Source organism: Canis aureus, chromosome 21, assembly GCF_053574225.1.
Source record: "Canis aureus isolate CA01 chromosome 21, VMU_Caureus_v.1.0, whole genome shotgun sequence".
In the NCBI taxonomy this organism is placed as follows: domain Eukaryota; kingdom Metazoa; phylum Chordata; class Mammalia; order Carnivora; family Canidae; genus Canis; species Canis aureus.
In genome coordinates, this window is record NC_135631.1 from 18,203,148 (window position 1) to 18,325,043 (window position 121,896).

The 121,896-nt window shown below is 39.9% G+C and overlaps 3 protein-coding genes across 11 annotated transcripts; 2 read left to right on the forward strand and 1 right to left on the reverse strand.

The window, feature by feature from the left end:
* Nucleotides 1-15,668: 15,668 nt before the first annotated feature.
* LPXN (leupaxin) lies at nt 15,669-60,229 on the reverse strand. Of its 2 annotated transcripts, none has more exons than XM_077863369.1 (9): nt 59,695-60,229; nt 51,560-51,717; nt 39,792-39,838; nt 31,153-31,252; nt 28,072-28,239; nt 26,989-27,162; nt 26,819-26,900; nt 17,244-17,392; nt 15,669-16,940 (listed from the first exon to the last, which is right to left on the reverse strand). In XM_077863369.1, exons 1-9 carry the CDS (start codon nt 59,708-59,710, stop codon nt 16,671-16,673), a joined length of 1,164 nt encoding a protein of 387 aa, XP_077719495.1. In that variant the 5' UTR covers nt 59,711-60,229; the 3' UTR covers nt 15,669-16,670. The 2 variants fall into 2 exon arrangements, with proteins under 2 accessions (XP_077719495.1, XP_077719496.1); XM_077863370.1 differs by lacking the exon at nt 59,695-60,229 and adding an exon at nt 57,372-57,945.
* Nucleotides 60,230-60,610: 381 nt separating this feature from the next.
* On the forward strand, nt 60,611-107,677 carry ZFP91 (ZFP91 zinc finger protein, atypical E3 ubiquitin ligase). 2 transcript variants are annotated; one of them, XM_077863368.1, is made up of 11 exons: nt 60,611-61,053; nt 65,593-65,621; nt 95,900-96,112; nt 96,354-96,390; nt 97,215-97,316; nt 97,811-97,945; nt 98,699-98,749; nt 99,145-99,223; nt 100,563-100,677; nt 103,506-103,605; nt 103,946-107,677. In XM_077863368.1, the coding sequence occupies exons 1-11, from the start codon at nt 60,704-60,706 to the stop codon at nt 104,454-104,456; spliced, it is 1,722 nt and encodes a 573-aa protein (XP_077719494.1). In that variant the 5' UTR covers nt 60,611-60,703; the 3' UTR covers nt 104,457-107,677. The 2 variants fall into 2 exon arrangements, with proteins under 2 accessions (XP_077719494.1, XP_077719493.1); XM_077863367.1 differs by having other exon boundaries at nt 60,613-61,053; nt 97,212-97,316.
* On the forward strand, nt 104,178-111,721 carry CNTF (ciliary neurotrophic factor). Of its 7 annotated transcripts, none has more exons than XM_077863375.1 (3): nt 104,178-104,318; nt 109,415-109,582; nt 110,806-111,721. In XM_077863375.1, exons 2-3 carry the CDS (start codon nt 109,469-109,471, stop codon nt 111,289-111,291), a joined length of 600 nt encoding a protein of 199 aa, XP_077719501.1. In that variant the 5' UTR covers nt 104,178-104,318; nt 109,415-109,468; the 3' UTR covers nt 111,292-111,721. The 7 variants fall into 7 exon arrangements, with proteins under 7 accessions (XP_077719501.1, XP_077719502.1, XP_077719498.1 ...); XM_077863376.1 differs by having other exon boundaries at nt 104,180-104,318; nt 109,420-109,582; XM_077863372.1 differs by lacking the exon at nt 104,178-104,318 and adding an exon at nt 106,413-106,541 and having other exon boundaries at nt 109,420-109,582.
* The last annotated feature ends 10,175 nt before the right edge of the window (nt 111,722-121,896 follow it).

The following is a 121,896-nucleotide window of genomic DNA, read 5'->3' on the forward strand; positions in this document are numbered from 1 at the left end:
CACCTAGGCTCTAGGTCTGACTTCTACCAGTTATCACACAGTCCCTATACTGAACTGCCCCAGACTGCCATCTTCATATGTTAGCAATTAATATTCAAGGCATTTTCTGTGTTCTCATGATGGACAACCCTTTCCATTATGCATTGCAGTCACTGCTGATAAATGTGTCTGGATCCAGAGCAGCAAGGAGAAATCTGGAGGCTTCTTTTGCCCAGTGCCATCCCTGAAGGGTTGCAAGGCCTGAACCCAAACCCTGCTGCTACTCCTGCCACTGTATTTCTCTAACCCAAGTCCTGAAAAGGCCTAAAATAAATATCAGAAGGAGTCTTGAAAGAATAAAGACAGCTTTAAATATTTGAAGGTGACAAGGATAAACTATTTTATTTAAGAAATAAGAAAGTGTGCTGAAAACTGAAAAACATTAAAACTTAAGGAATTTTAGAAACTTAAACCACTAAGATAGCCTGGAAATAAAAGTTTCATCACAGTGGTTTCTAAAGGGGTTTGAAGACTCACCCCAAGTCATCACATCTCATTTGCAGAGTTCCAAAGAAGGTTCTTTTTAAAAATATTTTATTTATTTATTTGATAGAGAGAGAGAGCATAAACAGGGGGAGGAGCTGGCAGAGGGAGAGGGAGAAACAGGCTGGATGCAAAATTCGATCCTAGGACCCTGGGATCATGAGCTGAAGGCAGACACTTAACCAACTGAGCCACCCAGGTGCCCCCAAAGAAGGTTCTGAACAGAAAATTACTAGACTGAGTTCCATGAAGAAAGAGCCAAGGTCTGTCACTGTTTTGTGCGTCATTCATTATTCACTGTCTAGACTGGCACCAGGCACATGGTACACTCTTACATACTTCTTGAATGAATAAATGGACTAGCATCTCAACAATGGGGTTAGAATAATAGTTTTAATGTTTACTAGCTATGCAACTGTAGACAAATCAATTTCCCTCTATCAATAGTAGATTAAGTAAGATAAAATATGGAAAAATCCAGCCACTATGTGGTCTGCGGTGAGTGCTCAATACAAACTAATTTATTTCTTTTTCTATTAAACCGTTGGTCAATCATACAAACATGGCTTCTGGGTTTTACTAACACCAATTGGTGTCAGTAGTCTATCTGGCAATGACTATGTCAGTTTCTGTTTAAGAGAAAGTGAGCCAAAATTACCTATGGGAGGCTCACTCTGTCTCCATTTTTTATGAGCTGTGGCAGAGGAGAATAAAGAAAATAGAATCCAGAGTCATTTTTCATACGTACTTCTGAGCCCCTTTCTCCTAGACAAACTCATTATTTTCACCCACAGTGTGAAGAAAGCTGCTTCAGAAAAGGTCAGGGAAAACATACCTGGTTCCTGGGGAATTATGAGATCTTAATTCAGAACTAACTGCCTTCACGTATAGACTTTTTGAATCTGAAAAAGAAAAGCAAAGCTGGTTGGTCTCTGAGAACCTCAGATTTCAAATAGTAAAAAATTTCCTCAGGCTATGTAGTAAAAGTGTAAAGGCAATTCAGCTGCTTTTACCATTTATTTCAGAGCCCAAGTGAGTCATATCAAACTGTGAGGGGGCTGGGGCCAACTAGGATCCTCTGGAGGGATGTTCCCCAAGGTCTCAACCCCAACCCCATCCCAGGGCTCAGTGTCAAGCAAACAAGCAATCAAAACACCACTTTCCTGAGGGGACAAAACATTGACGTGATATAGAAGAGGCTTCAGGCCCAGGGGGACCCCTAGTTCTTTGAGCACAGGCAAAAAACATTGATCTCAAGTTCCATCAAAAATGACTTCAAAGGACCTGGATGGTCCAATTGTCCACTCCCTGCCCTCCTCCACCTACAGATTTCTTCTGGGTACTGGGAGTTGGCTCTTTCTCCAAGACTAAATGAGGAGAGCTTTTCAAATGCCAAATACAGATGATAAACATCAGAATCTCCACATTAGGGCAGCCTGGGTGGTTCAGCAGTTTAGCGCCACCTTCAGCCCTTGGCCTGATCCTGGAGACCCGGGATGGAGTCTTATGTCAGGCTCCTGCATGGAGCCTGCTTCTCCCTCTGCCTATGTCTGCCTCTGTGTGTGTGTGTGTGTGTGTGTGTGTGTGTGTGTGTCATGAATACATAAATAAAATCTTTAAAAAAAAAAAATCTCCACTTTACCTAAACTCAGCTCAAACTGAAGAACTCCAAGTTCCAAGGAGCTTTGTGGTTCAAAACACTTTCAGAATTTTTTTTCCCACAATCAATCTGGTTTTCAATGAGATTTAACATGGGGTTCTACTTCAGTCCCTACGGAATTATCAGATAACAGGTGCTTCCTGTGGTTCAGGCCCTTGTTAAGTATGTAATTTCATTTAAAGGTTACAAATCGAAAGGGAATAGAAGGGAAGGGAGAAGTGGGTAGGAAATATCAGAAAGGGAGACAGAACATAAAGACTCCTAACTCTGGGAAACAAATTAGGGGTGGTGGAAGGGGAGGAGGGCGGGGGTGGGGGTGAATGGGTGACGCGCACTGAGGGGGGCACTTGATGGGATGAGCACTGGGTGTTATTCTGTATGTTGGCAAATTGAACACCAATAAAAAATAAATTTATTATTAATAAAATAAAGTTCACACAATCCTACAAGAAATGTATTTCCTTTCCAATTTTACAGATATGAAAACTTTGATATATACCTGGTGCCCAGGTCTTGTTTTCTAATGATATTTTCCAATAGAAGGAACCAGGGCTCCTTGAAGAAATGACTGGTGTTAGAACTGGAATATACCAGACAAACTAGAAAACTGTAGTTCCATGGAGGACATGCTCAAGCCAGTGTGACTCAAAGTCTTTGTACTTTTACACCATGTTGTACTGCTCCTTTGGGAGTCAATGTGGAAGAGCCAAGATGCTCTCAGAATCGTAGAGAAGGGGCCTAGTTCTCATAGGGTTTCTCAAATGCATGTCCCAGTAAATTCAGCTACACAAGTGAAGCTTATTTACTTATTTTTTTTTCGTGAAAATATTTTCATGGAAAATGTCCTGTTAGAGCAAATTAAAGAAAAAAATTCTTGATAAAAAAAAGAAATAACAAGTGGCCAAGTAGGTGTCAAGTTAGGTCAAACAAGACCAAGGAGTTTTTCCACCATGCTTGGCATTTTGTAGCAAGTAACCTCCTGACCCACACATCCAACTCTGAAGAGGAGATGTCTTCCTTATTATTTTATTGGATCAATAGGGCAACCGAGGGGGAAAATAGAGGAAGAGAGATGAAAGAAGAGAGAAGAGCAAGAAGGAGGATGGGGAGAAGGAGGACAAGAGGGGGGAGAAGGAGAAGAAAGGGAGGAAGAGGAGGAGGAGGGGGAAGAGCTGGAAGGAGGGGAAGGAGAGGAAGAAGGAGGAGGAGGAGGGAAGGAGGGGGAGAGGGAGGAGGGGAAGATGAGGGAGGAAGAGGAAGAAGAGGAGGAAGAGAAAGAGGAGGAAGAGGAGGAGGAAGAAGAGAAGGAAGAGAAGAGGAAGGAGAAAAAGATGAAAAGGAAGAGAAGGGAAGAGAAGACAGAGCGGGTGGGGGGGGGGGGGGGCAGGAAAGCAGAGAAAAACTTCTCTACGACCAACCCTAACAATCTAGCCCGGACACCGGCTCTCCTTTATCAGTGTTTACTATCTTTTTTGCAGAAAAGCACACGGCCGGCCCGAAATGAAGACTCTGATCCCGGTGGAGTGGCGTGGCCCTGGGGGGTGAGTGACAGCCAGCGGGGGCCGCCCAGGGGCAGCCCAGGTCAAGGGTTCCCCTCCGCGAGCCTCAGCAGCTTTGGGGGGCGCGCAAGGTGGGGCCCTGGCTGTCGCCCCGGGAGGCCCGGAGGCCCCGGGACACTCCGCTTCGCCCCCCGCCCCCCCGAGATCACACGGCGGCTCCGGGGAAACCAGGGGCAGGAAGGGGGGCGGTCAGGCCCGGCGGCGTCCCGCATCCATCCCTGGGGTCGGGCTGCCACCTGGCGGCCGCGAGAGGGCGGAGCGGGCCGTGGTCCCCGGGCGGGCGGGCGGGGGGCGCGGTCGGGAGCTGCCAGCCTGTCCACAAGCTTCATTTGGCGGCGCAGCGGGGTCCTCCCGGGTGACATCGGCCCCCTCTTTGCTGAGAGCAAGGTCTGCACCTTCACGACCTAAGCGACCTGCGGGGAGCAACGACGCCCGGAGGAGCCCAGCGCGGGCCCCAGAGCCGCTGCGTGGGTTCAAAGCCCGGCTCGCGCGCTCTCTCTCTCTCTTTTTTCTTAATATATATTTTTATTGGAGTTCGATTTGCCAACATATAGCATATCACCCAGTGCTCATCCCATCAAGTGCCCCCCTCCGTGCCCATCACCCAGTCACCCCCACCCCCCCGCCCATCTCCCCTTCCACCACCCCTTGTTGGTTCCCAGAGTTAGGAGTCTCTCATGTCCTGTCTCCCTCTCTGGGTTTTCCCACTCATTTTCTCTCCTTTCCCCTTATTCCCTTTCACTATTTTTTATATTCCCCGTATAAGTGAAACTAAACTTAAATTCCATATAACTTGGGCAGATTACTTCACCAATTATAGGCCTCAGTTTCTTGGCCTGTAAATTGGCATACTACTGGCTAACGTCCAAGCACTCGCGAAGTCCGGCAGCCTCTCCAGGCCTCGCTTTCTTTCTTTTTTATTTTTATTTATTTATTTATTTATTTATTTATTTATTTATTTATTATTTTTTATTTATTTATTTATTTATTTATTTATTATTATTATTATTTTTTAATAAATTGATTTTTTATTGGTGTTCAATTTACCAACATACAGAATAACACCCAGTGCTCATCCCGTCAAGTGCCCCCCTCAGTGCCCGTCACCCATTCACCCCCACCCCCTGCCCTCCTCCCCTTCCACCTCCCCTAGTTCGTTTCCCAGAGTTAGGAGTCTTTATGTTCTGTCTCCCTTTCTGAAGAAATGTGTGGGAAATATCAGGCCTCGCTTTCTCACAACAGGGCTGTTGGTAGACTTCATGAAGGTGATGGATGCAAAGTCCTTAGAAATTGAACACAAATAAAAAATAAATTTATAATAAATAAACAAATAAATAAATAAATTTAGAAAAAGGAGTACACAAAAGCAAAAAAAAAAAAAAAAAAGAATAGGAAGCACCGTGTAAATGTGAGGTATTATGTAAATATCTCATTTTCTCAAGGATTAAGCAGACTCCTAGAGGTGAAGTGAGCTGCCCCAAGCCGGGCAGCTCATTAGCCGCATTATGGAAACCCAGGCTCTAAGACTCCCAGCTTGTGTCTCTCCATGGATGTCCCCAGAATTTCATGAGCTTCTGTTGACTTCTTTTTTTAAATGTTTTATTTTTTATTTTTTATATGTATATATTTTTTATTGGAGTTCGATTTGCCAACCAACAGTATAACACCCAGTGTTCTGTTGACTCCTGAGCCCCGAGCAGACACCTGCTTCCTCCCAGGGTGACATCTCCCTCCCCTTTGCTGAGAGCAAGGCCAGCTGATGTGAGCTGCGCCTCCCCCACACCCTAAATCCATCCTGTTTCCTTCTGCCTTCCTATCTTAGAGCTTCTCTCCTCTCTTCTCAGGTGTTCCCCTCCATTCACCTAGTGGTGATCCTGCCTCAACTTACTTTTGTGAGATCTTACCATGGCAATTACTGCCCATTCTCTACACCGTCCCTTACTCGCTCCTGCCCCATCTGTCCCTGAACTTGCACGTGTGTAAGTCATCCACCCTTCCCTCCCAAAATTCTCAAAAGGTTTTATCCTACCCTAACACAGCCTAGTGCTATCCCAGGGCCTCCACCATCAAAATTATCAAAGGCCGTCTACCTGACCTTCCGTTCTATCCTCCTTCCACTGTAGCCTCAACTATTCCCCCGACCGCCCTTCCACTGAAACTATATTCTTTTTTTTTTTTAAAGATTTTATTCATTTATTTATGAGAGACACACAGAGATAGAGGCAGAGACACAGGCAGAGGGAGAAGCAGGCTCCCCACAGGTAACTGGATGTGGGACTCGATCCGAGGTCCCCGGATCACAACCTGAGCCAAAGGCAGACGTTCAACCGCTGAGCCATCCAGGTACCCCTGAAACTATATTCTTAAAAGCCACTCCAGAGCTGGCTTTACAGACATGTATCCAGTGTAGCCATGCAGGGCCCTGTTCTTGGGGTTTAATGCTCTGCAGTTCACATCTTCAAATTATTTATAATTTCATCCTCAAATCTGTGCTTCGTAACTAAAATCCAGTGGGACAATGGAGCGAGCATGGGTTTCTTGGAACCTCAGGTCAAGCGTGGCCACCCCTCACTGCCCCACCACTGCCTCCCATTCTCTCTTCAATCCACCATGTTCAAAACCATGATAGCTCACTTGCTGCCTGCAGGGTAATGTGCAGCCTCTGCTACCTGACATTCAAAGCAAACGAGACCCAACCAACCTTTCTGGCTTTATTTCTTTTCATAACCACTGTGTATACTACCTTTTATCTCACAAACCCCAAAACAGCTACCACAGTGTGTGGCCCAACAGAGATCTTCAATAGACCAGTTCCTTTCTCCACCTCCCACACACCATGCACATTTCCTTCTTTGCCTTACTTCATGCTTCTCCCTCTGGTTGGAACACTCAGTTTTATCTCTTTCACTTGTAGGTTCAAATTAAAGCCATCTCCACCATGAAGTTTTTCTCTGGGGTTATGTAAAACCTTTGTGTCCTCCTATTTATAACACTTTCCCAAAGTGCCTTATAATATTCAGTTCTGTACATATTCGCTCTCCTTCTGTTTCCTTTCTCAGAAGTTAAAGCAGACAGTTCCCAGCTTATGATGGCTCCATTTATGACTTTTTGACTTTATGATGGTGCAAAAGAGATATGCGTTCAGTAGAAAACATACTTTGAATTTTATTTTATTTTTTTATTTTTGTTAAACATTTTATTTATTTATTCATGAGAGACATAGAGAGAGGCAGAGACATAGGCAGAGGGAGAAACAGGCTCCCTGCAGGGAGACTGATGTGGGACTGGATCCCAGGATCTTGACCTGAGCTGAAGGCAGATGCTCAACTGCTGAGCTACCCAGGTGTCCCATGTACTCAAATTTTAAATGTTAATCTTTTCCTGGGGGCAGTGATATGCAGGACAATCCTCTCTCATGATGCAGGGCTGGGGCAGTGAGCCAGCTCCCAGTCAGCCCTACCATCACACAGGTCAATCACCGATACACCCACCACCATTCCCTACGCAACCATTCTCTCAGTACAGAATTCCATAAATTACATGAGACAGACAACACTTTATTATAAGGTAGGCATTGTGTGAGATGATTGTGCCCGACTGGGAGCTAATGTCAGTGTCTGAGCACATCTAAGTTAGGTGAGGCTAAGTGGTGATCTTTGGTAGGTTAGGTGTACTAAATTTACAATATTTTTCAAGTCAAGAAGGGTTTATCCAGAAGTAACCCCATTGTAGGTTAAGGAAGATCTCTACTTTCACTTCCCCCACCCCATGTCCCCATGTTTTTCACTACCTTATTGTCAGGGAAGAAATCATCCTGTGTGGACAAACTCATATTACAATTGAATGTGTGACTCTTCCTAGACTATAAACTGCTTGAGGAGAGACACGGTGTCTTACTCCCCTTAGGCTACCTCCTGGAGCCCAGAACATGGCCTGTAGACAGTGTGGACCTACTGAATTATGTAAATTCCATCTGATTCTCTACTAAATTGGATGAGCACAGAGATCTAGGCACAGAAATGTCACTCGAGGAGCTCAGTTATGAAAAATGTATTTGTCCTTAATTTATCAGACGTAGTAGTATTAAAAAAGCACTGCATGCTTCTCATTAGGTATAAGAATGGAAAGGGGCACCTGGCTGGCTCAGTCAGTAGTGTGCGACTCCTGATCTCAGGGTCAAGAGTTCAAGCCCCATGTTGGGCATGGAACCTTCTTTAAAAAAGGAATAAAAATGGAAAATTATCTATTTGTAAGTTTGTAAATGTTGAGGTCTTATTTGTTATGAAAAATTAAAAGGTACAATTTAAATCAGTGCCTTGAAATATATCTCCCACTTTGAAAAGAAAGCCAACATCCATCCTCTCTGCATCACAGCACATTTTATAAACACAGAGATGATGAACCCTCCTCATTCCTAAGGATAACACTCTCATATGGGCTCTTACCTCCACCTCATCTGTCTCCTTCAGAACCTGGTTTAATCAAACTTTCATTTTAAATCTTCATAATCATCTTAATCTTCACCTTAAGCTCCAGCATCGCCATCGCTGTGACCTTCACCCTCCCAGCACACACACATCCAGAAAATACTTCTTCACTCAGGTTACCCTTAGAGCCACCTTTTTTTTTTTTTTAAGATTTTTAAAATTTATTTGTTCATGAGAGACAGAGAGAGAGAGAGAGAGAGAGAGAGAGAGAGGCAGAGACACAGGCAGAGGGAGAAGCAGGCTCCATGCAGGGAGACCAATGTGGGACTTGATCCCAGGTCTCCAGGATCATGCCCTGGCTGAAGGCAGGCTCTAAACTGCCGAGCCACCCAGGCATGCCTAGAGAAACCTCTCTAATTCAGCTTTCCTTTCCATTAAACATCTCAAAAGAGACATCCATATTTATGGAATGAATGAACAAAGATCAAACCTCAAGTGATGCTGCACGAGGTAACAGAACAAGCGAGCACTAGAGCTATAGATGGAGACACACACCCGAAGTCAAGAGCTGTATCATAAAGTCTTCCCCTCCTCTTGGCTACAAGTCAAAATTGTCAGTCCCAAGCGAACCATGACTTCATGTGTTAATTCAAAGAAAATGGAATTACCACACAAGAAGCAGAAATCATTATATACTATATATACAGGAATACGATTTCAAAGATTGGTCACCAAGATGCAGCCGAGATCACTCTTCAGCAAATAACTTCTCAGGTCGCTAATGTGGAAAAAGGAATAGTTGTTTTGGAGAAGAAATGAATTTTTGTCCCTCAGAGCAGAAAGTGAGAAAATAAAACTGGAACTGCTTCTGTTAAAAGAATAAGTAGTGCATGAAGCAATGAAAATCTGAACAGATAGCAAGTTTGACTTCAATCTAGAAAGAAGCAGAGTAAAAGAATTGTGTTCATTGAATGAAAGGAAGCTTCTGGAAGTGAAAACAGAAATGGTGGCTTTTCCTGCCAAGCAAGATCCCACCTTCGTCCAGACAGTCAGGAAGATAGACCCTGTGGTCGCTGGCCTCAGAATCATGCTCCAGTCACACAAGCTTGATAATATTAAATGCTTAGCAGATCTGTATTTACCCTGGCATTGATTTTATCACCTGTGGATATAATAAGGTGTCTATTAAAAAAAAAGACCAAAATTTGCCCATTGGTGAGTTTGGGATTAGGTAACAGAGTGACACCACCTATCTGTCATCAGATAGCATGTAGAGTTGTATCTTTGCCACTGTATTTTTTTAAGTAATATTTTGGACTGAGTTATGTCTCTATAAATGTGTATGTTAAAGCCCTAATTCCCAATGTGTCTGTGTTTGGAGGAGTCTTTAAAGAGGTAATTAAGGTTAAATGAGGCCAGGAGGTAGGGGCCCAATCCAATAGGACTGGTGTCCTTACAAGAAGAAGAGATACAGAGGCGTGCAGAAAAAAGGCCATGCGAGGACACTGAGAAAGTGGCCATCTGAAAGCCAAAGAGATAGGGGCCCGGGAGAAACCAAACCTACTGACCCCTTGATCTTGGACTTCCAGCATCCAGAACTGTGATAAAATACATTTCTATTGTTTAAGTCACCTAGTCTGCTATTTTGTTATGGTGGCCCCAGCAGACTGATACGAGTAATGATGATGATAAGGATTTTCCTGGTTATTTCCCTTGAACGATGATTAGGCCACTGACAGGCAATGAAAATCATAACATTGGAAGTTTCCCAAACTTCCTCCCTGTGGCTCTGCTTCCTTAACCCAGGTTAGCTGTTTTCTATCTGTAGCAAGCAGCTAACTGGATGGATTTCCTGTGCCAGGGAAATTACTCACTCGTGAGCCTTGCTTTGTCAATATGTTGCTGCAAAGGAAGATTATGGGCTCAAATTCAAGCTCTCCTAATCTCCTAGCATTTTCAATTCCATCAGCTTTCATCCTGAGCCTTAAAAAAGATTTCTAAAATCATACAAAACAACTAAAAGCCTGCTATGGTTTCACAGTCTCCATGGCAATGCCAGAGATGGAAGCAATATTGACTTCATGTAGTTCTTGGACTATTTTGTCAATGCCTTTTCTGTATGGTTTTGGGTGGTTTACAAAGCCCTTTTTTCACTTATTATCTTGGTTAATCCTCACGGCAAACCCATGTGGGAGGTATTATCACCAACATTTAGCCTATTATGAAACTGGTTTGGAGAAGATAAGTGGCTTAACCAGGGTTTACACAGTTTGTAAGTGGAAGAATCAACATTTGAATTTTGATTTGTCTGGTGCCAAAGCTACTGTTCTTGATAGCATAACCAGAAACAGCCCAAGCTATGGCAGTGGATCACTTTCCTGCTCCAGTGCTCTCACTTGGCTCTTGAAAATTTACTGCTTAGGCCATATTTCTGAGATGGGCTTTACATTGTGGATGTAGAGCCTAAGCCTAAGAGGCAGTGTCTCAGGCAAAGGCTAGGCAAGCTTTGGTCTGGTTCTAGTGTTATCACTAAAATTGAGTAATCTTGACCTATTCATGTAATTGATCATTTTTTTCCATAGGTAATTTGGAAATAATCATCCTTGTCCCCTCTTGTCTTCAATCCTCTCTACCATTTACTACGGTAGATAAGGTTCATTAAGTTTACCAGAGCTGGGACTATTTTAAAGCTTTGCAAACAAATGTATTTTTCCAAGTATTACAATTATCAGTGATTGGAAGAACTTTCTAAGGAATATTTGCTTATGTGCTTACCCCTTCATAACTTCCCCAACAGATGCCGTGAGTTCCCCACACTTATCTGTTGGCATTGGCTGCTAGTTGCACACTGATGCTCTTTGAATGCTTTCAAGCACCTGTGATTTAGATGAAAGGCTTTCTTTGGTCACAGAAACATGTCCAACTTGCAAAGTGGGACAGGCTAGAAAAGGCAGAGATGGGGTAGGGGCATTGGTTGACATCTCATGTGTCCTACAATAGATTCTAGAAATCAAGAACACTGAGCTCCATCTTCCTGCATGCACCAGTAATCTGTTCATCAGGGCTCACCTAATTGGCCTGCTTCCCTTTGCTGTCTCACTTTTCCCTCTCTCCTACTTATATACCCAGAGATCTCCTCCTAAATAGACTATTACCCACAAATCCCTAGTCTTAGTGTCCACGTAGGAAAACCCAAACCTAGAGACACTCCAGAATAAGCAATAGCTTCCCCTGGCAGTTGTATAAGAGGATTAAGTGAGTGAGAGACAACACTCACCTCCCATCCCTATGGCCTTTCTTCTCCTCATGGAGAGTGTGTTGTAGGTCACCTTCTCCTTATCCAAATTCCTACCTTCTCTGGAAGCTCTGGAAATTTCATCTTGCAACTCACAAGTTCTCTTACATATCCTATCATGTTCTTCCCTCCCACTTCCCCTGCCTTTCAAATTTTTCAGATTATTTTAGGAAAATGTCTCTCCTTCCAAGCCCCTAACTTTATTTTTGAGCCTCTAATATTTCTTAAGTCATGTCTGAAGATGCAAGAGCACCTGGAGAGGGAAAGTCATATTTTCCAAGTGTCATTGGACATAATGAAAATCATCACCCTCAATCTCCAAAGCACTGCAAGGTGTCCCTAAGCTCTCCTCTCAGAATCACTATACATGACTTCTTTCTCTTCCTCACCCTCTTGTAAACCCAATTTTTGTCAAGTGCCAACTTTTGGGATAAAGGTAAATCCAATTCTCTTAAAACTTTCTACATCTTCTTTTTTTTGTTTGTTTGCAAGTAAAATTTCAAGATTTTTCTAAAACTATTTTCCTTACAAATACACAGCATTATGGTAACATTAAAGCTATAAGAGTTTTCTATGGATGAGCACTAGATAAAGCAGCACATTTAACATGATTTCCAACACGTTTTTGCATAGAGAATGACAGCACCCTCTCCCCCCTCCTCCTCCATAGAGATATTGATGCACATGACTCAGCTCTACTAACAACTTGGACAGGAACAAGAAGTTTGTATTTTAAGTATACAGCTATCCACCGGATGCCTCTGACTTAAAATACAGTATTTCCTTGGGCTCTAATGTAAAAAGCATTGGGAGGATCAGATGTTTGTCTAGTAGTTTTGTATGGTGACACCCAATGTACATACAGTACCACTGGTGGGTTTGTTCATTCATCTATCCGTTCTTTCATGAGACTTTAAGCTTATAAAGGAGAGAATATGTCTTTTCTGCTCATGCAATTCTTTGGTGACAGTACTCCAACTCAAATGAGTTTGAGCAAAAAAGAGGATTTATTTGCTCACAAGATTTATTTATTTAGCAGAGAAAAAGAGAGAATGGGGGAGGGGCAGGAGGATAGAGGGAGAGGGAGAGAATCCCACGCACACTCCACATCGAGCATGGAGCATGATGCGGGGCTTGATCTTACAACCCTGAGATCATGACCTGAGCCCAGGTTAAGAGTCCAATGTTCAACCGACTGAGCTACCCAGGCGCCCCAAGACATGGTCTCTTCATGAGATTCTTTCCTCTGTGTTGGCTTCTTTCTCTCAGGCAGGCTCCCCAAAGTGACCATAAAGATATTTCTCAGCAGCAATGGGTTTTTATTATGGTCACAGCTAGAATCTCAACAAAATGAGAATATCTTTTTCCCAATAAACCCAGCAAAGGTCCTGGGAAGAAATCTAGTTGGTTTTGTTTGGGGTCACATGACTATTCTTGATCCAATCGCTTTGGTCCAGAAGAACAAAGCACACTTACTCGTCAGGCCTGAGATGTGTGTCCATTCCGGGAGCTAAGGGATGGACAGCCCCACCTATCCACCTAAGCCAAAGATGGCAGCAGGGTGGTACTTCCATTCTATTTCACATCTCTGATTATGACCAATCGTAGCACATAACTTGGGGTTAACTAAGTTGACATACTCTAAGTCAAGTTCAGAGGAAGTATAGTCCTCTTTGATTTCTTGGTCTGCTCATACTGAACTCCAGGAGTTCTTCCGTCAACACCTGTGACTTGAGATATCTTCTCAGTGCAATTGGAGTTGTCATCCCAGGCCAAAATGTTACTGCTGGAATGCAGTATTTGTTGAGATGCGGTGACATTCAAAACAAGAGGGGGAAGAAGGATCACTTAGGGGATGCCAGCAAATCTGTGCAATTGTCCAGAATCCATGATCTGTGAACCTAAATGCAGTTAGGACATATCTTCCCACAGGAAATTAATTTGGGTACCATGCGTTTACCACATCTAGGAAGGAGAAAGCTCTTACATAAACTGTCTCATTTCCTACAGAATAAATTTGAGATGTTGCTGCCTCCTGGCAAAGCTATAAATTTGCAACAAGCACAACTCAAGCCCCAGTTTTTATCTGAGATTTCTGTCTTTCTCACCCAGCGGGTCCCAGTACATTTCCATTTCTCCTTTGAGTTCTGGGTTCTCAGCACTTATATGCTGCCCTGATGGCAAATTCTACCTAGTAACAGACTCCACAGTATTTAGAGGGTAGGTGGTCACTTTCTCAGCCACCACTGCCTTTAGTGGGGACCTGCTCATGCCCAAGACATTGCCTCTAAAGAAAGGCATCACTCCTTTCCATCTTTATTTCAGCCGGAAGAGCTTCCTCTTCATATTCCCAGACTGGAGCTGCTTTTTATGCTTCTTAATGCTGTGTCTCTAGGGGCCCAGCAAAGACCAGTACCTCTGCCCCCTGTTCCTCATGACACCATTGCTCCTGACTCTCCTCTGCTTTGGATTTCTGTTAAGTGCTGTTACATGCTCTCTTGGGGCACTAGAAATATCTGCTTGCTTACCTTCTGTATTACCTTGAAACTCAGAAACGCTTTAATATTTTTGCTTTTGAATATACAGTCAAACAAATTTGAGGTTCGTTACCCCCTTCTTACCATTACCCAGATTTTTAAAGTATTCACATCTCCTCCACACAGCTCTTGTGTTTTCAGGAACTTGGCCCTGAGCCTAACTCTAGAAATGGTCTGGTTTGTCTTAAGCTGGATAATCCATTCTCCCAGTAAAATGACCTAAACTACTCCAAGTGAGGATGAATCTCAGGACTTTCACTTGCAAAGCTGGAGAAAAGAGCTCTTACTCCCTCTACTGGTTGTGAAAGAGACAGCATGAGGCTGGTAGCCATCCTACTGCCATAGAAGTACTTGCTAGAACTTGTATGGAAAAATAATTTGAGGACGCTCTATGTATTCCAAAGAATAACTGGCCAAATGAATTGAGAAATTTCTCTTTGAGAAATATATGTATGTATATGTATATGTGTATGTGTATGTATATGTGTGTATGCGTATAGTGCTCACAGGTGTGTGTGTGTGTGTGTGTGTGTGTGTGTATTGCTCACTGGTGGAAAAGCCTCATTCCTTCAAGGTAGATTTTATTTTTTCAAATAAAAATAGAAGTTACTCAGAGTAAATAGGTAGATGATCGGTTTGAGTAATAGTATTTCTCTGTGTTTCATTTCATTTTGTTTTGTTTAAGAAAACTCGTGAATGGCTTCCTTGCCTCTAAAACAGTGGTCCTGAATGCAGCATCTCTTCTTGAATAAATATTACCACTTACATTCACTGTAAGGAGAAAAAGTCTTCATCTCTTAATTGCATCTGATGAACACTGGCTTTTCTCTGACTTTTTAAATATATAGATTCTATTGATATCTCAAAATAGCCAATCTAAACGAGAGCATATTATAGCACTTGAACATTCTTTCTTAAGGGCTAATGCCTCAAGTATACTTTGTCAAATCACCAAGGCAGCCAGGAACAGTATTATATTGGCACCTGCATATGACATCATAGAGTGCAGCTAATGTTAAGGAGGATGTTTTAACAGAAGAACGAATACTTTGCTTAGTCTGGTCTCAACCAAACAGGGCAAGAAGCCTGATGGCTCCCTGTGTGGAACTCCCACGTAGCTTGGATATGCTGAAGATCTTGTCAACTGTTACCACTTCCTTGTAATTCTCAAAACCCCCTTATAATCCATTCCCGTGAAGGAGACATATGTGATCAAGTTTAACAAGAATCATTCTTTAAGAAGTCTAAAGATATTAAGTTGATCCTATTTTAAAAATACCTCCAGTAAAGTAATTTTCCTCAGTAACTTAAACTCTAATTTTTTAAAATAAATAATCATGCACTTATTTTAAGACTATGGTAAGAAAGACATAGTGTAGATCTTGCCAATATCTCTTTTGAGAAAGCAGGACTCTTTCTGAAGCTTACTTGAGGTAGGACATGGGAAAGTCTGATTCATTAATAACTGAAAAACTTTTCTACAAATATACTTATGATGCTTTGAAGAGGAACAGATAATTAAATGGAGATTTTCTTCGTGGCTTGGCTTTCCTAATCCAAGCTAGAAATGATCAAATTATCCCTTATAGCAGCTTTCTTGAGAGATAAAATGGCCATCTTGTTTGCCTTTTTGAGATAATTGTGAATTTGAGAAAAATGTGTGTTTCATTTAAAAAAAACAGCTTTATTGAGATATAATTGATATACAAAAGACCTGGACTTACTTAATATACACAATTTTATGAGTTTGTAGAAATGCATACATATGCAAAAGGAATTTTCAAGCGTCTAGAGGAGATCTGGTTTTTCACTTTGGGTAAACAGAGTGACGAAAACAATTTGAAGACATTTTGCCACCTTTTAAGATGATTCAATTATCTCAGTGCAAAAAAATAACATAAAATGAATGTTATGGGTGCAAATTAAGAGAAAAGTTAGTGAACAGGAGTCCCTCCTTTCAATTTCTTTTGATTAAAAAAAAGTGCCTACTGTATGGAAGTAAACAGGAGACTGGTTATGGATTTAATTGCAAACAGTGCCTAGTACATACCACAGGAAACAAAAGTTTGTCTCCAAACATGTCAGTAAGACATTAAAACTGAAAGCCATTTTATTTATCAATGATGTCAGTACTCAAAGTAGTGCACTTAACATCTACTTCCTCTTGAAAAAGAAGCACATGAAGAGAGATGCAGAGAGCTTAGGAGGGGCATTGGGATTCCTGACAGCGAGGATAATGCATTGGTCATGGGAAAGTGAGTCACGGGGAAATGAGGAAGGCATGGAAAGGCCAAGTTATGAGGTGATGGGAGAGAAGACATGTGCAGGGCCATCACAAGAGTGAAAATGGGAGAAATTTGAGAAAACTGGCAATGAACTGAATGTGTGCATGTAGAAGATGCATCTGCAGAGGCACAAGTGGCCGGACACAACTCTAAATTTAAGTACCTGATTTTTAAAAAATAAGTACCTGATTTTTTAAAAATAAATCTACAAACTAAGAAATCTACAACCTAAGACTCCAAGCCTAGCCATGTAACGTCTAGAAGTTCATTCCCTTTACCTTCTCTATGTTCCTACTGAGCAGCAAAGCAGTAACAACACAGCACTCCTTCCTCTCCTGGTTTAAATTTTGCAGGGGATCTGCGGAGACTGCAGGCTCAGCTGGGATTACAGAGGGAAGAGTTTAGTGAAGCAGGGCTGACAATAGGTCTTGTCATCCTGCTCCCTGAAGATGCCCTTTGACAGCTGTGTCAGGCAGAAAGCACAGACGAAGTGCTCAGGATGGAACTTGTGGCCCATGGCACTGATGCAGCGGCCGGTGATGGGCTGCCCACAGCCGTGGCAGAGTGTTCCTCGGCGCTGGTGGTAATGGAGCTCGCAGTACGGACGTCCATCCAGTTCAAAGAAGGAGCCAGAAGAAAAACTGCTGAAGCAGTCCTGGGGGAATGAGGCAAAGAAAAAGAAAAGGAATGCAGATGTCAAGTAGTAGAACGTCAGCAAAGTAAAACTTTCAGCCTTGAAATTCCCACCAGTTTTGTGACAAACTAAGGTGAGAATATTACCTGCTTGCCAAAGAGAAGAGCAAATGCCCACAGTAGGTGCTGTTTTGTGCCTCCTCTAGCGAGCCCATGTTAATCCCTCACCCCAAGCTGTGAACCCTCTTCCCAGTTGCTGTTCTGCCCCTCAGAAAGGAAGACCCTTGACTCTTCCTAAATCCAAGAGATAAGCGAGTATACAGACCCCACACACAAAGCATTCTGGGTGCCAGACGGTGTCCATGGCCGAGAGGTAGTTTTCCAACACTGGGCGGTTGCAGCCACCACACTTGGGTGAGAACATGGCTAAGAAATCCTTCCGGCAGTATGGCTTTTTGTCCTTCTCATGAAAGCCTGGAGAGGTACAATCAACAGTTCATTGTGGGGTGACACCTTCCACCAAGTTGGAGGCTGAGAAGAGGCCAATGATTTCAACTCTCCCAAACTCAGCGTCCTCATATTCAATACCAACCTCAACAGCTCATCATAAGAAACACAAGGAAGGAAGGAAGGAAGGAAGGAAGGAAGGAAGGAAGGAAGGAAGGAAGGAAGGAAGGGACAGGAGGCAATGGGAGACAGGTGCATTAGTGCTGGGCCTGGTGTCTATTCCTGCTTGACGCCTTTGCCCTGCACAGCTCTGGCCCAGGCCTTGGCGTGGCCAGTCTCACCTTATGATTCAGAAATCAGCTCAGAGGTGCCTCTTACCAGCCCATATCTATCAGTTCATCTTTTTAAAGAATCATCTTTCTAGCATTTACCATGATCTAAAACCATCTCTGTGGTCTGTATTCCCACACTGGAGGAGCATTAGCTCTGAAACTAGATACTGTTGGTCTTGCCATATTATAACTCTAGAACCTAAAACAGCACCTGGAGAAAAGGGCTTAATCTTTAAAAAGAAAGGGCTACAAAATAATAATTTACAAATGGATGTAAGATTCTAAATGTAACAACTGAAACCATGCAAAGACTTGAGTCAAAAATGAATGGGTTCCTCTTTAACCTGGCAATGAGAACACTGTGGCTCAAAATTTAAAAGCAAGTTAAAAGTCAATAAATTTAGCTCCATTAAAAATATATATGAATGACTTTGTACATGACCAAAAAGCACCATAAGCAAAGCCAAGACAAGGCACACACTGAAGAAAAAATTTGCCAATTATATCTCAGAAAAGGGGGTGGGTTAATAAAGTAAATAAGTTAAAATAAATCATGAGGAAATTGAAACAGCCAGCCAAATCAAGGATATGGAACATCTTACAGGACACAGGTTCCGGTTTCTTGGCAAATTATTGGTATCAAAAAATAGGAAAGAGAGGATCATTACAGGACTTTTAAATTTTGAGAGGTAAAATGGTCAAATGCAAGGCATATGCTTTGCTTGGATGAAACTGATTGAAACAGACTGATTCAAATGACATGATTTACAAATTTGAGAAGTTTTTTATATGGGTTTTATATGATAATGAGGAATTAATAATTTCATTAGGTGTGAAGGTAGTTATGTTAAAAAAAAAAAAGTCCTGACTAATCAGTTAAAGATGGTGCATGTTGAAGTATTCAATGGTGGCATAAGATTTCTATGACTTGCTTTTAAATATTCCAGCAAGAAAAAGGGATAGAAAGGGAGGTGGAGGTTAGAGGAAATTAGTTTGGCAAAATTAGTTTGGATAATTGGCGAAGCCAGGCAGGAAGCAATTTCCATAAATAAAATAGTAGTCAATTTGTTAATGTGTGAAGGCTTTCTCTTTAATACTGGACATCTTTACAGTTGGGCTCATGTTAGAAAACCCCTGACTGGAGCCTTACACATCCTATGTCCAGATAAAAGAGGATGAGAAACCCAAGGTGACTATTTTTTAAACTCTTTAAAATAAGTCATCCTCACAACAGAGACAAATAGCATAAGACAAAATACTTTTGGTAGTCATATGTTCAACATGAGTAAATCATGAAACTCAAAAGAAAAAAGTAAAGTTCTAATTTTTGTTAACTTGTGGTTTAATTTCTAATTTTAGCTAACTAGTAAAAACAGTGTTAAATAAGTCTACCCAATACTGGAAAATCCATGGAATGATTCACGTATTTATATATTCCCAGGGGATAAAGTTAAATGTTAGTATTCTTTTGGAAAATCATCTGGTAATATGTATCAAAAATTTTTTTAAAAGATACAGATATCTTTCTCTTGGGAATGAATCAAAATAATCAAAAGAAAATGTTGCATTTACAGATATTCACTGGGGGGATTCCTGGTTGGCTCAGTGGTTGAGTGTCTGTCTTTGGCTCAGGGCATGATCCTGGGGTCCTGGGATCGAGTCCCACATCAGGCTCCCCAGAGGGACCCTGTTTCTCCTTCTTCCTATGTCTCTGCCTCTATCTCTGTGTCTCTTATGAATAAATAAAAATCTTTTAAAAAACCGAAAAACAAAAAGGATATTCACTGCAGTGCTATTAACATACAAGAAGTAATCTAAATATACTGTTATGAACACAGTGGTTTACAATATTTGGAACTGTAAATAAAGCCTCAATGAATATACTTAAACACATAATTTTTAATAATTCGTCTAGATAAAGGAATAATGGAATGATTGATATTAATGGAATAATAATGGAATAATTGATATTATTAAAATTATTATTATAAAATTATGAAGCCACATGAGGAAATGCTTAAGTGATAAAAAGGAATTTTAGGTACACCTAAGTTATGTATGCATAAATATTAACAAATGGAGAAAAATATGAACAGGGAATTTTTTTATTTTTATTTTTTTTAAAGATTTTATTTATTTCTTCATGAGAGACACAGAGAGTAGTGAGAGACACACACAGGCAGAGGGAGAAGCAGGCTCTATGCAGGGAGCCTGATGTGGGACTCGATCCCGGGTCTCCAAGATCACACCCTGGGCTGAAGGCGGCACTAAACTGCTGAGCCACCCGGGCTGCCCAGGGAAATTTTTTTTTTTTTTTAAATTTTTATTTATTTATGATAGTCACAGAGAGAGAGAGAGAGGCAGAGACACAGGCAGAGGAAGAAGCAGGCTCCATGCACCGGGAGCCCGACGTGGGATTCGATCCCGGGTCTCCAGGATCGCGCCCTGGGCCAAAGGCAGGCGCCAAACCGCTGCGCCACCCAGGGATCCCCCAGGGAAATTTTTTTATGTTGCATTAGGTTAACAAGTTAATAAGTTAAAAGTGAAGATTTCTGCAAGATTTTTTAAATTGTCTTTACATTTAAAAAAGAAAAATATAATAAACCAATTCATCTTCAAACATTTAAGTAATGTGTGCCCTTAGCTTTGAAAATCACTTCTCCCAGATTCCCAGATGGCTTGGTCCTACATGTACCTGAAAGTCCCGCAAGAACAACTGACCCAATCACCCTATCTCAAACAGCACCCTGTCTACCACCCCCTCTCCTGCATATAGAGTAAATTATGAGTGGCTTATAAGTATAGAGTAAGTTGGTTAATTAATTGACTAGTTTTGATCATTATCTGTCCTCTCACTAGAATATATGCACCATGAGGGTGGGAAGTTTGGGTTTTTTCACTACATCCCTAGTACCTAGAGCGGTACCTGACACATAGGTGGTAGTTGCTCAATAAATATTTACTGAATGAGGAGACATATGAACAATGATACAACAGCACAATCGAGACCATCAGCTCCACAAGTAATGTAATTTAGAGTCTCTCTAGGCCTAACAACAATATGTGTAAATAGGTGAACTTTTCTGTAAGGGACTCTCCTTAGCACTTATCAGGAGAGCCTGCCTAACATGAAGATGGCTATTAGAAATCTCATTTATGCAGCATTTGCTTTGTACTGGTTCCAACTGACGGCTCTACCTGCAGTATAAATTGAAATTAAATCCTCTACCGCAATGCTCCCATCTTACAAATGAGAAAAGGGAGGCTTAGAGAAATTACATATAACAAACTAGTCAGTAAGGGATCTGATGTTCATACCTGGGCCTAACTGCAAAGCCTAACTTCAATGTCATGCCCCTAATTTAAGTGCATCCTGGTGTTGACCTCTCTGTGGGGACTGAGCATCAGTTGAGCCCAAGTATCATAACCCAGAAGCTTTGTCAATATGAGAGCTCCACCTGCACCCCCCACTTAAAGAGAATGTAAATAAAGCATGCACAGTGGATTGAAAAGCGACCCACCCCAGAAACATTATTTCTAGGAACCCATCTTGATAGTAGCAGCCAGATCCAAAAAGGCAATAGGAGCAGCCAGAGATTGGGACCCAAGTCATGTAACTACAGTTTTTCTGTTATCTGATCACTTTTTGATATCCCTTGCTTTGTTCAACTATGTTGTCTTTGAAGAGCAGACAATTGAATCAGCTTCTGAGGCCTATAGATTTAAGAATCTAAACTAATAATTTTATAAGCTTTCCTATGTTCTTCTAAAGCCCTGAGACACAGAAGAACTCACTTTACTTTTTCTACCTTATCAAAGAATGTCTAGAGTCCAATCAAGTACAACTGAATGCAGGAAGGCCTGCCACTTCAGAAAAACAAGCCAGCACCCACAACCATACTCCTTGCTTTTGTGTAGCACGGTATTTCTCAAACTTTAGCATGCATCCAGCATCTGGAGAGCTTGTCAATATGCAGATTGTTTGGCCCCAGCCCCAGCGTTTCTGATTCAGTAGATCTGGGGTGGGGCTCAAGAATTTGCATTTATGCTCTATAAAGCAAGTGACATCAAACTGAACTTGCCTTTAAGTAGGTGTTACTTGAGAAAATTGTAAGACATGGCAACTGACCTAGGAATGACCCTCATCTAGGCATTTGCAGGGTAGCTGGTCTCCAGAATGACACAGCAGGGAAGGAACAGCCTCTGCCGCCACTAGGGTGAGTCTCAGGAGAGGAATCAAAAGCAATCAGCCAAACTTGCTGTGATGCCCTTGCATTTAGTGATCCAATAAACTGAGAAAGTTTCAGCAGTTACTTTCCTGGAGGCTCTCTTTGGGGCCAATTACCTCTGGAGGACGGATGAGAAACACTAACAATTAAAAGTGCCACAGGGAGAGAGAGAGGTATTTATACTCTGGTGAGGCTCTTAGCCACAGGGGAAATTAGGGAGCACCTGCATGTCCTGGATAATGAACAATTTAAAAAGAAAGACGCAAGCACTGAGGACCTGGTCCCTAGGGGAGGATGCGAAGGCCTGAAATGCTTAGAAACTTGAGCCTTAAAGAGGAATTTTCTTATCTGAAACAAAAATGCAGATGAATTTAATTTCCCAGAAGGCTCAGTGGTTAAGTTCTCATTATAGAAACTCTGTGTATGACTATGTGATTTGGGGTGAGGCCAGGTGCCACCTAATTAAAGGACCAACCATATGGCAGGAGACCCATTTACAGAAAGCAAAGGATAAAAAACAAAAATATAATCTAGGAAGAGCTTTTGCTTAATAAACGGCATTCTTTTGTCAGGTGTCTCAATAAATGTTTTAAGCATGGCCTGATGAGGACATGAAGTCATAAATGACCTAATCTGCCCTATTTCAAGGGGGGCTGAAGTCATCAATAATGAGTATTAGCTACCTTCATGGGGCTTTCTGGTCATCCTATGGATAGGATAACTTCTTTTGTATCTAACTTACATGCCTTCTGGAAATATGTCTGTATTCTATTGCTCTGGTCTCAGGCAACTTCCACATCATAATCATCTGTGGGCAGTATTCACTAGCTGACTGTTCTACTCAACTAACTCTCATGCTTCTTTGGCTACCAGTACTATATACATTTACTGTGACACACTTTAATATGATTTAGATTAAATCTCAATAAAAAATCCTGCTTAACTAAAGTACAATCTAGAAATGAAATACCTAATGATTTGTGAAAAGCACTGACCAAGCTTCACTGAACAAGCAAATCACTACAAAGTACTTTGCTGGTGGATTATGTCAGTGCTACTATATCTGGGTCTATTGTCAATAAAATGTACCCTGTGGGTGCCAAGAAAGTAAAGCAGAAGAACTGAGTCTCTGTCAGGGGGCAGTGGTGATGATGTAGAAACAACCTACAGAACTTGCAGAAATGGGACCTGAATTTCAGTTCCAACTCTGACTTTCTAGCCATGTAACTTTAAGAAAATTATGTTACCTCCCTGAGGCTCAGTGTTTCCATCTATAACCAAGAAAATGTGGGATAAAAATACCCTCACAAGACTGTGGTGGGGATTAAGGGAATAATAGCTAGGAATATGCATAATAACATGCCTGACATTTAGATGAGTCTCTGTGCTGGTGAAGGGCAGGATACATGGGATTATTTCCACTCCCTCTTGAAATACCGCCAACACGACAGTTAAAGAATTATTTAAAATAGAAGCACCCATAAGGAATAAAAGAAAAGGAGAGGAGATGCCATAGATGAGATATCAATAAAATCTTCCAAAATTGTAAGTAGGTCTAAGAGTGGTGACTAGCTTGGCAAACAAGAAAACCAAAGCCTGCATTTCTCCAGAAGGGAGGTGCAAGACAACTCAAGCAGGGGAGAACCATAGCATCAGAGGGGCTCAGAAAGTGAATGTACAAGATGGTCTTCAAGGTTGGAAACAAGATTGGCTGAAAGTCTGGAGAGCCGTTAAGATGATCAGACCCCCTCCTGCCATAAGATGCAGTGATTAATTCTAGAAATATCAAACCAGAGAGTCTCAGGCACTAAAAGACCTAAAATATTAATAGTCGGGGGTCTCCCAGCAAAATGGCTAGAGCATGCTACTTGAGTACCATACAGTTGAGTCCACCAGTCGACAAGTTCTGCTTATACCTGCAACACTTTTAGCGTTTCATTCTTAAATAGGAAAACAGGCAAACAAAGATTGGCAGCAGCTGGCAAAGACTAACGTAACAAGGTGTAAGGAACAGGATGTAACATGTCAAATTTCAAACTGAGCTTTAGGACACCCCTCAAAGTAGATAGCCACGAACTGTTTACATGATTAATGAACTCCTCACTCAGTCTAAGGAAATAAAACAGGAAGAGAGAAAGGAATATTGAGAGAGAGATTTCTTTGGAGAAAGCTCTGGGTGCTTCACTCCCAAGAGGGATGAGGTATGGTATGGTTCCAGCTAATCTCAAGTCAAGAGAGGGATTCACTGGGGCCACTCAGAGTGCTGGATATGTGTCCCTAGCCATCAGTGGGATATAGTTGATGGTATTTGACTCACCCCTGGAGAAAGTCCCTGTGTGAGTCTGGCTGAACAGAGAGACACAGCTGTTAAGTGACTACAATCCCACTGAGTACAAGAAAAAAGTGCCACTTTCCCATGGTCTGTAAATGAAGCCGTGAGCGAGAGAGATACCCCAAAACACTGTAATCACTTCTGAGAGATCACCGGAGGGAACAACGAAAACTCCGCAAAACTGATCTGTGTGGAATGTATCCTTAAACGTGCCCAGCAGAAAATAGCTATAGCTAAGACAAGTGAAGGGTAATTGAGACTTTGAAGTTGGACCTGTACTGAATCCACAAAAGCATCCAAGAAGAAAAAAAAAAAAAGTTAAACATCTGCCAGGTCCAGAGAGCAAGACACAAATTTATGACGGTACTAGGCAGGTCAGGACCTTCGTGCCCTCCAGGCTCACCTTCCTCCCCCCCTGTCTCAAGGGGTCAAATATCAAGATGAGCAACAAGGTGAGGGTGGTGGATGCTAAAGGCAGGAAAGGACATATAGATGGTCTCCAGCTACATAAAAGGCCCAACCAGCGGAGCATGGTAGTCACTTCATCTTTTATTTATTTATCTATTTGTTAAGTGGTGGTCACTTTAAATAAGTTGGATACTTTAGCTATTACACAGACGGAATTACCCAAGGACTTAGTTTTGTGTTTTGTGTCTGAAACTGATTTAGGATTGTTTATTGAGAGTCATCGGAAAAGACATGGGACTGCCCAAGTTTTTATTTAGGAGAGAGGTAAATAGTTTCCCAACTGGGTTAATTCAAAAAGGACAGGAAAAAAACAAACAAAATGAAGAAGCTTTCTGATTCCAGGCGTGAGTCATACTTGTTCTGAACAAACATAAAAAGAAGTCAGAAAAAAAAAAAAATCAAGGTAATTTAGAAGAAAGAAGGGGGGAAAAAAAACTTCCAAAGAGAGAAAAACAGATTGCACAGAAAGGATCAGGAATAAGAACAAAATCCTAAAACCTTCTCAAGCATAGAAGCTGAAAGACAGTGAAGCAATGTCTTCAGAATTACAGGAGAAAATAGTTTCTTTTGCCTAGCATTCTATGGCCAGGCAACTTAAGGTAGACAACAGAATAACAATATTTTCAGATATTCAAGGTCTCAAAAGTATTACCTCCTATTCATTCTTTCCTAGGAGCTGTTCCATCCAAATAAAGGTAGTACCATGTATTAAAAAACTCGGGCATCCAGGAAACAAGGGTCCAAAGGAAAAAGGCAATCAAGCAGTAAAAGGAATTCCCATGAGAATGGCCCAGAATAAATGCTTCACAGCAGCCCTGAGGAGAAACCATTTCGGGCCGGGGCAGGAGGATGGAAGTCTCCTGGACGGATGTCTCCAAGACAAAACAAGTGGGACTGACCTACTACCAGATGTGGCTGACCTTTTGAGAATGATTTCACAGTTCTGTCAAATAAATTACAGCTAGGTACGATGAAAATTAAGCTAGTGAAAAAAGAAATCTAAATACTAACTTCAGGACAAAATTTATATGAAAAGAATACCATGAGAGGAATACTAATTTTTACTGGTCTCCATGTGCCAGGCACTGTTCTAGATACTGTACTGCTGCTGTACCCTAAAATCCTCATAATTACCCTGTAAGGTAACATTACAGGGTAGGAATTATTACTGCACCCATTTCACCCATGAGGAAAGCAATGTACGGAGGGGTTAAATGATTTGAATGATATCAGATAGCTAATAAATACCTCAGCCCAGACTTGAACCATGTAGCCTAAACTCTAAAATCTGTGCTCTATTGTAACCGTAGTTTGCCACAAGGCTCAACAATGAACAATATTTTCATGGTTGTCAATCTTTACACATTGAACACTAGTCTGACCTATAATTATGAGCTGATTATATATATATATTGAGAGAATAGGGGGGAGGAAGTATGTTGGGGTAAGGTGGGGTAGTAAATCCTCATCTTTTCTGATAGAAAGTTAATACATGAATGAGAAAAAAAAAGAAAGTTAATACATAATGGTTAAAATTAGAAGAAAAAAAAGGTCAATCTATAGTAATATAAGTATATTCCTTAAAATACACAATAGCAGAAGGAAAAGCTGAAAACATTTGGAGAGGATAACTGGATTTGGGGGTAGAGAAAGGAAAAGCAAAGGACTGACCCTTTTCAATATTACCCTTAACATAATATTTGACCTTTTAAACTATGCAATTATATTTCCTTAAGAAACCAATTTAAACAAAATTTATAAATATTAGGGAAAGGTAAGGAGAGATGGCATCTAGTACTGAAATGGGCACTTGGCTGCTAGTGGCAGGAGCCAGGGGGATCCCTAGGTGGCTCAATGGTTTAGTGCCTGCCTTCGGCCCAGGGCATGGTCCTAGAGTCTTGGCATCCAGTCCCACATCAGGGTCCCTGCATGGAGCCTGCTTCTCTCTCTGCCTCTCTCTCCCTCTGTGTCTCTCATGAATAAATACATTAAAAGAAAAGAAAGAAGAAGAAGAAAAAAAAAAGGAGCCAGGAACACCACAGCAGACTGAGGAAAAGTGCTGCTGGTCCTCTTCTAATGACCCGGGACATACCTTCTGCACCAAACACCTCTCCGCAGTGAGAGCAGAAGAAGTGCTCTGGGTGCCAGGTTTGGTTCATTGCCGTCAGCACTCTCTGGAAAAGGAACACACATGAAGATATTAGGAAACCGCCGAACTATCCACCAGGACCACCATGCTAAAGCAGGGAGGGGGGTACTTACATCCAGGATGGGGGCAGCGCAGTAAGCACAGCGTGGGGAAAAGAGATGGTGGTAGTCCTTGGAGCAGTAGGCCAAGCCACTCCGCTCAAAGAAGGGACTGGAGCCAATCTCCTCTTTGCAGTGAGTGCACACAAAGTGCTCTGGATGCCAGGCTTGCCCTAGAGCATGGATCACCTGCGGAGGAAACAAAGTATGGCCTGCCACTGCGGTTGGCTGCTGGAGGGCCTATAGGTTGCACAGTTCCGGGCAGCATTTTGCACACTACATTCCATGTGAGCGGTTCCCCCTGGAGTTACACAACTCAGAGGCCTGGCCCCAGGTCCCACCTAGGTGGTCTGTCGTATGCGCTCTGCGGATAGTGAAAGGGTGCCCCGTTTCCTGACGAATCGTGCTGATGAAGTCTGTAAATGTTCATCAGCAAGATACTGCTCTGGAGAGTGGAGAACCAAAATGGAACCCAGTCGTGACAGACAGGGATAACTAGAGTCTGGCCTGGAAGGGATCCCTGGAAGATGAAAAGGCATAAATGACAGTTTGTATTCCTCTGGTCTCAACACCTCATCTCATGCCCCATGCAGGGCCAGAGCTAGGGGCCTTTTCTTGTGGTTTTGGTGAAGGATGATGCAGAGCAGGAGTTGTGGCCATGATTTGGAGCCAAGTCAGCGGACCGGGAATATTGGGATAGAGGGGGCAATGGCAAAGCACCCACTCCCAGGTCCGGCAGTCCAGAAAAGTGGTTAAGAGTCATATTCGGGTGTCAGGCTCTCCCAGGCTCAAATCTTCCCTCTACCTCTTTCTAGACCTGGGACGTGGCAGTTAACAACCCAGAGCCCTTGGTTCCCTGGTCTTTACCAAGGAACAATAACAGAGTCTCCCTTGAAAAGATCATGAGACCATTAAATGAGGGAATACTTGCAAGCCCTCAGCTTGGTACTAGGGCCTAGAGCATGGTAAGGGATGAGTGATCATTAACTATTACTAAAACATCTTAGGAGAGAAGGCCATAGAGTAATCCTTGGTGGGACAGAGACAGACATACACACAGACAGTTGGCTACAGGACCAACATCTCGGCCCGTCCCACCTTTCCAGCAATTGGTTTCTGACAGGAAGCACAGTGGCCCTTGGGCACTGCAGCAACTCCGAGGTCCTGCAGATCCTGCTCCAAACCCCCCAGCATTGAGTCCAGGGAGGTCTTGGGATCCTGCTTGTTTGCTATGTGTTTCTTGCTGGCATCTTCTTTCATTGCAACCTGGCACCAGGGAAAGAACCATGAAAAAAATCAGTCTTGTGTATATTTCCCCTCACTGTCATCTTCTACACAACCTCACAAGCTCACCTTGACTGACCAGTGCTTTCTTCTGTACCTGACCTCTCTCCAAGGCACTGGAAGAGTCCAACGTTGGAACACCAATAAAAATGCTTTCATCTCCCTTTTATCCTAAATTCCTCAGGCCAGATATGAGTAATCTTCCTCCATTTGTAAATCTTTTCTGACCATGAGAAATTGAGTGTATGAGGATAATACCTTTCTCACTTCCACAATGACCACAAGTCAACAATGAACCCTATCTTCTTTTTACCCATTTATTTTGCAATGTTTATTGAGCACCTAATTTGTGCCAGTCACAGCCCCAGGGTCTTGGTACAGAGCAATGTATGTGATGACCAAGAGTCTGCTGTCTTGGAGTTTACTTTCTCTGGATGACAGACAATGAAGGATTAAATAAATATATGATGTAATGTCAGGTAGAGATAAGACATAAGTTACATATCAAGATAGAAGTGACAGAGGGTGGGGCAGTGAGAGAGAACTGATTTGGATGAGGGTGATCAGAGAAGGCCCTCTAAGGAAGGGGCATTTGCACAGATATTTCATGATGGGTCCAGGAATACTGGGAAAAGCATTCCCAGTGGGAATGAAGGCCCAGAGGAAGGGAACAGTTTGTTATGGTAGGAGAAAAGTCAGAAAGGTTGGGGGTGAGGGGGTATTGCAGGAGCAGAGGGAGTGAGAGTAAACGTGGTAGGAGAACACTATGGAGAGAGAGGCAATGATCCCAGGGGGCCCTCATGGTAAAGTCAGATTTTATTCCAAGGGTTATGGAGATTCTGGAGGAGTTTAAGGATGGGAGCGAAAGAATCTGATCCATTAGACGCCTGTGGTAGCTGAGTGAGGAACTGAGTGTAGGCAAGCAAGAGTGGCATCAAAGGCACTAGTTAGGAGGGAGGTCATTGTTAACAGTTCAAACCAGAAATAATAACTTGGTCCAGTGTTAGGGGAGAAGGCGGTGAGAAGCTGTCAGATAATACTTGCTGATGGATTGGATTTATTTAAGTAAACCCCCAAAACAGTTATCATAATCCATTCAAAGGAAAAGCCTCAAATTACAAAAAAAGATGCCCTGCTTGTCCTTCATCACGTCATGTCCTGATTCTGTCTCTCTCAACTCCTTTCTGACTGGGCTACTACTATCGACCTAATACTTCCTGATCAGGAAACAGGTGCTCACGATGTCCTCCACGGCATCATATTTGCACGCACTAGACAGACATTCAAAGTCTCCCCTCCGCTGCCCTCACTTTACCTTTCCAATCTCATCTTTCATTCCTCTCTAAAAGCCTCCATTGTTTGAGGCCAGCCAGGCTCCCTGCAGTCTCCAGAATGTGATTTGTTACTGTCTGCCTTCAGGCCTCTACGTATCCTATTTTTACTGCCGGGAACAACCTCACATTATCTCACTCATCCAAAAATGCTCATTTCCCTTCAAGAAACTTATCAACTGACAGATTTCCTTCCTCCTCTATTATATAACATTACTTAATGTTGAAGAGATTAGTGTTCAAAAGGTTAATGTCTGGAAAGCCCAAAAAGGTTGTCAATATTAAGGAGGTAAAAACAGTTTTATGTGTATACACACATCTACCTATACACCACTATATCTATCTATATCTACATCTATTTACTTATATACTCCAGCATATTTCTGAATGAATATGTAAGAAATGGGTAGAACTGGATGGCTGGGCACAGGGTTGACAGGGAAATAGCTCACTGCAAACTTTTGTACTTTTGATTTTTGCACAATGTGAACGTATGGCCCATTCAAAAAATAAACAGATATTTTTGAAAATGTAAATAAACCATGACATATGCTAAGTCAGGAAACACAATTAAAACTCCTAATATAGATTTTTTCCCCAGTATTTTCAGATAGACATTACAAGGAGAAATGCACCCAGTTTTATTGCACGCATTAAAGAAAAATTTGAAAAAAATAAAAAAATAATAATAATAAAAAAAAATAAAGAAAAATTTGTTTCTGAGGTTCATTCATTTGTTCCCCTGATGAGTCAGGAACTGTGCAGGCATTGGGAGTCCAAAGGTGAGCCACAAAGATAAGGTCCCTGACCTCCCCAGTCACACACCTTTTTATAGACTGCCTTGTAATGATTTCAGAGCCACTCATGTGTGCATATCAAATCCTCCAATCAATTTACAGTGGTTGAAGTCTCCACCTTAAGAATTCTAGACTAGTCCCCTTAATAAATTATTAAGCCCACTTCTCTGATTTCCATCCCCTGCCAGGCCACGTGAGCTCACCACCCATGCTCTCGAGGCTAGAACAAGGAGGCGGGTCTTATCTCAGTATGGGGCTCAGGACTCCCCATCCTCCCTACTTTCAACGCCATGCTCTGATCGTCCTGGCTCTGCCTCACTTTGCCTTCTTCTGCCTGACTCAGGCAGGTCTCTAACGGTCCTGCCACATTTCATCGCACGTTAGATGCCTGTGCCCTCACAGCTCATGCCAACTGGAATGGCCTCTGCTCTTATCTCTTTATGTCCAAACCCTTTCCATTCTTCAGAGTCCATCCCACATCCCATCTCCACATTCCTAATGTTTGCTGCACATATTTTGATAAACCATCTGTGTTTTAGTCTCTGGATGTTACACGGGCTTCTGCTTCATTTTACCAAGCACATTCTATACTCCTTGAGATCAGAGCCTGCATCGTATTATCTCTTGTGTCCAGATAACACATAACACAAAGTTGAGCTCACCCACTGAATTAAATTTAGTCTGGGAAAAACGAATGACAACCAAGAGTTCTAAAAGCAGATGGCATAACTGAGCTCCAAGGAGACACACCCAGGAACTGTGCTCACCTGGGTCTGCATCTCACACAGGTGGGCCATGAGCTCATCCAGCTGAGCAGCTGCTGATGTTTTAGGAGGATGTGGTATTTTCTTTGGCTCTTGGACTTCACTACAGGGAGAAAAAGAATCCTAACACATCAAAACTCAGATAAATATTCAGTCACACATAAAATACCAAAAAAAGCAGTTTTGACTATTAACCCCTTAGATGTGAGTAAAAACTAGAGAAAGAGAGTATTTAAAAATCGGTAGTGGACTAAAAATCTGAACAAGGTCTTTCGGTCTTTTGTCTCTATGACTTGGTTCTGGTCATCTCAAAAACTGACCATTGTTCTCAAGTGCATGAAGAAAGGTGCTGGGGACCCCTGGGTGGCGCAGCGGTTTGGCGCCTGCCTTTGGCCCAGGGCGCGATCCTGGAGACCCGGGATCGAATCCCACGTCGGGCTGCCGGTGCATGGAGCCTGCTTCTCCCTCTGCCTATGTCTCTGCCTCTCTCTCTCTCTCTCTCTGTGACTATCATAAATAAATAAAAAAAAAATTTAAAAAAAAAAAAAAAGAAAGGTGCTGGATGGGTAGCTGGCAAGACCATCTCCCCCAACAGCCAGGTGCAAAGCAGGTTCTAAAAAAGCCTTTGAGGGGCACCTGGGTGGTTCAGTTGGTTGAGTGTCTGCCTTCAGCTTAGGTCATGATCCCATGATCCATGGGATCAAGCCCCACATCAGGGTCCCTGCTCCTCCCTCTCTCTGCTTGCCCCTCCCCCTGCTTGTGCTAGCTCTCTCTCTCTCTCTCTGTCAAATAAACAAAATCTTAATAAAAAAAAGACCTTTAAGACAATGGCCAAATATACATTTTTTTTATTTTCAAAGCGTTCTGTTTAAATTATAAAGTATTACACCTTCTTTCACCATCAGGCGAAAGAAAGATAAAAACCAAGTAAGAATAAAGAGCAAGCATCAGCAAACTAAGGTCCACAGGCCAAATGTGGCCATGGCCATTCACTGACATACTGCTGCTTTCTTACAGAGTTGGATGGTTTCAGCAGAGACCCTGTGGTCTGCAAAGCCTAAAATATTTACTGTCTGTTCTTTATAGGAAAAGACCACTGACAGAGTTTAGACAATGTACATGGTGTCGGTTTTACATTCACATAATTGTGAATACACTGATGAATAAAAGTTGGGCCCAAGAAACAGAATACAGAGTCTATTCAAACACTTGCCCAATTGTTAGTAAATAAACTGCAAGAGAGCACAGGATAAAGCTCAATAAATTCTAAGAAGTAAATCCTACAGATCATATTCTTCTATTGCTTTAATGAAAGTGCAAATTGATCATAAGAAATTTACCTGCTGAAGAAAAAATAAAGCACTTCCAAATAATTCTTGTGATGGAGAAAAAATATAAACTGAATTTTCAACCATTTAGAAATAGCAATGAAAGCACATATACACACACATACCCTTCAGAGTGAAAAGCAGTAGGTTATTAAAGGGAGAAAATAATAAATGGACTCAAGTGCGTATTGAAAAATAAGATACTAGACACAAATAAAACAGCCAACTTAAAAATCTCAAAAAAAAATACACTAAAGTAATTAAACAGAAGGACTAAAAGCATAAATTATTGAACAGAAAACAAATAGAAACTGATTTTTTGGGATGCATTGTGTAAATTTCAAGGATATAGAAAATATGGAAAATCACCAAATAAGTTCTATAAATATCACAGAAACACAATACTATAATCAGACAAAGAGAGAACAGTGCATGTGTGTACGTGTGTGGGTGTGAAGGGGGAAGAAGGAAGTATAATAAAAACAGCAAAAATATGTTTTAAAAACATCCTGGCTACATAGTGTTATGCCAGTCTTTAAAGCACGGTTCAGCATTAGGAAAAGGATTACTATAAATCATTATACTGAAGAATAGAGAAAAGCTTTAAAAACATATTGATAGGTCCTAAAAAGCAGTAGGAAACAAACTTCACCACCATTCCTGTTATTGAAGATCGAGGAAAAGAAGTTTCATAACCTGATAAAATATAAGAAACCTATAATGAACCTCATATTTAATGGTCAAGTACTAAACACATTTCTAATTAAAAGAAAAGCTCTGTGCTCAGCAGGAAGTCTGCTTAAGCTTCTCTCCTTATCCCTTTGCCCCTCCCCTCCATCTAAATTAAAATAAATACAATCTTAAAAAAAAGAGAGCAGAGGAGGACAAGGATCCTACCTACTATCATTGCTGGTCTGCAATATTACTGCAGACTGCATTATCGAATGCATTTAAAAATAAAAATAAGAGATTTATATATTAGAAAAAGACAAAGCATTCTCATTTCTATTTTCTCTTTTAAATAGATGGTATGATCACTTACCTGGAAAATGTAAGATAAATGATTGGATAATTATTAGAAGGTATAGAAAATATCAGGATGGCTATTAGATACAAGAATAAAACACAGGGTTGCCTGGCTGTTTCAGTGGGTAGAGCAAGACACTCTTCTCATTTTTATTTATTATTTATTTATTTATTTATCTATCTATTTATTTATTTTTAAGAAAGAGCATGTGCAGGAGCATGAGCTCGGGCAGGCGTATGGGGGGAGCAGGGGTGGGAAGAGAGCAGGAGGCACAGAGGGAGAGAGAATCTTAAGCAGGCTCCACACTCAGCCTGGAGCCATATGAGGTCTGAGATCATGACCTGAGCCAAATCCAGAGCCAGACACTTAACCAACTGAGCCACCCAGGGGCCCCTGAGCATGTGACTCTTGATCTTGGGATTGTGAGTTCAAGCCCCACACTGAGCACAGAGCCTACTTAAAATTTTAGAATTAATTCATTAATTTTTAAAAATTTAAAAAGAATAAAATGAAATAATATCTTTCCTATATACCAGTAATAGCCAATTCAAAAATCCACTGGGAAAAAGGAACATATTCAAACTACCAACCAAAAAATGATAAAATATTAAAGAATAATTCTAACAAGAAATGTTAAGACTTCTATGAAGAAAAACCCACCGGCAGACATACAAGACACACATAAATGATGATGCATAATATGGTATCAGTTTCTCTCATTAAACCATAAATTCAATATAATTCATATAGAAATACTAATAGAATTATTCAAGTTTATTAATAAGCTGATGCTAAAATTCATGGGCTAGAACACTCAAGGTAATTTGGGTGGGGAAAAAAAGAGATGAAGAGGGAAGACCTGTCTCAATGGATGTGCTCTCGTATAAAGTGACAATAAAATTTGTGTGATGTTGGTAAAGAAACAGACAAATAGATCAAAGGAATGGAACAGAGAGAAAGCCTAGAAACAGACTCCTGAACCATGAGAATTTTGCATATGCTAAATGTAGCATTTCAAATCATCAGAAACAGACTATTAGACACAAAATGCATCACAACCCATTTGAAACACAATAAATTTAGATCTTTAACAAACTCTACACATGAATAAGTTTTAAATGAATCAAAGAAATATGTTTAAGCATAGAAGTACTAGAAGAAAATGGAGGACATTTTTTTATAATTTGGGGTGATGAAGACTTTCCTAGGAAAGGCATAAAACTAACGTGAAGGCAAAAAAGAAAATGTATCAATAATCTCAAAAAAATTTAAACATACATAAATATTTAAAACATAAATAACATTCAAATATTAAAGTCTACAAATCAATAAAGCAAGCTAATAGAAACATGCTCTAAGGATTAAAAGAAAAAAAGTAAAAAAAAGTAAGTTTCAAAAAAAGAAATTTGAGTGTTTATCACTATATAAAATAGGTTTAAGCTCAATCTTTAATATGCAAATTAAATAGTGAGATACCAATTTTTACCCATTATTCAAAAATCTGAAAGACTGATAACAGGCAATGTTGGCAACAAAAGTCAGGATTATCATACACACATACATTTACACATTTACATACATCATAGATAGCTATGTAAATTTATTAAATCCTTTGCAAGGCAGTATCTATCAATATTTCAAATGCATATATCTTTGGATTCAGCAATTTCATTTCCAGTTTCTATCCTACAAAAAAACTGGAGATACATATACAAAGGTATATATACAAGTATATTCCCTAAAACATAAAAAAGTACAGCCTTTATGAACAAATTAAAAATAAAATAAATGGACATATAATTAAATAAGTTGCAGATATATGCTACAGCATGCCATGCAGTTGCTAAAAAGAATGCAGACATAGATTTATGATGTACAAAGATTTCTAAGATACATTGTTAACTTAAAAAAGCAAAGCCCACAACAATATGAAAACTATCCTTCCATTCACCTAAATTTGCAAGCACAGATACATAAGTGTGAATTTGCACACACAAAAGTCTATAAGGAGACATATCTGACAGCAGTTAACCTACGGGGCTAGCGATTAGGAGATAGGAGGTGGTCTAACTAAGGGAGGTGGTCTAACTTTTTACTCTGTATATTTCTGAATTATTAAAGCTATTTTTACTATTAAAAGGGTAAATATAAAATTAATATAAGTAAAGAAAAATTTTAACTGCATAGAAATACAAAGAAAAAATTAAAATCACACACATGCTTCCTTTTAAGAAGCAATTAATCACTCTGGACCTGTTGGCTTGCTTATAACATTAGGCCCTTCTGATTGTGCCTAATTCCTAATTCTGGAAAATTAGAATGACTTTTTTTTCATGTTTTAAAGTGAACATTTTCCCATATATTTATCTATTTTCTTATTCAGCTTTGTCTTCATAGCTAGCGCTTGTTGCCCACCCTATGCCAGACTCTCCATAAAGAGTTTTACACATGTTCTCTTTAAGTCCTTATAACAACCTTAAGGGCTAGGTATTGTCATCCCTCAAAAGAAAAAACTGAGACTTATAAAGTAAAAAGCTTTGCTCTATGTAATATAACCAGTAAATAAGAGAGTTTGGGCCTACAGACTGCAAAGCCTATGTTCTCCAGTACCACACTAAACTATACTCCAAAATGACGTTTAAAGACTATACAGCTTTCAAATGTAGAATGTACCATAATTAAACCATTCATCATTAGTCACATAGATTGTTCTGAATTTCATTGTTATAATACAGTAAACAAATATTTTCACCCATATTTGATTAACTCCATAGAGTAAATTTTAAGAAGAATCACTGAATAATATGGTAGCTGACTCTGAAGTAATATTTGTAATCAACACTAAGCTTAGCTAACAACCCATCAAACTGACTCTGACACACCCTCTCTTATGCACACACACACAAAGCCATAAATAAAATCAAATATTTTAAGTCTTCCACTAAATATATATTCAAAAAGGAAAACACAGATGTACTACTTTACTTACTTTTGTGTATTTACCAACCAGCAAAAAAGTAAAAGGAAGATCCCTTCCTCTCTTAAGGATAAAAAGACTGTCATTTGGGTATAATATGTCCCACTACCAACTTACTTATGTTTGAGTATTTAACTATAAGAACAATATAGGAGGAAGTGGACACCTTCCCCTCTGAAGAAAAAAAAAATTTTTGTCTTTTAGGTACAACATGGCCTCCTGCCAGGCATATATATATATACTATATATATATATATAGTATATATATATACTATATATATATATTTTTTTTTTATCATTGTTTAATCTAGGAACAAAAATGGTCAGGTATGCAAGTGTTTGATTTGGTCCTTAGAGGCTTCCAAGAAAGTGCAGGGAAGCTCTTCACAACACTTTTGGGTTTTGTTTTTTTTTTTTCCTAAGATTTTATTTGTTTATCCATAGAGACAGAGACACAGACAGAGGGAGGAGAGCCTGACATGGGACTTGATCCCAGGATCACACCCTGGGCTGCAGGCAGCGCTAAACACACTGGGCCACCGGGACTGCCCACTCATAACACATTTGGATCACAATCCCTTAGTCATTGCTGCCACAGGTGTGTGTCTTTAAAAGTACAAAAGGCAACAGGACTGTCAGCACATTCTCTGCTGTTTCCCAGTGTAAAATAAATGTAGCTTCTTATATGGTTCTGTATAATTCTAGAAACCTGTCCATCTCACTGTTGGGGCATCCTTGTGCTTATTAAAAAAGATTCTTACTGATTTTTAGCACGACTCCTAGAGCAGTATGGAAAGAGAAACATTATTTTTGTGATACCCTAATAGTAACTGAGCCAATAATATAATATTCTAAATAAGAATGGAAAGGCCTTGAAGAGTTGGTGATTACATCACTACAGGAAGTGTTCCTATAAAGAGAGGAACCTCAAAACCAGAGCCTCTTTGATTTGTCCCCTCACCTCTTGAAGATGGTCAAAGTGCTTTGCTATGTCACAAGCAACAGTTTAATTCATGTGTCAGAGACCTTAATAACATACAAATACAAGAGATGTGTTTAAGAGAATACAGACTCTCACAGGAGGGACTTCATGGTGCTGCAGTTTTCCCCTGTTCATTCCTCGGCAATGTTTTTATGAATTTTTTCTCCTTGTTCTTACCAAAATTATTTTTGTTCATACATACATTTCTAAATTATTGTTCATATTGCTATCGATATATAACTACATTAGAAATGTTATCACTATACTCACTAGTACTGAACACAGTTTCAAGGTTGAGAGCAATGTTCCGTTCATTGAAGCAAGCCAGAGGAAATGGGGGAGCAGAATATAGGAATCTCGTTTCTGAGTCTCAGGCTCTATCTATATCTACGAGCCTTATCAGCTCTGAGTTACACCAGCCACAGGGATTTGTATCAGTCTATTACATATTTACCAGGCCACCTGGATTTCCTATCAATGTCCCACACAGATTGGCATGGCAAGTAGCATTCAGTACTTGGGGAGGTGTATCAGTCAAGGCCCACTCAGGAAAATGCAAATATGCTGGGAGTAAGCAGAAGGAATTTAATCCAGAAATTTGATTACACAGGTGATGGCAGAACTAAAGAAACAAACAGAAGGTATTGAGGTAATTCAGAGATTAGCCACAGTAGGTAGGCATTAGGCCAAAGGGACAAAAAGAAAAGAAAAGGGGAGGGGAGGGGAAGGGAGGAGAGGAAAAGAAAAAAGAAAAGAAAGAAAAGGAAGGGGAGGAGAAGAAAAGAAAAGAGAAAAAAGAAAAAAGACAAGAAAGGAAAAGAAAGAAAAGGCAAAGTTCTGAAAAGGCAGGGGCCAAAGTGGATAGGCACAAGCTGGAACCACAGCAGACCGGCCCTGCTCCAGCTGAAGCCATAAAGGAGGTGTGTGACTGCTGACCGGATGAGACTCTATGGAGAGAGACTAGGGCAGGAAATGTCCTGACTTGCCCTGCTTTCGCCCTCCAGGCTCTGCCTGCATAGTACCTCCCATTGGTCAAAGCCAGCAAAAGCCAACTCATCCTGAGCCTGGAAAACCCAACTGACAGGGGTCAGCTCCCCTGGAACACAGAGCAGAGCAAGAAAAGAGAAAGAAATGGGTCTGATGGGAAAAAGATCAAAGACTGGCATGCCACACTGGCATGCCATCAGTTGATCACAATGCCAGATATACAGGAAAATCGCTGTTGGTCATGCCGGTTTTTTATGTTCTAGGTTCCTGTATTCACTAATATTTCTCTTGAAGTCTTGGTTTCCTAGCTTTTAAAAACCAATATTTACTGAAAGCCTATGTGCACCAGGCACTGTTTTGTGGGTTTGCTTGTGGTTTTTGTTTGTTTTTTGTTTTTTTGCACAAGAAGGATAGACAGCATGGTCTAGGGGACATCCCCCCAGGCACTCTGCTGGAACTGGAATAAACTGGCAATGATATTAATAAATTGGCCTTGCTCCCATCAAAGCAGAAAGTGTCATCAGGTGGGAAGTTATAAAAAGACTTCGTGATAACACACGTCCTTCACTTATTTGGTGTCATGTGTGAGCACTATTGGCTGCAATTCTAGAACCAAATAAGGTATGGTGTGGTACTCTTTACCAAGCATGAGCCTTCACTATCCTGTTTCCCTTTTAATATGTTAAGCCCTTCAATTTGTTCCCCAGAAAGCTGTCTGGTTTTTTAAAAATTACCTGAAGAGAGAACAAGAAAAGCAGCCTTGGCCAGCAGAAATGCTTTTGTAAGTGGATCTGTTTCAATATGCAATGTTTTTAAAAGGAAATTCCCCACCAGCTAAATTAATCTTGAGCAGATATAGAAAGAAGAAGTACAGATTCATTAGAAGTATATATTTGTTAGTCTTCTGCAGATTCTCTCTTGTCTTGGTTTGACCCTGATCCTAGCTCTGGTTTTGTTGGCATCTTGCTGAAATTTCACTAGGTGTTTCCTCTTCCACGAACTGGAGCATGCTATTTAGAGTAGCCCGGACAAAACACGTGTGGTGACTCAAACTATTTACACTTTTTTTTCGGGTGCTGAAGGAAAGAACAGAGCCCACCAGCCTGGATAACCCATCTAGAAGCTACACATACCCCAAGAAACTGCCAAGTGAGTTCAGCAGAATTCCACCTCTGTTCAGACACTTATGGAAACAGGAGGAGGAAAAAAAAAAAAAAGGAAACAGGAGGAGGAAGAGTTCTAATAATGAATATATGCAAAAGCAACTTGTTGTCCAAACATGGACTGATAACAATCATTTAATAACTTCAATTTTTAAAAAGTATTTAATGAAAGACATACCTGTAGATATTGCACTCCTGGATATGTGTAGTATATACAAGCTGCACCTAAAATATGTGAGAGAAAAGAATGAATCCTGTTAGTAGAATGTCGGCACTAATCTACACCCAGAATTAGAGGATGTTTTTAGTTTCTAAATGGGACTGATAACTAGCATATCTCTGAGATCTTCTTGCACAAGATAGAGGAATACCAGCCATGCCACAGCAAAAGGCCACATTCTAAGTAGAGCAGTCGGCAATGTGAACAAATAATAGTGTCCCTCTCCCTGCCCTAAGAGCACTGACACAAAGAAGTTGAACGTACTCACATAGGAACCATAAAACAAACAAAATGAATCAGAACAAAGCCCGTTAGCTAGATAGGATGGTGTCTAGGGAAAGACTATAACATGACTAAATTTAACATACAAAATTAATAATAATAATAATAGTAATAATAATAATAATGAGTGTCTCCAAAGGGTAGTTGTTGACCAGCAACTGATTCAGTTATCGAACCAATATTTATTGACTGCCTGTCTGTGCCAGGGCCAGGGGAATGCAGCAGTCAAAAAACAAAACTAAATGAACATACAAAAATCGTCTACCCTGGTCTTTATATTGTGGTGGTAAGAAATAGGTGTAAACAAATTAAGAAGAACTCATCGGGGATGGGGGTGGGGGTGGGAGATAGGAAATGGGGTAGAGATGGCAATTAAAAATATATGGGTCCGGGAAGGACTCACTGAGAAGGGGGCACTTGAGTGAGGACTCCTAGAAGGTGAGGGAAGTAGCCAGATTATCAGGGGGACCATGGTCCAGGTAGCCAGCACCCTGTGGAACAGAAAGGAGACCAGGGTAGCCTGCACAGTGGATTGGTAAGACTGGGATGGGAGTAACAGGGACCAGAGCAAGTGGGTAGAGTGAACATAAAATTCATTGTTCAAAATGGGATGTTCTTGAAAGTGAATGAGGAAGGGTACCAAAAATAATGAATACTATATAATTTTTTTAAATATGTATTTATTTATTTTTTTAAAGATTTTATTTTATTTTTATTTATTCATGGAGACAGAGAGAGAGAGAGAGAGAGAGTGAGGCAGAGACACAGGCAGAGGGAGAAGCAGGCACCACACAAAGAGCCTGACGTGGGACTCGATCCCGGGTCTCCAGGATCACGCCCTGGGCTGCAGGCGGCGCTAAACCGCTGCGCCACCGGGGCTGCCCTAAATATGTATTTATTGACCAAAAATTTGACTTTCTTATACTAATGGACCTATAAGATAATTCTGTTGAAAACTTATTTTCAAAATAAAATTTTCTAGAATATATTTAAATGACATGCAGCTATAAACATTAATTTTTAAAGATTTATTTACTTATTTTAGAAACAGTGCACGCAGGGGAGGTGCAGAGGAAGGAGGAGAGAAAATCTCAAGCTGACTCCCCATTGAGCATAGAGTTTCTAATGTGGGGCCTGACCTCATGACCCTGAGATCATGACCTGAGCCAAAATCAAGAATCGGATGCTTAATCTACTAAGCCACCAGGTGCCCCTAAACATTAATTTAAAAAAAAAAAAAAACTTTTTATATTAATTATTTGAACATTTTTATTTTTTTTTTTTTCTCTTTTTTTTTTTTTTTTTTTTATTGGTGTTCAATTTACTAACATACAGAATAACACCCAGTGCCCGTCACCCATTCACTCCCACCCCCCGCCCTCCTCCCCTTCTACCACCCCTAGTTCGTTTCCCAGAGTTAGCAGTCTTTATGTTCTGTCTCCCTTTCTGATATTTCCCACACATTTCTTCTCCCTTCCCTTATTTTCCCTTTCACTATTATTTATATTCCCCAAATGAATGAGAACATATAATGTTTGTCCTTCTCCGACTGACTTACTTCACTCAGCATAATACCCTCCAGTTCCATCCACGTTGAAGCAAATGGTGGGTATTTGTCATTTCTAATAGCTGAGTAATATTCCATTGTATACATAAACCACATCTTCTTTATCCATTCATCTTTCGTTGGACACCGAGGCTCCTTCCACAGTTTGGCTATCGTGGCCATTGCTGCTAGAAACATCGGGGTGCAGGTGTCCCAGCGTTTCATTGCATTTGTATCTTTGGGGTAAATCCCCAACAGTGCAATTGCTGGGTCGTAGGGCAGGTATATTTTTAACTGTTTGAGGAACCTCCACACAGTTTTCCACAGTGGCTGCACCAGTTCACATTCCCACCAACAGTGTAAGAGGGTTCCCTTTTCTCCACATCCTCTCCAACATTTGTTGTTTCCTGCCTTGTTAATTTTTCCCATTCTCACTGGTGTGAGGTGGTATCTCATTGTGGTTTTGATTTGTATTTCCCTGATGGCAAGTGATGCAGAGCATTTTCTCATGTGCATGTTGGCCATGTCTATGTCTTCTTCTGTGAGATTTCTGTTCATGTCTTTTGCCCATTTCATGATTGGATTGTTTGTTTCTTTGGTGTTGAGTTTAATAAGTTCTTTATAGATCTTGGAAACTAGCCCTTTATCTGATATGTCATTTGCAAATATCTTCTCCCATTCTGTAGGTTGTCTTTGAGTTTTGTTGACTGTATCCTTTGCTGTGCAAAAGCTTCTTATCTTGATGAAGTCCCAATAGTTCATTTTTGCTTTTGTTTCTTTTGCCTTCGTGGATGTATCTTGCAAGAAGTTACTATGGCCGAGTTCAAAAAGGGTGTTGCCTGTGTTCTTCTCTAGGATTTTGATGGAATCTTGCCTCACATTTAGATCTTTCATCCATTTTGAGTTTATCTTTGTGTATGGTGAAAGAGAGTGGTCTAGTTTCATTCTTCTGCATGTGGATGTCCAATTTTCCCAGCACCATTTATTGAAGAGACTGTCTTTCTTCCAATGGATAGTCTTTCCTCCTTTATCGAATATTAGTTGCCCATAAAGTTCAGGGTCCACTTCTGGATTCTCTATTCTGTTCCACTGATCTATGTGTCTGTTTTTGTGCCAGTACCACACTGTCTTGATGACCACAGCTTTGTAGTACAACCTGAAATCTGGCATTGTGATGCCCCCAGCTATGGTTTTCTTTTTTAAAATTCCCCTGGCTATTCGGGGTCTCTTCTGATTCCACACAAATCTTAAAATAATTTGTTCTAACTCTCTGAAGAAAGTCCATGGTATTTTGATAGGGATTGCATTAAACGTGTATATTGCCCTGGGTAACATTGACATTTTCACAATATTAATTCTGCCAATCCATGAGCATGGAATATTTTTCCATCTCTTTGTGTCTTCCTCAATTTCTTTCAGAAGTGTTCTATAGTTTTGAGGGTATAGATCCTTTACATCTTTGGTGAGGTTTATTCCTAGGTATCTTATGCTTTTGGGTGCAATTGTAAATGGGATTGACTCCTTAATTTCTCTTTCTTCAGTCTCATTGTTAGTGTATAGAAATGCCACTGACTTCTGGGCATTGATTTTGTATCCTGCCACGCTACCGAATTGCTGTATGAGTTCTAGCAATCTTGGGGTGGAGACTTTTGGGTTTTCTATGTAGAGTATCATGTCATCGGCGAAGAGGGAGAGTTTGACTTCTTCTTTGCCAATTTGAATGCCTTTAATGTCTTTTTGTTGTCTGATTGCTGAGGCTAGGACTTCCAGTACTATGTTGAATAGCAGTGGTGAGAGTGGACATCCCTGTCTTGTTCCTGATCTTAGGGGAAAGGCTCCCAGTGCTTCCCCATTGAGAATGATATTTGCTGTGGGCTTTTCATAGATGGCTTTTAAGATGTCGAGGAATGTTCCCTCTATCCCTACACTCTGAAGAGTTTTGATCAGGAATGGATGCTGTATTTTGTCAAATGCTTTCTCTGCATCCAATGAGAGGATCATATGGTTCTTGGTTTTTCTCTTGCTGATATGATGAATCACATTGATTGTTTTACGGGTGTTGAACCAGCCTTGTGTCCCAGGGATAAATCCTACTTGGTCATGGTGAATAATTTTCTTAATGTACTGTTGGATCCTATTGGCCAGTATCTTGTTGAGAATTTTTGCATCCATGTTCATCAGGGATATTGGTCTGTAATTCTCCTTTTTGGCGGGGTCTTTGTCTGGCTTTGGAATTAAGGTGATGCTGGCTTCATAGAACGAATTTGGAAGTACTCCATCTCTTTCTATCTTTCCAAACAGCTTTAGGAGAATAGGTATGATTTCTTCTTTAAACGTTTGATAAAATTCTCCTGGGAAGCCATCTGGCCCTGGACTCTTGTGTCTTGGGAGGTTTTTGATGACTGCTTCAATTTCCTCCCTGGTTATTGGCCTGTTCAGGTTTTCTATTTCTTCCTGTTCCAGTTTTGGTAGTTTGTGGCTTTCCAGGAATGCGTCCATTTCTTCTAGATTGCCTAATTTATTGGCGTATAGCTGTTCATAATAGGTTTTTAAAATCGTTTGTATTTCCTTGGTGTTGGTAGTGATCTCTCCTTTCTCATTCATGATTTTATTAATTTGAGTCTTCTCTCTCTTCTTTTTAATAAGGCTGGCTAATGGTTTATCTATCTTGTTAATTCTTTCAAAGAACCAACTCCTGGTTCTGTTGATCTGTTCCACAGTTCTTCTGGTCTCGATTTCGTTGAGTTCTGCTCGAATCTTTATTAGCTCCCTTCTTCTCTTGGGTGTAGGATCTATTTGCTGTTTTTTCTCTAGCTCCTTTATGTGTAAGGTTAGCTTTTGTATTTGAGTTCTTTCCAGTTTTTGAATGGATGCTTGTATTGCGATGTATTTCCCCCTTAGGACTGCTTTTGCTGCATCCCAAAGATTTTGAACGGTTGTATCTTCATTCTCATTAGTTTCCATGAATCTTTTTAATTCTTCCTTAATTTCCTGGTTGACCCTTTTATCTTTTAGCAGGATGGTCCTTAACCTCCATGTGTTTGAGGTCCTTCCAAACTTCTTGTTGTGATTTAGTTCTAATTTCAAGGCATTATGGTCCGAGAATATGCAGGGGACAATCCCAATCTTTTGGTATCGGTTCAGACCCGATTTGTGACCCAATATGTGGTCTATTCTGGAGAAAGTTCCATGTGCGCTTGAGAAGAATGTGTATTCAGTTGAGTTTGGATGTAAAGTTCTGTAGATATCTGTGAAATCCATCTGGTCCAGTGTATCATTTAAAGCTCTCGTTTCTTTGGAGATGTTTTGCTTGGAAGACCTATCGAGTATAGAAAGAGCTAGATTGAAGTCACCAAGTATAAGTGTATTATTATCTAAGTATTTCTTCACTTTGGTTAATAATTGATTTATATATTTGGCAGCTCCCACATTTGGAGCATATATATTGAGGATTGTTAAGTCCTCTTGTTGAATAGATCCTTTAAGTATGATATAGTGTCCCTCTTCATCTCTCACTACAGTCTTTGGGGTAAATTTTAGTTTATCTGATATAAGGATGGCTACCCCTGCTTTCTTTTGAGGACCATTCGAATGGTAAATGGTTCTCCAACCTTTTATTTTCAGGCTGTAGGTGTCCTTCTGTCTAAAATGAGTCTCTTGTAGACAGCAAATAGATGGGTCCTGCTTTTTTATCCAGTCTGAAACCCTGCGCCTTTTGATGGGGTCATTAAGCCCGTTCACATTCAGAGTTACTATTGAGAGATATGAGTTTAGTGTCATCATGATATCTATTCAGTCTTTGTTTTTGTGGACTGTTCCACTGAACTTCTTCTTAAAGGGGAATTTTAAGAGGCCCCCTTAAAATTTCTTGCAGAGCTGGTTTGGAGGTCACATATTCTTTTAGTTGCTGCCTGTCTTGGAAGCTCTTTATCTCTCCTTCCATTTTGAATGAGAGCCTTGCTGGATAAAGTATTCTTGGTTGCATGTTCTTTTCATTTAGGACCCTGAATATATCCTGCCAGCCCTTTCTGGCCTGCCAGGTCTCTGTGGAGAGGTCTGCTGTTACCCTAATACTCCTCCCCATAAAAGTCAGGGATTTCTTGTCTCTTGCTGCTTTAAGGATCTTCTCCTTATCTTTGGAATTTGCAAGCTTCACAATTAAATGTCGAGGTGTTGAACGGTTTTTATTGATTTTAGGGGGGGATCTCTCTATTTCCTGGATCTGAATGCCTGTTTCCCTTCCCAGATTAGGAAAGTTTTCAGCTAGAATTTGTTCAAATACATATTCTGGCCCTCTGTCCCTTTCGGCGCCCTCGGGAACCCCAATTAAACGTAGGTTTTTCTTCCTCAGGCTGTCGTTTATTTCCCTTAATCTATCTTCATGGTCTTTTAATTGTTTGTCTCTTTTTTCCTCAGTTTCCCTCTTTGCTGTCAACTTGTCTTCTAGGTCACTCACTCGTTCTTCCACCTCGTTAACCCTCGTCGTTAGGACTTCTAGTTTGGATTGCATCTCATTCAATTGGTTTTTAATTTCTGCCTGATTAGCTCTAAATTCTGCAGTCATGAAGTCTCTTGAGTCCTTTATACTTTTTTCTAGAGCCACCAGTAGCTGTATAATAGTGCTTCTGAATTGGCTTTCTGACATTGAATTGTAATCCAGATTTTGTAACTCTGTGGGAGAGAGGACTGTTTCTGATTCTTTCTTTTGAGGTGAGGTTTTCCTTCTAGTCATTTTGCTCAGTGCAGAGTGGCCAAAAGCAAGTTGTATTGGGAAAAAGAGAAAAAGAGAGGAGAGAAAGAAGGAAAGAAAAGAGAAAGAGAAAAAAAAAGGGAAGAAAAAGAAAAAAAAACGAAAAAAAAAAAAAAAAAAGAAAAAGAGAAAGAAAAAGAAAGGAGAAAAAAAGGGGGTGGGGGAAGGAAACAAATCAAAAAGCAAAACAAAACAAAACAAAACAAAAAAAAAAAAAAAAAAAACCAAAAAAAAAAAAAAAAAAAAAAAAAAAAGAACCACAGGGGAGTATCTTCTGATTCTGTGTACTTTAAGTCCCTTGGCTTCTCCTGGAAGTTGTCAGTCTAGCTGATCTTCTGGGGGAGGGGCCTGTTGTGTTGATTTTCAGGTGTTAGCAGTTGGGGGAGCTGCTGTGCCCCTCCTGGTGCAGGGCTCGGTGGGGGTTGTTTACCCCGTGAGGCCGCAGGAGGAACAGCCCCAGTGGCGGGGCAGCTCTGGAAACCTGGATTCAGCTCCGGCAGGAACTCCGTCTGCAGGGCCTGGAGGCTCCGGGGCGGGGCCGCTGATGTGCTCAGCTGGGGCAGGAGCGTCCTTGCTGTCCTGGGCCCTCCCGGCCTCTGCCTGTCCCGGGGGAGGCGGGATCCTGGGCTGTGTCCCGGCGCCCTGTGCTCCGGAGCCTGCGCTGGTGGATTCGCGCTCCCGGGCCGCGCAACCCCCTCCGCGGAGCTGCCGCCCGAGCCCCTCCGAGCTGCTCCTGGAACCGCGCAGCCCCCTCCGCACGGAGCCTCTTCCTCTGCCCGAGCCCCTCCGAGCTGCTCCCGGGGCCCCGCAGCCCCCTCCACGGAGCCGCCCCCGAGCCCCTTCAGCTGCTCCGGGTCCCGCCGGGTCCCGCCGTGCGCGCTGCAGCCCTTAGGGAGCTCGGCACACTCTCCTGGGCGGGCAGTTGCTGTTACTGTCCCCGGGAGCCCGAGGGCCTCCTCGCCCTCCTGGTCCTGCTCCAACCCCCCGCGAGCCCCTTTCCGCCCGGGAAGGTCGGTGCAGCTCCTGCGTCTCCGGGACGGGGCTCTCCTGTCCTGGGGACACTCGCCCCGGCCTCAGCCCGGCTCCTCGCGGGGCCCCTCCCCCTTGGAGGCCTTTGTTTCTTTACTTCTTTTTCCCCGTCTTCCTACCTTGATAGAAGCGCGAACTCTTCTCACTGTAGCATTCCAGCTGGTCTCTCTTTAAATCTCAGGCCGAATTCATAGATTTTCAGGATAATTTGAAGGTTTTCTAGGTAGTTTGGTGGAGACGGGTGATTTGGAGACCCTGCTCCTCCGCCATCTTGCTCCTCCCCCCCCTATTTGAACATTTTTAAACAGCACAGTAAATAACTGCTCTTGATATAGATTCATATACTTTAATTGGTTACTTAGCCATTGTCTCATGCTGTAATATGGAAATTTTTCAGAAAAATGTCTTTTTTAATATGATTTTATTATTTCCATATTTTTAAATAAAATTGCAAACTTCCACAGCGCTGCATTTTATGGTTAATATATTTTGAAGTTGTTGACACTTTTAACTGATGCTTCTCTGTAACCCATAATTTTTTTAATTGAGAAAATACTCCTACTCCTGCTACTGCTGATCCTCTAAATTTAGGGCAAATTCTACTAAGTGGAGGATATTCTCAATTGTTTCTCATATTAAAACCTATAAATATTTCTGCCCCAATATTTTCACAGGTGCTGTATTTCTGCTCCATCTAGAGCACCTTTCTTCAACAATATTTTTACAAGATTCGCTCTTAAATTGTCTCTATTCGTGATTCTTTTTTAACATTTTGCCAAATGTAGATACTGCAAAATCATAGGCCTTCACAATTTCATCCTATTCTGGTGGAGAATATAAATTTATCCAATTAAAATTAGAAACTCCATCAAAGGCAAGATTTTTCCAAAGCACAATTTTCAAATTAGGTAATTAAGCCATTTGAGCTCTCATCTTTTAACTTGTTCAATTCCTCCCTAGCTTTTGTCAAGAGACATTTGCGCTCCTTCCTTTTTGCAAGCTTTGTTTTACATAATTGCAACTTGCTAAAAGCTTCAAAAGCCCAATTTTCATGCTACATTCATTGAATAATTTGATTAAATATTTCTGACTGATTTTGCACATAATGCAACCTATATTTAAGTTGCTTTACAAAGTGTTTTTTCAAAGGCTTGGGCATTTCTAAAATCTGATGGCTGACAGGCAAAACAGAGAAAAAGCAGATGCAACCATGCTGAAATGTTTCTGTATTCAACACCAGCTTCGGTCACAAGAGCTTTGTAGATGAGTTATATATATGTACTCTGATTATGTAAGAATATATTTGTAAATTTTGACATTTGCAGTTTCTATTTTGATTGGTGAAATCCTGGAGCTTGTTTAGATGCAGTCATGAATTCTGTGGACATCACAACCAATTCGAAGCACGTTTCTGCTTTCTAGATTTTTAAGTCTGTAAAGAACATTTTTTTGGCCATACATAATTCTGTGCCCAAACAAAATCTGTATTCCTATTATCACCCCCAAACCCCCAAAACCTCCCCAAAAACCCTCACTTTGTCTTCAATGTTGAACTTTTTCAACTAAATTTACAATGACATTAATAATACCCAATGTTTCATTTTTGACAGAATGAATTTCCAAATGCTTTATTTCGATCCTTTCAGTTGGATGAAAAAAATGAAAGCTTTTGGAATTAACAAGTTTTCTAACTCAGGTGGCACAGGTGTAAAACTGACATTATCTGCTGGTTTGCCAAAGGAGTCAATTCAATCGTCAAGTTTACTTTAGTTAAAAGTACAAGATACCTTGAAGCTGAAAATGAACAAAAACCAATGTAGGGGTGTCACTTGTTCCAGATGGAAAGGTGTGCTTCACCATGACATGTGAACACACCTCCTGTACATGCTAAATCATTGGGCACACACTTCTTAAACTATTAACTTATGAAGGGGAGGCTGATGCTTCTTAACCATAGTTGTGTCTTCCTGTCTTCTGAGGGGCAGTAACATCTCCACTTGCCTCCATGGTTGCCAGGAAATGTTGGCAGGTATTTTGTGCAAATAATACATTCGTCATCAATTTCTTGAGAAAATTAAACATGTAATTTTGGATTTTGGATGTGGTTTTGTTTTGAGCCAATGTTGCTAAAAGCATCTACTACAAAAACAAAAGCATTGCCAAATAATAAAATAAATAGCAATAGCTTTACATATATAGTTAAGGACAAAACTGCTTTACCAAGAGCATTTAGATTATACTACACTCAATGGCCACAATGCTTAGCCTCTTTTTCCTAAACATAATTTGTGGGACATCAAGCCAGAGTTTCCCATATTTTTTTCTGACTCTGAGGAGGCTCCATGCACCTCTTGAGCACGAGTGGTGGTATACCTAGTGGCCAGCTATGCGAAAGGCCTCAAAAATTTTCCTGCTGGGATCCCTGGGTGGCTCAGTGGTTTGGCGCCTGCCTTTGGCCCAGGGCATGATCCTGGAGTCCCAGGATTGAGTCCCTCATCGGGCTCCCTTCATGGAGCCTGCTTCTCCCTCTGCCTGTGTCTCTGCCTGTGTGTGTGTGTGTGTGTGTGTGTGTGTGTGTGTGTGTGTGATGAATAAATAAAATATTTTAAAAAAACAATTTTTTTCCTGCTACCACCCAAGATCAGAGGAGTTGACTGTCCTTGACTGTGCTTAAGCTCTTAGTTTTAACAACCAGCAACCTGCATATTATCCCTGAAAGGGTGCTTGCCAGTTAGAATCTGTCTGAACAGGATCAGGGATAAAAGAAATGAGTTATCATTAGCCACCTTTTGGATTTAGCCATAATAAAGTTAGAACTCTGTTCAGTGAATATATTTCACATGCTACTAGATGAGATGTTGGAAAAAAGCAAAAGAACCAAATGGAGGTCTATCAATTCATGGGGGTGTAAGTACTAACAAGAAAACTTCACAAAATATGGAAAATTTAGGGTAAATGGCAAATCCAATAATAGGATATTGAGAAAACAAGCAAAAACCCAGGACTCTTCCAAGTGAACCAAGATGTAGAGTCACCCCACTAAGGTCAGTGTAAAGAACGTGGCTTTTACTTCAAATGAAGATGGAAATTCACAGAGAGGGTTCTCAGCAGAGGAATAACATGATCCAAGTTTTACAGGATCACTCTGGCTGCTACTCTGAAAATAAAAGGCAGGGGAGAAGGGTAGCAAACCAACTTGGAGCCTTTGGCTATGATCTTGCATTGAAGAGAAAAGATAATAGCGTCCTATGAGAGAAATAAACGTGCATCCTTAAAAACCATTTATATATAGTTGGAGGAAAGAACAGTCAAATATGAAATGAACCATAGGCTCAAACTTTCAGGTCCATGCAACCTGTGATTTCACACCAAGTATACAAGCAGGAATCACAATATCAGAGATCAAAACACTGTATACAAAGAGTATGTACTTAATTCCTCTTACATTAATTCCATTCTCATCAAGCAACTGCCCAATTATAAAGTAGATTCATGTAGACCTACCAACAGGAAGGGAATATACGTATCAGCAAATACTATTCTCTGTTCTACTTGAATGGTTTTGGCTCTAACCAGAAAATAATAAACTGGATTTCTGTTTTTTTTTTATATACAATCTCTTATGAGTTTAGTTTGTTTGTATTGGTTTTCTAGAGCTTCATCATCTGTAGGTACACTAATAATTGAGTTTTCTAACACATTCAACAGAGATCTAGAAAGTTGTGACCTTAAGAAGTCACCCTGAAAAGACTTGTCTGAGCTATCACTTGGCCTTGTCCAGGTGCCCCTCGGTCTTGGTGAGTGCCATTCCAGTTAAACTGCAACATGCAACTCTGATACCCAGAGAGTCATATCAAAATATTCCAAGTAAATTAGGGAATACTATATTACCATGCCTTCATTAGAAAAAGTTCAGTTCTCAAAGGCTTATTCTTCTATGATGATTTTCTCAATTCTCCTTTCCAAAAACCCCACCTTCAAGTTATCACAGAGGGATTTTTCTTTCTCTTTCCAGGATACATGATTCTCCTTTCACATCATTTTACGTAAGATACAATTAATTCTCAGAAAGGCACTCAAACATGTATGTTCAAGGTACTCCAATAAATGAAAAGTTACCGGCAAGGGACTTGGATCATTCTGAACTGAAACAGTCTCTGAAGTCTCAGCAAGGTTACTCTCCTTTCTGGAGTGCTGATCCAGGGGAAGAGGATCTGGGTTGGAGGATTCATCACTGTCCTGGAGGGTGGATCGCTCCAATTCCTCCAATAAGGCATCTGTATTATAAGACACAAGAGAATCATAATATGGAACATGGAAATATTCTTCCTCTAGGATGATTTCCCCCTAAATGTCCCCCCTGTGCCTCCATTTACCTCCTTCTTTTTTGGGTGAAGGCTACCTTCAAATATCTTCCCTTACTCCTTACTTTTCTTCAAGAATGTGGTCTATTCTCCCAAAAGATGTATAGTGCCTCCACATACTGTGACCTATTTCCTATGGTTGCATCCAATTTCACAGCATCACTCAAGCATTTGACTTCTTATATTGCAGGGTATTAATTTTTATCATTTGTTTAGGGTGGGTTGCCCACAAAGATCTCCAATACGAAATAAGTAATTACAACTTTTCTAAATGCACCAGGACAGTAATGTTTATTCTTAACCCTGATTATGTTTTCTTGTGTCCCAAGCATGTATCAAAAATTTTAAAACAAAGTATATGTATTCTGTTTTTTAGGATATATAGGGGAGAAAAAGGGATCAGGGAAAAAACAGATATTGCAAAATCAAACAAGAGGATGTTGCAATCCAAATACTTGAGACTTGTTTCTCCTGTGGTTTTCTTAGGAAAAACCTATGCACTCGACAAGTATCACACTATCACTCTTCTGTTGTGATGAAATTAATAATAAAAATGTACACATTACAGGCACTATGCTCAGGAGGTTATATATTTCATTTAGTCATCCTAATACTTTAAGGCAGGTGATATTATTATCCTTATTTTGTAGATCAAGAAAGAGACAGGGGTTCTTGGGTGGCCCAGTCAGTTAAGCATCTCATTCTTGATTTTAGCTCAGGTCATGATTTCAGGGTTGTGAGACTGAGCCCTGTGAAGCCTGCCTAAGAGTCTCTTTCTCCCTCTACCTACCCTCTCTCTCTGAAAGAAAAGAAAAAGGAAGAAAAGAAAAGAAAAGAAAAGAAAAGAAAAGAAAAGAAAAGAAAAGAAAAGAAAAGACAAATACATAGTTTAAGGCACACTGCTACTGATGCAGACTTTGTCTGACCCTCGGCTATCTGATCCCAGCCCCTACACTAGCTTCACGTCAAAAATGCCAGTCTCCATCTTCATGTGGATTTTCAGGACCATCTTGGCACGATCTGCTCTTCTCTGAAGTTGTTTTTTCATCTACATAATGAGGAGATTCTATTACATTTTTTTTCTAATTGTGGGTTGATGCCCACTAGTGGATCTCTACTGGAATTTTTGCCACAGGTGATGGTTTTTAAGAGTTTGCAAAACAGTGGATTATATTATTTGACATTATTTGATTTCTGCAGATGAAGGGCTATGGGGAAATGCTTACCAATGAACATGATATAATATCTGATACTGCATTAAGATAATACAGGAGTGAAAGATATAAGTGGGTGTATAATGAGGTAAGATTGGTCAAGAGAGTGGCTGTATGAGCGGGATCAGTCGAGAATATCAATGACAACCTAAGTAAATTTCACCCTAGATGATTCCAATAAGGTCAGAGACCAAAAAATGAAAACAAAGATCAGAACAAAATAAAACAAAAGGACCACTAAAGTGAAAAACAAATTTTAAAACAAAGTAATAAAAAAATAAAAGGCCAAGAATCCCAAAGAAGAAGAAGAAAAAGGAAAAAAGAGAAAAAAGCAAAAATAAAGAGGAAAAGAAAGAAAAAAGAAAAAGAAAAGAGAAGAAAAAAAAGGGCGGGATTGGGAGATGGTGGTGGTGATGAAGTTATAGTGGAGGGAGAATGTAGTCTACCTGAGGGGTCTTAGAGGGTGATCCTCTTGGTTCTGAGTGTATTGTTCTGTATGTTAGAAGATGCTCAGTCCCAAATTTATATAAAACAAAAATACTTGTAGAGGGCCACAAAAACATAAATGACCACAAAAACATAAATGAGATAAAAGAGGGGGGCATGAAGGAATGTGGGAATGAAGAGAGAATATAATCTCACAGAATGAACCAGCACGGTATACCACTTGGTTCTAGGCGCATGCTGGTCATGTTTTAGAAGGTATTAACTTCCGCCCTTGTAAAACAAAATGAGGCAGAGAAAACAAAAAACACAAAACAAAAAAACATATCTTGTATATCTCCAAAATTAAATTGAGTATGTTGAAGGGAATCTAGAAGTGGAAAATATATCTAGACCTGTAGTGAAAGGGATCATAGGGGAAAGGAGAGAAAATGAGTGGGAAAAATCAGAGACGGTGACAAAATGTGAGAGACTCTGGAAACTCTGGGAAATGAACAAGGGGAGGTGGGCAGGGGGATGGGGTGACTGGGTAATGAGCACTGGGTGTTACATGTTGGCAAATTGAACTCCATTAAAAATATACAAAAAATATTATGAATATTTTATATTTATATTTTCATTGATTTGAGGGTGCATATATATACTTACATATTTTTTCACAAAACAATTACAACTTTGTTGCAAGATATTTTCTCACTTCATGTATCTTGGACATATTATTATCACTACAAAGAAAGCTTCTTTACTTCTCTTTAGATCTGTGAGATATTTCATTGTTTCAAAGTACCCTCTACTCAAATATAGATACCTTGAGGATGCCTGGGTGGCTCAGTGGTTGAGTCTGCCTTCAGCTCAGGGTGTGATCCCGGAGCCCCGGGATAGAGTCCCGCATCGGGCTCCCTGCATGGGGCCTATTTCTCCCTCTGCCTATGTCTCTGCTTCTCAGTCTCTCTGTGTGTCTCTCATGAATAAATAAAATCTTTAAAAAATATATATATTTTTATATATAGCTATCTTTTCTTCCGTTGGTAGAGATGTGGTCATTTTCAGGTTTCCAATATTTTTGGTGTTTCACTTTTGTAATTTTTCAGTGTTACAAGTATTGCCACAATTAATTTTTAAGCATACATGTTTATATATTTAGAAGAGGATTTTTGTAGGATAAATTCCTAAAAGTGGATTTTCTTTTTTTTCTTTTATTTATTTATTTATTTTTTTAAAAGTGTATTTTCTGAACCAAATGATATGAATACATTTTATTGTAGCAGAAAATGCCACATGATCTTCTCAAAAATCCAGCAATTTACATGCCTTCCACATAGAATGAAAATACCGGTTTTGCCACCAAAAAAAAAAAAAAAAAAAAAAAGAGTTGATGACTGCTGAAGCTGATTGATGACTATAGATTTCATTAAACTATTTACTTTTACATATTTTAAAATTCCTCATAATTAAAGGTCCTTAAAAAGAAGAAAAAAAAGAGGAAACTAATGTAGAAAGAGAAAGAAAAACTTGTTTTCCCTTAGCGTTACTAGCCAGATTGAATGCCAATTTCTGGGTTCCAAATTTTTATTCTGTATCCCTCTATTAAGATACAGCCCTTTTCAGTTGTCTAAGCTTTGCTCTAACAAGAAGTCATGGATCTTCTTGGACTCAAAATAAAAAGACACTGACAGTAAAGATTAGGGGAGAGGGGAGACCCTCTCTAAGAGAAGCAGACCATATCTCTAAGAGTAGAAGGTTACTAATCAGTGAACCAAATTTAGTGAAACTCTCCCCCCTGGGTCATGAGTTAACAGGCCTTTCTCTTCCTGTTTCCTAGAGGCGCACATAACACCAACACCCCAGATTATCTTGCTTTCTGCCAGATTCCGTAATTTGCAGATGACTAATTTCAGTATGACAAATGTGGGATTATGAGGGGTGGGGGCGGGGGCAATATTAGATGGAAAACTCTGTAGTCCTTCCCTATAGCCCTTCATCTGCAGAAATCAAATCACGTCGACACGAAAGGAAGAAAGTGTGGCCTTGGGATAGCTCAAAGGATTGGGGTGATTTCAATCAGAGCCAGAGTCTGCCTCAGGTTCCCCTTTATCTAGCATCTCCGAGTAATGAAGGTTTAGGTAAAACTTCTGGGTAGAAACAAACCACCAATGTTAGAGGAAGTACTGCAAAAAGGAAATATCCGCTTGCCTTTGCTGACCTGTCTTCCACCATATTCCTCTGCAGCAGAGAAGAAAGACCCACTCTAAGTCTTTTGGGTAATTACTGAGCTGTTGACAATCTAAATAAACAGTTGAGGTTCAGCTGCCCAGATATATTATATGAATGTTACCTTCCAGGCAACTTGGTACTTTCCACATCTCTGGACCAGATTTATCTACTGTTCATCCTATGCAAGCAGTGCAAAACTCTGCAAATCTAATTTTTAATTTTCTAATTATCTGGGTTGTTCTATGGGTTGGAACACCTGAGCCAACGCACTAAAATGGGAGAATGCCTTGTAGCTTAATCAGTTCTGGTGTCAGGGGCTCCTGCGAGTGATACTGAACACAGTTATTGTTTTTCTCAGTTTTTTCATTGAAAAAAAAATGGATAATACCCATTTCAAAGAGTTGTTTCAGACACTAACATGATTAATATATGTAAAAATGTCAAGTTTTAGTTTAAGTCACTAAATAAGTATTACTTTCCTTCTGAATTAGCTGCATGAAAACCATTAGGTATCGCTAAAATAAGAAAGAAGGGCTAGATTCTAGTGAGCTGGATTAGAACTCAGGCAGAAAGGTGAACATCCTCGACTCTCACGCAGACTAAGAATCTGGATTCTACTCCAAATCCAAAACATGTTCTACCCCATGCATCAAAATAGACTTTACCTTCAAAACAATTCAGTATTTATTTATTTATATTTAATAAATCTTCATTAACATCTCTTCCCTCCTGTAATTTGCCTATCTTCCTTTCTCTGCTCCTCTAGCTCTCAAATTACCCTCTAAACAACTAACAACAAAAAAAGACAATACGCAAGACGTGCTTATAGTTGTTCCCACTTTCGACATACCCCAAACATACAAAAACCCAGGACACTCTGGAATTAATACAGCTTGGAAATTGAGTAAAATGTTAGTGACTCAGTATTAGTAAGGATGCCAGCAACAAACGTCAGCAAAGGAAAAGGAATGAATCCCAAGAATGACAAACCTTCCATTACTCCAAAGACTGGGAATCAGAGATCTCTCCGAGCAATGTGGCCAATTGTTTCACTGCTGGTTTTAATTGTTTGAAATGGAAAGAGTATCATATTTGTAGGCCATAGTAATCTGTTCCTTCAGAATTCCTCTGACTAAAAAGCTTAGCAACAGAATCACTGGAGTTTTAAGCACTAATTCTCCTTGATTTAACACTAAACCATGGAACAAATGAAACCACCCTGGCCTTTCTCCAACATTTACAGATGCCTCATTCTCGTTCTTCTGGTCCATTTCTTCTCCTCGTAATACCCCCTTTATCCCTCTCCTTTTTTTCTTTTTTTCTTCCTAAATCACAAATCTGCAGGTGCCAACTATGCGACCACCCTATGACCAGCAACAGCCCCCGAGGGGCAAATACTCATAATAAAATGACGATCTCAATCATAAGTCAATCCAAAAATATGTGTGCAAAGTTTCCCCTGGTGAGCACCAATCTCTCCGCCTATTTGTGCCGCTGCAGAGTGAACCCAGAGTTCCCCAAAACAATCATAGTTCCTCCTGCTTCACTCTTGGTTGGGCTGAGGTCAGGAGAGAAGTGGAAACAAAATCTTCCAGCACCACCCTCCCTCTGGCTTGAAGTACACCCCACCACACAGAGATGGCAGCCAAGTCTTCATTCCCTCGGAGTTTCTCCTCCAAGATGGCCCTCACTCACCCAACTCTTCCATCGTCACACACCCAAGATGCTCTGGTCCCACAGGTTGTGAGGAACTGCTTTGGCATGTGCTGAACAAGAGGACCACAAAGGAACTGAATGAGACAGCGTGAAGCTGCCTCTATAACCCTTTTTGGTTCCTGTATTTGCCTAGCACTTCCTCTCTTTTGATTCGGTGAGTTTCTTTTCCTTTTTTTTTTCTTTCTTGCTTTTTTTTTTTTTTTTTTTTTTTTTTTGGTAAGTTAGGGTTTTGAAAATGGGACATATAAAGTGCATAGAAGGATTTGAGTTCTGTTAGTGCATTGGCCAGGGTGATAAAGATTCGAAATTAACTTCGAAAAAAATTGAGCACCTACTATGCGTCAGGATTCATCTTGAATTCATGGGACCACAGATTTGCACTTGCGTTGTTCCCCAATGTGGGTCTATGGCACTGTGACTGTGCATCAGAAAACCTGCTATCTGGGTGTGAATGTGTGTGTGAAGCCATGACTGTGGAAGCAAGTTTCCTTCATAAAATTTCTATCAGAGTTAACCAGCACCCAATTCATTTTGCTATCTTTATTTACTGATTCAGAAATTATGCTTACCAGCTTCCTTGAATAGAGTGCAAATCCATTAAAAGTAGGGCAGAGTAGCAGTCACATTGGGATTTTTTCAGGACTTGGTTATTTCTGGGGTCTAAAACACAACTATAGTGATCATGAAGAATAAAACTGGAAGACCAGACACAAGGTGTCAAGCTGCAGATGTCTCAGGAAGCACAATTTCTGCCTAGTAATGTTGCCTAATAGCAGTTTCTCTGAAAAGGGATCCTGAGATTGACTTTCACCTTTTTTATCGCTGTGATTTTTTATCCACGTCAAATGAAATAAAGCATTTACAATAGGCTTATTATGAGAAAGCAGTATGTAAAGAACTATAATTATGGCCCTCTGAAACATAATATTACTTCCATTTTTACCAGTGGTGAAATATATTCAAGGGATAGTAAGTTGCTAAAGATAACAGAATTACAGATAGCTTTGCTATTTATTATAATCCAGATTTAGTTTCAGTGCCTGTGATCTTTCCTCTCCAACACCGAGGTCTTTTTTTACGTTGATGTAAAGGAATCATTCATTCTCCCATTCCCCTGTGATGTTAAGTTTTTTTTTTTTTTAATCAAAAGGAGATTCCCACTCTGCATTACTTTGAGCAGCCATTGGATGTCAGTGCTGTTCCAAAAGTCCAAATGGATTTGAAACAAATTCCCATCCACACCAATCCATACAGCTTTTACAACTGAAATGCCACTAGTCCCGTTGAAAGTGCAAAATGCTCGATGGCGAATATAAGACATTTGCCGAATCTTAAGTGGTAACTGAGCCAAAACACTGAAAGGAAAAATGCACTTCAGCACTTGGCTTGCAAATATTAGACTCCATCTGCAGCTTAAAATGAATGATTAATGTGAAATTTAGAATTGGATCCCCAGGTCTTGTTTTCATCCGCTTGGGGGGCGAGGGCTGTGTGTGTGTGTAAGCCCCAGATGCTTCATTTTTCCAGGGGTAAGAACCACTCTTTGATTTTAGTGCATGAAAGGAAGAAATGAAGGCATGCTGGAGGCCCACTGCTGTCGTGGAATGCAACCTGGAAAACAAATGGAAAACTCCCATTTGACGCATTAGGATAATTTAGCTGCACGCGCTGGTGGACATAAAAGTAATTTCTGACAAAGCTGCTGTTCTGACTGTGCTTCCTGTGCAGCAGAAACATTTAAAACCACAGAAGCCGAGTGGTTTCGAGGCAAGAGGCACGAAGGAGGCCTTTGGTTTCTGAGTAGGTCGCAGAATCACGCTAACAGGACCCCCCCCCCCGCTGCAGCCCTGGGACCGCAGCCAGGTCAAAGCACCCTACGCCAGCTACTGGGCACCGACATCTAGTAGAACAGTAGCTCTACAATTCTTTCCAGGCTTTTATTAAGAACCCAGTGATTGATTGGTGGGAACTGCGCTACGCCCCGAGCACCCGACGTATCCAGATTCGGTCCCTGACCTCCAGGAGCTCACAGGGTAGTGAGTTACAGGATGACGAGGCGAACACTGCAGGCGTGAACCCTAGGAGGTGCGAAGTAACCAATCCAGACAAAGCGCTACTAACGCGGCCACCCAAGAAATGTCCCGTCAACGCCAACTTAGAAAGTCGACATAAACCGTCCCAAGCTATCCCGACCAGCAATCCACTCGCCACTTCTGCCAGGATCTGTGCGGTCGTCGCGGCCTAACCCGGAAACACTACCTCCCTGAAAGAGCACACAGCCACTGCAGAAAGAGCGAACTACCTTTCCCAGCGTGCATCAGTCAAAACCTTCCCGGCATCCTCTCCGCCTCCGGTTTCTAATCTTTCCCCCCCGCCCAAGCTTAGGCTCTTTAAGACTCCATCTCCCAGGATGCCTTTTAACAAGTTAACCGAGCGCATGCGCCAAGAGGCGGACCCTCCTTGCCCTCACGACCCCGCCTCTGTTCTACCGCCGCCATTTTTTCAGAGACTTTCATCCGGCTGCCGACGGGGTTTTTTTTCTTAAAGGAGAAGCGACAACTCAAAAAATTTCCCCCTTCGTTCCCGCAAGACCTGGCGGCGCTGGGGACAGAAAGGCCACAGACAGGAAAGTGGGATCGGGGTGGAGGCAGAAGAACGCCGAGGCTACTTCCGCGGCTTAAGGAAGAAGGATAGAAAGAGCCTTGTGGCATTAGCGGCTCCTTAGGGAGGCAGGTGCGCGCGCAGCCAGTCCGGGGTGCGCGCGAGGCGGGGAAAAAGGTGCGTTTTCCTCCCACCAATCTCCTCGCGGGACCTGCTCCTCCCACTGCCCCTAGCGCGCGCTGAGCTCGTGGCGCGTGGGGGGGGGTGGAGGAGGAGGAAGGTCACTTTAGGATTGTCGCGAGACGCAGCCGTTTAACGGTGAGAACGGGTGCGCGGGGAAGGAAACCTCGCGCGCTCCCTTAGAGCCGTTTCCTGATTGGCTAAGGAAGGGGTGGGGGAGGGAACGCGGGACGTCGCTACGTGAGAGACGACGAGGGGCGGGGCGAGGAAGCCGTCCCTCCTCTCCCATTGGTCCGCTGAACGTCTGTGGCGGGCGCGCGCGCGCCGCCGGCGGTAGCGGGCCTTGAGTGGCAGGGGGCGGGGGGGGCGCCCTCGGAGCCGGGCGGAGGGGAGGGGGGGGAAGAGGAGCGCAGAGTGAGATTGAGCCGGACGCTCCGGGAGGCGAAGGGGGCGGGGGGAGCAGCGCCGCGGCCGCCGCCGCCTCCGCCTCCGCCGCCTGGGACGAGGGGGTGGGGGACGGACGAGCCCCGATGCCGGGGGAGACGGAAGAGCCGAGACCCCCGGAGCAGCAGGACCAGGAAGGGGGAGAGGCGGCGGCGGCCAAGGCGGCTCCCGAGGAGCCCCAACAGCAGCCCCCTGAGGCGGCGGCGGCCGCGGCGCCTGCGGGGACCACGAGCAGCCGCGTGCTGAGGGGAGGTCGGGACCGGGGCCGGGCCGCTGCGGCCGCCGCCGCCGCCGCTGTGTCTCGCCGGAGGAAGGCCGAGTATCCCCGCCGGCGGAGGAGCAGCCCCAGCGCCAGGCCTCCCGACGCCCCAGGGCAGCAGTCCCAGGCCGCGAAGCCCCCGTCTCCAGCTCAGGGCAAGAAGAGTCCGCGACTCCTGTGAGTAACGCAGTGTTTCAGGCGGTGGGAAAGACCCCCCTGTGTCCGCACGCAGCCCTCCCGGCTCCCGTAGCGCCCGCTCCACGTGACATCCTGCCTGCTCTGCCCCCTGCCGGCTCGCACGCCAGATGTCACGCCGCTCCCCGCTCGCGGTCCGACGGCTCCTCTGGGGCCCTCCCCGGGCCCCCGCCTGTGGGGCCGCTGCCCCCCTCCCCGAGGTCGCCCTTGCTGCGGGCACCTCTCCTGCCCCGCGGTGACCCTCCCCTTCCCTGCCGCCGCCGGCTTCGCCCGCACTCTGGCATCTGCGCTCCCTTTGTCAGCCTGCCCCTGCCCCTCGGACGGCGGCTCTCCACTATTACATCACATCCCCATTAGGAAATCAGCAGCGCGATCTTAGCCTTGGAAAGTGTGTGCGCCCCCCCGCCCCCGCCCCCCCCCCAAACACACACTAATTAGCTCCAGAACCCGGTGGTACTAGTAGCTTCACCGAGCTTTTACCGCTCTCCTGAATCTGCACCTCACGTTCACTTGTTTTAGAAATCTGGTACTTAGGGTAAAAACGGGGCTCTGCCGATTTTAAGTGCAGTCTTTCATACAAAATTAGCTAGGTGAGTTTTAGTGGTTTTGTCTTTGTAGGTTTTTCTTGTGCTTATGTTTAAATGTTGGAACTTCATCCTTAAAAATGAGGCTGCGAAAGCTCTCAAAGGAATTGTTTTATTCTCTAGAGACCATGGAGGGACCAGGAACATATATATTTTAAATCGTTAGTATTAAAATGTCCCTGTGTTGAAGATCCCGCAGTGTGTGCGTTTGTAAATTGTAGAAATTAATCATATTAGCCATTGAGCTCGTCACTGAAAACGTCATTTGTGTCTTTGGGCTTACTTTGAAGTGAAAAAATATTGGTGAAGGGGGAAATTGGAGCGGAGGGAATCCTAACTTTAAGTGCCCCCTCCCGTAGAGATTATGCCAAGATTTGACTTAAATCACATTTAGGACTTGAAACACACCTGTTCCAAAATTAAGAATTAAGTCTGTGACTCGCATGCTTGCCTTAGAAGCTTCTCAGAGAGTGAAAATTCAAAGGTATATTGCAGTATTACGTGTGCTTCAAATTTTGGAATGTTATTCAAATGACTTATAAGTACAGGTTTTTGTTGTCCATAGAACTGTAGTTTACACAATAAATTCTCTAAATTATGTTAACTTAAATAACATTCCTAAACGATTTTTTTCATTTCTGTTGCTAAACCTGGGAAGGTTAGTAACTTAATATATTTTTAAATCCCCTTCCATCCTTACCTGCTCATTCTACCAGTTTTTTACTTTCAGAAATGATATCTTAAGATAATGATACCTAGTGCAGTAGTTTTTTCACCTTGTAGTTTTTTTTCCCACTAACTCTTGACAAAAAAAGTACTTATGAGCCTTTTTACATCCACAATATTAAAACCGTTGGACTTGGATGAAGATGACTTAATGAAATTCCTTCCGTTTTTTTCTCCATATTATTCCCTGTGGGGAGAGGGATACAGTCTTAATTCTTAATGTCCCTCCCTTTTGCATCCAGTATCATAAAAGATAGTAGTGTTTTTTTACCTTCTTCTTAGCCTCAGAGCTATCTATTATTGATGCGTATTTTAAGTTCCGTAGTTTTGATCGGATTGTTAAAATTTTCATAGTGATAATTTATTTGTTACGTGTTTTCGATTTACTCCATGCCCTGGAAATAAAAGGAGTTCTAAAGCTTTTCAGCTGGGTAAATTATGATTGAGCAGTAACTGGGCCTGGTACTGTGCTAGGCTAGGCTTTATAAAGGTAAATGAGACGTGGTCCTTGTCTTCAAGGACCTTGCAGTATGAGGGGAAGAGGAATTGATTATAGTGGAGGTTTGTCAAACATGTATGCATGATTTACAGGTTTTCAGAGCGATAAGCTTTAATTACGAAATTTAATCCTTTATGACATTTCATCAGATTTTGAGTATCAGTTTACTGAATCCTGGTCAACTACCTTCTGACATCCTTCATTTTCATAATAACATGAGGCAGTTTTTAAAAAGGAAGTAGATGATTTATCTCTAATTACTTGTTCTATCAAGTTCTACCATATCCCATTTCTTCTATAGATTCTCAGTAATAACTGTTTCACCTACATTTGTTTCTCTTGATTTGAGTGACAGCAAAATTTACAGTAGAAAGTTCAATGAGTACAGAGATTTGGATTGATTGAAACCTCTTTTTCTACTAGAAGGCAAAATAGTGCAGTGGAAAAAGCATTGGACTATATAGTCAGAAAGTTTGTGGTCCCAGCTTTCACTAAGTGACCATCGGGCAAGTCACTTAAGCTCTTTAAATCTGTGTCTTCATCTGTAACTGGTAATTTATAATTGGTTGCAAGCATAGATGTGTATGATAATTAGGTTACAGTTTTTGTATACATCTATGCCTGTTAATAGCGTTTTCATTTGCATTGAAACTTTGAAAAGTTAATGAAAAGAACAGGAAATCTTTGTGAAATAATTTTTTAGTGAATTTGCTCCAGAGAAAGGCATAAAGTTAATGCTAAGATCATTTTAAAGTAAAACTTACCAGGCTCATAGTAAGGAAAGATAGACCAAATTTGAAGAAAGGTTATATATCAGTATTACTTAAGAATTGGGCTCATCATTTCCTGTATTTTGGCCAATAAATTCTAGAGTTCTGATTCTTAAATTTTAAATGCAGATGTTTATATACATATTTAATTTTAAATACATATTGTACCAATTTTTTCTGATTCATAAAGTTAAAACATTTAATATGGGAACTACATGGTAAACTAAGACTAAGTTAAATTGCAAAAAGGCTTCTTTTTTCATTCTACCATGATAATAAGTCCTTTGCATTTCATATCCAATGAATTTCTTATAAAACCTTATAAATACACGTTTAAACTTCCAATTTATCTATTGAGTAACCCCTTATTGGCTAAAACTGAATATTCTTAGAGGTACTCCTACAGGTTCAAGTGGGTTACAAATGAAACAAATAGTGCTCTATTTCCTGGGATGTGAAATTCCGTTTTTTGCTTTATTTTCTTGTTTAAGATAAAATGATAGTAAACCTTTGGGTAACACTTCCTATATCCTTTTATAAGGAAAAGGTGAGTGTCATGGATAGTGAGAATGAAAAGGCAGTAATGTTCTGAATTGAAACAACCTTTATGGCTCTTTGGAGAAAATTCCAGTTGTATAACTTTAAAATTCTGAGTTTTCCTCCCAGGGCAGTCCATATGGTAATAGAAACATCTGTTCATTCCAAAAGGTTTTTGAGAAAAGTTTATTGTGTAATGTTTCAAAATTAGTATTACATCTGTACTTCTCTTTAGAGCTAGGATGATTGGCAGTTATCTTGTGTTACTTATTAATTGGGACATTGGTGACATAATTTAAAATGATAATACCAAGCTTTAAAAAAAATGGAATGAGAAAACAGCTGTTCTTTCTAAAGAGAACAAAATTTGTATTATGTTGTAGGTTCTCTATTTGCTTGGATATTCTTTTGTAACGTAACAGTCCTCATTTAAATCAGGTTTGCTTTCAAAAAACAAAAAAAAACACCTTTATACTGGCTCAGAGATACTGTGTGACGTCTTTATTGTAAAGATCCAAGACCTGTGGACTTTTGAATTTGGGTAATGGCTCCAGGGTAGAGGTTCTTTATACTGTGCTTAACAGTTATGCATGATAGAAATGTTACCAGATTTAAAACATAACAAAAACATTTTTTAAATCATTTTATAACACCTTAGACTCTTTACTGTTGCTAATTTGTAAAATACATGTTACGTTTCTTTCTGAGGTCCAGTCTGTTTCCTTTGTAGAAATAAATTTTGACTTGGGTATAACAAATGAATAATTTGGGGTTTTCTGTTAGGTTCATTAACGTTTTGTTATGAAAATTGTCCAGTATACACAAAGAAAAAAATAGTACAATGAAATGCCCAGTATTTACCACAAGATTTAGTAGTTATCAAGATTTTGCCATGCTTGTTACCTCTTTCTTTTTTTTTCTTTTTTGGCAAAAGTATTTTACAGGAAATCTCCATTATTTCACCCCTTCGTACTGCATTTGGTAAAAGAAGGACATTTTCTTATATGACCACTTAATATAACAAAATCAGAGATATTTTCTTTGTATTGATTTTTTTACAGTTAAAACCTGTTTTTCAATGATACTCTAGCTGTATGCTGACAGATATGATAGCAACATATCTCTTTAAATTTACATTAATTAAAATTAAAAATTCACTTCCTCAATTACAAAGAAGCTGTTTCAAGTACTCAGTAGCCACAAGTGACTATCCTTGTACACTGCAGATATGGAATATTTTCATACATTTCATACATTTTCATCCTTGTACACTGCAGAAAGTTCTATTGATCACACTAGATGCTTTCTGTATCATTCTGGAGATGAACCTGAAAGAGATAAATATCTGTGTTTTAAGAAAGTATGCAAGATTGTTAATTTAATATTTGGTTCTCATTTCTTTCAGATGTGTAGACAAAGTAACAACTGACAAAGGTAAGACTTGGTCATTCTTAATCTGTTGTGTATATTATGCTGATTATTTTTCTGATCTGATAGAGTAAGCTTCATCCTGATAGTTCAAATCGTTCCCATTTAAAAGTAATCTTTATTTAGTAAAATAATTGGAGAAGTTAGAACTTGTTTAAACAGCTAAGAGGTTTGGGCTGGTGGAACACTTAGGCATTATTTGGAAACCTAATGATGGGGAGTCAGATTATTTAATGTCAATTTATTGCAATTTGTTTTAAGCTATATGCTTTTTAGTAAAGTAACGAGAGGAATGGTACACAGCATAGAGAGTAAAGCATAGACAAAAATCTTGGTGCTGGTAGAGACTCAAATTATAAATGCAGTTTGAAGAATGAGGAAAGAAAAGCATTCTAAGATTTCAGCCTGGTGAATAATTAAATGGGATCATTAAGTTGTTTCCCTTTAAAGAGTTTTACCAAACCAAATATGTGTATTAAATGTAGTCTTCTGCTTATTTGGAATACGAAGGAAAGCTAACGTCCACCTTTTTCTTTTTAAACATGTTTTTAAAAAGATTTCATTCTGACTTTGCAGATTGGGTTATTAAAATTGCCCCTAACATGCTGTGCCAGTTGCTTTTCATTATTCATATAAAATATATTCATGTAAAAAATACTATAATTTTTCTAGTTATTGGCTGCATTTCTTGATGCTAAATTCAAATATCCAGCATCCTTCTTAAAACTGGAACAGATACACTTCTAAGCATTTTTCATTATGTCTGTCAGAAAGCTTAATAACTGAGGGTTGGCCCATGTATTGTATATGTACGTGTGTTTGTTTATGAAAAGTTAAAAGATTTTTCTTCTCATAAAGAATACTTTGAGAACGTATAACGTATGTAACATGTATAAGGCAAGTTTAAAATCAGGATTTTATGCTGCTTAGAAGAATGATACTATGGTTAAGAACCAGCAACTTGAATTGGTGGCTGATTTGGAAATAATTAGATATCCGTGATTAGGTTTCTTTTTTTCTCTGAATTTTAGAGTCTGAGGCTAGTATTTCATAGTTTACCGGGCAGAAGGATTTGTTCTAGACAGATTTTTTTTGTGTAGAAAACTTTGCAGACTAATTTGTCTAGCAAATTTTGGGGTTTTTTGCTGCTGTTACTGGAAAAATAGGGTATGTCTGCCAAGAATGGAAGGTCTTTTTATTCAGAGGTCATTTTGAAATGTTATAATGTGATGAAAATGTAGAGACAGGTGACAGTCAAGTACCAGAGCAGTTTTTATTTTATAAAACCCCAACCTGCCTTTATCAGAGGTAAAATTACTTCATGTGTCTATAAAGAGTATGTATAAAGAAATTATTTGGGGTTGCCTTGAGAACTTGGAGGGTGTGGTGGAAATTTTGAATCCCTGTTGGAGATAAATTAATTGCTCTTTGTGTAGATGTCTTAAACCAGAAGAGTTGGCTTGTTACGTAGTTGTGCAGCTGTGGCTAGAATAAAACTGCATTCTGGGTAACTCAGTCTAAAAATCAATCTCTCTCTAATTCACTTATTAAGTGCCCTGGAACTAGTATTAGAGCTCAGATTTTGAATTCAAGTTCTGCCTTTTATTGCAAATAATACCTGGAATCCAATGAATGCTCAGTAAAAGGTAGATGTTTATAAAATTTTGAAGAAATACTCTCCAACTCCCATCTTCATCTCTTGGTTTATCTATTATGGTGGCTGCTCAACTTTGAATGGTATATAGGTACATAACCGATTCTTACATGAATTTAAACAACTAGATGAGGGAATAAAGGCTGTGGTGGTCACTTTTCGCTTGCTTTATAGTATTAGAATTTACCTCAATTCTTTCCCTTTTTCTTGTCACTTCTCAGAAAGTTGTTCTGTTACTCTGGAATAGTTTTCACGTTGAGTCTGTTGAATTTTAACTAAAGTAACTCATACTTATTTCAGAGACTGAGGGTTTTTTCAAAACTTTGAACAGGTTTTGATATTTTATAGAGGTACTGCTAGCTGTTTTATTAATATTGACAAGATATTTTCAAGATTGTTTTTACTCTTATTTACTCCAAATGACTAGAAATTATATACTTTCCTTCAAAAATAACCATGGCCATGTTTGAACAAATAATATTGCTCACACACAAAAAACAACTTGGCTGCTGTTTTTAAATTATATCAAGTTGCAGAGTGCCATGTTCATTCTTCACACTGAAGTAAATAGTGGTCCCTGTTCATTTATTTAATCCTGATGGGTATGTATAAAACAAATGGAAATTGAATATACATAAAAACAAATGAAAATTTACAAAAATAGTGTTTATTCATTGAACAAGTAATTATTGAGCATCCTGCCATATGCCCAGCCCCATTTTAGGTACTAGGTTGTGCTGGTAATCAAATCATTACAATGAAACACTTACTTGATTAAAATAATGTGATAGTGTTTGATGAAATTAAGATTTCAAGGGAAGACCTCTTTTGAGAAGGTGACATTTGAGTTGAGACCAGAATATGCAAATAGCCAGATGAAGAGCATCCCACACAGAAGAAGCTAAAAGGGGAAAACTTGAAATGTGAAAGCTATTAGTTTACCACTGCCAGAGGATTATCATCATCACAGTGGAGCTTCCAAGAGGTTTAGTAGAAATTTTGAGGGATGGAGCCTGGCAGGGTCCTTTCTTTAACCTGGCTTTGTTTTCCTTCTGTTTTCTATTTTAAACTAATAACTATTCTTATGATAATGAAGTATAGGGATAGTTTGCCTCAGTGTAGTTATTTAGTAATTCTAGTGTTACTTTAGCCACTAATTTTCTTTTTCTTTTAAACCTCCAACTAAAACTGTACAAGATAAAACCTTATTTAAAAAAAAAGACTATCTTAATGTTTACTAAAGGGAGTTTCATGTGGTTTCGTGGAATAATGAGTATTAGAGTCAAATGTAGTAGGTACTTGAGTCATCAGCGTGCTAGCTTATTGCAGGACCTCTCAGATTTTGATTGTGAGTAATAAACAATATAAATACCAAAATATGCAGTAACTACTTAATTTAGTTGACTATAAGATAGCCCCCCCTCCCCTTTTTAAGGGATAGGTTATATAGTTAGAATTTGTAGAAAACATATTTTGAAGCACTAGGTGCATGAAAATTTGAAAGTATTAAACTCTGGGTCTCACCTTTTATTCAAAATCATTTAACTGTTTCAGTTACTCATATTATTTCAAACATTCAGTAATGTTTTTACAAAGGATTGTCTAGATAGTCATCAAATAAGTTCATTACAAACCTGGGGAGTTACTTATGTTTAGAGCTTTGACTGTCGTATCTAGTTTATAATCAGCATAATACCTGAAATTACTACTAAAATATTAGCTTGTTTTAATTTTCTTTCCTGGATCACATCCTCAGTTTTTGTTTTAATCTAATTTATAGATAATAGTTTTGTGGGGTTTTTTTTTTAAGATTTTATTTGAGAGAGAGCACGAGCAGGGGGAGGGGCAGGAGAGGGAGAGACACATGTGCCGCCCCCCTCCCCTCCCCCCCAGCAGGGAACCTGCCATGGGGCTTGATCCCAGAACCCTAAGATCATGACCTGAGCTGAAGGCAGACACCCAACCAACTGAGCCACCAGTTGCCTCTCTGTAAAAAATTAGAATTTATTTACTTTGAACAATTTTATAGTTTTGATTTCATCAGTATTTCATTTTTCCTCTGTTGGAATACCTTGTATTTTTTATCCTGTCATTTCCAGTACCCTTAAACAATATTTGTGTTACTCTTAAATATATAAACAGGTATTCCCACCTGTTTTTCCCACTCCATTGAGAAAAATCCGACTTTAATTTTTACCACTTAAGGCAGCCTGGGTGGCTCAGCAGTTTAACGCCGCCTTCAGCCCAGGGCCTGATCCCAGAGGCCTCGGATCAAGTCCCACGTTAGGCTCCTTGCATGGAGCCTGCTTCTCCCCTTCTGCCTGCCTCTCTCTCTCTCTCTCTCTCTGTCTCTCATGAATAAATAAATAAAATCTTTAAAAAAAAATTTTACCACTTGAGTTGTACAAAAGGATGATGTGAGAAGTTACTCAGGGCATCAGCTTCGCAATTCTTAATTGAAAGCTTTTGAGTCTTCTTGCCAGTAACCTGGTTTCCCTAGTTAAAATCTTACTGGTTTTGAATAGAAGAGTGTTCTGGAAGGAGAATCACTAGGTTAAAAAAGGCATACACTTAGTTTAAGACCTAACAATCAAGATACGATCACTTTTAACTGAAGTATTCTTCACATATTAAATGATACTTTTCTAAAGTTGGCTTTAGTAGAAATTTTTAAAAGAGAAAGCCTCACTTTCCTTGATTTCTCTTTATACTGCTGATGTTGGAATATTTCAAAGTGGACTTTACTGATTATTTATGGGAAACAAAGCAGAGCTAATTATAGAAATACACCTGATCAGGTTTCAGAAACTCAAGTTTCTGACTGTTATAATAATGTTCATGTCTCAAATGACTGACAGTATATGAGCATTTTCTTAGTCCTACTTTCTTCGAGGCCTTTATCTTAAGGTAGCAGGTATATTATTTCTCTCAGTATGAGAAAGATCTACTCACATCTGTTTCCTTGTTGGGAATGCCCCACACCCTTTAAACCGTTTTCTAGTTCAAATGATCTAGACCTCCTGTGGTTCTTCCTCTCTGTTCTAGTTTTCTAGAAGTACTGACATACCTTACATATGTGGATTGTGACATGGGCTTAGAAAGCGTCTGGGGTTTATCAGCGCATTTCAGTTACGGGATGTTTTATCATTCAGATAAGCGAGTCTTTCTGTCCCTGACATAGAAAGAAATAACTTTGTAACAGTTTGCCTATAATGATTCAGCTTTTATATAAACCATTTTAGACAACAGTTATAAGTTTATTTTGTAATATATAGTAATTCTTTTATATTGAGATCCAATTCCTTCCAGAATCACTTAGATGCAGCAAAATGCCCTAGTGGAAGCAAAATGAAGCAGGAGTGGACAAGCTCTGATATAAAGGAATTAGCTCTGATTTCATGTTCTGACCTTTGAAGTCCAAGAAGGATCAAGCTCCTCTGAATTAAAACTAGCCAGATTGACCTAACTCTACATCAAGGCAAAGACCCTGTTAGCTTCAGTGCAAGTAATTGTCTTAGAGGTGACTGTGATTGTGTCTTCTGCCTGTCTACCTCATTGCTGCTTTGATCCTAGTTAAGCTCTCAGCTTATATCTTAGCTTCTTATTGGCTGATTCTGTTTGTAACTTGGCCTCTTTGATAATTTCAAACCCTATTTTCTTTACTGTGACACTCCCTAAACTCTTTTATCAGGTATTTGTTGCTAACAAACCATCCAAAAACTCAATGGTTTAAAATATAAAAATTCGTTATTTCTCAGTTGGGCTATCCCTCTCCTCATTGGTCTTTCGGTCTAGACATTTTCATGTCATGGTGGTCTCAAAGCAGTGTTTTCAAGAAAGGTTAAAGGCAAAAGCTGCAAGGGATCTTGATGCCACCTCACATGATACAGGATGTGAGGATTGTATTTTTGTATGTTAGGAACAAAAACATTGAAATTATAAAATGAAAAATTATACCATTTACAGTAGCATCAAAAAATAGGAACTACTAGGGCACCTGGGTGGCTCAGTTAATTAAGTGTCTGCCTTTGGCTCAGGTCACGATCCTACGATCCTCTGGGATTGAGACCCAAGTGAGTGGGGATCCCTACTCAGTGGAGAGCCTGCTCCTTCCTCTCATTTGTGCTCTCTCTTGCTATCTCTCTCTCTTAAATAAATAAAATATTTTTTTTAAAAAATAAACTACTAAGGGCTTCTTAGACATGAACATACGAAACATTGTTGAGTAAAATTAAAGATGAATAAATGGAACAAATGATGTACCTTGTTCATGGTTTGAAGGCTCAGTATTGTTAAGATGTCATTTCTCCCCATTGTAATACACAAATGAAATTTAATTCAAATCAAAATTTCAGTACAGGGGTTTTTTTGGAGAGTTTTGACGTTGTACACTTCTCAAAAGGTGTTAGTTAACATCTAGGAGTTCACAAACTATACTTTGAAAGCCTTTAGCTTGCACTGATCAGGAACTCCACCATTTTCTAGGAGTGGGATTGACTCTTTAAGGAAAGAGGAAGGGGTAAATAGATACTTGGCAGGCATCCAACCATAGCTACTACAAATAAATTATGTCCTATAACTTATTTAATCCTTACCTGACTGAAGGACATTTGATAATTCTGTTTTTTCCCTAGGTTTACAGGTGATCTTTTTGGAAGTCTGTTAAGATACAATACATACGCAGAAGTGCTTTTATCATAAATGTACAGCTTTGTGAATATTCACAAGGCAAGCCCGGTCGTATAATCATCACCCAGCTCAAGATAGAGAACCTGATCAGCTACCCCCAAGTATAGCCACTGTTCTGACTTTGAACAGCACAAATCCGTTTTGCTATTTGTTTGATTCTATATTAATGGAATGATACAGTATATACTCTTGGGTAGGACTTCTTTGCCCACTATTATATGAGATTTCTTTAGGTTGTGTTTGGGAGAGATTGTTCATTTTCATTGTATAGTATTCCATTGTGGAAGTATTTATTCATTTTACTGTCGATTGGTATTTGGGTAGCTTTTAGTTATTGGCCTTTATAACTAGTGCTGTTGATGCATATATTATTAATTAGTATGATTTTATTGAGACATAATTCACATGTCATGAAGTACCTTCAGTTATGTAATTCTGTCCCTGTAGGTTTTCCTTTTCTGGGCATTTTTATAAACAGACTTATACATAGAATATATGTTTTGGTTTTGTGTCTGGCTTCTTTCACTTTGCAGAATTCTGAGGTTAATTCATGTTGTGGAATGTATCAATATTTTCATTCCTTTGTGTGATATTTCTTCTTACAGAAATACTCCCATTTGATTTATCCATTTATCAGTTGATCTACTTTTTAGCTATCATGAATAATAGTATGGATGAATATTTTAATTCTTTTGGGTAGATAGCTATAAGTGGAATTTCTAGATTGTATATGGTAATTGTATGTTTAAGAGCCTGGCAAAGAGTTTTCCATAGTAGCTGTGACATTTACGTTCCCTAGTGATAGATGAGGATTTCTGTTTCTTCTGTTACTGTTATTTGTTACTGTCATTCCACTATTCTGTCAAGCCAGCTGCTTTAGGTTGGTGGGGTACATGGTAAGACCAGTGAATCCCATGAGCATGGGTCCATCCCTGGATTTCATTTGCTGAGAAGTGAGTTCCTTGTTCGAAGAAATGCTGTGTGGAAAACCGTGACTGGGATAAGGCATTCTTTAAGTCCATAAATTGTATTTTTTTTTTTACAGAAACACTGTATGCAGGGAAGGCAGATCTATATCCAGAGTGTTCTGAGACCAAAACATTGCTGCTTCCATGATGGAAGTGATCCGTTTTTTTGTTTTTTGTTTTTTGTTTTTTTTTTAATTAATTTATTTATTTATGATAGTCACACAGAGAGAGAGAGAGAGAGGCAGAGACATAGGCAGAGGGAGAAGCAGGCTCCATACACCGGAGCCTGACGTGGGACTCGATCCCGGGTCTCCAGGATCGTGCCCTGGGCCAAAGGCGCTAAACCGCTGCGCCATCCAGGGATCCTGAAGTGATCCGTTTTAATGAACCTGGCATTAGGTAGCTGGCTGATAGCCCTGGGAATGGTACCATATCAGGGACCCAGTGTTGGTCTCTGGTGCTAAGCAGATGGCATTTAGCAATCCCTATACCTACAATGGCCTTGGTGAGGCTCTGGGTTTGGTTTCCAGCAGTCTCAGCTCTGGCGCTATAGGAGATAGGGATTTCTTTCAGGGTAGGCATAGAAACGTTCAGGTCATTTATTTGGTGCTTGAGCTTGGAAATTGAATCCCTAAGCACATCCCTGTTTCTCAACTTCGTCAAGTGCATTTAGAAGCAGCTAGCCGATTTCATGCTCATTAGCTTGAAATATTCTAAGGAATCAAATATGTTATAACCAGAACCTTGTTTCTTATTAAATAAGTATTTGATCAGGAGTATGCATTGGTGATTTGGGGGGAAAACAATGAAAGAGTAGAACTAAAAACCGACACCAAAGAAATACAAAGGAGTGGGGCATCTGGATGGCTCAGTTGGTTACACATCTGACTCTTAATCTCAGGTCAAGTCTTGATCTCAGGGTCGTGGCCCCATATTGGGCTCCACACTGGGTGTGGAGCCTACTTAAAAACAAAAGATTTGGGATCCCTGGGTGGCGCAGCGGTTTGGCGCCTGTCTTTGGCCCGGGGCGCGATCCTGGAGACCCGGGATCGAATCCCACGTCGGGCTCCCGGTGCATGGAGCCTGCTTCTCCCTCTGCCTGTGTCTCTGCTTCTCTGTCTCTCTCTCTGTGACTATCGTGAATAAATAAATAAAATCTTAAAAAAAAAAACAAAAAAAAAAAACAAAAGAATTATAAGAGAGTATTATGAAAAATTATCTGCCAAAAAATTGGACAACCTGTAAGAAATGGATAAATTCCTAGAAATATAAACCTCCCAAAACTGAATCAGGAAGAAATAGAAAATTTGAACAGACTAATTATGAGCAGTAAAATTGAATCAGTAATCAAAAAACTCCCAATAAGCAAAAGTCCAGGACCAGATGGCCTCACAGGTGAGTTCTACCAAACATTCAAAGAAGAGTTAATACCTATTTTTCTCAAATTATTCCAGAAACTAGAAGAGGAGGGAAAGCTTCCAAATTCATTCTGTGAGGCCAGTGTTACCTTGATACCAGTGAATACCAGATAAAGACATAGTACCAAAAAAAGAACTACAGGCCAATATATCTGGTGAACACAGATGTAAAATTCCTCAACAAAATATTAGCAAACTGATTTCAACCATACTTTAAAAAAAATCATTCACTGCAATCAAGTGGGATTTTTTTCTTGGGACACAAGGGTGGCTCAGCATTTACAAAGCAATCTGTGTGATACATCAATAAGAGAAAGGATAAAAACATGATCATTTCAATAGATGCAGGGAAAACATGTGAAAAAATATATCTGTGCATGAGAAAAACCCTCAACAAAGTAAGTTTAGAGGGAACAGACCTCAACAGAATAAAGGCCATATTTGAAAAACCCACGGCTAATGTACTCAATTATGAAAAATTTTTGTCCTAATATCCAGAACAACACAAGGATGTCTACTCGTACCACTTTTATTCAACATAGTACTGGAAGTCCTAGCCACAGCACTCAGACAAGAAAAAGAAAGGGCATCCACGTTGGTAAGGAAGAAGTGTAACTTTTACTATTTGCAGATACAGAAAGCTCTAAAGTCTCAACCAAAAAGCTACTAGAACTGATAAATGAATTCAGTAAGGTTGCATGATTCAAAACCAATATAGAGAAATCCATTGCATTTCTGTACACTAATAATGATGTAGTAGAGAAATTAAGGAAACAGTCCCATTTACAATTGCACCAAAAAAAAAAAAAAAAAATACCAGGAATAAACTTAACTAAAGAGGTGAAAGATCTGTACTCTGAAAACTATAATACACTGATGAAATAAAATGAGATGACATAAATGGAAAGATCTTTCATGCTCATGGATTGGGAGAACAGATACTGTTAAAATGTCTCATATGGCTCAAAGCAATCTACAGATTTAATGAAGTTCCCTATCAATACCAACAAATTTTTTTACAAAACTAGAACAAATAACCCAAAAATTTATGGGGAATCACAAAAGACTCTGAGGGGCCAAAGAAATCTTGAAAAAGAAGAACAAAACTGGAGGTATCATAATACCTGATTTCAAGCTATACAATAAAGCTGTAATAGAGCAGTGTGGTACTGGCACAAAAATAGACACATATATCAATGGAACAGAATAGAGAGCCCAAAAATAAACCCATGATTTTCTAGCCAGTTTGTCTTTAATAAAGAAGGCAAGAATACACAATGGGGAAAAGTCTCTTCAATAAATGATGGGAAAACTGGATAGCTACATGCAAAAGAATGAAACTGGACCATTTTATTATATTATATACAAAAATAAACTCGAATTAAAGACCTGAAACCATAAATATCCTAGAAGAGAGCATAGGAAGTAATTTCTCTGATATTATGGCCATAGCAACTTTTGTCTAGATACATCTCCTGAGTTAGGGGAAACAAAAGCAAAAATAAACTCTTGGGACCATGTCAAAATTAAATACTTCTGTGAAGCAAAGAAAATAATCAGTAAACAAAAAACTCTATTGAATGGGAAGAGATACTTGCAAATGACATGTGCAATAAAGGGTTAGTATCCAAAATATATAAAGAAGTTCTACAACTCAACACCAAAAAATCCAGGTTTAAAAAAGGGAAGGCAAGAACAGACGTTTTTCCAAAGACGACCTCCAGATGACTAACAGACATAGGAGAAAACGCTTAGCATCACTGATCATCAGGAAAATGGAAGTCAAAACCCAATGGGGGGAGCGGGAATCCCTGGGGGGGCTCAGGGGTTTAGCGCCTGCCTTTGGCCCAGGGCGCGATCCTGGAATCCCGGGATCGAGTCCCATGTCGGGCTTCTTGAATGGAGCCTGCTTCTCCCTCTTCCTGTGTCTCTGCCTCTCTCTCTCTCTCTACACATCTATCATAAATCAATCAATCTTTAAAAAAAAAAGCCCAATGGGGGGAAAAACATGCATTGAGATACCTCACACCTGTCGGAATGACTAAAGTCAAAAACACAAGAAACCAGTATTGGTGAGGATGTGGAGGAAAAAACTGGTTGGCAAGGAATGCAAACTGATGCAGCCATTGTGGAAAAGATTATGGAAATTGCTTAAAAAATTAAAAGCAGAACTACTATATAATACAGTAATTCTATTAGGTATTTACCCAAAGAATATGAAAACACTAAATGGAAAAAATACATGCATCTCTTTATTGCAACAATATTAACAAGAACCACATAATGGAAGTGTCAGTTGATAGATGAATGGATAAAGAAGTGACTATATATACACATATATGTATAGTCTATATATACATATATATTTATATATATTTACATATATAGTGGGATATTACTCAGCCATAAAAAAAAGAAACTTCACATTTGCAACAATGTGAATGGAACTAGAAGGCATAATGCTAAGTGAAATAAATGATAGAAAGACAGCTTTCCTATGATTTCACACATATGTAGAAACAACCAAAAAAAAAAAAAAAAAAAAAAAAAAAACCCAGATCCTTAAATAGAAAAAACTGATGATTACCAGAGGTGAGGTGTGTGTGTGTGTGTGTGTGTGTGTGTGTGTGTATGTATGTATGTATGTGTGAAATAGGTGAAGGGGATTAAGATACACTCACTATGAGCAGCACTGAGTAATGTATAGAATTGCTATATTGTATATCTGAAACTAACATAACACTGTATGTCAATTATATTGAATTTAAAATTTTTAAAATGTATATGAAACTTAAAGTTTCTCTTTACTGGAGTATTAGGATCCTTGATTAAGCAGAACCAATAGGATATATACAGAGAGGTTTATTTTAAGGAATTAGGTTATGTGATTGTGGTGTCTATCAAAATCCACAGGGCATGTCTACAGACTGGAAATTCAAATAAGATGTGGTATTGCAACCTTGAAGCCAGACTCCATAAAATCTGTCTTTGCTCTTAGGCCTTCAACTGATTGGATGAGATGTACCCAGATTATAGAGGGAGGTTTACTCAAGGTCTACTGATTTAAATGTTAATCTTATCTAAAAAGGACCCTTACAGCAATATTTAGGCTGGTGTTTGACGAAACAGCTAAGCACCATTATGGAGTTGGGGAAGAGAGGGTTTTCCACACAGCAATCAAGCAATTCTCAGATATCAGCAGGATATCCAGGAATTCAACCCAACTCTGACACTGTCTGTGAGGAAATAACATCAGATTCCATAGGTTAAGGGCTCAGTCCTATAAGACTGCTTCCCTACCCTTTTTTTCAGATGCCAGTAGCAGGTCCAGATTGTTACCTGTTCTGAACAACTGGCTATAAATCACAAGTACCCATGACCCCCCTCCTTTTGTTAATTTGCTAGAGCTACTCACAGAACTCAGACACATTTTACTTACTGGATCACTGGTTTATTATAAAAGGATATAACTCAGTAACAGCCAGATGAAAGAGATGTAAAGGGCAAGGTATGGGAGAAAGGGTGAGAAGTTTCTGTAACCAAACCAACATGAGTTTGCTCCTTGGTGAGTCACAGATAGAAATTATAGTGGTTAAGTCGTTGGACAAAGGAAACCTTACTTGCAAAAAATAAGGTGATGGCAGAGAATAACTTCCAAAGCTGTGACTTTCCAAGTAAGGGTGAATTGGTTCCTTTTATTTAGGGTGAGGAATCTTTAGATAGAGAAGCCTTATCTTATGTAGAGGCTGGTATAAGGCCATATATGCATGCGCCTTAAGGAAACACACCTGTATATAGGTATTGTATGTTATGTGAATGAGGTTTGTTCTCCTTGGGCAGAGTTTAGTATTATAATGAGGTAACAGTAATTGGTCATTCTAGAGGTTACTCCATGGTCCATGCAGGCAAGTGCAAGTCAGGGTTTGGGTGGTCTGGGCTGGCTGGAAGTCTTGTCAGGACAGTCACTATTACTTGAGGGATGGTTTTTGTTTCCATTTGCCTGAGTGAAAAGCTACAAAGAAGAGTTTAAGGAAAAATGTAAGACAGAGTTTGGTGAGTACAAGCAGGTGGGCAGTAAAGGTCAGGTCTAGAGGTCTAGCTGGTGTCATTTTCCCTTCTCTTTCTTGTTAGAGCATGCCATTCTCCCCAAATATCCAGGTGTTTACCAACCTGGAAGCTCTTTGAACCCTGACTTGGGTTTTTATAGAGGCTTCATTGTGGCCATGATTAAGTCCGTTCAACCACCAGGCCTTCCTTTCTCCAGGAGTTGGGGAGCAGGGGAATAAAAGTTCAACCTTTTGGCAATCAGCTGCCTTCCTTAGGTGGGGTCCAAAGTCAATGTTACTAACATGACAAGAAACACCTTTGTCACTCTTAACGCTTAGGGAGCTGTGAGTTAGGAACTTGTGGGTGAAGACCTAATATGTATTTTTCTTACAAATTACAACATCACCGTTAGCCAAGTTGACACATAAATGACATTAAATTAAAATTCATGTCTTTATTTTGTAGCAGATTTTATGTTCTTATTTCTTTGTTAAGCATCACTATTGTTCTTGCTTTCTCTCTTTAATTTTATCTTTAATTCCATTTTGTAACCCTTTCTACTTCTGTTCTATTTTCTCAGCTTAATTTAGCACCTTTTCTTCAAGGTTAGAGAGTAAGTCTGAGTGGGGGGAGGGGGAAGAGAAAGAATCTCAAGCAGACACCCTGCTGAGCATGGAGAGCCTTCTACAAGATGTGATTTCATGACCCCGAGATCACCCCCTGAGCTGAAATCAAGAGTCAGATGCTTAACTGACTGAGCCACCCTGGTGCCCTGTATTCTTATCTAATGATGTATTTGCCTTTCATTCTAGGATATATTTGGGGGGGGGGGGGATTACTTTTTTTTTCCTGTCCCCTGAATTGCCCATTTCTTTCAGGTTGTTTTTCCCATTTGTTTCTTTAGCCTCTCAAATTTTCATCAAGTTTTTGGAGTTCAGTAATTTTCTTCTGATTTTTAGAGTAAAATACTAAAATTATGATTGGGGAGGTATGTGTGTACAGATTAGATTTCTCTCCCCTGTGAAGGGATGATGTGGGCATAGTCTCTCTATGGGCCATTTCTGTTTCTTCAGAGAGAAATTCTGGTATCTCTGGTTACATGAGGTGGGTGGGAGATCAGTAAGAAGGGTCCTCAGCATTTATTATTTTTGCTTCTATTTAATTCCCCCTAGTCTCTGATAATATTTTACCTCTGCCCTAACCTGAAACTGTTTATGCCAGAACCTGTCTAGTTCAGCCTTTCTTAAATGGTAAACCCAAGGGTAGGAAGGGTAGTTGCTTACAGCATGGGATAATAGTCTGGGTGTTCAAACTACTTTTAAAACATTTACCTGCTCTTTTTCCAGTGTTACGCTGTGTAACCCCCTTTCCAAGGCACTTTGTGACTTTGATTCCTATTCCTTTTTGAAGTGGCTGAAAGAGTGTGTGTGCGCGCGTGCATGTGCATGCTTGCTTGTTACTTGTTTATTTCCCCACCTCCTTAAGTTTAAACCCTATTTGATATATAAAGTCTTTATCAATATCCTGGTTTTGATTTTCTAAAGTTTTGTTGAAATGAAATCATGGGACTGTTTTCTCCTTTTGGGTTCCTTTGGCTCTGGGTATTAGTCATTTTTATTCTTTCCTGTCATTTTAGTAGGAAATAGACAAAAAATATATTTCAATCTGCTGTGTTTAAGTCACCTGCACACTATTTAAAACTTAAAACCTTGAATTAATTCTAATATCCCTCTTATTTATTCTAATCTATGTAACATTCATCCCACCAAATCTATTTTTATTGTTTAGTTTCTTATATCTGAGAATGTGAAGAGTGTGAATCACAATGTTTATGTTGGAGACATCTCAGAGATCGTCTGTAATCCTTCATTTTATAGATGAGAAAATTGAGACTTTCCGTTAATGTCTTTTACTTTAGAACACATCACCCGAATTAGTGTCTTAAAACAGTTTATTATTTCTCTTTGTTCTTTGGTTGGCTGGATGGTTCTCCTGCTGTTCTCTTGGGCTCATTGGGCAGCTGCAGTCATATAACAGCTGAAAGGGCTTGATGGGGCAAGATGGCTATGCCGGCATGTGTAGCAGTTGGTGCTGGCTGTGGGCCAGCACCATGGTTTTCCTCCTCATGGCCTCTCATCCTCCACTGGCTAGTCCAGCTTCTTAATAACATGGAAGCCTGGGCAGCTTTCCAAAGAGCAAGCTTTGCTTGCAAAAGTGCTTCTCTCAAACCTCTGCTTGTGTCACATTTACATTTTATATTCTATCAACAGAACTCTTTATATTCCATTGCTTTGGACCTTTCTGTATCATTAAAAATCTTGGGCTTTGCCCTAAAACCAAAGGATTAGAAAGTAGCTTGGTGGACATGGTATTAGAAAAAAGATTCTAGAAGAAGGAGAATTATGTGATTCCAGCATTTCCTAGCATCAAGTTACTTGGTCGCTCATGCATTCTTTTCTGAAGTTGTTGCCAGAACCACAGTGTTTGACCACTGGATTAGTTTTCTGTTGCTGTGTAACAAATTACCACAAGCTGAAAACAACACTCATTTATCATCTCTCAGTTTCCCTGGGTCAGGAGTCTGGACACAGCTTAGATCTGTCCTCCACTTCAGGCCTTACAGGCCTCAAAATTAAAAAGGAAATGACTGGTAGATAGTTGGTTATAAAAATTTAGGCTTTTAAGATAGTACTTGAACTCTGGGAGTGGATGAGATCATGTAGGTGTTTTCAGTGAGAAGAGAAGAAGCAGGCCTGTAAACACCAACATTTCAAGTAGAATATGGAGAGCCCAAATGAGACCAAGAAGGATGAAAGGTCCAGGAAGAACAAATGGTAGAAGTAAAGGAAAAAGTATTTTAATTTTTAGGAGGGGGTAGCTGGGACAGTAGTGGCAGATGCTACTGAAAGATTGTGCATAATTAAGAACAAAAATGCATCAGACCCTTTAGTTTAAGGAATCTGTGGATTAACTATTATATTCCATTATAGTTTTCTTTGTAAATCTTCTTTTCAAATCCTACTTTATTTTATACACTCAAAAATAAGAATCCTGAGGAGTATATAAGCTTTATTACATCTCAGAGGATCCCATGGTACACAAACATAAGAGCCCTTGCTCAGCATTGGTCAAACCCTTGCTTGACCTTGCCAAAGCAGTTTTTTTTGTTTTTTGTTTTTTAAGATTTTGTTTATCATTTGAGACAGAACGAGCAAAGGGAGGGGCAGAGGAAGAGGCGGACTCTCTGCTGAGCAGGGAGCCCAACGTGGGGCTCCGTCCCAGGACCCTGGGATCATGACCTGAGCCGAAGGGAGAGGTAGATGTCAAACCTGCTGAGCCACCCAGGCACCCCCACAAAAGCAGTTTTAAAGGAAGAGTAGCATCACAATCAAAATGCAAGATCTAGAGATGATACATAATGCAGAGATAGCGATAGTTCATTTAGAGGACAGGGGAGTTCAAGGTTTCTTTAGTGTAAGAGTATTGTGATTAAAGAGCATGGTCTTCAAAAATCAGACAACCTGGATTTGAACTCTGCTTTGTCCTGAGCTTCCTACGTGTCCTTGGCAAGTTTCTTCATTTTCCCATGTCATTTGCCTGTCTGTAAGATTAGGGAAGTATGTAGTAAGTACCATTTTAATGGGAATATTTCAAGAATTCATTGTAAGATGATAGACAACTACTTAGAACAGTGGCAGTCACATAATAATATTCCTTATTAATGGTCATTAATTAGGTTAGCCCAAGTGCTAGCTCCATTTTTTAGGTGACTTTGTATGTGTGCTGTTATGTTCATTTTGTATTTACTTGTAGTTTAACTATTACAAGGCAACAAACTCTTTCATAGCACATGGCAAGTGCTTCCCTATTAAAGCACCGCCATGGTCTGTCGCTTACTATACTGAGTGAGTACATCTGGAAACCCTGAAGTAGGTGGTTATTATGATGGATACTATTTAACAGGCAAAAGTAGATTACACAGAGAGAATGATACAGAGTGAGAGGAGACTCTAGCACTGAGCTGTGGCATTTAAATCTAAAGGACAGTCAGAGGAAGACTACATGGAAGACATTCGGAACTTTATCAACAGCTGTTTTAGTGGAATAGCAGAGGCAGAGGCCAAATAGCCAAATGCCTCTTTCTTCCTTATCTTCACTGTGGTCAAGGTCTGCTCCTTTTGCAACCTCCCCCCCCAAACCTGACCTCAGTCTATCAACCTTTTATCCATTAGAATTTTTAAGTAAGGTCCTTAGTAAAATTAGATATACTACAGTTGCATCCCCTGATCTTAAGTTACAATTCTCAAACCATCTCTTTATTATAAATTCACTGTGTGCTAGACTGATCTCCATTCAAGTCCTGTAACTCTTACCTTGTAACCTTCAGATTCTCTACTATCTTTGTAACTTCAAATTTCTTAGGCTTGGATCCAAAACCTCTACAGTGTAGATAAATTATATTTCCTCAAGGTCTTATTGCTCACAGTTCTCTTTAGGTGGACTCCCAAATTTCACCCTGTAGTATTTCTGTACCCCTGTTATCTCTGAGCTTCTCTGTTTTTGTAGCATTGTTGTGTTTTCCCTTTTCTTAAACTTACCCTCAATGTCAGTGTCACACCCATACTTGAGTACAACTGTCTTTATGTGCCCAGATACTCTGCACACTACATTTTACCATCAAAATATGACAGTGCACTTAGGAGAGAATGGATTGAAAGACCTGAACAAAAGCAAAACTGTACTATGGTTAATTTTTTAAAATAGATTTTACAATACAAAACTACTTCTGGAATAAAGGAACCAGTGAATAAGCCAAATCCAGTGAATAAGCCAAAAGTTGGGAATAGCTTAAAAATAACCTATTTCATGAAAGTTGAAAATGATCATTTTATGTGGACTATGCTAAATCTAGATCATAACACTATAATCAGACATGATAATGGTAATTCCCAATTGTAGGTAGGTAGCCCAGATCCCTTCCTCAACTAGACCCACTGATGTTTTTTTCTCAGCAGACATCTGTTCTGAACTTGTCCAGAACAGAATTCATATTTTTGCTAATGTTTTCCTCAAAACAACAAAAGACACCTGATCTTTTTTTTTCTCTCTCTTGTTTTCATATTGATTTTCTGCTTAAATGATCTATCCATTGTTGTGTGGGGTGTTAAGGTATCCTACTATTGTATTATTATCGATGAGTTTCCTTGAACTTGTTATTAGTTGATTTATATATTTAGCTGCTCCCAAGTTAGGGGCATAAATATTTACAATTAGATCTTGTTGGATAGACCCTTTGTACTTTGACCATCTATCCAGTTGCTCAGGTCATAAATCTAGAAACTAAATCCATGAGACCTCTTTCTCTTCACCCTCTATTCTAAGAAGTCATTCTTTAGTCCTATCTGGTCTGTCTCCGAAGTATTTTACAAATCTCCACTATTTTCCATCCCCAATGCTTGTACTCTTTTTCAGGCTATTATTTGTTGCCTGTTCTATTGCAGTAGACTTTCAGAATCCACTCCTGCACCTCTGGAGGTCATTCTCTAGCTTGCAACCAGAGTGAATGTTAAAAATCTGCAAATCTCATCATGCCACATTCCAACTTAAATTCTTCCTCTGGCTTTCTGTGGCCATTAGAATAAAAAGTCAAAATCCTTCAAGGATCTTTTTTAGATTTTATGTATTTATTTTAGAGCATGCACTTTAGTAGGGGGGTGAGGGGAGCAGAGGGAGAGTGAGAATCTCAAGCAGACTCCATGCTGAGCACGGAGCCCCATGCAGGGCTCCATCTCGCAATCCTGAGATCCTTACCTGAGCCATAATCAAGAGTTGGACACTTAAGGGATGCCTGGGTGGCTCAGGGAGTGATCCCAGGGTACTGGGATCAAGTTCTGCACTGGGCTCCCTGCGGTGAGCCTGCTTCTCCCTCTGCCTATGTCTCTGCCTCTCTCTCTGTGTCTCATGAATAAATAAATAAAATTATTTAAAAATAATAAAAAATAATTGGACACTTAAACCAACTGTGAGCCACCCAGGTACTCCAAGGACCTTCTTTATTAGACATTTTCCTGCCTCTTCAGCAGCAGTATAGATGGTGACAGTTTCTTTCCTGTTCTTTCTGCTCCAGTCATATTGGTCTTCTTTCAGTCCCCATCTCATGACATTTGCACATGCCCTTCCTTCCTATTTCCCTCTATCACCAAGCTAGCACTTTACTTAGCCTTCAGAATCCAACCATATCTATTCAAACTTTTAAATGTTAAATTTTGAGCTGTAGAGATCTTTCAGTTAATGAACACTAATTTTCAAAATGTCAAGGGGAACACATCCTTTCACTCTCTTAAAACTAAGTGAAGTCTTAATGTTTCCAAGAGACAACTAATTCAACTAATGCTTATACTTTGAAAATTAATAGTTTAGTTTGTGCTTCTAATTTTTTGACCTAAAATTTTAATAGCCATAGAAATTTTATAAATGCTCATTAGTATTTTTTATCCTTTATTTTGTCTTAGTGCCACAGTGGCTGATATCTACCCTGGAATAGGTAAGAAAGAAAATAAAAGCATAGATACAATAAGTAGTGGAGAAAATGACTGGAACAAGAAAGAAAAATCTAATTTAAGTATTTAAGCACATATTTACGTACAAGCAGCCTTGTTAGTTTAAAAATGAGTAAACCAGAGAAATGTACTAAGTTAATTTCTTAATTGAAGTTTGAAAATCTCTCAGCTTTGTTCTGTTTTTTGTTTGTTTTGTTTTGTTTTTAAGATTTTATTTATTCATGAGAAACACACAGAAGAGGGGCAGAGACACAGGCAGAGGGAGAAGCAGGCTCCATGCAGGGAGCCTGACATGGGACTCGATCCCGGGTCTCCAGGATCAGGCCCTGGGCTGAAGGCAGCGCTAAACTGCGGAGCCACCTGGGCTGCCCTGTTCTGGTTTTTAATCATAAAATATTCCTTCCATTTATCTGTTTTAAAACAAATACCATGTACAGTTTTAGATTAAAAATTCACTTTCATGGAATAATTTTCGTGATCTTTAAGTCAGTATATTGCATAAATGAGATTCTCTCTTGGCACCTTGAACCTTAGGCTGAGTGGAAATGACCCAAATCTGAATTAAGCTCTTCACTGGGCACTTTTCCCATTTCTTTTTTATATGGTTATAGGAGTGGTATAATAGAAAGAATACAGACTTTGGACTTAGATATACCTGGGTTCAAATCCCAGCTCCACAGCTTAATTTGTGAGGCTGGGAAAGTTAGTTACTTGCTTTCCTCATCTATATAAACAAGAATAAAAATTACTTGACAAAGTGAGGACTAAATTTGAAAGAAAAAAAAATCATCATACTGTTAGGCACTTAATACTTGTCAAATATTTAATTTGTTACTTTTCCAGGAAAAAAAAAGTAAATACTTAAATAGAAATGAAAAGACTTTTACTGTGGTTTCTTCCCAGCTTACCAACCAGTCATTCCCTGTTTCATCCGACAGTGTTAGCTTTTGTAATCTTGAACAAGTTATTTAATTTCTCTAAACTTCAGTTAGAAAACTAGGGCAACCTGAAGGAGGACCAGATCATACTAGGATGGCCCTTCTGACTTGAAGTGTTTTATCATGATGAAGTGGCTCTGATCTTTTAGAATTTGATGAGGTTGTTTTGAAAGAATTATCTGTTCTAGGGGTACCTGGGTAGCTCAGTCAGTTAAGCATCTGTTTTCAGCTCTGGTCATGATCCTCTGAGTCCTGGGATGGAGCCCTGCATCAGGTTCTTTGCTCAGTGAGGGGGTCTTGCTTCTCCCTCTTCCTCTGTTCCTCCCCCCAGCCCCCTGCTCGAGCTCACTCTCAAATAAATAAAATCTTTTTTAAAATGTAAGAAGAAAAAAAATTATTTGTTGCTGTAAGATTAAGATAAATTACTGTTAAATTTCATTTTTTGCTACCTAAAAAAATTAGGATTAACTTCCTGCCAGTAGTGCCAGTATCTTTTTGTCTGAATTATAGTAGCAACCATTCTTTCTTTGTCCCTTCTTCCTCTTTCAAGGTTGTGGTTGTATTCTCTGTGCCTACATGTTATGTTGCTCAGGCAGTAGTTTGCCTGATGTCTTCCTTCACTTAAACTTTGTGAGGGGAATTTTCTTCATTCTTATTATATATCAAGGGGCCTTTTCTTTTTTTTTTTTTTTTTTTTTAATTTTTTATTTTTTATTTATGATAGGCACATAGTGAGAGAGAGAGAGGCAGAGACACAGGCAGAGGGAGAAGCAGGCTCCATGCACCGGGAGCCCGACGTGGGATTCGATCCCGGGTCTCCAGGATCGCGCCCTGGGCCAAAGGCAGGCGCTAAACCCCTGCGCCACCCAGGGATCCCTCAAGGGGCCTTTTCAAAGTCAACTGCTTTTATAAGAAACAGCTAGAAATTGTCTTTGAAGTACCACACAAAAGAAACTTGGTTCTTTTCTATCTGGTCATGATTGTTTATCCTAACGTGTGCGTTATCCTTTGGTTGTCAATTTCTGCTCTGGAAACCTGACAGTGCCTTTTGTTTTGTTTTGTTTTGTTTTGTTTTTTTTGAGGAAAATTCACCCAACAAAATTAACCATTTTATTTTATTTTACAGAGGGAGAAAACGTTGGGGAGAATCTCAAGCAGACTCTACACCCAGTGCAGGCAGAGTCTGTCACCAGGCTTGGTCTTACAACACTAAGATCATGAGCTGAAATCAAGAGTTGGATGCTTAACTGACTTTGCCACCCATGCGCCCCCAAATTAACTATTTTAAAGCATACGGTTTAGTGACATTTAGTACCTTTATAATTTATGCAACATCATCTTTGTCTAGTTCCAAACATTTTAATCCTCATCAGACAAGACCCCATGCTCGTTAAAAATAGTCATCCCCCGGGATGCCTGAGTGGCTCAGCGGTTGAGCATCTGCCTTCAGCTCTCAGGGTGAGATCCTAGTCCTGGGATTCAGTGCAGGGTTTCACTGCAGGGAGCTAGTCTCTAACAAAGATTAATCTCTGCTTTTACTTTGCTTATTTTAAAACATTAATTTGAGTTTACCTATTCTATATATTTTATATAAGTAGAATCCTACAATTTGTGACTTTCATGTGTTCTGTTGTATAGCATAATAGTTTCGAAGTTCATCCATGTTGTGGCATGTGGTAATACATTTTAGTATTTCTTTCCTTTTTGTGAGTAATATGCTACTGCATTAATATACTTCATTTTGTTTATCTGTTCAGTGTTTGATGGACATTTGAATTGTTTCCACATTTTGGCTGTTGTGTATTGTACAGAAATGAACATTCACGTACAAGAATTTGGATACCTGTTTTCAGTGTGGGAGGACTGTACCTATGAGTGCAATTGCTGGGTTATATGGCAACTTAATGTTTGTTTTTGAGGAACTACCTGTTTTCCATAATGGCTGCACCCTTTTACATTCCCAGCAGCAATGTGCAAAAGAGTTGCAGTTTCTCCACATCTCTCCACATTTGTTATTTCTGGTTTCTTTTAAGTTATTATTAGAGCTATCCTAGTGAGTGTGAAATGGTAATCTCATTGTGGTTTTTATTTGCATCTCATAAATGATTTATATTGGGGTACCTGGGTGGCTCAGTCAGTTAAGCGTCTGTCTTTGGCTCAGGTCTCAGGTCCTGATCTCAGGGTCCTGGGATGGAGTTCTGCATCCAGGCCCCCTGCTTTCCCTCCCTCTACCTCTGCAGCTCCCCCTACTTGTGTTGTCTCACTCTTACACTTTCTCTCTCTAATAAATCTTTAAAAAGGAATAAAAAATAAATGATTTATATTGAGCATTTTTGTGTGTTTTTGCCATTTGTATTATCTTCTTTACAGAAGTGTCTTAAAGTTCTTTGCTCATTTTTTAGTTGGTGATTTGTCTTTTTGTTGAACTGAGACTTCTTTATATATTCTGAGTATTAGACTTATTAAATATAATTCTCCCATTTTGTAGGTTTTCTTTTAAGAGTTTTTTGGTGTTAGCCCTTATATTTAGGTCTTTGATCCATTTTGAGTTAATTTTTATATATGGCCTAAAGTAAGGGTTTCAACTTCATTCTTTGTATGGATCCTTTCCCCATTAATAGTCTCAGCAAACTTGTTTAAAATCAGTTGACTATAGATGTATGGGTTTATATGGAGACTCTCAGTTCACTTCTGTTGGTCATTCTGTCTGTCCTTATGCCAGTACCACACGGTGATAGTGATACTGATTGATTACTGCAGCTTTATTGTGAGTTGTAAGTTGTGAGACTGGAGAGAACAAAGTGAGTCTTTTTCAGGATTGTTTTGGATAATCTAGGTCCCTTATATTTTCACATGAATTTTAGGATCAGGTTGTTAATTTCTGCAAAAAACGGAAGCTGGGATTTTGATAGGGACTGTATTTAATCTGTAGATCAATTTGGGGACTATTGACATCTTACCTGTATTCAATTATTTTATTTTTTTTAATTGAATTGTTAATGGAATTGTTTTCTTATTTCCCTTTTTGGGTTACTCATTGCTAGTGTATTTAAAACAAAATGTTTTTGTGTGTTGGTCTTGTATCCTTCAACTTTGCTAAATTTGTTACCTTTGGTAGTAGTTTTGCAGAATCTTTAGAATTTTCTTTAGAAATAAGATCATTTCATCTGCAAATAGAGATAGTTTTACTTCATTCTTTCCAATTTGAGTGGCTTCTCCTCCCTCCCCTGGGCTAATTGCTCTGGCTAGAACTTCCAGTACAACTTTGAAAAGAAATGAAGAAAGAGAGCATCCTTGTCTTGTTCTTGATCTTGGGAAGAGAGTTTTCAGTCTTTTGCCATTGAGTGTATTGTATTAGCTCTGGGGTTTTGATAAATTCCCTCTATCAGGTTGAGGAAGTTTCATTCTGTTCCCAGTTTGCTGTGTGTTCTTACCACGAAAGTTTGCTAAATTTTGTCAGATGCTTCTACATCATTTGAGATGATTGTTTTTTTCCCCTTCATTCTAGTAATGTATATTTTACCAATTGATTTTTGTATATTGAACCACCCTCATAATCTTAGGATACATCACATTTGATCTTAGTGTTAAAATGCTGCATAGTTTTAATGTGCCTGCTGACTTTGGTTTGCAAGGGAAATTGGTCTGTAGTCTTCTTGTGGTGTCTTTGTCTTTGGTATCAGAGTAAGGATGGACTTAAAGAATGAATTGAGGAAAAAAAAAAAAAGAATGAATTGAGGTGTTCCCTTCTATTTTTTTGGAAGAGTTTGAGAAGTGTTCGTATTCTTTAAATGATTAGTAGAATTCACCAGTGAAACCATCTGCTCCTGGGCTTTTTTTTTCCCCCCAGTGGGAGGTGTGTATTGGTTTTGGAAGTGATCATTTTATTTATTTTTTTGTTTCAAATTTTTATTTAAATTCTAGTTAACATATAGTATAATACTGGTTTCAGGTGTAGAGTTCAGCAATTTCATTACTTAACAACACCAACACCCAGTGCTCATTACATCAAGTTCCCTCCTTGGAACTCATCACCCATTTAGCACATCCCCACCCACCTCCTTTCATCAACCCTCAGTTTTTTCCTCTGTAGTTAAGAGTCTCTTATACTTTTTTTTACCCCTTTCCATGTGTACATCTGTTAATGTTTCTTAAATTCCACACATGAGTGAAATCATGGTATTTGTCTTTCTCTGACTTACTTTGCATAGTATAATACTTTCTCGCTCCATCCATGTCATTGCAAATGGCAGAGTTTCTTTTTATGGCTAATATGTATATGTATGTATATACACACCACATCTTTTATCCACTCATCAGTTGATGGACATTTGGGCTCTTTCATAGTTTGGCTCTTGTTGATAATGTTCATTGGGAGGTTTTGATGACTGATTGTCTTCACTGTGTGTTCAGGTTTCTGTTTCCTCTTGAGTTTTAGTGTGTGTGTAGGTGTTTATTTCATGTAGGCTGTCCAATTTGTTTGCATACAGTTGTTAATTGTGTTCTCATCCTTTTTTTTTCTTCACTTTAATTTCTAATTTTAGTAACAAGTTTTTTTATTTTAGTTTAGCTAAAGATTTGTCAATTCCGTTAATCTTTTCAAAAAAATTTTTTTCTCTGTTTTCTATTATCTTATTTATCTCTGCTCTAATCTTTATTTCCTTCTTCTAGCTTTGGCTTCCTTTTTTCCCCTTTCCCTTTAAGGTGTAGATTATTGATTAGACATGCGGGTTTTTTTGTTTGTTTGTTTTTTTGTTTTTGTTTTTGTTTTTTTTTTAGGCATTTATATCTATAAATTTCCCTCCAAGGACTGCTTTTGTTACAGCCCTTAAGTTATGCTGTCTTGTGTTTTTCTTTTCACTCACCTTTAAGTGTTTTCTAATTTCCCTTGTGATTTATTTAACATCTTTATTGAAGAGTGTGTTGTTTTAATTTCTACATACTTGTGAATCTTCTGGTTTTCTTTCTGATACTGATTTCTAGTTTCATTCTGTGGTGATTAGAGAACATTCTTTATATGATCTCAGTCTTTTTAAATTTCTTAAGACTTGTTGTGAGGCTTAACATATGGTCTTCCCTGGAGAATCTCCTGTGTGCACTTGAGAAGACTGTGTATTCTGGTATTCTGGTTTTATGTGAAGTATTTTTTATATATCTGTTAGGTCTGATTTTTTTTTCCATAGAGTTACTCAAGTCTTCTATTTCCTAATTAGACTTCTGACTACTGTATCCATTACTGAAATTAAGGTACTAAAGTCTCTTTTTTTAGTACTGGCTATTTCTCCCTTTAATTGTCATTTTTTTGCTTCATATATTAGGTGTGTATGTGTTTATAATCCTTGTATCCTCTTGATTGACCCTTTTTATCAATATACAGTGTCCTTTTTTGGTCTCTCGTAACAGTTTTTGACTTGAAGTCTAGTTTGTCTTTTATTAGTAGAGCCTCTTGCTGTGGGTTGAATTGTTTCCCCCCAAAAAAGATGTTGAGATCCTGTTAATGTAATGTATTTGGAAATAGGATCTTTGCACATAAATAGGTCTTTGTGGTAATTTCTTATGGAACCCTAGTAAACAAATACAGAGTTTGATACTGGAAGTCGTGTTTTGCTGCAACAAAATATACCTGAATATATGGAAATGGTTTTGGTTAATGGCTAGTAGGTAGGGGAATTCTGAAGCAGTTAATCAGAAAGCAGCCTGGATTGCCCTAAAGAAGGCTGGCAGAAATACAGACATTAAAGGTAATCTGGAAAGGCCTTAGAAGGAAATGATGAAGATGTTGATGGAAAGTGGAAAAAAGGTAACCCTTGTTATAAAGTGGCAGATAACTTAGCTTGAGTTATGTTCTCTTGAGTGGAAAGTAGAATTTCTAAGTGAGGAACTTGTATATTTAGCTGAAAAGATTTCCAAGCAAAGTGTGGAAAGTGCAGTCTGGTTTCTTCTTACCACTCCATACTAAAAGTGAGAGGAAAGAGATAAATTAAGGAATGAATTGTTAAGCAAGAAAGATGCCAGTACTTGGAATCGTTCTATATCATGTGCTCATTAACATAGGTGTTTAATTACTGTTTTATATACTTTTAAGTCATGTTGGGAAAATGAGTTACAGACCAAAAACACAGTGATACTATTTTATATTTATTTATGTAATTATGGTGTTTTTATTTCCTCATAATGGCTTTGAGTTAATTCCTAGTGTCCTTTCAGCCTGGAGGACTCCCTCTAGTGTTTCTTGTAGGTTAGGTCTACTAGCAACAAATTCTGCTCTTGTTTCCGAGAATGTCTCCCTTTTGAAAGGGCATTTTACCAGACAGAGAGTTCTTGCTTGACATTGCCCCTTTATATATGGCGTCTCTCTACCTTCTGGTCTCCCTAGTTTCGGATGAGAAATAGATTATTAATGATACTAAGCATTTCTTATACCTGATGAGCCACTTCTCTTATGCTGTTTTCAAGATTCTGTCTTTGGCTTTTGACTGTTTGATGGTAATGTGTCTTGATGTGGGTCTCTTGAGTCATTGACCTTAAAAGTAAAGCAGCCAGTTATTTTACGAGCAAAGTGGATTTATTCAGGAATAGCAGAGGAATTACAATTCTGGACAGGCAAGCAATAACAAAAGCTACAGGCGAGTCCCACAAACAAAGGAAAGGAACTTCTGGGGGGGTATGAGATGGGGGTTGCTGTTATGAACCCAAAGTCCATTGGTTCATTGGAGTAAACTAGGAGTTCGAAATATAATAGATTTTCATTGGCCGAGCCGTGACGATGACTCATTGACTGGGCTGTTGCCGGGCAAGAAGAAAAATCTTCCTTCTTCCCGCTGGGTTAGTAGATGGAGCTTCTTTGTCTTGAGTCTGCAAAGGATTGCAGCAAGTGGTATGGCCTGAGAGCTCCCCTTTCTAGCCAGCCAACTCCATTGTAAATATGTTTCCTTTATTCAGTTTCCCAGAATTTGTCTTATTGGAGTTCGTGGAGCTTATGGAACTTTTTGTGTAGATACATGTCTTACTAATTTTGAGAAACTTTTGGCCTTTATTTTTTCAAATATTCTATCTGCTCCATTCTCTGCCCTTCTTAAGTGTTCTCTTGGTTGCTGTAAACCTATGAGTATCTTCCTTTTTTTTTTTTTTTTTTAACAAAGTTGATTTTGGCACGTGTGTGTGTGCATGTGAATGTGATTGCTTGTGTTTTTCTGTTGGAGGGACATTTTGCTGACATCACTCTGATAATGCCTTTTTTTAATGAGTTTTTGTGGGGATGGGGTGGATAAAATAGGTTATTATGCTTTATTTATATGAATAAGCAATTCTTATCAAATTGCCATCATTTGATTAACAGCATGAAAAGGTGTGGCTGAATAATCCTTTCATCATGAAGAAAAAACCTTTAACAGGAAGTTATGGAGTGGGTTTAAAGTCCAAATTAGTATAGTTGGGTTGAGTAACAAGGAAGACTCTCTCTACGTTATTTATTCTTCTTTATAGAGGATGTCGAATTGCTCCCTTTTAAGAGATTATCTTAAAAGCAGCCATGACCTAGATGGAGAAGTTCTTGATTACTAGTCTCAAGATATGATTTTTATATCTGGGTCTGTTTAGCTAGCTTTATGATCTTGAACAGGTTTCTTTGACCTTCCAGTTATTTTCTGGGTAAACTTGTTGGATTGTAGATAGTTGAAGATATTGTCAATTCTAACCTTTTTTTAATTATTATTGCATTATTTTGATACATAAAGTAGCTCAGATATGAGAAGAGTGAGACAGGCACTGAGTGGGAAAGAAAACTGAAAGGAAATGCATATCTGATTTAATAATTGTCAGGTTTTTAGGAGTTCCCACTGCTATTCTCCGCATTTCAAACTAATTATATTACCTTAAAATATTCTCATAAAACTTTCAGAATACGGTTAAAGCTAAAATAGCCCCCCACCCCCCATTTACTACCTTGTTCCACAGTGGAGGAAATTGTATTTTTCAGATCTTAAAAAAAACAATGTTTTATGTAGGTTTGTGTCTTATTTTTTGCTTAATTTCTGTTTAACAATATTTTTGCCAGTAATTCCATGTCATTTTTTACAGATGCTTCTATATAATATTCCATCTCAGTAATACACCATAGTTTATTTGAACATTTTCTTATTGAGGGGGGGAATAGTTCGTTTCCATTCTTTAACTGTTATGAACATGCTACAGTGAACCTCCATGTGCCAGTTTATTTTCCTAGGGTGGATACTGAGGAAATCACTGGGCATATTTTTGGACCTCTGGAAGTGACCAAAACTTATCTTACCAATTTCTTCTCTATCCTTTCAGAAGTATAATTGTCATGTATAAGATATATAACTTACATATATATATATATATATCATTTATTTCTATATCTATATATAAAACACCTATATAATATTTGGATTTTATATGGATATGGGTTTTTTTGCATGATAAAGTGTCATAGAATTATTTCCATGCAGTTGCCTACTGACTAGATGTATCAATTCATGTAACCAGGCCCTTCCTGATGTTTAGTTTTCTGTTCTTTCATACTAAAAACAGTGCTATAATGACTACCTCTATACCTAAGTGTGATTGTAATTCTGTAGGGTAACTTCTTACTAGTTGAAATTAATGTGAAAGGATACACATTTATAATTTTGATAGATACTGTCAGAGTGCCCTTCAAAGAGGTTTTACCAGTGCACATGCTATCATCTGTATTACTCTTTCCTCCAACCTGGACAATACACAGTTGCCAAACATTCGGATCATCAGTACGATAGGGGAACAGTGGTGTCTCACTAATCGTTTGCATTTGAGTTTATCCTGTCATGAGAGGATTGACCTTTTTTCTGTTTACGTGTGAGAGCCACACGTTTTTACCAAAAAGCTCTTTTTCTGTTGGACTGTTAAATTTCGCTTATTAGTGGAATTTGCAATGCAGAAGGTTGTTTTTGTGTTTATATAATCATAGGTATCAGTTTTAAGAACTAAAATTTTGTGTTACTCTTAGGCCTTTTCTAAGATTATTGAAAGAATTGTCTGTAGTCAAAATAGACTCATTTTTAGTGTACCAATATACTTATGTATCTATATATATCTATATGTAAAAAATTACACTGGGAATGAAACCCAGTTTCTTATACTAAAGCTTCTTATTTATTGCTCAGAAGGGGGAAATAGCCCCCACCTCACTTCATTCACCCTTCAAAGCATGAAGAACATATAGGATAACGGACAGATTGTGTCTGTGCTTGTGCACAGCATCTTATAGGATAACTGAAGCAGAGCAGCATGGAGCTGCGCTTGATCGTGATTGGCCCTATAGGTCAATTCAAATTCATGATGTGGTTCTAAGAACTATTGACTAGAGTCAAGGGAAAGCATTTTTAGTGTGCAGTTCCTCTTTGGCAATTTCTTTCAGCGTTGTTCGATTATTAAAACATCTGGACCTGTGATTTTATTCTTTGTGTTTCTTTTTTTTTTTTTTTTTAAGATTTTATTTATTTATTAGGATGAGCGAGGGGAGGCGCAGAGGGACAAGCAGACTCCCCACTGAGCAGGAAGCCCTACATAGGGCTCAGTCCTAGGACCCTGAGATCATGACCTGAGCTGAACGTAGCTGCTTAATGACTGAGCCAGCCAGGCACCCCATCTTCTTTGTGTTTCTGTAAGAAGTTCTGGCCGTCTTTTGGGGACAACTCACTTAATTTAGTTGCCTTTGTCTCAAATGAAAAGGTTAGAATCCTGTGAATAGAATTTGGTATATTTTGCATACTTCTATTAGCAGTCCATTATTTAGTAGATAAGACCATATAAAACTGCTTGACAACATGGAAGTTTTTAGAATGATGGACAATAAGGATAAGTTTTCTGTCACCTTGTTTCTGTTATCTCAGTAAATATCTGAGGGGCTTTTCTCCTGAAAAAATATACTTTGTTTTTTTATTAATTTTTTGGTTACAATAGTAGATCTACCGAGATGGTTATAAGCAATGATACATGTTTTCATCCAGATCCTAAGGAAGAGAAAGAGGAAGAAGACGATTCTACCCTCCCTCAGGAAGTTTCCATTGCTGCAACTAGGCCTAGCCGGGGCTGGCGCAGCAGTAGCAGGACGTCTGTTTCTCGGCATCATGACACAGAGAACACCCGCAGCTCTAGGTCAAAGACCGGTTCATTGCAGCTCATCTGCAAATCAGAACCAAATACAGATCAGCTTGATTATGGTACAGTACAAGTGAAGTATGGTTATTTAATAACCCAGTTGCATGTTGATTTTAAATGTAATGTTGAACAGCTTACCTTTCAGGGGTAGGTGTGATGATACAGGGTTCCTTTCAGAAAATTTGCAGTTAAACTCCTTTTGTATGGTTATCCCAGGCAGTAATTTGGTTTGAGTGTCTTGGCTGCAGAGACAAAATATCTGTATCTGTAAAGATAAAGTTTTGTTCTGCTTTCTTTTGCCAGATGGGACAGAAGAACATCAGTCTCCAGGTGGCATTAGGTAAGAAACTTCATATTTAAACCTTTGGGGATATTAGACCGCACACAAAAGTTGTTTTCTGCTTGAAAGAGTGTTGAGCTGTTAAAGAAAAAAAAAATTTCAGTTTTGGTATTTAGTTTAGGTGCTACTTTGTTCTTGATTAGCGCTTTAACCATGTAATCTTTAGTTAATTTAGTTCAAAAAGCAGGTCTTGAGTACTTTCTATATTCTGGCTTATTCCATGTTAGCAACTAATGGGAAATGGAGGTTTTGACTAGGGTTTTTGGTATTTGCTTTGGCGGGGGGGCGGGGGGGGGCTTTCTGATCTTTTTGGTAAAGCAGATCATTGGATTACTAGACATAGGATTATAGACTGTTGTTTTTGTTGGTTTTTTAAAAGAAGGGGTTGAGAGGCAGAGAGAGAACCTTGAAATCTTAAGGTGGAGCTCTGTCTCAGGACCCTGAGGTCATGACCTGAGCTGAAATCAAGCGTTGGACACTTAACAAACTGAAACACGGAAGCACTGCCTAAAAGTTTTTCTGTTGTTTTTTTTTTTTTTTTTTTTTTTTTTTTTTTTTTAGCTCTTAGTGCCATTGAGCAGTCCTCACCTTACCTTTATTTAATGAAGCGTAATAGCCTTTTTAGGATTTATAGATTTTTAGTTATAATTATTATGATAATAAACAGCTAAGATTGCTAGTCCAGTTAGACCATAAGGATAAAACTTCTAGATAATTTCTTGTGAATCTTTGGCTACTTTTAAATAAATGAGCAAATAAAATCTAGTCAGATATATAATCCTTAGAAGTAGAATTTCTAATCTCTATTTATTCCTTTTTAGTAGCGATGAGGAGGAGGAAGAGGAAGAAGAGATGTTAATCAGTGAAGAGGAGATACCATTCAAAGATGACCCAAGAGATGAGACCTACAAACCCCACTTAGAGAGGCACGTCTCAGATTTTATTTCAGACGTGTCAGTGAAGAATAAGGAAAGCACTGTTGCATGCTTTTATTTCACCATGTTGTTAATAGACTTAATTTTAAATGAGTAATTAATTATGCACTTGTTTTGCCAATTTAACATTATCTTATAACTCTTTCACACAGCTCTCTCTTCTAGTTATAGAACTTTATTTTGATCATATTCAAAATACTGAATGTCTGCATGTTTATCTTAAGATACCATCAATTGCCTGAATACTTACAATTTTTTACTCTTTCTCTTTACGACTATAGTGAATTTTGATTCTTGATTATTTTTAGCCTGAGTGGCTTTTAATGTGCATGTAAGGAACAGTTGATGTAAATTACATTTCATGAGCTAAGGATCATAATTTTTCAATAAATCAATGATAACCACGGGTTTTACCCTGTTGTCACAGTTCCCCCTCGCAAAGATCCCTTACTGGATACCAATGTTAAATTTGTTTGTGTTTTCAGGGAAACCCCAAAACCACGGAGAAAATCAGGGAAGGTGAAAGAAGAGAAGGAGAAGAAAGAAATAAAAGTGGAAGTAGAGGTAGAGGTGAAAGAAGAAGAGAATGAAATTAGGGAGGATGAGGAACCTCCTAGGAAGTGAGTAGGCAATTACTACTAAAAATGGAAACCTAACAGATTTTAAAGCCATTGGTGGGAAAAAAGAGTGGGAGTGAGGAGAGGGGTATTGACAGGTGCATATTGCTGCCTCAGGCAGCTGACAGTTTCATTGCAGAGGCGCTCTCAAAAGCTTGAAAAGTTTAAATTTAATCCAAAGCAATACTTAAAGATGTTTAAATGAGTGGGCAAGACAGGAGCTAATGGGATACAGAGGGTGTAGAGATAGCAAGGAAAATTGCGACAAATGTGGATCCTCAAAAGAAGGGCAAATAGGGCAAATGATTGAAGAATCTTGACTTCTTGTCCAGCAGTCATTGCCTGTTGCAGAAATAAGATTTGTTTTAAGTGTTTAGGCTTTTTGGTTCTATTATAGGAGAGTATAGTTTATATTCTTTGGGTGTTTATACAATAGACTATTCTCCTTTTCAAATTGATTGAATTTAAGTGATAGACTCTTCAAGGTAACCTTGAGGTTTATCCAGATCATCCATAGTAATGTATATAGTTTATGACAGGTATGTATTTAACTTGTAATACAGATTTATTTAAGTGAAATTACTTCAGAATGACATCTTTGGTTTGTCAGATATGTCTTTGTATACTGTGTATATTGTAATTATCCTTTGTTTCTGCCATCTGCTCTTCAGTCTACAGTATGGGTCTCTAGCCATTCTTGGCTTTGTAAGCTTCAGTCTGGAATATGTGGACAATTACTCTGTTTTCTAATTCTAGGAGAGGAAGAAGGCGAAAAGATGACAAAAGTCCACGATTACCCAAAAGGAGGTAATTTATACAAATCTTACTCACATAATTACTCATCATTACCTTGCAGGAATGGTTATTTAAAAATATCTCCAATGCAACTTTACTAATATATCCTTGATGCAGAGTTACTGTGTTTTTAATTCTATCACAGGGTCTTAAAGTTTCTAAAAATCTTAACACTACTTTACCTTTTGGGTAGAGGTTACTAGTTTATTTTGTGCTTTTTAAAAAAAAACTCTTATCAAACATTTGTCAGTTTCTGGTTATTTCTAACATTCTGTGCAAGCTATAAACTAGTAAAGAGATTTTAATTCTTCATACTATAAAATTGCTGTTCCCTATTGTACATTGAGTTAAGCCACTGCAGAATGCCTCTTCTGTTCGCTAACTTTTCTCCCACATATTGATAATAGAAAAAAGCCTCCAATCCAATATGTCCGTTGTGAAATGGAAGGATGTGGAACTGTTCTTGCTCACCCCCGCTATTTGCAGGTCAGTAAATTGTTACATAAGGCAGCCTTTCAGGTTAAGTTCCATTACTGGTTCTTGTATTTCATGAGATGCTAAAATTTGTGACCTTGTGTAGGCTTTATCATTGACATACAGGGTCAAAAAAAAAAAAAAACATTTTATTTTAAAAAGGCATAAAAGTGGGCGCCGGGGGGGCTCAGTATCTACCTTCAGCTCAGGACATGATCCCCGGGTGCTGGGATCGAGTGCAGCACCAGGTTCCCTGCTCAGCGGGGAGTCTGCCTCTCCCTCACCCTCTACACCTCCCCCACCTCCCCACTGCTAGTGCTCTTTCTCAAGCGCACACACTTTCTGGGTCAAATAAATAAATAAAATCTTTTTAAAAATAAATAATAAGGCATAAGATTACTTTAATCATTGTGTTAAAAGAAAAATGTCTAAGAACATGAGATCAAATAAAGAATTTCCTTGGAATCTTGGAATAGCCCAGTCTTTCTCATCGTGCTATAAATACTTTTGATATAAGAGATGATTGTACCAACACACCAAAGACACCGATGAATAGACTTTATTTTATATTTTTTAAAAATAGCAACTCTGACCTGTGATTTCTTAAATAATGTTTAAAATAAAAAAAACTTCAGGTTTTTGGTTTTTTTGTTCTGGTTTGTTCTTAGTAGATTTTTTTTTTAAATGAATTAAGATATAGCTTATACTTAGGCCTGGCAGAAAACATGAAAGTGAAATGCTTATTACAAAAGCTTAAGAAATGCCTATTTGATTTTTAGTTTAGCAGCAAGGATAACATGAGACTAAGGCCTTAACTCTCTGATTCTGGCTCTGTGATAATAGTGGTTGCTTCTGTTCTTTCACTGTATGCATTGTGCTGCACTAAGCACCATACAACACATGTCTGTATCCTCACAGTTATGCTGAAAGACACTTACAGTTATGTCCATTTTACAAATGAGAACTATAGCTCACAGTATTTAAGCACATTTCCTATCATGAATGATAGATTAGAATCCAGCTCTCTGTATTTCCATAGCCTGTGTTCTTAACTGTTGTACTGCACACACACACCCTCCATATGCAGAGTATTTGATTTCCCTTTAGCACTTTTGACGGGGAGGGAGGGAGAGAGAGAGAGAATCTCAAGCAGACTTCACCCAGCCAAAGAGCCTGATGCCATGCTCCATCTCAAAACCCTGAGATCATGACCTGAGCTGAAAACAAGAGTTGGACGATTAACTGACTGAGCCACCCTGGTGCCCCTCCTTTAGCACTTTTGACTTAGCAAAGGAACAAGCTTTCAGAAAGCCTAATTTTTAACGCTCTTTATTTTCTCTTACTGTTTTAGCACCACATTAAGTATCAGCATTTGCTGAAGAAGAAATACGTATGTCCTCATCCCTCCTGTGGGCGACTCTTCAGGCTCCAGAAGCAACTTCTACGACATGCCAAGCATCATACAGGTACTCCTTTTTTTTTTTTTTTTTTTTTTTTTTAAGGATTTTTATTTATTTATTCATGAGAGACACACACAGAGAAAGAGAGAGAGAGGCAGAGACACAGGCAGAGGGAGAAGCAGGCTCCATGCAGGGAGCCTGACATGGGACTCGATCCCGGGTCTCCAGGATCAGGTCCTGGGCTGAAGGTGGCACTAAACCGTGGAGCCACCCGGGCTGCCCATACAGGTACTGTTTTAAATAAAATGTTTTAGCAAGTTTTAAATGCGTTCTACTTTTAAGTATGTAGATTGGTAATGATCTTTTTTTTAATGTAAATTTTGAGAGTCTATAGTCAGGTGTGAGAGAAAGGTATGAACATAAAATATAATAAAACATTTTATAAGGGATGAACAAACTAGGGGTTTTTACTTTTATCCTTTGACTTTTATGAACAGATTAATTTTTTATTGAGCACATATCCTCTATCAACTGTTACTGGTTATCCATCCATTCAGCATCACCAAGTTTGCTTGTATTACCCTTGTCTTAAAGCTAAGAAACAAGAGGCTTTATACATTACGTAACTTGCCCTTGGTAACACCGATGGTATTTATCAGAATCAGGATTTTCTAATTCCATTTCCAGTAGATACTTTTAGTAGCTCTTATGGACTAGAATTGAGTATGAAGAGAGAGCCTATAGTTCTGTGGTAACTATTAAGTAGCTTCTGACACTTCTACTGCTACTGCGGTCAGGAAGGCTAGCTACTGAATTATATGTAATCTCCTGTAGGAGCTATTGACTCAAAAAGAGAAACCGAATGTGTCTTCATTATACATACTCTAGAATGATTCCAAATTCCATTCATTTTATCCACTGACAATCTCCATGCAGTTCAGCTAATGGGAACAAATGAGCCTGGGTGTTAGAGCTAATTGAATAGGTGCCAGACACTGGATTATTACATGCTATCTTCTCAACAGTCATAGAGGTAAGACTAGGAATTTCAGTTGTCTCCTACCCAGGGTTATACTGATACATGTACCCTCTCCATCTTTTATTGTATGTGTGACTTAGACAAGTTATTTCTTCTCACTTTCCCTCATCTAAAAAAGGGGGGGAAAAAAAAATAAAAATAAAAAAAAATAAAAAAAAATAAAAAAGGGGGGGGGGCAGATAATGTCACTGACATCATGGAGTTAGTTTAAGGATGAAATGAGAGCACATGTAAATGCTGTTTACTGCGTGAAGCCTGGCACACAGTGGACATTTCAGAGCACCACGATTTGAGCTCAGGCCTGAATCATTGCAAAGTCTACAGTCTTCTCATTTTATGGTGCCACCGCTTCATGGAGAGGACTGTCTCCACTCTGTTCCTTGCTAGGTGCTGCCTTTTCTCCACTCCTCCCTGTTAATTCTGTTTTATTCTCTACAAAAGTAATTTCTGACAATTAGTTTAGACTACGTTAGCTAAATACCATAGGCCTGCTATGACAAACTGTTTTAGAAGTTCATTCCATTCCAAATATTTACATCTGGTTAATACACTTTTATGATGTTATTGTAGTTCTCCTTTTCCAAATTAGTGCAAACAGACTCCCTTTGAACATGTGATTGATTTAAGCAAGTGGATGCCCCACCCAAGTTTGCCATGCAATAATGAAGCTGGAACAGGGGACAAGATTTGGGAGACACTAAGAATTGTCCTTGGTTTAAAAGTCCATTTTTAGACCTTGCCTATTTAGCATGTAGAAGATAGCCCAACAGGCATTGGCATCACTTGAGCCACTATTAGAGATGCAGTATCTCAGACTGCCTCAGACCTGCTCAACTACCAACTGCATTTACTGAGATCCCGCAGTTGATTCCTAAGTGTATTCAAGCTTGAGACAAACTTGACTATTCTCCTACACTTGGCTTTAGAACTGTTGGGATAGAGATAGAATTAAATTGGATATTGTTTGCCTTTTAACTTATCCTCATGTTTTCACTGTGACTATTTGTAGCAATTTTAAGTGAAAGACCTAGAAAACATAGTGGTCGTTTATTCAAGAGATATAGAGCATCCCCTTACCCGCTTCTCTCCCAAACCAAGTGATAAAGAAATAATTTAGTGCAATGCTCCTTTGGCCCATAGAGTCTACACTATGTCACCAAATTCATCAAAAATCCTGTGAAAATTATGGGTATTTTGAAATGACAGAGGGGAGGTGGTTGAATGTTGCAGAAGATACGGGGTAGGAGAGAATAAGGTAAAAAATACAGAAACTGTTTGATGTATTTGATAGCAGCCACTTGAACCTTTTGAGAGAAATTGTTTATTCTGGGTAACAATTTTAAAACCAAAACAGAAGATATGATTACCACTTTAATCATGGATCACTTTTCTTCTAGGGAATGCCCAATGTGGTGGTGATGGTAGTGGTTTGAGTGCCAAATTCTTTATATGTAAGCATTCAGCTTTCACAATCTGAAAAAACTTTTAAAGAATAAAATCCAAGGAAAATATCATTATTTACTTATTACTAAGCAGTTTATCCAAGAATTAGATTACTGGCAAGATTGAGATTAGGGTTCCAGTTCTCATATATCCATTAAGTTGTTTCTGGTTTTGCTTTGTTTAGTTTTTTAAAACTAGTCCTTATGCTACTGAATATATGGACTTTTTAAACAAAAATTGAAAGTGGTATATTTCTTCTTAAAATTTTATTTATCCATTGTTTTATAGATTGAAAACAGTACTACTTTTACTGTAAATGACCTGACTGATCATCTGCTTGCTTACTGTGAACTGGGAAAATTACTTACAGGGATTCTAAGTGGAACACTAACCACATTATTTTTCTTCTTAGATCAAAGGGATTATATCTGTGAATATTGTGCTAGGGCCTTCAAGAGTTCTCACAATCTGGCAGTGCACCGGATGATTCACACTGGCGAGAAGCCATTACAGTGAGTGTTTATTTATTGGTGAACATGTGGGTGAGAAGTGCATATCTGCCCTACTTGTGGGTTAGCCCCTATGCAAACAATTTCAGTTGCCACTTCTATTCACTTTTACCAAATTAGAGTGAGTATTGGTTTGGGATGCTATTTAGTGAACTTTTTGTTTCCTTTGTTTTTTAAACAAAAGAAACATTAATTTTCCATCTGGTTAACTTTTCATAATTTTTCCCAAGAAATGTTACTGACTATTGGCCTATATATGTGACCTCTAAAGTCCTACCCTGACCCTGAAGAAGAGGCCTCTTCATTTCTGTTTGATCAGCTATTTCCTTTTCCATCTTCCTAGATGCGAGATCTGTGGATTTACGTGTCGGCAGAAGGCATCCCTTAATTGGCACATGAAGAAGCATGATGCAGATTCCTTCTACCAGTTCTCTTGTAATATCTGTGGCAAAAAATTTGAGAAGAAGGACAGCGTAGTGGCACACAAAGCAAAAAGCCACCCTGAGGTGCTGATTGCCGAAGCTCTGGCTGCCAATGCAGGCGCCCTCATCACCAGCACAGATATCTTGGGCACTAACCCAGAATCCCTGACACAACCTGCAGATGGGCAGGGTCTTCCTCTTCTTCCTGAGCCATTGGGAAACTCCACCTCTGGAGAGTGCCTCCTGCTAGAAGCTGAAGGGATGTCAAAGTCATACTGTAGTGGGACGGAACGGGTGAGCCTGATGGCTGATGGGAAGATCTTTGTGGGAAGTGGCAGCAGTGGGGGCACTGAAGGGCTGGTCATGAACTCGGATATACTCGGTGCTACCACAGAGGTTCTGATTGAAGATTCAGACTCTACTGGACCTTAGTGGAAGGGAAGACTTTGGGCACTGGGACAGCTCAGACTTTGTATTTAAAAGATAAAAAGGACAAAAAAAAAAAATTTAAAGCATTTAAAATCTAGTAAAATAACTGAAGGGCCTGCTCTTTCCATTGTGGATCACAGCACACACACCTACACCCACCCTCTTCTCCCTCTATTGTCCCCTTTATAAAATTGATGTTGCCTTTACCAAAAAGGTAGGCAAAAAAGAAGAAGCTCTTAAAAGTGAGGGTTATCCTCCTCCTCAGTTCCAGTCAGGCAGACTTCCTGCTCACCGGCAGATCCCTTCTTAAACCTGTAACTCTGATGTGCTCTGGATCAGCTTTTAACTCTTGATAGTATATTACTGTCCTCTAAACCCCTTCTCCTTCACTGCTGCCCTATGGTTCTGGCTTCTACCCACTGCAGCACACTTATTCCCAAAGTATCATACACTTCTAATCTCTGGAGGCTGGCAGCTTGACTTGGCACTTTAGGCCCCTTAAGGTGAGCTGTTAAAACAGCACACCTCTCTCACTCACCCCCATTTCCTCCATTCCCTGCTGGGTTTCAGAAAGGAAGGATTCACGGGGACCACCTCCCTCCTTTGTGATCCCAGCACTTCAGTCCCCTTCCAACACCTCCCTCTGGTTCTCAGTGGTGCTCACTAGCATGGAAGCAGGCTCCCAACAGGGAGGGGGCTGCCCTCTACATGGTTTCTCTGGCCATAAGACAGGGCTCTGTATCAGTGAGAAAAGTCCCAGACTAATGGCAGAAATTTGCACTTTGAACATGTGTGTTTTTGTGTTGTGGAACCTGAGATTCCTTATTTATTAACGGAAAGTCTGATTTTTTTTTGGGGGGGGGGTCGTCGTTGCTAGATTTTTGGGGGCTGGGAGAGATTAGGTTATTCTGACATGGGGTCCTTTCTATAAGAGGTACTTTTGAAGGCAAGATACAGGATTGAAGAAGCACAGCCAGCCTCTAAAATATAGCTCTCCAGTGGCCTTTAAAGAAAGCTGGTCCTCCGCACTAACAAAATCACTACAGTAGCCTAGTGCTTTTTTGGAAGCCTTTTTAGGGAAGGAAGTTAGGTTTTTGGTAATTAGTGCTCTTTGAGTTTTTAGAGCATTGAGATTTAGGAATTTTGAGGGGATAAGAAGAAGGGTTGTTCAGGGTCTGAATTACAGATAAAAGATTTTCTCTTGTAAATTTATTTTCTTTTTTTGTCCCCATCATTTCTTTCTACACACCTTCCTGTTGGCCCAATTCTGGCCCCTCGCTTTGTTTTTGGTTTTGCTTTGCTTTATCATTGTTTCATTCCAGGTCCCAGTTATTGAAGGACACTGCCATTAGTGAAGAGATAGTCTATGACTCGTACAATTTGAAGTCAAAGAAAATGGCTGTTTTGTTTCCTTTTTATAAAAATAATACTTCAGAAGAGGAAAGGCTTCCATAGACAAAGTTAATAATCTGTGGAATAATGGCTTTGGCTTTCACCTAAAATTCTGGGAATTACCACATCCATTGAGATAGGGATTTTCTTGGGGGTGCATTGCTTATTACTGGCCATGGGAGAGGCAGGTGGTGTTTTTGTACAAGTTTATAACTCCCAGAAGACTAAAAACTTATTTTGGCAATTTTTAGAGAATTAGAAGGGCAATTTCTATCCTTCTGTGTACCTCACAAGCTGGAGTTAAAAGCTTGCCCTATTCATTGTTTGTCAGAAATGTTGTGATGGCTGTTGGAAAGAATGAAGTTTTGCCGAGAGCAAAATAAGGAACAACTTGTTTTTCACAAACACTAAAACTACAAAGTTTATCAATTTTCTCTTTTATTTTTTCCCAAAAAGAGGGGTAACAAAATGTCATCTCTGAAAGAGGCTTACTTTACACCCACTAGTGTCAGTGGTTGGGATGCCAGGGAATAGGGAGTCAGACACCTACAGTGAATAGACTTAAATGCACTATTGTTTCTTTACAGAGTGTTGCAGATTTGCCATCCCTCCAGTGTGGGGGTAGAAAATGGAATAAGGATAGAAGGGATGTAGAATATGCTTTCCTGCCCACAGTCAGGATTTGGAATTGACTTGGTATGTTGAGTACATTTGAAAAAACTGTCAGATTGATTGGGTTTACAACAAAGTTGTTCCACTCTCGTTATAAGTCCATTTTGTACTGTTTGACTAGCTCTCATCTGTACCGCACACGTACCTTTTTTCTTTGTCACATTTATCTTCTCTGTCTCTGTAAGTTGTATTTGCAGTGATGAGTCATCAGATATTTTAACCACCTACACAAAAGCAAACTGCATTAAAAAAATTAACGAGATTGAAGGAAAATATGTTCTTCCCATATCACACTCCTCCCCACAAAAAGCAACAAGTTCTAATAACTAGAAACTTTCTGTTCTTCCTTTTTTTGACCCCTTTATAGGTACCATTTGCCTATAGTTTGCTTCAATAAATTATTATAGCAGTTTGCAGTCAATCTTAAAATATTCTCCATGGACTTCTATCTTCTTTTTTTCCTTTTGAAAAGATACTAGCACAGTAAAGAGTGGTATAAGTAAGCTGTCTTGTACTAAGTCCTCTCCCCTTTCCTTGTCTGCTTCTCATGTGTCCTTCCAAGGAGCCCTCTTAAAATTCTGCATTTCCTACCCTTAGTCAAATTGTGTTACCTTTTTAATAACTCTCCCCACTGCATATTCTCCATCTTGTGAATTGGCAGTTCAAAATCCTGAAAATGTAATTGACATGCAAGTATTATTTCTGGGAGATGTGCTTCCCCCTAGTCTCTGGTTGCCCAGGGTTATTCTGCATAATTGAGACTTACTATGCTTCAGAGAGTTTGAATAAACACTGGCCAGGATTACTGGGAGTTAAAGAATTCAGGTATGGGAAAGCATCTGCATAGAGCACTTGAACCTCCTGTGTACCTGTTGGAAAAAATATATAAAGAGTGTATTAAACCCAGCCAAGGTTATTAGTCTGATTGTTTGAAGTACCATTTTTCCCTCCTTCTTTTTCCCACTTTCCAATGTACTCAAGAAAACTGAAAAATTGTAATGGATCAATTTAAAATATTTTATTTCTTGAAAGCCTTTTTTGCCTGTTGTAATGTGCAGGACCCTTCTCCTTTGATGGGAGAGACAGGTAGTTACCTGAATCTAGGTTGAAAAGGTTATGTAAAAAGAAATTATAATAAAAGGGATACTCTGCTTTTCAAATCCTTGTTTTCTCTTAATCTAGGTAAGGCATATCCAAAATAAATATGTAAAGAAGAAAAATAAAAGTTGTCTTCATGGAAGCAACTTGTCTTCCTTGATTGTACTAAGTTAACAGTTATCCTAAGGGTAAAAAGTTGATGCTGCTGAGAACCCAGTGCCCCCAGCACAGGGTTTATGTGGCAGGTGCTGTTACTTCTCTTGGGCAGAATCAGAGGTAACTTCTGACTCATTTTCATTCTTGATCTCTAATGCTGAGTTGCTATAGGATTCTGTGATCATCTAGCCAACTTGGAAACCCCTCCTGTGTTGTGACAGACTTCTAGAAGAGATGGCCTCATTAGTCTAGTAGAGAGAATGTTAAGGATGCTGTGAGGGTTATGTTAGTCTCATAATGACAAAAACCTTGTTAGCATTTGATGTCAGTGCTTTTTCACAAAACTCAATGTCCACAACAAGTATTAACTTTCAAAAAAAAAATCGTTTTACCTTCTTTAAAGGCCTCCTGTGAGCCACTCACTCCCACTTTTCTCCCCTCCACCCCTTGTTTATTGTTTATGGAAGTTTGCACCTGAGAAGGCATGTGTTTCAATTTAGAGGCAATGTCTATGGCATGAAATAGTGAAGGCTTATTGATTGAGTAGGACACTTGAAGCTCTTCCCCAAGAAGCATCATATTTTAATCTACAGGGTTAAGTTGGATGCAACAGAAGAACAATTCTGCACGTGCTCTTAAACTCTTTTGCCCTCATTTCAAAGCCCAGGTCATTCTTGTATGTTGTTAAGGAGCAGTGTGGTATGACTGGGATGAGGAAGAGAAAGAAAAGCATGTTGTCATTTGAGACTGCCTTGAAAATGTTACCCAGTCAGGGTTGGGTGTTTCCTGTCCTTTGGAAGAGAACAGGCCTAAACAGTACCTTCCCCATCCTGTAGCTATGAGGAAGGCACCGTGATTGAGGTTAGAGATACTTACTTTGCTGATTTTTAATTGAGTATAAATGAAACTACATGACGAAATGATAGAAGTGAAAAGATGCTGTATTTTCAGAGGACCTATTTAGCATAAACTTTGTTTCTTGAACAAAATGTGAAAAACCTAAAGGATGAAATTTCAATGTCAATGGGAGAATCAGAGACCTATGTTTTGTGCCTGCTTCCTGGATTTTGTGCATATTAGTTAATTTCTTTAAGCCTCAATTTCGTTATGGAAAATATTTATCTCATAGAATTATTCTAAAGATCAAATAAAGGCTTTAAAGCCTTTAGCACAGTGTCTGGCCCAGAGTAGTTGCTTAATCAATGGCAGCTATATTGTTAGTAATAACAATATTATTGAATACTAGGCCAAGAAGGGAAAAAGAAAAGGAAGAAGAAGACATGACGAATGCAAGGGAGAGTGATAAAATAAACTGATTATGTGTATATGAAGTAGATCACATTAGGCAGGGGTGTCATGAGGATTAGTGTGATAGTGACCTTGTTGCTAAGTGCAAAAGCAAAACAATGACATAAAAACAAGTAGGCTAGGCACTGAGTGGAGGAGAGAGATGGAGGCAGACGCTGCAGGAAAAAAAAGCTGATTAAAAAGGGGCCTTTGATTCCACAGGCACAAAAATCCACAGCCAGGAATTTGCTGCCACCTCTGAGTCAGGCAGGGGGATGGGGGTGGGGTGCACAATCCCATTAGGAGAGAATGCCCAGTGGATTTAGTCTGAGAGTCACATTTCTTATTTGGACCAGTGTAGACAGAAGCAAACCCAGCTCACTTGTTTCCTGGGACAGTTGAGTTAGGAGATGGCCTTTGCAGAGCACTCACCGCTGACCCCTCATCGCCGGGACCTCTGTAGCCGCTCTATCTGGCTAGCAAGGAAGATTCGTTCAGACCTGACTGCTCTTTTGGAATCTTATGTAAGTTGCCTATTTTGCTGTTGTCTGTTTTCACTTGATCTCTTCTGATTAGCCCCTTAACATCATGTTCCAGCCCCCATTACCAATCATCAAGGCCCTAATCATACAGTCATTCATAGATTGGGCACCTATCATCCGACATGGTTCTTTCCCATAAAGAAACTCCTGTGACCCTGTTTTCTTCTCTAGCCTGTTGAGGAGACATGTTCTTTGAGAAAATAGACATGGTCTTCTGGGTAGGATTGGCTCTATGTCATGGAGGCTATTCTTAATATGATTGCCTACAGTCTGGATTCTACCAGAATAGATTAACTATGGGCCCTGTAAGTGTGGGTTCTTCATACACATTGTTCTGAATTTTTGAGCTATGTAAATGAAAGAATGAGGTTTATAGAATTGGGAGAAGAACAGCACAAACCCAAAGAATTTCTCCTCTATAGTATATATCAAGTCTCTGTGTATCAAAAGAGAATGGTGACCCATACTATCAAAAAAGGATCCCCTAGAAGATTCACTGGAAACTTAGGGACGTGTCAAATTGATGAGCTAACCATGGAGTTCCAGATTGGTTTTCTGATGGAGATCCCCATCAGTCTCCACCTAAGGCCTACTATGATAGAAACACTGAAAAAGAGTTCTAAATTTAGGTTGTCTGGGAATTGGTTTAGCTTTGTACAGCCTCACCAATTAGAAATCTAACTCTTTGAAGTACCTTTTTTTATTTTTATCTTTTTTATCTCATTACCACTGAATTCTCTAAAGTATTGTCTTCCCAATGAGAGTGGATAATGGAGGAGAGGGGGGTTAGAAAAATTCTGCAGTGGGTTAATTCTTGGGATTCCTAATAGGCCTGGCCAGTGTCTTCAAGTATGTTTAAAATTCTTAAAACTCGAGTACGATTCAAGTACTTGTTTCCAGGAGGGAGTTCAAAGTGGGAAGGAGAAGTTGTAGACCAGTGGTTTTCAACCTTTAAAATCTAATGAAACCTGCATATTCTCCCACAAAAAGGAAATAGGTAAAGCAGAATGTATAATTTTAGAATAAAGCCTTCCTAAAATCCAGTCATTGGATCCCAGATGAGTTCCTTTTGGAGATTTTAAAAATTTTTCCAATTTGGATCTCTGACCAGGAAAGTGAATAAGGTCTTACATGAGATTTAGGGATTAAATGAGAATGTTGGGATAATTACAGAAGATGTGATGTTTTTATGTATCCTTGGCCAGATGAAGCATCAGGGCCTGAACGAGAACCTAAACCTGGACTCTGTGGATGGTGTGCCAATGGCAAGCACTGATCGGTGGAGTGAACTGTCTGAGGTGGAGCGACTCCAAGAGAACCTCCAAGCTTATCGCGCTTTCCATGTTATGTTGGCCAGGCTTTTAGAAGACCAGCGGGTTCATTTTACTCCAACTGAAGGGGATTTCCATCAAGCAATACACACCCTTCTACTCCAGGTTGCTGCCTTTGCTTACCAGCTGGAGGAATTAATGATGCTCCTGGAACACAAAATCCCCCCCAATGAGGCTGATGGGATACCTGTCTTTGGAGATGGTGGCCTCTTTGAGAAGAAGCTGTGGGGCCTGAAGGTGTTGCGAGAGCTTTCACAGTGGACAGTGAGGTCCATCCATGACCTTCGACTCATTTCTTCTTATCAGACTGGGATTCCAGCACGTGGGAGCCATTATATTGCTAATGACAAGAAAATATAGCAGTTATCCCTCTTTCTCTCCTTCGTTATATTTCTAATGGAGTATGCACAGTTCCTGAGGCCTCACTTTCCCATTCTTAAGTTTTGAAAGGTCGACCGTTTTCTGACCCATGAGACCATAGATATTTTCATCAAGCAGGGGTGGAGCCCTGGACAAATGGGCATCCAGGTTTAATCTGGTGTGTGTGTGTGTGTGTGGTGTGTTGGGGCCCTGTGGGTGTGGGGGCAAGGGCTGTGTCCTTCCATTTTAGTGTTCTAACCTTTCTACTCACTAAATCAACTCTACAAGTATTTAACAGCCTTACAGGATAAACCTAAGTTTAACTTTAGTCCTAGATGGCTTTTCTGGGAAAATTGAGACAATGAATTAAAAATCCTGGACTCTAGCCAATTCAAACCCTTGGATAATAAAAAGAAGTAACTAACGTTTATTGAGTGTCTGCTATATGTAGCGATATGCCAGGAGCTTTGTGTATGTTATTTCACAACAACCCTATTGAGGGAAGTAGTGTTATTCCCATCTGGCAGATGAGAAAACAGGCTCACAGAAATGATAACTTGGTCAAGGTTACCCTACTAGCAAATGGCACACTTAAGTTTGAACCCAGATACTTCTCATCCCAAAAAGCTATGTGCCCTTCAGTTCAGAGGCCTGATCATGACCCTCTGTCATTGCACCTCTTTCCCACAGAGGGTTGGAAAATAGATCCATGTAATCTGTCCCTGACGCTGAAAAAACAATCCCCGTTATATATCCTGATAGATCAGTGGCACAGTAAAGGCACAATTTTTTGCCCACATTGGCAAAGATGAGAGTAGTGGAGATCTTAACATTCTGTTTGCGGAAAAGAGTAGACCCACCATTTCTGAAATTGGGAAACTGAGGATGTGCAGTAACACAGCCTGCTTTAAAGCATCCACAAATGTTTTGGGTTGGGCACAGCTCATACCAGCTTACCTCACATTTATTGTGATCAGCAGTGTAGCGATACAGGCACTGTAAGCAAGCATTCATGGACAATGGTTGGAATAGTACTCAGGTTAAAATGTCACAAAACTCCTTTACCACACATTCTTTGGACTTAGTCATGAGGATAGGGTGAGGCCCACTCTGTTCCCAGTGGGAATGCCAGCGATTTTAAAACAATATACAGCACAGCCTCCATGTTTCACAACAAAGGGGCAAGACTCTGTTTAATGTTCTTGAGAGAGACGCAGTGTGAAAGACACCAACTGGTAAATGTGGGCATTAATGGAAAAGGCCATTTATGGTCAGGCCTGTGAACTAGTGGTGTAGTATAAATCCCAAAGTTCTCAGGTATGAAATTTGACACTCCCAGTTAAAGTCACCATCTTGGATGGAGCACCCAAATCAATTTAGTTTACTTATTTGAAGCTCCCATGCTCATAAGTAAACCATGAATCAGAAAGGGCTAGCACCCATAGGTTGCATGAGATGGACTGGGGTGACCTAGCTAGTGTCTATTTCCCACAAGGTTTTGTGTCCAAAACTCTACGAGGTCAGTGTTAGGAGGACTCTGGGTTGGGTATTGTGGCAATACAGGGGACAGAAGGCAGTATGCACTTGTGGAAATGAGCTTGTATGCATAGAAGACGTCAATACTGGGTGGAATTGTAAGGCACAGGTTTAAGTGTTAGGGAGTTAAAGGAAGGAGCCCACTGAGAGCCTGACATCCCTTTCTGGAGGAGGAGGAGTTCAAAGGTTGGCTGAGTACCAAATGAAGAGAAATGAGAGAGACGGAAGAGTTGCCTTGGTTAGAAGAATGTGAGGTGACAAACATTTGGGTCCCGCTACCACTACAGGTTTATTGTTTGGTTTTATTTCATTTGTAATTTTGGTAGATAGCTAGATGCCTTGTCAGTAAATGCATAGAGGCTTATTCCATTCATGCTTTTTCTTAGACTGATTCTTCTGCTTCGAGACCAGTATTTCTCCTTGATAAAGCACCTGCTTATTAGTGTGAAGCTCTCAGATTTAATAATCTAAATACGTGTGAAATATTTTAGGCTCTTTCTGTTTTAATGGTTAAAGATGTGACTACATTTCTTAGTGGGGAATACCTGATTACAGACTTGCTGAATCTGAAAGGAGCGACCCTTCCCCAAGTGTGTTTTCATATTCAGCAGATGGGCCAAAGTGGATGTCGGCAGAAGTCTCAAAAGTCAATGGGGGAACAGTTTAAGCTCTACTGAATTACATGTGAAGGAATATTCATATAGAAGAGGCACATTCGAAGCAGCAGAGTCCAGAAAAGATACAACTACTACCATTGAACGGGAGGAAATAGGAAGCTACATAAGTCTCGATGAGGTCACAAGCAGCAAGTCACAAGCAATGAAACTCCCAGCATTGTGCTAAGAGTTGTGTCAGTTTCTTCTTCCAAAAGTTTGCAGTCTGCCTCAGAAGAAGAATGGGGAAAATACTTAGAAAAGTATAGATGAAATAAGGGAGAAATGAGCACTTAGCCTTGAAAACGAAGTCACAGACATGTATGGATCTGAGCGTGTAGACTGCATCACGCTTATCTGAAATGGACAGGACATTGGAGAAGGGACCAACAGTAGGTCCATGTTCTAGGTATGTTCTTAAAATACAGAGAGCAATAATGGCAACACTGGAAGTGTGTTTTGTTCTGTTTTTAAGGATCCAGAACCCAAAAGATTTTTTGTCTTTAGATTTTGTTCCCTTGTTTCTTAGGTCTATATATAGATAGGATCTCTGGGGAATCATTTTTATATACATGTAAACTATAGTTATATAATATACAACCATAAAATTTATATATAATATATAACCTATAACTATATAGTGCTATATATACATATATATTTGTGTGTGTATATATATACATATGCATATATACATACATGGCATGTATATATATGGCATATATACATATAAAAGGCATGGATGTAGTTCCTAACTCGTATTTTGTCAGTTATTTCTTCTATCCCACAGCCTGTAGAAAAATCCTCTGTGGGAGAGAGATTCTTTTTTCCTGAATCTGTTAAGGAATTGCATATATGAGAGTTGATAAACTCTTTTTACATTGATTTAAGAAGATTATTTGGAAAAAAACTTGCAAACTGGCACAAATTCACAGGCCAAGCATCCAATAAAATAAGCTTTGAAATAGGTTTGAGGGAAGTGAGAGTTTATTTAATAAAGTCATAGCCTTGGTATTGCTGTTATTTCAGCCTGCTGTGGATTTAGGCCCAATGGATGACTCACTGTTGTGACCACTGGTCAAACAGGCAGAGGACAAGTAAATATTTTAGGGAAATGTATCTCTGAAGTGGTTTAGAATGACTTTATGAATCCTCAGCTCCTAAGTAGCTGAGCACCTTATCTCTCTTAATACTAAAGAGTAAAATAGAACTGCAAGATGCAAAAGGGCTTCCACCAGGGTGAGAAAGTGATTGGTGAAGAGGAAAAGGGAAAAAAGTTTGGATATCCCTTCAGTTGGTTTACAGTGTGTGCACGTGTGTTGGTCACTAGACAATGTTTAGGCCACGGCATTTAAAAAGAATGGTTTGGCCTCCTGCCTCATCCCACCTCTGAATGTTGGTACATTGAAAAAGTGAAAGTGATAAAAAATTTCATCTTTTCACTCAAAAGCCTCTATAGAGCTCTAAAGGCTACAGATACAATAAAAGTATAATTTTATATTTTGGTGAAATATTTGTAGGGTGTGTGGTAACATCCTTGTGCATGTGATTCGTATATTACTTGGATCCATCTGTTTTTTGGCAGATAGAAAATAAAAGATGCAAGAATGGCTAACAATAAAGATCTCGCCTCAGCAGGATCGTGAGTTGCTTCTTTTATTTCTGCATCTTTGGATAAGCAAGAGGAATTTCAAGTGATTTCAACATTGGATGAAACGTAATCCTCCCAGCCAGGGCCAGGCTCAGTGGAGCGTGCCGGGTGAATCACCATGATGCCAGGCCACCGGGAAAATCTCCCAAGGCCAGTCAGCCTAGAAAAGGTAGATTGCCCCGTACCTACCAGCTAGCCTGCAGATGAGACAGATTTCCTTTTGCATGGTTTTATTTCAAGTATTTGAACCCTAGTCAAACTTTTGGAGGACAGCGAAGAACCCCAATTAGCCCATTTCCAGTCTAGTTTGAAGGTAGAATCCAAGTTGGGGAAGATATGAAAAATGAGGAAGAGATGCTGTATTTTTATCCACAGGTTCAAGGTTGTATGAATACTGCAGTTACTTATGGCAGGTAGTCTAATTTATCCTCTGAAATACTACCTCACAAATGAGGGAAGTGAGGACGAGCCAGGAACTCCGCCAAGTCCCTCCCCCAGCACCTGACAGGTTGGAGTGTTAGTTCTGGCTCCAAGACCAACTGACTACACTCCACTGCCACGAGCCACCTAGCAATTGAGGTCATTTTATGCTGAAATCTGTTCTCCGTCTCCATAATTCACTTTCCCTGGATAAAGCCAGTACAAATTTCTGCCAAATCCTGCTTGGTGACAAACTCTGGTAAGTTTCCAAATTTTGAGACAAGTGACCTTTTCCTGAGCTTCCTCATTTATGAAATGGAAATGACAACTAACTTCACAGGTTGACTGATGCTTTAGACAAATGAGTATCTGAAAGTACATGTGAAGGACATGCAAGCATCAAGTATATAATGTCTCAGGCTGGATTCGGGTAAGACCTTCAGCTGAGGGGCGAGCTCTGTTGAGCATCTCGGAGAAATGCCAGTTGCCCCCAGAGTCCCGCCTGGTCACAGCCTAGACATCACCCTGTTGTTCCTGTGAGCCTTTGGCCACTAGAGGCCAACCCAATCTCACCAGCAGCTGCCAGGAATCCCACCCCTCCCTGAGCTGAGACAGGGCTGTTCTCTACAGCCAGAAGGTGGCGTTCACCATAGGCGGGCTCAGACAAGCTCTGGAGCCGCAGGTAGACTGCCCAGGGTGTGTGAAAGCTCGCATTTGGTCTTGGAATCACCTGCCATCTGCCCACACCCTCCTTTTACACAGAAAGGAACTCAGACTAAACCATGAAACAGCACTCCAGGGCTCAAGACATTCTATTATCTGTCCCCATGTCCCAGCAAGAAAGTAGAATTAGAACTACAATGTGGTCTTCCTGCTTCTCCGTCAGACCAACTTCAGGAGACTTCTGGTGTCCCTGCATCCTTCTCCCTGCACTCTCCTACCAGCACTCTGGCAAACCTTCCTCTGACAAGCCTTCAGAAACTTGGAACAGCAACTCATAACCCAGACTTCTCTTGCCAGCCCAGCCTCCACCTCTGCTATCATTTGGTGGTCCTGTATGTCATCCCTCCCCTGATATGGGAAAAGTGGGACCCAGTTTGAGGTAATGGTTAAATATGCTATTCCTTCCAGGATCTCTGTCATTTGAACAAGGGACCCAGGGAAGCTTTTTAAAAATACATTTCTGAGGCAGGTGTCTGTCTTGAGGTCAGACCAGCCCTATGCCACACCATTAGATAAAGGTTTAGAACAACTTTCTCCACCCAATGATCCCTGACTCTTACCCCAAAGCGTGGGGTTGGGGGACAGTTGGAGGTCACACAGAGAACTTAGAAGGCTGCTGAAAAAAAAAAAAATGACCAACCTGGTTCTAAGCTCCAAAGCTCAGGCTTTGAGCAGTTTCCTGCCCTGCTCCAGCCAAATTCAACAGCGGAACATATTGATGCCTACTTTGGGCCAGTAATAAGGATACAGAAGGGAATGTTAATGATAGTAGCAAACATGTATTCACTGTTTTACTCGGTGCCAGTAACCGTTCTAACTGCTTTACTTCATTAACTCATTTATTCCTCACAAAAACTCTATGAGGTAAGTACTGATGGGGTTCAGGGCAGGCTGCCCCAAAATGGGTTGCTTTGGCATCTTATTTTAAACCAGTGCAAGAAGGGCTCTCTGGCCCCTTCTTTGTCCCCTGAAAGCAAGAAATACATCTCCATGGGGAAGTACCCTCCCTGTCCCAGGAGAGAGACCTCCTCATCACCAGAGGGAATTAAGGGCCGAGAAAGCTGTTTAAACAAACCTTGTTATTTCTTCACCCATCTTCTACTCCAAGAGCCCAAACCCCTTGGTCTTGTCAATTCTTCACAGATGTGTTTGTCTAAAAGGTGTTAAAGCTGCCTGCTCTGGTCATTTCTTTAAGCCTCATAAATTTTTATACGAGTCTGTATGAAATTAAATTTGTTTTTCTCCTCTTAATCTGCCTCATGCCAATTTAATGATTAGACCAGCCAACGAACCCTGAGGGGAAGAAAGGAGTATAAAGTACAAAGATTCTTAGTGTACAACTGAGAAAACAGGCACAGACAGCAGACAGTTCCCTCTTGTGGTGGGGACAGCTCTGAGAAAGACAACAGGTATACAGCCAGTGGGGACAGAAGTCAGGGTAAAAACAGAGGGGCAGGAGCCCCAAGGGAGGGAGGAATGGAAGAGAAGGTCTCCAGACAGACACTTTGGGAGCTGGGCTTTGAAAAATGACTAAAATTTGGGCCTTGGGAAAATATAACAAGTGGGCAAGAACATTTTGGAGAGAAGGAGCAGCACTAGTCAAGGCTTGGCTGCTGGGAGGCAGGTGGCATGGGAGGCAGGTGGCATGTTTGCAAGTGTTCACCAGGCCTGAGTGTGGGGTTCTCCACCAGCCACAGTAGGAGTGAGGTGCCGGCACCTTCACAAGAGACTGTCTGGAAGGTATTTTTCAAGAAGGAATCCTGTGGTTCTGTAAAAGCTGTACTGGACGTGGATGTGGCCTTGGGTAGAGGGATCCTTTAGGAAGATGCTGTCATTCTCAAGGTAGGACATGTTCCAGCAGTTGGTGGAAATGTTAGAGGCACTAGGATATAGGCGTGAACACAACATAATTCCTGATCTTTTAAAATCTGAATTCTGGTAGGGGAAGATAGGCAACACATAATACAATTTAGAAAGGGATAAGAATTATATAGGAAATCAAAAAAGTGCTATTATAGAATTACCAAGAGACAGGGTCATGATGGGCTTTCTCAAGTGGTTATTTTCTCCCAAAATCTGAATGATGAGGAGCTTGCCCCCAAACGACCTGAGAGTCAGCACTGTGGGCACAGAGAACTATCTAGTGCTTAGCCCTGAGGCAGGACCGAGCTTCCCATTCACTTGGAACTGAAAGGAGGCCAACACGGCTGAAACCAGGAGGGACAAGGGAGTGATGCCAGTGCCAAGGCCCTCAGCCAAAGACCAGGAGAAGCACACCTGTGGTTAAACAGGTGGCCTCATTACCTGTTACGGCAAGGAAGAACGAGCACCATGGGAAGCTGTGGGGTATCTCAGTAGGAAAGTGTTAGAACATACTGTAGAGTGAGGCTTCAGCTGGGTGACTCAGGGGAGGGCCTGGGAAAGCAGAGGCTCACTCTCACTTGGATGCTATCAAAAAATGAGTGCAATTCCATGGTTGGGCATTTGGCAGGTGGCACAGGGACCTTGCTTTTGTCGGTGATTAGACAAAATTAGAAAGTGGTGCTGTTTTGTTTCACTTACCATGGTATCAGGGTAGCTTTGTGTGAGGCTATTATCCTATGAGATCGTTTAGATTGGTCATGAGCCTCACTGGCCAAGAGCCTCAGACCAGCTTGTAATACTACTGCAGTCCAGCTGTGGACGTCAGTCAATGCCGCGCATCACAGGCTTCATGTTTTCTCTCTCACTGGCAATAAGAGTGTGTGGAAAGGGACCTGGATTTTGTTTTCACTGCTGAACACAGACAACAAGTACACAACCAACTCTGACAGAAGTCAATGAAGGGTTAATATTTCTACATAGACAACAAAAAGCATCTCATCCTAGATTAAAATGAACCCAGTCATAAGGCTGCCCCTGATTTCTGACAGCACCCAATTCAGAGCAAAACTATACCTCGCTGTATCCTTCCCTAAACTAACCCAAATCCAAAGCTTATAATGAGTCCCTGCTAACACTTCCTTATTGAGGTGCCTCAAAGTTCCCCATGATAAGGCTGCTCTCTCCCTCACTGCGACAAGCCAATAAGCCCAACTTTGACTGCAGATGTTGTCCTAGGAGTCTGGCTAAAGAGAAATGCAAAGAGAAATCACTGGAAATTTTAAAGCAGGAAAGTGACATGACATGACTCACATTTTTTAAATGAGCACTCAAGGCCCTGTGAGCAGATGGGTTTATGAGGGTAAGAGAAGAAGCAATCCAGATGATGGCGAACCTGAATTAAAAGTGACAGTGGATGAAGAAAGGGGACAGCTCTGATCATCACGGTCGAGGAGTTAGTGTGGGAAGCTGGGCAGAAGGGCACGGAGCTTCAGGAAGAGGGAAGAAGCAAAGAGTGTCCTCTCCCAACTAGGAGGAGAATGAGCAAATTAGGCAAGAAACATGGACGGGGGAACAGGTATTGAGGGTAGCACAGGAGAGCACAAGTCTGGTTTTTCCAGATGTTGAGTTGAATGTGGAGCACAGCAATCATGGAAGAAGGACTGAGGGAAATACCGAGGAATGAAGCTGGATACGAAGGTTAGGGCTCAACCACAGGGGCCTTGGGCATCATGCTAAGGAATTTAGATTCATTGCATAGGGCAGTGAGGACACATTCAAGGTTTTTATTAGATCAGTGACCCTCTTAAAGTCAGCATTAAAAAGACCAAGACCAGAAGGACGGAAAGATAAGGAAAAATCACCAGGGGTCACGTCAGTTCTTCTGCCTTAGTTCTATAGGGAGTTGCAAGGGTCCCCCTGTCCAAATCCAAGTGCAGAGCCCCCTGTGATTCTGACGGTCACCAGAGCTTTCGTCGTCCTGAGGCCTATCAGGAAATCCCCCTACTCTTCACCTCTCACAGTGGGCAGATTTGCATCTCCCAAGAAGGTTTTCATCATAGCCAGGTTGGAACTAAGATCGAATTTAGCAACAAAAAATGTATAGAAAGGGCCAGATTTTGGTTCTAAGCTTTCAGAAGTCAAAATAAGGACACCGACCTCTTTATTTTACGTGACATGCAGCGTCCATAAGACAGCAACGAGCCAGTTGTCCCAGCCCTCCGGGAGAAGACCTTGTGTGGTGTCCAAGGAACAACTCCCTGACAGTAGCCCAGCCGTCTCCATCCTGTCAGTGGCTGCGATAGGACTATAGCGCTCTCTCCACCATTACCCGGAGTCTGGAAAGGGATGTGGAGCCCGGATGGTTGTACCATGCTCCCACGTCTCCTTTGCCCATTCCTTTTATTTTTATTTTTTGTGTAACTTGCCTAGAATACTTTGAGACAGCAAAAACTTCAGGTTTATTCACATTTGTATTTATTCAAGCACTTATAATAGGCAAAGTGGGGCTTAAAGCTGGGTTATTAATGAAGTAATACATTTAAGAATCCAAGCGGGGCAGGTCTCCTAAAAGGATTTGACAACTGGCTCTCATTGCTCGGGGTCTCACAAGACCACTTCTGTTTTCTTTCATTCCGCAAACTTGAAGAGTCCCTACTACGTGTGCTGCTTGATGCTGAGCTCTGAACGTAGCTACAGTGAGCACGCTATCCCTACCCCCTTCCACAGAGCTCGCAGTTTGGGTGAAGAACTCATGCAATGTGACCGACTCACAGTGACATGCAGCTGAAGAGGCTGAGAAGAGTTTACGAGATGTTTCTTCCTGGGAGACTGAAGGAGCGTGTGAGGTAGCGGGAGAAGGGGCAAACAGAAATGTATTGTCCCGGGAGAACTGAGACCATCAGGAAGGAAAGAGTGTGTTGAAAGAATCCTTGCCGGCCAGCAGAACTGAACACATCTGAAAACGTGCCTGCCTGAGACCAAGAGTCCTGTCCCATCCAGGAAGCCTTTCCAGCCCCTTCCCACTTAGAATTTGTGTCCCGCATTCCCTTTCTCATATGTCTTGTTCGAAGCTCTATGACATTTCCACAACGAGTAGTTTTTATTTTGCGAATGTCTGACCCACTCAACGGTGAGTCTTGATAATACATCTTTGTGTATCCAGGGCACCACGGCTCACCTCCACACATCCCCATCAGGATTATCTGCACATTGTAGGGCGTCTGGGTGGCTGAGTCTGTTAAGCCTCTGCCTTTGGCTCAGGTCATAATCTTGGGATCCTGGGATGGAGCTCCACATAGAGTCATAGAGTTGTCCTCCCTGCTCAGTGGAGAGTCTGATTCTCCTCCTCCCTCTGCCCCTCCCCCTGCTCATGCTCTCTCTCTCTCTCTCTCAAATAAATAAAATCCTAAAAAAAAAAAAAAAATTATCTGCACATTGTGACAGCTCAGGGTGACATACCAGACACTGCACTAAGGGATTTTCTGGCATTATCTTGTTTAATCCTTATAACAATTTATGACACCAGTCTCATGATTATCTCCATTTTACAGATGAGATTAGTTCTCAGAGAGGTGAGACGATTTGCCTCTGTACACAAGCAGGTGCACTGGGATGTAAACTTAGTTCTGTCTGATTTGGTTCTGGGATCCTACTCTGAAAGTTGGTGGCAAATCAGACCTTATAGATTTAAATTTCAATTTAGAAAAGTAGATTTAAATTTTAAAAGTCTGGGCTGTTCCAAAATGCTTTGTATCCTAG

Bases quoted from the DNA above. Each gene is read 5' to 3' on its own strand.
- LPXN (XM_077863369.1), bottom strand. The intron at 26,901-26,988 runs GTAAGTACCCCC...TTCCTTTTCCAG, and splicing joins GCGCTGCCCCCATCCTGGAT to AGAGTGCTGACGGCAATGAA. The intron at 17,393-26,818 runs GTATGTCCCGGG...GTACCTCTCCAG, and splicing joins AGAGGTGTTTGGTGCAGAAG to GCTTTCATGAGAAGGACAAA.
- ZFP91 (XM_077863367.1), top strand. From the start codon at position 60,704: ATGCCGGGGGAGACGGAAGAGCCGAGACCCCCGGAGCAGCAGGACCAG. The intron at 96,391-97,211 runs GTAAGAAACTTC...ATTCCTTTTTAG, and splicing joins CAGTCTCCAGGTGGCATTAG to TAGCGATGAGGAGGAGGAAG. The intron at 99,224-100,562 runs GTCAGTAAATTG...TTACTGTTTTAG, and splicing joins CTCACCCCCGCTATTTGCAG to CACCACATTAAGTATCAGCA.
- CNTF (XM_077863375.1), top strand. From the start codon at position 109,469: ATGGCCTTTGCAGAGCACTCACCGCTGACCCCTCATCGCCGGGACCTC. The intron at 109,583-110,805 runs GTAAGTTGCCTA...ATCCTTGGCCAG, and splicing joins CTGCTCTTTTGGAATCTTAT to ATGAAGCATCAGGGCCTGAA.